This window comes from Protopterus annectens, chromosome 1.part0 (genome assembly GCF_019279795.1).
Source record: "Protopterus annectens isolate FY-2018-M chromosome 1.part0, PAN1.0, whole genome shotgun sequence".
In the NCBI taxonomy this organism is placed as follows: domain Eukaryota; kingdom Metazoa; phylum Chordata; order Ceratodontiformes; family Protopteridae; genus Protopterus; species Protopterus annectens.
In genome coordinates this window covers 1,370,574,820-1,370,718,998 of record NC_056725.1, presented here as the reverse complement: position 1 = coordinate 1,370,718,998, position 144,179 = coordinate 1,370,574,820, and positions in this window count along the sequence as shown.

The window sequence follows — 144,179 nt, the reverse complement described above, 5'->3', positions numbered from 1 at the left end:
AAGTTTCTGGAATGCCTGCTCACATGCTGGGGTCCACACTACCTTACCTGGCCTGTTCTTTCTTGTCAGGTCTGTGATGGGAGCAGCTATGGTACTATAACTGGGGACAAACATTCTGTAGTAGCCTGCTGTCCCTAAAAATGCTCTCACCTGCTTTTTAGTAACAGGTGCAGGCCATCCCTGAATGGCATCCACTTTGGCAGGCTCTGGCCTTATCTTACCACTCCCCACTCTATATCCTAGGTAGGAGATCTCCGCCATACTCACCTGACATTTCCTCTACTCAATGGTCAACCCTGCCCTCTGTAGTCTGCCCAGCACCTCCTTAACATGCTGAAGGTGCTCTGGCCAAGAATGGCTGTAGATGGCAATATCATTTAGGTAGGCAAGGGCAAACCCTCCTGCTCCTGCTAGGATATTATCTACCAGCCTCTGAAAAGTTGCTGGGGCATTCTTCATCCCAAAGGGCATCTTTGTGAACTCATACAAGCCAAAAGTAGTCACAAAGACTGACTTCTCTCTAGCACTGGGAGTCAAGGGTACCTGTCAGTAACACTTGGTAAGATCAATGGTTGCAAGATACTTAGCCTCACCCAGCTGGTCTAGGGCCTCACCTGTCCTAGGCATGGGGTAATCATCCGACTCTGTGTGACTATTTAATTTCCTGTAGTCCACACAGAACCTGGTGCTGCCATCCTTCTTTGGCACCAGCACCACTGGGGAGGCCCAGGGACTGTTGGACTCTTGAAGCACCCCTAGTTCCAACATCTCCTGTACCACCTCCCTCAAGGTCTGTCTGACTCACTCAGGCACCCTATAAGGGGCCTGCCTAATAGGCCTCTGGGGTGCACCCTGGTTTCCTAGTGAACATGTCCCCAAATTCCTGCGACACTACTTGGATTTCTTCAACCTGGGTAGGAGATAGCTGCTGGGACATTGCTACCCCTTCCACTGAGGTGTCAGCCCGAGGCTCACTGAGGAGATCAGTCCCCAGATCTCCCTCAGACTCCTCCTGCAATCCACTGCAAATACTCAGCACAAGGGCCTCCCTATCATAGTAAGATTTCATCATGTTAACATGGTACAGTTTGTATCCCTGCCTTTCTCCTAGCAGTTCCACCATGTAGTTAACATCACTTACCTTTCTTACCACCTTGTAGGGTCCCTCCAAAGCTGCTTGCAGCTTGTTGTGTCTGACAGGAATGAGAACCATTACCTGCTACCCCACAGCATACTCTCTTGCTCAAGCATTCCTGTCATACCACACCTTTTTCTGTTGTTGGGCTTCTGCCAGGTTCTCCTGGGCCAAGCCCATGAGTTTTCTGAACCTTGTCCTGAGGTTTAGGACATATGTCACAACAGACTCCTTGTGAGACTTGCACTCACATTCCCACTCATCTTGAATTAAATCTAGAGGTCCCCTCACTGTATGTCCATACAGCAACTCAAAGGGTGAAAAACCTGTGGATTCCTGGGGAATCTCTCTGTAAGCAAACAACAGATGGGGCAAATATTTATCCCACTCCCACTTAAACTGATCTGCAAATGCCTGTAGCATGGACTTGATTGTAGAGTTTAACCTCTCAACAAGACCATTAGTCTGGGAATGTTAGGGGGAGGTCTTCATGTGGTTCACCCCACAGGACTTCCACAGACAAGCCAGCAGATCTGACATGAAATCAGCACCTCTGTCAGTCAGTATTTTTTTTTTGGGAACCTACCCTGCTGAAAATCTCTAACAAAGCATTTGCCACCTTCTCTGCCTGAATGGAGGACAAAGCCACCACCTCAGGGTATTGTGTAGCATAATCCACTTTTTCCCTGTGGAACTTTGGGTACTCAGAGGACCCACAATATCCATAGCTACCCTCTGAAATGGCTCCTCAATCTCAGGCAAAGGCATCAAAGGAGCTCTCACCTTGTCTCCTGCCATGCCTACCATTTGGCACTGCTCACAGGTCCTGCAGTACCCTGTTACATCTCTGGAAATTCCAGGACAATAGAAATTCTGCATAATATGCCTCTTTGTATGTTTTATGCCCATATGACCTGCAAAGGGAATATCATGGGCTATGGCTAGAAGCGTCAGATGGTAGGCTTTAGGCACTACCAACTTCTGTACTCTCTCATCTTCTAGCCCTCCCTCAGAAGTCCACTTTCTGTATAGTAACCCTTGGTCCCAGTATACAGATTCCCCCTTTTCCTGAGAATCAGGTGCCTACCTAGCTACCTGCCTCAGGCCTTGCAATGTAGGGTCTGAGACCTGAACCTGTCTCAACTCTCTCATTGTAACCCTTCCCAGCTCCTCTTCCACAGGAAGTCTGGCATCCTCTGACAGTGGTGCCTCACTCTCAGCCTGGGTACTGCTACTCACTTCTACCTTTGCACTCACTCTGCCCAAGGGAGCATCAGTACCCACAAGCAGCTGTGACTCACATTCACTCTCATTGCTACATAGTAGCTCCCTCCCTGAAGTAACCACCTCAGTAGTCCTGGCTGCAAGTATGCAGTCTATCTGGGTCTCCCCCAGGCTACCAGACCCACATGCTTGTCTCCTAGCCTCACTGCATGTAACTGCATAAGCACATGGTACTGCCTCATCCAAATGCTTCCCTGTCAGGACATCTGCAGGCTGGTAGTTTAGTACCCCTGTTGTCTCAAGAAAAACTACTATTGGCATTTTGTCTTTCCCACTTACTGGCTCCCTCACCTTTAGTTCCTCACCTTGCCTCTGTGGATATCTGTATGCCACATGCCCCCATGGTTGCATTCAAAACATTTAACCCTAGCTCCTGGACGTGTACCTGGACTAGTGGCTTCCTCTGCTACTGGCAGATTCTGTTGGGGCAGTCTTTGGTGCCCACCATGGGTTCCTTTAGACCAATGAGCAGTACTGGGGGTCTTCTTCCTGTGCACGGCTGCCCTGCTTGCCAGGTATAGGTCTCCCTTCTTCCCCAACTCATCTGAAGTAGCACATTGTCTATCAGCTAACCAGATCCTCATTTCCTCAGGCAAAGTGCTAAGGGCTTGTTCCCTCACAAAAAGGTCTGCCAGCCCTTTAAAAGTGGTGACCTGATATCCACTCACCCACCTATGGAAATAAGTGCTCAATTCATCAACATATTCACACACACTTTCATCTGCCTTGTGTCTATGCTCACAAAACTTTTTCCTATGTTTCGGTGTTAGCTTAAACAGTTCTAAAAGACATTTCTTTACAGCAGTATAATCAAAACATGCAATGTCAGACATTTTGGACAGAACAGTTACAGCTTTACCATGAAGTAAGGGGGTCAGGAACCGTACCCAGAGCCCTTGGTCAACTTCATACTGTTTACATACCCTCTCAAACATAAGAATGACGCTATAAAAATTATCCCCCTATTTAAACTGCGGAAGTAATTTACTGACCTTTTGTGCTTCTGGGGTCCAGTTTCTCCCTTCCCCATTACCTCCATGACTGTGGCAAAGAGTCAGCATCTTCTTCTCATGCTGCCTCTGCCTGTCTTGTTCCTCAGCTTGCAGATGTAACAGTTTCACATTTTCCTCACTCTGTAGACATTGTAGTCTCTCATTTGCTTCTAATTCCACACACCTGACCTCCAACTCAAGTCTCTTTAGCTCCAGATGGATTTTTAAGTCCACTGCAGAAAGTTTGACCTGTCCATTTTCCGAGGGAATTATATCTCCACTGCCAGTTTGATAGCCCTCCTTGTTGCTGTTTCTGATGCAGCTGTAACCAAGGCTGCAATCAGGTCTGCCTTAGTCAGGTGTCCATGCACCAGCCCCCTAGCCTGACACATCTCCAGCAGCTGGCTCCTTGTCAGCTTTCCATACTCCTCTGCTGACATGCTGACTGCTCACCCTGACTAACTAAGCTAACAAAAGAAATAAAACAATTATGATCTGAACTCTGAGTATTCACTGCGTGGTTGTTTTAGAGTACAAAACACCTTCAAAGCTCACTGTACACAAGCTGCAGGAGTCACTCTACCCACACCACTATAAGCCAGTTAGTCTTTGCCAACTAATTAATATGTGATGTGGATATCCCACCACTGCCAAACAATTAATATGTGAGGATATCCCAACCACTGCCACCAATTAATATGTGAGGTGGATATGCCACCACTGCCAACAATTAATATGTGACACCCGTGCCCTGGTCCAGCATTCAAGGAGCCTCAATCCTCACCACCAACACCAGAGATGGCATCTCATATAAGATGAAAGGATAACAAATACACACAGTAAAGTGCAATTTCCTTTATGAGCACTCAGAGATCACAGTCAGTCCAAGGCTGGTCACTCCCTTGCTCCCCAGGTCCCAATAAGACTCCCCACTGGCACAGCTATAGGGTCCAGATCTCTAGCTGGGCAAGCTAAATTCTCCAGCAACCTCTCTGTCCAACCAGTGCTTTGTGTCCCTGCCCAAGTAGCTGACACACACACACTTTGAGATAAGTTTATATAATTATACAGACACTCCTGGGGAAGGCTGGCACAGATTCTCCATCTGTACCCCTTTTACCCAGACTATATGGTAGTAATTACTGCCACCACCCAGCTAATACTTATCAGCTACTCAAAGGCCCTTAAAAGGGTGTCCAATTATTACTGTGCAATATTATTATCCAATTGGTAAGTGTGACTAATCAGTCAAAGCTTATTTGGAGTGACTTGGACAGTAAACTCTATAAATATGCAATGTACTCTAGAGCTTATACTTATTTCTACACAAACCAGCCACAATTAAAAGGTTTTAAAATATTTAATAATAAATAATTAAAACCACAAGACAATATTTTCTACTACACAGACAGTGCTAGTCAAGAGTTCAGAGATCACACAGAAATACTTAAAATATATCAGTAGTACAGTTCTGACATCACAGAAAAACACAGTCTAAGCTTTCTAATTTTCTAGCTATTACTAAAAAAACACACTTCTAAAATAACTTACTTACATAGAGAATAAAGCAGTGCTGTGTTGGATGTTCTAGACAAAAATGCTTAATAATCTCTGGTTCTTACTGTTTAAATTGAAAACTGCAGTTCTGATAAAACATTACATAATTTCACACTTTCCTGGTGTTCCCAGGCGGACAGAAACTGCATTTACATTATTTTTCACTTAGAGCAATAAAGGACATTCCATATGTAAATTCTGGTCATTAACTTTAGCCTTAAAACAATAGGCAGGAAGCCTTCATCCAGCCGGACTGGAGCCAACTTTAGATCAAAGGGTCACAACATGCTTTTACTTGGTCAGTAGAGAGCACTGTTGACACATTTTGTAACAACATTTTTTTCATTTAAGACAACAAGCCTGTGATTTATATTCATATTTACAAATGATAGAATTATGTATAAAATTCTATTTGACTAGGCGGGCAACCTTCACCCTTCTCTACCACTCTTCACAATATCATTTGCATAACGACATGTAAATGGCCCTGAATTTATATTGAATAGTTGAATATCACCATATTAATTTACCAGTACTTGATCTAGGTGCAAATGTTTTAGGATACCACGGACTTCTTAAAGTAAGCAAATAATTAAAAAATGCTATAACTTATTAAGAAACACTTAGAAATAAGTATAATTCATGAGTTAAAGTTAAAAAAAAATTGCTTTACACATACAATATGCATATTATGATGGCAATGAATGATTGCTGCACTTACTATCATTTAGAAGTTGGATTTCAGTACAGCAGCTGTTGAAATGATTAGTGATCACTGAACATAATCATTACTTTGGTATCATTTACTGACTGTGCATACATTATAGAAATTCAGTCATCTAATTGTGAACTTCTGCAGAAGTAAAGATATTAACATGTGTGTGTTTTTAGTGAGAGATTTCTGAGTGACAGTGATGAATAAAAATGGCAGTATTATGAATACATCACAATCGTAGAGGGCAGAGGAAGTATGTATTTTGTCATAAATGCTTTAATGACCCAAAAGCACTGCAAGTGATATATTACAATTTTATTTGGCTATACTGAGATGTCTGTATATAATTATACGATTTGTGTTAACTAACACACTTGACCAGTGTTTTGTAGTTTAAAAGCTGATTACATCAAAACCTTTTCACCCTCTGAATATGGCCCTTTTTAGCATGTGCTAATGATCGAGAATAAGTTATCAAAGCAGAGAAAGGATAATTTTACTGATGGGGAAAATTATGTTCTCATGGCAGCCTTTAGGACAAATGGGAAACTTCTATTTGGTAAAGGGGGTCCAAACAAACTATGAAGACCAAAGTCTGGAATCAATCCATGAACAGAGGTAATCCAGAGGACTCAAGTGAAGTCTGGTATTTCACCTGTGACCCAGAGGGTGACAGGACCAACAAGAAACAGAGTACAAAGGATTAGCCTAGATAAAATCACTTTAGCTCGCAGATCTAGATTCTCTTTCTGATGCGGTCCTTGTGGGAGGAATAAAGACACCTTGCTGAAGTTTCCTGTAGTTTATTCAGTTAAGTAGGTAGATGGACAAGTCTTCTTCTTCTGATGAACTAATAAACTATTAGATCAAGAGCACTTGTCCATCTACCTACTTAACTGAATATACTACTGGAAATTTCAACAAGGTGTCTTTATGCCTCCCACAGAGAAGGTATCAGAGACAGAGAGTTTCATAATTCTGCTAGCTAAAGTGATTTTATCTGAACTAATCCTTTGAACTCTGTTTCTATTCATCCTTGGGGCTGACCATGTCACAGAAGATAATGGCACTGGAATAATCAGAGGTGGTGTGGACACTGGGTATTACCAATGTCTGTAGCAGCAACACTCATCTGCTAATGAAGGTCAATTTAAAAACAGTAACATATTTCTATAGAGAATTGAATACTGACAAGGAATGATCACATTAAACACATGACATTAATTATCACTAGCTGAACCTTGTACAACAACACACAATGGCAGTGAAGGTATTACGCATGGTAAGTGCTCCACTCACCACTTTATAAGCATACAGCAGTGTATGCTATTTCACTATTATTAACATTTTTAAATCACAGGATCAGCATCAGAAATAACCATTCCACTACACCAATAAATTTGGATGGTATCAGTTGCAGAATGATGGGTGTTGGTGATGATGATGATAACATATCTACATTCATGAGGCCACCTGAAGAAAGTGGTTTAATGGCAGGATCTCAGACCCATAACATTTTAGTAACTCTACAGGACATGACTGCATCACAAAGCTATGCACATGAAGACATTATATTCACCCTTGTCCAGGAAGAACAACCAATCACCTAACAGCAGTATTTCTAAACACAGAGGAACACTTTATGGATGATGGCAAACATTCACTGGTAACAGTTTTCACAGAGACACCTTTACAAATGGGACAAGGTGCCAGAACTTGGTACCGCTACCCCAGATAACATGTAAAGCATTGATTACCCAACAGGAAATGTTCTGACATTGTTAGGGCTTAGAGTATTTCCACAGAAATTCATCTGGAAATGGTCAACGTTCTCCTGGGTATGAGTGAGGATTTCCAGCACTACTTTGAAAAGGCACAGAGTTGGCATAATGCCAAGGCTACACTGATGTGTAGTATGGTGACACACCAAGCAGCAGTGGCTGCCTCCATTTGTACACTAGTTAGGACATACCAGAGTCAAGCTGGAGTCAGTCTTGTAAGGGGAAGAGTATAGGGTACTGTCTAAACTCATAGGGGGAGATCACATGAAAATATAATTGCATCTCAGAAAAGTATTGCAAGTAATCTAAGTAAACAAGTATAACAAATTTCATGCAGGCCATATCAACATTCATCTAGACCTTGCAGACCCTCTCATTCAAGGTTGCAAGCATGGTCCAGCAGCAATATCAGATCAGTGTATGAAGGATTACCTGCTTCAAATAGATCACAATGTTGGACCAACTTACCATTCAGCTGTCATGGTAGCCTGTCTTCAAAATCACTAGCACCATCACCTAGCATATCTTTAGGAGATGTGTATGACTTATTTGATCTTGAACTACTTTGAATCATGTCTAACAATTCTGTAACTTTACACTTTTACCTTCAAAGACTCAGCTGAATGTCTAATTTAAATGGTGATAAGATAAACAAAAAATGGGGGAATGGGGAGCAACTTTGCAAATATACGTATTACATCCCTGTAATCCTATTATGTAAAAGATAACAAGAAAGTGGAACAATATTTGTGACATGCCATTGCAGCCATTAACAGTAATGCTACATGCATTACCATTGTTACAGGTGGCAGTTACCTGCAATATAAAAATATTAGTTCACAAACATTTTCAGGAGAAATATAATAAAATAATTACAGACTAAAATGAGAATCCTGACATGTAGCCTTACACTGCGGACACTTTACCATCACCACTGCACAAAAAATATATTCTTATGTCTCAGAAGTCACAAATTATTGCATATGACAACATAAAATAATGCAATATGTAATACTGCAGCAAACGGAATCACAGAAGAAATTGGATAATCTACAAATCAACATTATACATTTTCATTTCATTGAAATGCATTAACTCATGAAGTATTGAAATGTTAAGAACATTCAGTACTTCTATATTTAAGGCTTTACTGGAAAAGCTCACTCAGACTCTGCCATAGGCTGATGGGAGGGACAGGTTAGCTTGCTTTTCTTATACTGCTTTCTTATAATTTGCATTGCTTCATTGTCTTCTTCTATTTTGTATATTGTGGTGCATTTTCCTTACACTGTGTTGTAATTGTATTCTGCTTTCAAACTGCATATTTAAACTAGGGAAGAGACCTCAGCTGTGTTTCTTGTGAGTCACACAGAAATTAGAACAGGTAAGTTTAAGGTCAATTACCTGTGAATTGAGGGAGGAGCTAGAAACTAAACTTTGTATTTAAGGGGTAAAATGAAACATTTCAAGCATTACTGGAAAAGCTTACTCAGACTCTGCCATAGACTGATGTGAGTGAAAGATTAGCTTCCTTTTCTTATACTACTTTCTTACAATTTGTATTGCTTCATTCCCTTTCTCTATTTTGTATATTCTGGTGTATTTTCATTACACTGTGTTTTAATTGTATTTTGCTTTCAACTACATATTTAAACTAGGAAAGAGACAAGAGTCATGTCTCATGTAAGTCACACAGAAATTAATTTTCTCCACCCTGTTGCAGTTGTGTTTTTAAACTCAGCTGTCTCTCTTGTTGCCCACCCTTAAGTTAATTTCACCTCATATTTCCTTCTTGCTTCCATTTCATTGGCTATTGTCTGTAAGGTCAAAATTTCATTTTGAGAAGTCACTCTCCTTGCTATTTAAATGTATTGGCCATCCCACTGTATTCCATATATACATAATATTAACTGCCCAGCCATATCCAATCTATCTTGCTCTTTTAAATTAGTGGTCTTCCCATAGATTGGTAAATCTTCAGTTTCTCCCTCTTTCACATCTAACTGCTCAGTTCACACTGCAAGTCTTAGGATAGTAACCTGTTTTTTTATCTTAACTTTAAATTTTGCAATATCTGGTCCAAAACCACAAATCTTTGGAGATCCCTCATTCTGCCTCTCAGTAGTCATCTTTGGATTAGTGCTTCTGTTTTACTCCAGGTGACAAAAGGAGAATAGGGACATTATTTATTGGAGACTGCTGACTGCTAGAAAGCCTGATAACTGCTTCACAGGTGCCAACTTGAAATTTGTGCTTATATTTTTCCCTAGTGAGAGAAGGAGCAGAGGGCATTGCTTCCTAACTTTCTCTGACTGAACAGTGAATACATGTGTGGGACCTTCCTGACTGGTCTGTTTGCTGTTCAAGGCATCTACCAGGAAAAGGTTACAGCCCCCTTCATCATCATCATCTGGAAAAAGACTGTTGACCACCACAGAGCCTGCAACCTGCTTCTTATCTTGGGATTGGTGCTACTGTTTTGCTTCTGTTGAAAGAAGAAGCAAAGGGGTATTGTTTATTGCAGCATGAAGCTATGGTGAGAACAGCACTAGTAGTAGCCAGGTAATAGCCAATTAGTTGAATCCTCACTATTTATCAGTCTTGCAAAAGCTAATTCTTTCTTTTCAGTACGTACTGCTTGATTAGCTGCTCTCTAACCTAACTTCAGAATATCTCTCTAAGTACTTCATCCATAAAACATCAGGGTCTATTTTAATAGTTTTCCTTCATGTGCTTGACAGTGCCCTGTATAGATGCAGGCACCCTGATTTGACATTTTTCATGTAAAAGCACCCTTGGAATTTCACTAATACCTAGTTGCACACAAGGCAACTAGTTTGCAGTGGCAAGCTCTGCCCCCAGAGTTGTAGACCAGATAATCCTGACATTTTTTTATATTTTCACTGTAACCATCTAATCAATATAAAAGGGCCTGTTTACATGTATATGAACTTTCCCACTATCTCTCTTACCAGCTTGTTGGATACGGACATCCTGAGGCAATATAGAAATCACCTCATATTAACTAACAACCTGCTAATTCTTAAACAAACTGATAAGGTATGTGAGAGGTGTGTGAGATTTACACAATGCCGCTGGAAGCAAAGCCATCATATAAAGGTACTCCCAATGTCAATCAGGTTGTCAGTAATACACATGCTGCACTCATTACTCACAGTACAAAGCAAAGACATAGACCCACATATGCTGAGCCACTTAAATGTAACCTTCCTAAACTGTAAAGACCTCTTAGATGAAGTACACATAACAAATGCCTTCAGCAGCCCCTAATGCACTCTTTCAAAACAGCACCCACATCAACACATACAGCCACATCTCATGAAGCCTCTACTTCTAAGCCCATAAAGCAAGCCACCACACAAGTCAACATGTTGGTCATTGGAGACTCCATTGTGAGACACAATGATGTCCCTCTCACCAAGCTGAGTAAATAGAAAGTCATGGTCAGTTGCTTATCAGTGGTGAGGATCTGTTACATTATGCATGAAATCAGATCATTGGACCAGAAGTACCAGTACAACTCAGTCATAGTTCCTGTGGGTAGAAATGGCCTGAGATGTACCTCACTAGACTATATGAAGAGAGACATCATGGATTTCTCAGAAAATGTGTCTCAAGCTGATATGAGCCTAGCACTGAGCATCATTTTACCTTCTCCAATGATGATTGAACCTATAAATAGTGTGGGAAGAAATAGCCAGGCAATTGCTATGGCTAGACTTGTATAGGCCCTAGGGCTGATAGCCTAGTACCAACCTATGAACCTATAAAAATGATGCCACAATATGAACAGAAGATGACTGACTTTAATAATTGGCTATGTTTCAGGTGTCATTCTAAGGGGATGCAATATTTGTCAGCATGGAAATAGATGGTCAACAGACCATGCTGCTTTCCCAGGGATGGTCTGTACCTCTCCCCTCTATGCTTTTAAATATTAGCTAAATAATTGTCTACCTTTGTGGTAGCTTTTTAGGCAATGCCAAACTGAAAATACTTCTGACAAAGCAAATCAAAACAAAGAAAACATAAAGGGGGTACTGCACAATGCTAGCAGTCTAATCAAGAAATGCCATTCTCTACAAGTTCTCCTGATCCTAGAGAATACTGACATGTATGCAGTCACTGAGACATGGTTTAAAACTGAGGAGAACACATTAACAGTGTAAGGCTATGATGCTTTTCAAATATTTAGACCAGCTACTACACAGGCAGGGATTAAAGGTAGTGGCATCTCGATTTCATCAAAAATAAATATACCTCAAGGCTGGTCAAAAAGAATGATGCACTTGAACTTCTCCATGTTCAAATCACCATAGGTAAAATCCCATACCACTTCTTTGCAAGCTATAGGTCCCCTCTATGACCCAGGAAACCCATAACATGTATTGAAGTTTACTAGAAACACTCACCATACAACACAATTGCATATTCATAGGTGACTTTACTTATCCCACTGTCGACTGTGAATCATATATGACCCCAAATGTGCAGGCACAGAGTTTCCCGCATTTTGTAAATATAATCTCCCTGTACCAGAATGTCAATATGCTGATAAATGGTGCAAACATACTGAATCTGGTCCTCACTAATATGGGAGAGCACTACGTATCCCTAGTATATTGTCCTCTCTGGTAAGGGCAGACCACAAAATGGTGTCTTTTGAAGTAAAAATAAAACCTGGAACCCCAGTTAACACTGGAATGTTCAAGAAGTAATCTAATGCTAACTTCCTACTATCAAGTGATAACCTGGCAAAATTTCAAGCTCCCATAAACCCTGAGAACACTGCTGCCTATGCAAAGCTGTTCACAGAATCCCTGTACAAGCATGTTAATAGTTGCATAGAGGGAGATGTATCCACCAGCAACAAGTACAGAACTAACTCAAAAAACAAGTCACACTGTTGGAATCACATCATTAAACTGTAAAACAGAAGGAAGAAATTCATGGCAAAAATTAGTAGGTGTAGCACCCAGCAGACCCAAAGCACTCTCAAACTAAATAAACATCTCAGTGGAAAAATAATATCTTCCAAACCAAATTTGAGATATATTTGCCTCCCAAGGCCAAGGACAACCACAAGGTATTCTTTAGCTATGTCCTCAACAGAGATCATTGGTAATGGAGCCACCTATACTGTGCCAGAAGATATAGCAAATCTACTGGCAGACAAATAAAGCAATAACTTTATCCCTCTCCTCCCAACCTCCTTTCAGAACATACCATCAGTGGTGCAGCGGTTAACGTTGTCGCCTCACAGCAAGAGGTTCTGTGGTTCGATTCTCGGCTGGGTACTCTGGTTTCCTCCCACATTCCAAAGACATGCATCTGGAGCATTTCTCCCCGGGCCTCCGCTGAAAACAGGCTCTGTGGAACCTAGTCGGACTTTCCCGGTCAACAAATGTTAAATTAAAATTAAATATAAGTACCCCTACTATTACTTGGGAATAGGTCTTCAATTATCTCTCTAAGACCAGGGACACTACATTGATGAGCCCAGACAATATCCCATGATGCCTTTTAAATAACATGAAATATGATCTATCTGCCCCTCTGCTATCACTGCTAACCACAGCCTCCAAACAAACTTTGTCCCTCATGAATGAAGAAAAGGAATAGTTACTCTTCTGCACAAAGTTGAACCATCTACAGACCCTGGAAACTACAGACCCATAAGTCTCACTAGTCTCATATGGAAAGCCATAGAAGAATTATCAAGGCAATGATCAATAATGACACAGGAAACCTCCAGGTACTGGATCCAACCCAATTTGTTTTTTTCAAGGGCATGTCATGCCTACTCAGTCAGGTGGCCCTCTGTGAGAGGGTCTCCAATGGAATGGATGAGGGCAAAATGGTTCACACTGCCTACCTTTGACATTTGACACAATACTCCACTCAGACATTATTGATGAACTCTGGAGGTTAGGTATAAACCCTTATGTTACCCAGTGGATAGCCAGCCAGCTCATGGACAGGACCCAGGAAGTTAGAATTGTGGAGTCCACCACTACACAGAGAACAGTTGCACGTGGAGTGTCTCAGGAATCAGTCCTAGGGCTGCCCTTTTTTATTTTGACTTATCTGAAGTCAAAGGCAATGCCAAGGGTCTCTAACTGACCAAATCTGCAGACAATTGGAGGTTAAGAGCAGTCATAGAATCCTCCACTGAAATAATGATTTCCAGTAAGGGTTGACACAGATAAATAACTTGTGCCAGAGCCATGGACTAAAACTGAACACCAAGAAATGCATGATAGTATCCTTTGGGACACCATCTCCCCCTTTGCAACTATCATATTAATAGCACACCCCTAAGAGTCGATCCAGTTAGAGACTTGGGTATGTAGAAAGTAATCTAGCCTTTGATCACCACATGTCTACAATAGTGAGGAAGTCATTCTATGTTGTGCAACTTATAAACAAAGATAAGACATACAGGTCCAAAGAGGTCACTGTTGCACTATATTCAGCATTTATCATACCTGTCATTGAGTACAATGCCCCCTTTGGTATGTACCTTAGCGGGCATATCCAACAATTGGAGCATTGACAGATATTCCTCCCTAATAGGTACAAGGCATAAGTAGCATGTCCAATATAGAATGTCTCAAAGCCCTATCTATCCCTGTATTCTGTCTCCTGTAGGCTGTTGAGGGGAAATCTATGACTGGCATACAAGGCATTGTTGAACCCCAGCATTATGGACCTCCTGCATATTGACAAAATAAAAAGCACCGGAATTACTCATTCTAAAGGTAAACCTTGCCTGTAATATAAATAGGACCTGCTGGACAGGCAGGTACATATCTCAGAGACTACCCCTTCTCTAGAACAGGCTCCCCATCCATGTGAAGCAGAGTTGCTCCCTAACTCAATTCAACTGTAACTTGGACAACTGGATGGGGAACAGGAAATTGATCCCTGGTTTAGCACCCATGTCTCTGTTGGACAAAGGCAGCCTGTAAATGGTTCATCTCCCAGCCCCCTGCTTGTAAATATTTCATCTCCCAAGCCCCTACTTGCACTCATCAAGAGTACCAGAACTTGTCAGAGATTTGGAATGAATGGCTATGCTTAAAAAGGCCCTAGTGGTCATTAGCCTATTACATACCTATGAATTTATCTATGAACCTAAGTAAAGCACCACTGCAACATTTATTCATCAAAACAGAGAAAAATGTGATTATTACTTATATGATGCCTTATGACATCACTGAACAGGAGTCAGTGAGCACTCAAGCATGACTTTAACTAACAATAGTATGAGGGACTTTTGTAAATAAAAAACATTAAGAACAAGAGAGAATGTTAGACAAACAGTGACAGGAGGCAGTGCACAACACAACATAGCCCCCAGATACCTCTACAAGCAACAATTATACTCTAGGTGTTTTATTCACAAGAAAGGGAACACTAACCTGAATTTCATGGTCCTTAGTTCCTCTGGATGCTGCCTCTTTACCTGTGTCACTGTATGCCGTGCATGAACCTACTGCATGGGGTCTCTTACTACTGCTTCCAGCTGGTCATCTTTAGTCATAGTGGGACTGGAACTGGAAGGCGCAGTAACAGCATGGGTCACTTCCCCACCAGATAGGTGCATGATCATGTTATACAAGATGCAACAGGCAGTAAACATCCTGCATGCAGTAGCTGGGTCACAGTGAAGGGCACTCTGCACTTATTCAAGCACCTGACTTGACTCTTCAGGCAGTCAAAGACCCTCTCAGTGATAATGCCGCTCTGGGACAGGAATGTGTTATAGGTCTCATCTGCAATTCCACTTGCATTTCTCACTGGTATCATGAGCCGTGGCTCCAGTGGATATCCAACATAACTTGAAAACCAAAAATGAAGAAAAAAAAAAAGAAAGAGACAAAAGGGGGGTATGAAACAACATCAACAACAAAAATATGTTTTATTCTGCAATACATTTTAACATGAAATGAATAATTGCTTAAATACAATATAAAAAGAAAATGATTTTTCCACTTACCAACAACATGACCACTGAGCATCTTACCATGTAGGAAGAGGTGGTACATTGAGCTAGTTAGTGTACTGCTAGCAGCAGGGCAGAGACATTGGTGATGCAACCCAATGCATCACTCACTACCTGGCAAATGATGGACTGGCAGCCATTTGTATTGCAGAAACACTCACCCTGTAGACCAGAAAGGGCCCTAATTGCAACACAGGTGCAATTTATCTCACCAAGTATCTCAGAGAAGTGTGCCACCTCATAAAAGGCATGTATAGCCTGGCTCTGTTCTGAGATGACACTGGGAAACAGATGTACTAATCCAGAAGTGCCAAGAGTACATCCAGAAACTGCTGCAATATTCTGAATGCAGAAGCCTGTGAGATCCCCAATGTGTCCATAGTCTGTCTCTGGTGGTCTCCATGGCAAGTATAGTGAGGGCTATGTGCACTTTAGTGTTCACAGGGATAGGAAGTCCACACATTCTTCCATTACCCCTGCTGGGCTCAAACATATACTCTAAGACCCTTATAATGTCCCTGCCTACTCTGCACTTGTCAAGGATGTCCTGATTGTCAAAGTTACAATGAGTTATCCTTTGTTCATATTTTCACCTTCTTAGAAGGGAGTCCCATTGGGCATAAGAGGTTTTGTCTCAGCCAAGATGAGCAAATCACACCTAGAAATAGCAAAACTAGCTTTATGGTAGCCTGCAACTTGATAGATTTGGCAAGACTTCATTTCATATAACGTATCTGTGGGCAGTGTAATCAAGCACGGAACTTTCACAATGAATTGTAAATGAGTTAGAGTATATTTCATTAGCATATACTTACATCATTCCTCATATACATCTCTTTATTAGTACATTTACATAGGCTCACTTGAGGTCATAGTGCCTTCGCATAAATGGCCTCTTTGAATCACAGCAGAGCTGCGATCATTCTCGGACATCGCAGATAGCCTAAGCACATTTTGTGTAAATGACTATGAATACCGCTCTCTATTTTCTAAAGGTGGGGTGGAGTCAAAGTTTGATTCCTATAATTAGCTGTATAACAGTTGTAGGCTACACACTCAAGTGCAACAGCTATTTCTGTGCATTTAAAGTGTTTTTGATTGTATCTGCTTTATTTTCTGAAAAAAACAAAAATATATACTTGTTTTCCCACCTTTCTAAGCTAGTTTAGTCCAGTTTTCAGATTAGTGCTGAATTCAGGGCTGTGTTACAAGTTTCTGTGTTTGCCCATACCTTAATTGGATAGAAGGAAGTTTCTCTGTTCACTGTGAGAGAGGGAGCTTTGAGCAGCCTATCTGTCCCTGGAGGAGTGGTTTCAGCCCAGAAATTAGTAGTTTATTGGCCATTTTGGGCTAATTTCTATCTCTTTAATGTCCCTGCTATAAAACCCGCATTTGCAAGGTTTTTGTGCTAGTATACAGCTCAGGAAACTCCTGCCTGATGCCCTCCTGAGTTCTACAACAGCAGAGAGACAAAAGAGAGACTTTGGAGTGATTAAGTATCATTTTTCTGCATTTTCTTGCTGCCTTTAGCTAATTCCACCTAAAACGCTGATTTTCTAGAGTTTCTGTGATTTAAAAAGCTTGTTTCAGCTACATATTGTACTTATTTTACTGCCTGCACTTAAAAAAGTAATTTTTGTGTTTAAATTACTTGTTTAACAATTGTAGGCTACACACTCAAGTGTGATAGCCATTTCTGTGCATTTAAAGTGTTTTGATTGTATCTGCTTTATTTTCTGAAAAAAAAATATATATATATATATATATATATATATATATATATATATATATATATATATATATATACTTGTTTTCCTGCCTTTCTAGGCTGGTTTAGTCCAGTTTTCAGGTCAGTGCTGAATTCAGGGCTGTGTTACAAGTTTCTGTGTTTGCCCATACCTTATTTGGCTAGAAGGAAGTTTCTCTGTTCACTGTGAGAGAGGGAGCTTTGAGCAGCCAATCTGTCCCTGGAGGAGTGGTTTCAGCCCAGAAATTAGTAGTTTATTGGCCATTTTGGGCTAATATCTATATCTTTCATTTCCCTGCTATAAAACCTGCATTTGCAAGGTTTTGCATGCTAGGCAGCACCAGTTAGCTAGGGTATAACTATTCCCGGCTCCACAAAGTGTACTCTTCAAATTTTCCCTTGGAACTAGACAAACTTTCAACTTAAGCACTTAAATCATTCACTTCTCATCCCGGCATTTGCTCAAAACTCATAGCAAGCACTAATAAACATTAGCACTAGACCCCCCCCCATATACCGTAGAGAAGGACAAAGCTCTCTATTCAACCTTACCAGCCACTCAGTAAAACAGTTCACTGTACCTATCCAGACATGTCCAAATGACAGTTTCTGGTGTACTCTCCAGTCCAACTGGTGAATCCGGTCATTTTAAGGCAATGTTACAATTGCCTTATGTACACAGATAACCCTCTCCTCCTTCCACCAAACACTAATACATGCAAGAGATGCAATTATACAGCCAAACTGGAGGCTAAGCTCTCTCAACTCAAGACTGGACCAGGCAGTCAAGAGGAGAAGGGAATTACTTGCATCACACCACTAGTTTCACATAGACCTATGAAACCAGCACTGGCAAAAAACACACATAAATACACAAAAACATACTCAGAGGCTCTAAATAAAAATCTGCAAAATTAACAGAGACCTCCAAAGCAGACATCCAAGCAACCTCCACCCCCCCAACACAAACCATGAAACATACATCACAAAACCAGTGTGCCACATAATCACAACCCTTAAGGCAAAATAACATACCCAACACACTAGTAATAGGTGACTCTATAGTCAGGAACACTGACGTCCCACTCACTAGGCTGAACAAGGAGGTTACTGTTAGTTGCCTGTCGGATGCCAGGATCTGCCACATGACACAAGCACTCAGGTCACTCCAGAACAAGTACAAATATGACTCTGTCATTGTTCATGTTGGTGTGAATGATCTGCACCGTACCTCCCTGGACTACATGAAAAGAGACATGGAGGAGCTCTCTGATCATGTAGTCAAGGCCAGTATGACCCTGACCCTGAGTAGCATCCTGCCCTCACCAAGAATGATACCACGGCATAGAGAAAAAAATTATCAATTTCAACAATTAGCTAAGCTTCTGGTGTCATTCATAGGGAATCCAGTGACTGTCAGCCTGGGATGACATGCTCGACAAGCCACACTGCTTCGCTAGAGATGGCTTGCACCTGTCACCCTTAGGCTTTCAAATACTGGCCAAGGCTCTTGCCACCCGCATAGTTCCTTTTTTAGGCAAGGCTCAAAAGACAAACCCACCACTGTAAATAACACAAGTAACAAAAAACTGAGGGTAATGCTGCTCAATGACAGAAGTCTAAACCTCAAAATGCATGCACTCGAGACACTCATCAGTATAGAGAAAAATCGATATATGTGCAGTAACAGAAACCTGGTTTAAGGCTCCAGAGAGCACCCCAGCACTATTAGGCTACAACTCATACCACACATTTTGGCCACAAAACCCGGACCAAAATACAAAAGGCAGGGGAGTATCCATATTCATCAAGGATACCCACACCTCCAGGTTAGTGGCACACCACAATGCTTCAGAGATCATCCACATGCAACTAATAATGGGCAAAACTGCTATTCAAATTATAGCTTGCTAGAGATCACCCACCATGTCCCAGGACCCCCACTCCACATTCCTGGAAACACTAGGAAACATAAAGGTCCTACCAAACACCCTGATATTGGGTGATTTCAATTACCCAAACATTAACTGGGAGAACTACTCAAATACGAACTTCCTTGCCCAACATTTCCTAGAATTTATAAATGCAAATGCCCTGGATCAACTGGTCAACACCCCTACCAGAGGTGACAACATATTGGACCTGGTCATCACCAACATGGGCGACCGGTGTTCCACACTGGAGGTCAACCCCTCCCTGGTTAGATCTGACCATAAACTAATCATTCTGGATATCCACATTCTGCCACCACCCCCGGTAAAAAAAAAACACTGTGAAAAACTTTTCAAAAGCAAACTTCACGTTACTTAAGACCGAGGCGGGAAGTTTCAAAGCCCCCATGCTAAAGGATAATGCTGTCCAAGCTGCAAAATCCTTTACTAATGCACTCTACAGGCACCTACAAGAATGCAAAGACCATGCTATCCCAAACAAAACCAAGACTCACACCTCCAAGAAAAGGAAACCAGTCTGGTGGACCCCTCCCATAAACAAGCTATACAATAGACGGAGGAAACTAGTACAGAAAAGAGTAAAATCCCAAGAAGGGAAGACATCCCTGATCAGTATCAGCAAGAAACTATGTTCCCTCATAAAATCATCCAAGGCTAGCTTCAAAAGAAAAATTGCCATGGACTCCAAAGATAACCACAAGGCATTCTTTAGCTTTGTCAAGAATCTATGTGGCAATTCTCAGATCTGCTCAGAGTTAGTGCAAAATGGCACAAAATACACTGAACCGACCAATATAGCCAACATCCTGGCAGACAGGTTCAGTGCAAACTTCACCCCCCTCTCACCCCCAAAAGGGCCCATAACTATACCAGAAGAATGTAGTGCCCCTAAAATCACAGACACTCAGGTTAAAACAGCCCTCTCCAAAGCCAAAAACACAGCATCAATGGGACCGGACAGTGCTCCAGGCTGTGTCCTACATGAGCTCAAAGATGACCTAACCCCTCACCTAAACACACTGTTTAAACTCAGCCTCTCCACAGGCTACATGCCCACAGAGTGGTGCACAGCAATGGTTATTCTGCTCCAGAAAGGTGGAGCTACAACGGACCCCAGGAACAATTGCCCTATAAGCCTGACTAGCTTGGTCTGCAAAGCTATGGAGCGCGTCATCATGGATCTCATTAACAGAGATATTGGAAACCACAAAACACTGGATCCTACCCAGTTTGGCTTTGTTAAGGGCAGATCAGGTCTCCTAAACCTGGTGGACATCTTTGAGACATTTACCACACAGCCTACCTAGACCTTGCAAAGGCCTTCGACACCATTGCCCACTCAGGTATTATAGACAAGCTCACCAGCCTGAACATAAACTCCTATGTCATGAGATGGGTTGCCAACTGGCTCATGTACAGAACCCACATGGTAAGAGTTGCGGGAGCTAGTTCTGACTCTAAACCGGTTACAAGTGGCATTCCCCAGGGCTCAGTCCTAGGACCCCTCCTGTTCAGAATATACTTCTCAGAGGTACGGGCAAGCACAGGAGGACTATGGCTGACCACGTTCGCAGATGACTGCCAACTAGGGGCTATAATTGACTCTCTGGCTGACACAGCCATCCTCCAAAATTGTCTCACTGAGACAGATACCTGGTGTCAAAACCATGGCCTCAAGCTAAATACTAAAAAGTGCATAGTTATCCCCTTTGGAAAAAATAAAGTACACACAAACTACCACATAGGTGGTAGCCCCCTAAATACGGAAGACGTAATAAGGGATCTGGGGACCCAAGTAGATAGTAACCTCTCCTTTGATAATCACATTGCCAAAGTGGTTAGTAAATCCTTCTATGTGGCCCACCTAATCATAAAAGGGTTTGCATCCAGATTGAAAGAGGTCATTGGGCGCCTCTATGCATCACTCATCAGACCCATCATAGAGTACAATGCCCCATTTGGGATGTACCTTACAAGACACCTGCAAAAACTGGAAAGACCACAGAAGTTCCTCACCAAGAGGATCACTGGCCTCAAGCAGATGCCCTATCCATCTCGACTGAAGAAAGTCCAGCTGTACTCGGTCGCATACCGCCTACTCAGAGGTGATCTCTGCCTGACATACAGGGCCATGTCCAACCCAGAATTGATGGACATGCTCCACCTAAAGAAAACCATATCCCCTTGAGCCACATGCTCCAGGGATCTAAACCTCACCACAACAATAAATAGGACATGCTGGAGGGATAGATTCCTGTCCCAGAGACTTCCCATGCTCTGGAACAAGATTCCAATCTACATTAGGCAGAGGTCCTCGTTAACCCTCTTCAAGAGAAACCTTGACAAGTGGATGGGAAACAGAAAGTTTACCCCAAGGATCACTTCAATGGCTCTGCTGGACAGAGGAACTGGGAACTAATCTAAGGGGGTGGTGAAAGCCAACACATTCCGGCTAGGCTTATAAATGCCTTCGGGCAGATAGCCTAGTACCTACCTATGAACCTATAATTTTAATGATACTAAAATAAATTTGAGGAAAACATTAGTTCTTATGGATTTTTTTACAAACTTAGGACTCAGAATAAGCACTTTAAAAGAAACTAATTTGGTTGCTAAGAAGGATTCTAAGATACACAGGAAAATTTTAACAAGTGGCCAAATGTCTAGACTATTCAAGCAAGATAGCTATTTAAATTTTATTGTCTAATGTAATTCAAAAAGACATTTTTAACGTCTGGCAATCTCTTTAGTACAAGGTGAATTTTCCTAGAACAAGACTTATAGTTTGTTGCTTATTTCACTTACATTAAAGTTGTTTACCTGATCTAAGTACTTGTGTTTACTGTACCATGAGTGATATTTCTGTTACCATGCTATATGTATTTTAACAGCTGAAAAGCATCATTACAAAACCAAAGAATGGCAGTAGGGCAGTGAAATCAACAAAGCAATTAATCAGAAGGAAATGGTGACTAGTGTACTGTGCAGTTCAAGTCTTCAAATCCAAGTAGGAATCCAAACAGAGAGAAAACAAACATTTTTGTTTACAAAATAAGATTAAAAGCTTTGGGTCTTACAAATCAAGGACTTTATCAGAATATATTAAAACAAGCCTAAAATACAGTTAAATACTATTTTTAAACCAGACATCACATGCTTATTGGCTAATACCAAATAATTTAATTAGTTTGTTAATTTAAACCTCACTTACTAACTCCTCTTAAATAACTACCACTATTAGAGTGTTTGCAAACATGACTGTGGTTTAAACTGTTGAAGATACTAAACTTTTTGTGGACATCCCACCTAGATGAAAAAAGATTCAAAAGAAAAATAGTATGTACAGACAAAAACACATCAAGTCAAAAGAAACCACAAGATGTTAAGCATTCTGTTGTTAGCTAAGAAAAACATTTTCTACCCATTTTATAACCTAGCTATTCACAATTCCAGTGCAGGCTTAATACGAATATGGTCATTGAAACCTGGGTAGGTAAAGACACTGAGTCAAAATTGCCATAAAATGTATTTATATTCCAACTGGCTTTCCCAGTCCTCTCCCCTGGGATCAATGTCAACTAGTTCTAAAATTCCAAATTTAAATTCAGTGTGCATCATATCCAGTAAGGTATGTATAAAACGACCATTGTTTACATTTTTGCTCTTGATACTGTAATAATGCTCGTAAATTCATTTTCTTAAAGTTCTTTCAGTTTTTCCTACATATAATTTATTTATTACTAGCTAAGTAAACTAGTCCCTTAGTTGCACAATTTCCTCTTTTGAAGACCACCTTTTTAAGGCCTTTGTTAAGGGTTAGGGACTCAGCCTCTAAGATATACGCACACTCATTACATGCCCACATTTTTTGGTTCCATGCCCAACCCTAGGGATGGCGTGTAAACCTCTCCCATAGAGGCTTTTCAAGTTCTGACTTATTTTAAAGGCAAATTTTGCACTGGGTCCTACAATCCTCTCAAACTCAAGAAAACATTTAAGAGTATTCCAATTTTTGGTAATAATCTGCTTAACTATCTGATGTATAATTAAATTCAACCACCATGGCTCTTTCAAAGTCCTTGTTACTGCTTTTTTTCTTTGTTGTATAGGCTCTCACCATCAGTGTCCATTCATAATACAGGTAGGTACTTCCAACCCCATTTGCTGAGAACATTCCCTAGGGTGTCCTCTAATAACCATGTAGGTATCCTCTGTCAAGGAGCATGTGTGCGGCCTTTTCTAGCTTGGGTGCCAGATCATCTTTATTAGATGTCATCCTGGCCACTCTTCTTTTTCCCAAACATCTTTATTAAATGTTCACATATGACAAAGGCAATCTTACATTTATATAAATGAAAAACATACAAAATGATACCACTTTAGTTGCAAACAGTTTACATTACAGACACCATTGAAACAACTGTAGTTGCAAACATTATACATCACTTATAAACCATCCAGTCACCTCTTTATTTCTGGAGGCAATGCCCTTTCTTATGAGATGAGCAATATAAAATGCTCTTCTTACCACTGTGAAGACATGGTGATTGAAGTTAAAGTTGCTGTCAACCTGTGTGCCCAGATCTCTCACCACACATACTTAGGGTATTGCTATTGATGTGGTAGTTTGCAGGAGCATTACCCTTGCTGAAGGTGATGATAGTGCATTTTTTTTTGCATTAAGTTTAAGCTATGACTTTGGCACCAGTCATTCATCTATGTAAAACCTTCTTACAGGATGTTGCGATCGCTAGAGGTTTCAGTGTTTGCTCCCAGTTTGCAATCATTAGCAAACTTTGTCAGCTGCAGTCCTCTAGTTTTAGCCTGTACTTTGGAGAAGTAGATTCTGAACAATAGGGATCCCAGAACTGATCCCTGTGGAACACCAGTGGCTAGAGGTCTGCTGGAGGAGGTGGAGTCCCCTATTTTGACCTTATGAGTTCTATCAGTGAGCCAGTTTGCAACCTACCTGACAATATATGGGTTAATACCCAGCTGGGTGAGTTTATTAATGATGCCTGAGTCGAGGATTGTGTCAAAGGCCATGGCAAAGTCTAAGTAGGCAGTATGCACAGATTTGCCCTCATCTAGGGCTTTTTTGAATGTCGCAAAGAAGTCCACTAAGTTTAATAGGCATAATCTTCTCTTGACAAAGCCAAACTGGGTTGGGTTGTGCATTTGGAGATTTCCTGTATCTTTGTTAATAACGACCATGATGGTTCATTCTATGGCCTTGCAGATAAGGATGGTCAGACTAATGGGTCTATAGTTCCTGGGGTCTGTGAATGCACCCCCTTTGTGCAAAGGGGTGATGGTAGCTGTTTTCCATTCTGCTGGGAAAAAGCCAATGTTTAGGCTGTGACTGAAAATTATGCTGAATGGTGATGCTAATTCCTATTTTAACTCATGTAGAACACAGCCTGGGATATTGTCTTGTCCCATAGACGCTGTGTTTTTGGCCTTGGAGAGGGCATTTAAGACCTACTCCTTGAAGATACTAAGCTGGGGACAGGTGTTAGGGATGCCTTGGGGTATATGTGAGGGAAAAGGGGAGTGGAGTTTTCACTGAACCTGTCAGCCAGCAGGTTTGCTATATTCGCAAGTTCTGTATATGTAGTACCATTAACTACGAGTTCAATACAAATCTAGGGCTTACCATCAAGGTTATGGATGTGAGAACATCTTGTGGTTATCCTTAGTTAGGGAAGCTAATTTGGATTCATAGTTAGCTTTGGAGGACTTCACTAGGGGTCTTATTTGCTTGTTTAAATTGAGGAGGGAGTGTTTTCAGTTTTGAGACCATTACTTCCTACTCTTAGACAGCAATTTCTTTCTCCTATTGTGTAGCCTATTAATTGCAGTTGTCCACCAGGCAAGTCTGTTTTTCCTTGAAGATCTTGTTTTGGTTCTAACAGGTACAGCATAGTCAATCCAGTTGTACAGGTGCTTGTATAAAGCATTGGTGTATAACTCAGCATAGGTGTCTGTTCCATCAGTGTGAGTAGGGGCTTTGAAGCTATTTATGTAATTAGCCTTGGATAAGTTTTTTAGTTTAGTTGTTGTTGGGGGGGGGGGTCTTGTGTTGTAGCTATTTCTATCAAGACTGATTTTTGGTCAGATCTCACCAGGGATGGCCATACCCTGGAGATAGTGCAGTGGTCCACCATGTTGGTGAGCACCAGGTCCAGGATGTTTAAGTCCCTTGTGGGTATGTCAACTAGCTGGTCCAGAGCATTAGAGTTAACAAAGTGCAGGAACCTTTGGGCAAGTGAGTTAGAGCACATATAATTTACCCAGTCTATGGATGAGTAATTAAAGTCACCCAAAACCAGGATTTTGGTTGTATCATGATTGACTCAAGAGATGTAAGTTGGCTGTGTGGGTGTGCTGATTCATGGCGGGGTTCCTATAGCTGGCAATGACCTGAAGAGGGGTCTTACCTACAGTCAATTGCACCTGGAGTAATTCAAGAGAATCATGCTGTTTATCCAATGTAGAGGTGTATTTATCTTTAATGACTATTGATACTCCACCTCCTTTAGCTCTCATGCCTTCAGTTTGTGGTCTGAATGTGTGGAAGGAAACATAGACTGGTATAGCTGGGGTGCTCTCCACAGCCTTAAACCAGGTCTCAGTGGTTCAGAAATGTCAGCATCTTCCATGGTGAGAATTGCTTCCAGTGAATGCAGTTTTTGGTTTAAACTATTAGCATTTAGCAGCATAACCTTGAGGTTGTTTTTAGAGAGTATTTTTACATCAGAAATTTTGTTCTTGTGACACTGCCTAAAAAAACTAACTATGGGGATGGCAAGAGCCTTAGACAGTAACTGAAATCCCAGGGGTGACAGATGAAGAGCATCTCTGGCAAAGCATCGAGATCTCTTGACCATGTCATCCCAGGCTGACAAATTCTGGATCCCCTTTAAATGACACCAGAAACTAAGCAAATTGCTGAAGTCAATCATTTTTTGTTTGTAGTGAGGTATCATCCTAGGCAAAGGTAAAATGGTATTTAAGGCTAGGGATGTACCTGCCTGAGACACATAATCCGAGAGTTCAGTCATGCCTCTCTTCATATAGTCCAGTGATGTACATCTCAAGTTGCTCACATCGATGTGGACTATGACAGAATAATAACAGTGCCTGTTGTTGAGTGTGCATGTGATGTGACAGATCCTGGCACCTGACAGACAGTTGATTGTGACCTTTGCCTTATCCAATTTGGTGAGAGGGAAATCGGTGTGTCTCACAATTGAGTCACCTATGACTAAGATCTTCCAAAATAAGTCAATTCTACAGTATGCTAAGTTAATTTCATTCCTAGAAATGGGTAGGTATGTGTTAACATCCTGTAAGAGTTGTGACATCTCATATGAGTAGTTAATAGAATCAAATATAACAGTTCCCCTTCATTTATGGACTTTCATAATCCTGATATTGGGGTTTCTAATTAGGTCTTCTAGTAAGGTTCTTTCTCCAAAAAAAAAAATAGATAAAGAACTGGTAAAGAAGAGAAGCCTGTATAACCCGCCCTCTCCACCCTGCCCTCCTAGCCTTCGAACAAGCATTCATGCAGGACGTATACACACTAGGTAGTGATAAGAAACTATAAGCAGTACAGCATGACAGCAAAGGAAAGAACCTTATTGTAGACTTGACTTCCATGGTGTTAGAGAACAACTTTTTCTACTTCGAAGGGGAAACCTTTACACGACATAAGGGGATAGCGATGGGTGCTGCTTGTGCCCCCATTTATGCCAACTTGGTTCTGTTAGTGTGGGAGAAAGAAGCTGTCTTTGGTTTGGAATATCACAAGCATCTTAACCTTTACTTATTTGGATGATATCTTCATCCTTTGGGATGATTGGAAGACAACATCCCAAGACGTATAGAACATTTAAACAAGAGCATTTATTTTCTGACATTCGCTTACTATTTTGATAGAAAAGCTATCTACTACTTAGACACTACCAATGAGTTGACAGAGAAAGGTTTTAAATAAAAAAATCTACTGTAAACTCACCTTTAGCAACTCATACCTTCAATTTGGTAGTGCCTACCCTGTCTCACAAAAACGGAATTTAGTCAAGGGCCAGTGTATAATGGTGGCCAGGATGACCTCTAACAAAGATGATGTGGCACCTGAGCTGGAAAAGGTTGCACACATGTTCCTTGACAGAGGATACCCACAATGGTTATTACAGGACACCCTAGGGAACGTCCTCAGAGAATGGGGTACCAAGTACCTACTCTTACTCGGTATGTAGACTGATGTTGAGAGCCTATACAACAAAGAGAAAAGCAGTAAAAGGACTGTGAAAAAGCCATGGTGGTTGAATTTAATTATGTATCTCACAGAGTTAAGGAGATTAGGAGTAAAAATTGGAATATGCTTAAACATTCCCCTGACTTTGAGAGGACTGTAGGACCAAGCCCAAAATTTATTTTTAAAATGGGTCAGAACTTGAAAAGCCTCTACAAGAGGGGTTTACATCCCGACTTGAGGGGTGGACATGGAACCAAAAAATGTGGGACATGTAATCAGTGTATGTATATCTTAAGGGCTAAGCACCTAGCCCCTGACAATACCATAAAAAACTAAGGTGCATTTCAAACGAGGACATTGTGGGAGTAAGGGATTAGTTTACTTAGCTGCATATGCAAAAATGTAATAAATTATATGTAGGAAAAACTGGAAGAAGATTAAGAAAACAGATTTACAAGCATTATTACAACATCAACAGCAAAAATGTAAACAATGGCCTTTTTAAACATACCTTACTGGATATGACACATGCACTGAATTTAAGTTTGGAATTTTGGAGCTAGATGACATTAATCCCCAGGGGAGGGGACTGGGAAAGCCAATTGGAATATAAAGAACTTTAATGGCAATTTTGACTCAATGCCTTTACCCCCCCCAGGTTTGAATGACCTTATTAGTATTAAGCATGTATTGAACTTATGTGCAGCTACATTATAAAACTGGTACAAAATGTTTTTCTTTATTAATAACAGAATGCTTAACACCTTGTGGTTTCTTTTGACTTGATGTGTTTTTGCCTGTACATATTTTTCTTTTGAATCTTTTTTCATCTAGGTGGGATATCCACAAAAAGTTTAAGATCTTGAACAGTTTAAACCGCAGTCATGTTTGCAAACAGTCTAATTGCTCTTTAAGAGAAGGAGTTAGTGAGGTTTAAAATTAACTAAACTAATTTAAGTTATTTGGTAGCCAATAAGCAAGTGATGTCTGGTTTGAAAATAGTATTTAACTGTCTTTTAGGCTTGTTTTAATTTATTCTGATGAAGTCCTTGATTTCTAAGGATGTAAGTACTCAATCGTATTTTGTAAGTAAAAACTTGTTTTATCTCTATTTGGATTCCTACTTGAATTTGGAGACTTGCTTTGCACTCTTCACTAGTCACGGTTTTTCATTTAATTTGTAGCTTGTTTTGTGACTGTTGGAACCCCTTTTTTCGTTAATTAATCAGCAAGATTAAGTTTTCAAGGAGTACATTAAATCACCCAGTGATGGTTACTCCTTCAGCCTAAAACAAAAGAACTTGTTGAGAAAACCACTTTATGACACAACAACAAAGCTTTCAGGTAAAAACCCTTCTTCAGTGCATAACATACAACTACAAACCACTATTGGTTTAAATACAGGTCAAAATCACATGACCAGCAGTCCAATGGTCATATGACAAAAATTAAAACTTAAAAAATTTTTAAAAAAATTTTAAAGAAATTATTTTTTATATAATATAATATAAATTATACATGAAATTATTAAAACATTCAACGCAATTTAGTGCGTTGTAGCCTAACGAGGACAGGTTTTAATGTAACCACATCATTCAAGCCTGGGGGATGGTCTGAGGCCAACTTAAGTATCCATTCATACTCTTTCATTTCAAGTATGTTATTAATGTCCCCACCCCTAGAAGTTAACCGTGCAATATCAATAACCCTAAAATGAAATCTATGTTCCATCCCATACTCAGCTGTATGCTTATGTAATGCATTTGTATCAACAGATCTTCTAATTTCTGATTTATGTTCAATAATTCTATCTTTTAATTTTCTAGTGGTTTTCCCTATATAAAATGAGGGACATTTGGCACAAGTAGCCATATAAACCACAGAAGTTGTAACACAAGTTGCTAATAAATCAAAACAATATAATTTATCAGTTATAGGATGTCTAAACTGGTGACTACCTACACCAAAAATATCCATACAACAAGTACAATTCATGCACTTATAAGTGCCTGGTTTGACGACAGTAGGACTTGAAAAAGTATGGAAATCTTTATAACACAATCTCTGTTTTAGCGTTTTCATATTTCTATAAGAAAAATAAGGTCTTTCACCCAAAACATTCTTAACATCCGTTGATGCCATCAGGATTGTCCAGTTTTTCTGTATAATTTGTCTAACCAAATATGTCTTAATATTAAAAGAAGTAATATATCTGGTCACTGACTTTTGTTGCCCATTATTGCCAGTTTCAAAGTTTCCATCTAAGTAGATAGGTTTTAGTATAGTTTTTCTGTCAGCTATCACTTTAGTTTTCAAGTCAGATAATAACTTTTCATCATAACCACTAAGTAAAAATTAATTAAACATTTCATTCAATTGAATACTAAAATTAGCATCATCAGTATTCAACCTACTGACTCTGTTAAATTGAGAGGTCACTACACCTTTAAATACATGTGAAGCATACATACCAGTAGAATGTAAGTATCTACCAGAATATACTTCCTTCTTATAAATACTAGTGTGAATAGAACCATCTACAAGTCTTAGTCTAACATCCAAAAATACAATCATGTTATCCGAAACATCCATCTTAAATTTCAAAAATTCAGTTGTTCTATTTAAATATTGTATAAATTCACCAAGTTGAATTAGAGATCCATTCCATATCATAAAACAGTCATCCACAAAACGCTGATAAAAGCTAACATACTTATTGAAGGGATTCCAATCACAACAAACATATGTCCTCTCCCATTGATGCAGGACCAGGTTAGCATAGGTATTCGCTACCGAAGTACCCATAGCTACACCAGTAAGTTGTAAAAAGCTTTGTTGTTGTGTCATAAAGTGGTTTTCTCAACAAGTTCTTTTGTTTTATTTTGATATATTTATCTACAGCCTGTTTTATTCATACTCCTTCAGCCTCCCAGGCAACAAATGCCTAAGTTAACATCCTTGGCAAAGAAAAGATTGAATCCCAGAAGACTTAAGATGAACCAACTGTCAGCATTCCCCTGGAAGACCAAATGCAGAAAAGAAGTCAATCAATTCCAGGACCAATGATCCCACAGGTAGATGGTGGCTAAGTCATTTAGGGCAGGGTAGACCCCAGTAAGCACATATGTGTACGTACATGCATACATAAATAGATAAATATATTATCTACTGTTTAACTGATAGTTGGTGCAGACTATATAGGGCAAGTTTAATATATTGAGGCACCTTTACAGCCCAGAAAGTAACCAGGCTGCAAAGTTTTGCATCAAATTTACACACTCATGTTTTGTATCTGTGAGCACAAGAAAACAACAGTATTCCAGTATTCTAGGTGGGTATAACAAGTGTGTAGACCAGAGTAGTGAGAGCAGAGGATGGAATAAGATTTTTTATAAAATCAGTGTTCCTAAGGTAGAAATTATGATCTGCAATTTCCCTTTTCAGATCTCTGATGCTTTAAAAGCATGGTATGAAGGTCTAAACAGCAGCAGATTATGCCTTTATTTAAGGGCTGAGATCTCCTGAGAAGGGTATTTAGGAGGTGAAACTTAGAGCAGCAGATTGGTTTACTAGGTGGGGGAATTCTAATAACTGATTGTTTGTACTTCAGTAAGTTCATGTTATCTCACTGATGCATTTTTCAGAAATATCTGCAACATTCTAGTAAGATATAAATATTTTAAACTAATTATACTATGCATCTCCTTAATGCAATGCCTATTGTGAGTGCTCTTGTATGATTCTAAAATTCAACTTAAAATAATTTGCTCTTTGTAGATCACATGTTAGAGCACTGGTGTTATAAACCAGGGATCATGAGTTTAAATCTCATCAGGGCTTGTGGCTTCTGCTTCTCTAACATGTGGAAGGACAGTAGTTCTTAGTGTCCACAGAGGATCCTCACAAAATGGATGCAGGGTATAAATAATTTGTCCTAATCAGATCACCTCAAAGCCGTATCCCAATACTCAGTCTCCTACAGAGTATTGAGAGGTGATTTATGGCTGACATACAGGGCATTGTTCAATCCCGCTCTGATAGTCCTTCTCTGTATCTCAAAACAAATAACATCAGAAGTGACCAATCTAAGGACTTAAACCTTGCTTGCGACATAAATAGGACATGTTGGAGAGACTGGTATGTGTCTCAGAGACTACCCTTTCTCTAGAAGAGGTTTCCTGACTGTGTGAAGCGGAGCTCTTCCCTAGCCTAATTGGACCAGATAATTGGTTGTCAGAAATTCATCCATGGTCTGGCACCTACGTCCCTAATGGACAATGGCAACCTATAAATGTTTGACCACCAAAGTCTTATACTATATACACCCCTTAGAATAACCTTAAGGTTCCTAAACTTGTCAAATACATTTGGGATGCATGGCTAGGCTTAAAAAGGGCCCTGTGGTTGTTAGCTTACCATACAGCTATGAGCCTATGGACCTATGATAAAAAGTATACAGACTATGCATTTGTAAGTCTGACCTTGATATTTTGATAAGAAATGCATTTATTTTTTTCTTAATACAATGAGTTTCCATTATTTTAAAGATTAAAAATGTCTTCTTTCAGTAATAATTGCATTTGTGTTATTTGATGTTAACATTGTGATTTAACAATTTCTTTACACTAATTTGTGTGTCATGCAGGCTAACCCTCAGCCAGTTTTATCAATGGTCCTTCAAAGGTATTTATGAGGTTATACACTTTTGGTGACAAGGAATTAAAACTAATCATTATACTGCTGCTTAAATCAAGTTTCATTATATGGCCATTGGTTTTATTTTTAGACAGTCACAATTCACGTGTCAGGTAATGAGCTGACAATACTGGTTGCACACTTGAGGAAACTTCATCATTTAAATCATTGTTTCTAGACCTTCAATGTTTGAAACAAATTAAAACTACAGTAACAAAGAACATCGAAGTGACATATATACCATACTAAATAATCTCAGAAAATTAATGTTTAGGACTTTCTACAGCTGCTGGCAACATAAAGACTCAAGATTTTCACTGAAACATTCCAAAGTAACACTGTTAAAGAAGGATGTTCCTTCATATACAAAACTTTCCTGTGATGCCTGAGACAGTCACTATCAACGTTCTTTAAGTCTGTTTCATAGGAAATGCATTATTGCTTTTGACAGATATGTAACTGAGGTCTATATTACTTCAGTGAAAATTCAGTTCAGTGAACAGCATTTTTGGTTCACTTACACAGAACATGCTGTTCAGCGAACTGTTCATACTGAGATAGCAGTGCAGTGAGGATCAGGAAATGTGCCCTTTCTCCACTGTAGTACGGTCTCAGAGTTGGTATATATAATTAGTGGGGGGGGGGTATGTGGTGCACAGTTTTAATAAATGGCATTTACGATGAAATGCCATTCGCTGAACTGTCACTACTCTGAAGTTATATAGACCCATGTCACTGCATTCTGCAGGTTATTATAGGTTAGCAGCAGTCTTACTGCGTGTCTTACGAGAAAAAGTACACTGAATTTATAAAACTGAGTAAAGCTCTAAAGACAAATATCAAGATATTAAAACAAAATCAAATAATTACTTTGAGCCCAAACAAAGGATATAATACAACACTTGCAAATTCAAAAGGACTTAAGAGGACCCAGTACTTATATTAGATATGAATGACATCATATTCAAAATGATGTCTAGATCTTGTACTTTTAGTACCCTAGACCAGAAATTTGAAACAGTGAAATACTCCAGAGTTTCTTATTAGGATAGCTAAGGCAGAAAGGAGTTATGAAAATTTTCAAACAACAAACAAATGGAATGTTCCATTTAGCTTTATAACCAAGGTAAGCAAATCACAAGATCATTAAAGTCATTCTAGGATATGAGGTTTTGGGAAGAGGTCAGTCATCTCATAGGGTGTATCCTACTCACTTCTCAACAACATATATCTGCCAACCGTTCAGCAGGGGATTTCTTCACTTAAAGACTTTAGTGATTTCCCAGTCCTGACAACTACCCCTCAGAACACACATCTCTCTCTGTATCTCCTTCACAAAAACACCCCCTATTTTATTTCAAGCAAAATTCAAAATGAAATGCTGTACAACAATGGCTAATGAAGTAAAGTTCTCTTGGAGAATAGGTAGTGTGGTTAAATGATATAAAACTTAAAAGTGCAACATATATAGCAAAAAACTTGCATACATTTCCAGTACTTAAATTAAATGCACTTACAAGATATTCACGCTGTGAATGCAGTTATACCATAGCGAAATGATGGCTCCAAAGTATCCAGTCTTATGATGGCTTCAAAGTATCCAATCTTTTTGGTCTGATATACAAAGTATCCACACTGAAGATGTAGTAGCTGCTATGTGACTGTGATGAACTGTGATAACAGCTTAACCAGTCTAACAGATCAAATGGAAGCTTTTAGTTTTAATGGCAGTTAAAATCCTTTTATTGTAGGAAAAGTTAAACTCTTCATGTCAGGTTAAAATCTTGATGTAGAATAAAACAGTCCCTATGTATTCGTTTGGAATACATAGGGACTGTTTTATTCCATCGTTTGGAATACATAGGGACTGTTTTATTCTACATCGTTTGGAATACATAGGGACTGTTTTATTCTACAATCATTTGGAATACATAGGGACTGTTTTATTCTACAATTGTTTGGAATACATAGGGACTGTTTTATTCTACTATCGTTTGGAATACATAGGGACTGTTTTATTCTACAATCGTTTGGAATACATAGGGACTGTTTTATTCTACATCGTTTGGAATACATAGGGACTGTTTTATTCTACATCGTTTGGAATACATAGGGACTGTTTTATTCTACAATCGTTTGGAATACATAGGGACTGTTTTATTCTACAATCGTTTGGAATACATAGGGACTGTTTTATTCTACATCATCATTTGGAATACATAGGAACTGTTTTATTTTACATCATTTGGAATACATAGGTTATGGTATAACTGCATTCACAGCGTGAATATCTTGTAAGTGCATTTAATTTAAGCACTGGAAATGTATGCAAGTTTTTTGCTATATATGTTGCACTTTTAAGTTTTATATCATTTAACCAGACTACCTATTCTCCAAGAGAACTTTACTTCATTAGCCATTGTTGTACAGCATTTCATTTTGAATTTTGTTTTACTTGTTACTGATAGCTGTACTTTAGCATTAGGAGGTACCCTTTCTTTTTTTTTATTTTATTTCAAGCAAGTTCCATTTAAAGATGTCTCATCACTTTTAGAACAAAACCGTCTTGACAACCGTTCTGCAGCTGATAATTTCTACTCTGGCTCATTTACAATCTCTTTTAAGAATACTATGTTCAGCATCTGAAAAACTGCCTTTGTAAAACCTCTGTGCACTAACATTCTACTGTTGCCCCATTTCCTTCTTGTAGGGATGGGCAAAGGCATGCTCTGCTGACTTCACCAGAGCATTTGATCTGGTCAGCCACTCATCCTTTTAGAACAGCTTATTGAAACAGATGTCATTTCTGATGTCATATTCTGCTTCCACAGCTATCTTAACCATCACCACTTCTGTGTAAACTTTAACTCTTCTTCCTCTTATAATCTCCCCACTAAGTAAAGGAGAATGCCAGTGTTACGTATACCACCTTCAAATGTGCCTGCAATCATATGTGATATGGTGTTAAAGCGATACATGTGCAATATTTCCTGTAATGCTCATTATGGCACAGGGGTGTGATTACACAAGTAGAAATGGTTTCTCTGGCTGACTATAGTCAAATGTGCCAAACAACAGCATGTACACATACAACAGAGACAACACAGTACAATGGTTTAATATGAATGCTGTAATCAAACTTCAGATTCATGAATAGCCAGGTCATACCTTTAAATATATAAACCAGTGTCTGTTTTGACAAAATACATGGTACCACAAGTAGGTAAAATGTCCAAAAATGTCACAAGTGGATGCAAGCACAGGTGGACATGTGGATAACAAACTTAGAAGATGTGACCATACTATGGATGCCTATATGTTCAGTATCCAGTTAACAAGACAGGTTGTTTAGAACCAAGACTATGTCATATTTAATGTAATGTAGCAACAGTGGGTGAACTGTGTGTGGCAAAATCATACTCACTAAAACATCAGAGCGCTCACGGTGCATTGTGTCCAACCACTTATATGGTAATCACATCAAATTTGTAATATCTCATAAATGACTGATCTACTTATTTGTGCAAATTTAGGTTCATAGGTAAGTACTAGACTAGCTGCCCTTGCAGGCCATTGTAAATTTAGCCAATTTCCATTCAAAGGTAAGAATCAAACTTTGTATCTTGTGGCTATAAGGTAAATACTTTAACCATTATGTCAACCCTCAATTTAGTTAAAAAGAGCAAGCATACAAGCAAGACATTTTTACACTTCTGATTTTAACAAGGTATGTGTTGGCTTATAAGTTCATAGGTGAATACTAGGCTAACTACACTGAAGGGCTATTTTAAGCCTAGTGAATAACCCAAGGTTAGAATCAAACCTTGTACGTTGCATTTATAAGGTAAAGACACAAACCCACTCCCTAAAAGACATTACCCATTGAATCACCTTTTTTCTGCTTTATAGGTGAATACGAGGCTAACTGCCTTGAAAATGGATTTTAAGCCTAGCCAATATCAGAATCAAATCCTGTACCTTCTGTTGATGAGCTGAAGACCTTAGACATTATGCCGCCACCATTTCTGCAAAATGGCCATACATTTGACCTGGACAAGACAACTCTTATAATCTGTGGAAGACACCTATACTAGAAAAGGATGAACTAGAAATGGGAAAATTAATGAACAGTATCTAAGAGTCAACATGACTGCAAATTAAGCAGGTTTTAATGCACATAACACTTCTGTTAATTATCATTGTCATCAATGTGCATCCTTTCTCTAAGATCTGCTGTTTGGTCTCCACAATAAAACAATGGACCTTTGCAAAGATCTCCACAATTATGTCATCAAAATGTGCAGCCAACTCAAGAATCATATCCAGAACCAGGACACATACAGTAACTAGCTTTAATAGGATCTTGTCGCAGGCCCACTACATCTCCTTGACCCTGAGTCCAGTGACTCCCAGATGATGCCTGTTTCATGATCTCTACATCTCTACCTTATAATTGACAGGCATGCCTTTACAAAACTGCAATAAAGTGGGCAGATAACAAAGGACATATTAGCAACCAGTGCTTAAGCTAATCCTGATTAACAATGGACCCGTTATCAATTAATCCATTTATTCATTCTCTGACTGTGCACTTAATTCAATTCAGGGTCACAAGAGAGCCAGAGCCATTCATTCTGGCAAAGAATGAGTGACAAGAAAAAGAAACTAATCCTGGACGGGAAAAAGCCCATTGCAGGAAGCACATCCATACTTACTAACTTACCAAGTGTGAAGCTATGGGCAGTTTGTAGCATTCCTAAATACTTATTGTACATTTTTGAGATGTTGGAATAAATCAGAGTACCCAGAAAAAAAACTTGTGAAAACAAAGAGGATGTGAAGACTCCCCAGAAATACATTGGCTCATGTTAAGGATTATAAGGTGTTAGATAATCATACGGATAGCCTGAATGAAAAGGTATACTTAATGATATCTTGTATTTAAGAATGGTTCATGTCATATGTACTTACAGGGTCATTTGGAGTTCAGGCAAGAGTATACAGACTGTAAAGTTAGTGTTTTTGCACTAGTACCTTATCAGCTTTACAGTTAGTTTTATGGAAGCCTTGTAGATTAGCTTTCAAATATAGTTAGTGGTGCATTACTTTTTTTTCCTATTAGAAATTATGTTAGCATATATGGAAGTGTGACCACTACCTCCACACCACCAGGCTACTTTACAGTTTGGTCATACAGATTTGTATGCAGCCATTTATATCTAGGTTACATGACACCATAAGATATAGTCACATATAAGTCTCAAACACGTCAACAACACCCACACAAATGGAAATTCAGTGGACAACTGTGGGATTCTGCATTTGAGACCTCTTCTGGGGATCAACGTGTAGGTGGTCCTTATGTTGTTGTGGCCTCTGTGCTGCAAGCTCCAGCTGTAATCAGTAACCAAGAACATAGCTGTTGTTGATGATCCAATGGACAGATTCATGCCATGTGAAAATCAGCCTGGCAAGGATGGATAAGTGTAAATGAGCGGAAACAGTTGCACAGAAAAGACAAAAGTTTTATGTGGCATGTCCTGTGAGACTGGCATACCTCATGGTGGAACCAAGAGGTGTCATGTTGAAACAGCAAACAGAATGGTCCGTGAATTTCATACAGTGATTCAGCCAGGTAGTGATGTTTGCCATCTCGAGATGACAGTGTTGTTCAAGGGCTTTGAAACATAGTTTACTTCGATAGTTCTTCACACTGGTATAGAATGGGTATGTACAGTCAGTGCAGCACTACAACTCAGAGGTTTTACTCATATGGTGCTGCCCAGGCTGAATGGCCATGATGGTACAAGTAGAATACGTTGACCATCCTGCTGTGGATCATCCAACTCAACAACCCAACTCTCACAGACAACTTGTGTCACTTCCATGCCTGCAGGCCAAGCCAGACATGTAGCCATGGATCCTATGTGCCAGCTTATGTTAACAGATATGTGGGTTACCTTCATGGCTGTGATACATCTGCAGCTACCTGCTGTGGCTGACATCAGCAATCCTCGTGACTGGTGTCATCTGTTGACCATAGTGTATAGTTGTAGAGAACATGGTCACCTGCCACTGTTGTGTGTGTATGTCCAGGTAACACAGCAAATAATTATGATTCCTCCATATATTACATCTTCTTAAGTGCTGTAATCATTGTTTTCTCTGATGTCACAGACATACAGGGCATGCACATGCCATCATGACCAGTGTGGACCACATCATGATCACAGTTCATGTGTGATTGTTCTGTTATTATATCTACATTTTGCAAATATGTCATATCAGAATAGATGAGTGTCTAGCAGACGTTATCATCTCACCACCTCTCAAGTATATTGCAGTTGCCTAACTCACTTGAGCTACTTCTGCTTGCTAAACATTTTCCAACAAAAATTCTAAATGACTCAAGTGCAACAGTCAACATAGTCAATGACAAACTATAGACTTCCTTTAAAACACTAATGTAAAAATGCCTGAAATGTCATTTCAGTTCAGGTAGGTATGTATGCTAAACAATCAGGAAACTTCATGAGACGTCAAGTAGCTATAGATAACCTAGTAGCCCACATTCCATCTTAAAATTTGACAAGGTAGGTACATAACAGTCTATACTTACCCCAGGACTTCAGGACTTATTGTTAGAGATCTCTGTTTTTTTTTTTTTTTTTTTTTTTTTGTGGGATGATGTGTTAATTTTCCTAGGAATTCAATAAACTCTGCATATAGTTCCAACATATTACATGACAGTGTACACAGTGCAGAGTATTGTGGAAACCTGTTTCAGGCATACTGAACAAAAGGTTGTGTAAATGATTAGCAAGGGTACATAGACTGCATTCTAAATAAACAGTCAATGGAAGTGTGTGTATTGTATAGGGGCACACAGATGACTTCTAGGAATGAATACAGGGAAAGTAGACAGGTGAAACACGGTAATGTACAGCAGACGAGGGCATTTCAATAAAAACAACTGTACCATGAACACTAATCACATATCAACATTATAGAGTATGGACTACACAGCGAATGTATATGTTAAATGTACCATCACCCAGGATGATGCCACAGTATAAACAAGAAATGATTAACACCAACAACTGGCTTAGCTTTTGGTGTCAGTTAAAGAGGATCCAGTATCTCTCAGCCTGGAGTGAAATGGTTGACAGGCTACTCCACTTTGCTAGCGATGGTCTGCACGTGTATCCTCTAGGCTGTTGAATGCACTTGCCTCCCCATAGTGCCTTTTTAAGTAATGTCAAAGCAACAAAAATTCTGATGTAAACATTTTGACTGGAGACAAACTCAAGGTTCTGCTGCTTAATGCTAGGAGTTTAAACATGTAGCTGCACTGGAGGAAATTGCCAACCTACTAGCTGACAGATTTGGTGAAAACTTTACTCCCCTGGACCCACAGACCATACCCCAAAGCATACCTGACAACAGTCATCCACCAAGTATCTCTAGAGATCAGGTCATATCTGTACTCTCCAAGGCTAAAAACACAGCCTTAGTGGTATCAGATAACATCCAGGTTGCTTACTAAGCAATCTAAAACAGGACCTAATGGACCCACTTAGTATCCTCTTTAACCATAACCGGAGAACTGCCTTTGTTGCAGCAGAGTGGAAAACAGCAACAGTAATCTCCTTATACAAAGAGGGCCATCAACCAACCCTGGGAACCATACAATCATAAGTCTAACCAGTCTCATCTGTAAGGCCATGAAAAGAATTATCATGAACATTATCAACAAGGACATAGGTGACCTTCAAATTCTAGACCCAAACCAATTTGACTTTGATAAGGGTAGATCGTGCTTATTAAACCTAGTAGAAGTCTTTGAGAAAGTCACCAAACACCTGGATGAAGGTAAGACAGTCCATACCACCTATCTTAACCTGGCCAAGGCTTTTGACACAATCACCTACACAGGTATTGTTGAGAAACATTGGGGTTTAACCCTTATGTCACTAGCTGGATAGTCAACTGGCTCACTGACAGAACACATAGTGTCAAACTCTACCAGTACAGCCTTCACCAGTGGCGTACCACAAGGATCTGTACTGGGGCCTTTAGTGTTCAGACTCTATTTTTTGGAAGTCCAGGCTACAGCAGACAGCCTTTGGCTTACTGAGTTTCTGATGCTTGCAAATTGGGTGCAATCATTGAGTGCACCAGCAATGTTAAGATATTACAGGAGGGGCTAACACAGACAAATGATGGGTGCCAAAGCCACAGTCTACAACTAAATCCAAAAAGTGCTATTATTATTGCCTTTGGCAAAGTGGAATTCCCTGATAATTGCAGTATTGACAAGCACCCCCCCCCCCCCAAGCTCCAACCCAGTGTTTTGAGACCTGGGAAAATAGGTAGATAGGAATCTGAACTTTGTACAACAGGTTTCCACAGTCGTAAGGAAAGCCTTCTACATCATGCACCTTTTAAGTAAGAGCATCATATCCAGGTCTGAGGATGTTATAACACCACTGTACTCAATCCTCAGCAGAATATTAGTAGAGTACAATGCTCCCTTTTGCATGTAACTCGCCATCCTGCAGCAGCTGAAGAGACTATAGGAGTTCCTCAACAAGAAAGTAAAGGGGATCCAAACCATGCCTTGATGTAGGTGGATAGACTGAAAGCCCTGCCACTGTACTTTGTATTATATTGGCTTCTAAGAGGTGACTTGTGCCTGACCTATAGGTGCACTGATGGAAATGCTGTACATCCTCAAATCTAATGGGACAAGACTCATTCACTCTAGGGATCTTAACCTAACCTTTGACTTTAACAGAACATGCTTGAGAGACAGATATATCTCCCATAGACTGCCACTCTGGAATAAATTTCCAAATCATGTGAAGCAGAGTTCCACACTGACTCTATTCAAGCACACCCTAGACAAATAGCAGATTGCAAATTCACCCCAGGGGTGGCACCCATGTCCCTCATAGACGGGGTAGTTGGTTTTGACAATAGACTTGCTCTGTGAATTACATCCTCCTAATAAGGACAATTGGTGCTACTTGTGATGACTATGGTCAAGTTTGTAAGAGCTGTAAGACTGCTAGCCTAGAAAACTCCTATGAGACTATGAACCTATGTCAACAGTTCTCAGGGGGCATATTACCACATCTGTTATAGAAGAAGCATGTAATTTAATGGCACCAATGGCCATCAATACATTAGCTCACATCACAGATTGTAATACTCTCTTGTAGCCGTACTGCATATCTATGGTACAATATAACATATGTCAATGAAGGCAACACTGATATGTCAAGTGATCATAGGGTTATAGGACACTATTAGGCTAATGGTCAACATCACATGAAATCCTAGTCAATATTATAAAATGAAAGTAAAAATGCCTATATGTATATTATGGAAGATAATAAGACTATTGACCATATGTTTATATTTGTTGGATTGCATTACATTCTGCCACTGTTCATATGTGAGATGTGCACCACAGAATGACAGAATTAGCAATCACACATGCAGTGGTCTGGGGATGTCTTCCATAAGCTCATGGATGGACTCTGCTTCATGATGTGTGTATGCATATTTGACATGAGGACATGCTTCACTCCCCTGCAGGAAGGATGTCATGTGGCCAGAAGACAAAGGAGGATGTGTGGGGGTATGTGAATGGTATAACAAGTGGTAGCAAAATGAAGAGCTATTCCAAAGATCACACAATGACCATAATGTACCAGCAGCCAGACACACAGCAGTACACTGGGCCTGATATGAACATCACAGTAGCAACATCCCAGATGTCTGACTGTAACACTGTCACATTGCAGTATATGGAGTATGATAGCATCATTGTATGCTGATGACAACATGTTGAGAGTACTGTAGGGCATGGATGTGGAGTCATGTCCCTATGTAACATTGTCTCATAAGTGATAGTTGTATGTAGAGACATGCAAGTAACTTGCTGTCAGATTAGAATGCCTATATGTGTTGCTAAATTAGCTTGCAAACACAGTAGTTAATTTTACTGCCACAGCATAGGTTTGTCTTGAATGCTGTCAGAGTGCATGTTACACAGGATGACATAATTATTATATGTACACAAAATGACTGGCAGAAAGATTTAATAGTTCAAGTAGTAATAAATGATATCCACACAAAACAATGAACCAAAACAAGGCAGAAGTTAAATAAACTTAAGAACATACGAACGAAATAAACTGAAAAAAATTAATTCATTAGCACTTTTGCAGTAAATATAAACAGTTTATAGTTACTTTGAAAGCGCTTATGAATTAAAGATTTTAAGTTTATTTTGTTCGTATGTATGTTCTTAAGTTTATTTAACCTTTGTTTTGTTTTGGCTCATTGTTTTCTGTGGTTAATTTCGTATGCTACAACAAGATGTTTTGTGGAGTGCTGGCAATAGATGTGGACACTCATATAATTCTAAAACTACCTATTTACAGAGCATGGTACCTAACACAATTCCCAGAGCACAATTCTAGCTTTTATAGTATCGATGAATACTTTATAGCTGATACCATCAGTGGATTCTGGTGAGATGTAGATGGTGATAGCAGTATCCTACATGCTGGTGTAAAATGCTCTCCCTAATGTCAAGTGAAGACACAATCACACACACCAGTTGACTGCAGTGAAAACAGAAGCCCTACATATCTACGTACACTGGCTAGAGACCTCTGTAATTTATGCAAGTGTCACAGCACAAGTTTGATGTGGAGAGTGTCAGACAGCACTTTATAAGTGATGACATCAGCAGTGTCTGGTGAGAGGAAGATGGTAATAGCAGTATCCCACATGCTGGTGTAAAATGCTCTTAATGTCAAGCAAGTGCACAACCATACACATACACACACACACACACACACACACACACACACACACACACACACACACACACACACACACACACACACACACATCAGTTGACTGGAGTGAGAACAGAACTCCTATATATTTAAATACACTGACTAGAGACTTCCTTATTTAACACAAGGGCCACAACACAAGTCTGATTTACAGAGTGTCAGACAATACTTTATGAGTGACGACATCAGCAGTGTCTTGTGAGAAGAAGATCGTAATAGCAGTATTCCAGGTGCTAGTGCCAAATGCTGTGTCTAATGTCAAGCAAGTGCTCAAAAACACCCCAGTTTACTGCAGTGAGAACAGAACACCTACCTATCTAAATACACCACCTAGAGGCCTCTGTATTTAATGCAAGCATCACAGTGTAAGTTTAATTTGAGAATGTCAGGCAGCACTTTATAAGTGATGACATCAGCAGTGTCTGGTGAGAGGAAGATGATAGTAGTTTATCACATGCTGGTGTAAAAAGCTCTCTCTAATATCAAGCAAGTGCACAAACACACACACACACACACACACACACACACACACACACACACACACACACACACACACACACACACACACATACACAAATACACACCAATTGACTGCAGTGGAAGCAGATCCCCTACCTATCTAAGTACGTTGACTAGAGGCCTCTGCATTTAATGCAAGCACCACAGAACAAATCTGACTTGGAGAGTGTCATACAACACTTTAAAAATTATGACATCAGCAGTGTCTGGTGACAGGAAGGTGGTAATAGCAGTATTCCACATGCTGGTGTAAAATCCTCTCTTTAATGTCAAGCAAGTGTACAAACACATACATCAGTTGACTGCAGTGACAACAGAACCCCTATCTATCTAAGTACACCAACAAGAAACCTCTGTATTTAATGTAAGCATCACAGCACAAGTCTGACTTAGAAGGCACCAGACAACACTTTATAAGCAATGATATCAGCAACGTCTGCTAAGAGGAATATAGTAATAGTAATCCACATGCTAGTGTAAAATGATCTCTCTGCAGTGAGAACAGAACCACTATCTATCTCAGTACATAGACTGGAGAACTCAGTACATAAGACAAGTGCCATGGCACAAGTCTAACTTTTAGAAGGCAGGACAATTTATAGTGGATGACATCATCATTGGGTGCTGGATAGAAGTTGTTTGGAGGACTGCCTGAAATGGATAGCTAGCCATGTGCAGCTGTCAAGATTTTAAAGATCTGCATGTTGCCACATCAACAAGTGTAAAAAGTGTAGCATTTGCTGTTGTGTTTCCAATGTACAGGTATACCTTAAAAAGACAGATTTGCAAATTATTTGCAAACAGCTGTCGAGATTACTACAAATATTGGAAAACATGAAAGTTTATTGTTGTTATTAAGATGTGTATTGTATATAAGAAAGCATTTGTTATTTATTTTGTAGTGCAGTTGATATATTTGTCAACAAGTACTGATATGTCAAGTTTGAAGTGCATGGGTGGAGGTAAGAGATAGCTGCAGGGTAAATATGTGTTATTTCCTTAAGAAGTGTTTTCCATTTTTATTTTTATATGTACTTTCATGGGATGAACACTAAATGGACAGAAAACATAAGTAATACATGCAATTGTGCACTTTCCATAGCTCAACGCCAAGCAGCTGGTTTGCCTGATTGATAGCAAAGTGTTTGCATATTCAAAAAACACATTTATACTGCTTTTCCTGTTTACATGTAGTTAAGCAGTGAGCAAACATGAGCCTCATTGCTAAAATTATGAGAGTTCTGAGTACTGAGTGTATGACAAACAGCTGCTGCTTAGCTGACTCTGTGGCAGCAGGTGTAAATGCATTGACACATGTCTTTTAGAGACAAGATGAAATAGGGTTTGAATCCAGGTGTATGTAATATTTATTTATTTATTGACATTTGTTGACTGGGTTAGTCTGACTGGGCAACAGCCTTTTTTTCAGCAGAGACCCGAGGAGAAAAGCTCCATTAGAAATCAGGAAGCAAAGGTACATAACATGGATATATATACAAATGAGCAGGTTGCATCTAGTCTAAATATTCATATTACAGAGTTCAAAAATATCATGGCAAACATACAAAATAAAATTTCAGAAATAATGCACAATATATACAACATAAGTAGAGTTTTGCACATAGAGTAGTATATAGAAAATAATTTGAGGGGTCATAGGTAAAAGAGAAAATGAAAGATTTATAGGCACGTAGTATATGTAAGGGGTAAAAATCCCATGTGAAAGTGTGAAAGGCCAAAGGCTAGACAATACTTTTGGAAGCTGAGAGTGGATAAAAAGCACCCAATTAATCACAGTAACAGGAAGCATGGAGGCAAAAGGCATAGTTTAAATAAACTACAGAGAGAAAAGAGAGAGAATATATGACAGAACCTGCAAATAAAGAAATTACAGAGAGAAAAGAGAGAAAAATGAGTGACAGAAACTGTAAGGATGGAGGGAAGATATCTTGGGATGACATGTAGAGGAAGATTGTATAAGAATGGAGGTTATATTATGTAGGGCGCTTTCATAGAGAGAAACATAGAGGATTATGTTATATAGGGTCCTTACATAGGCAGGGCCAGGAATAGTAAAAGTGTTCCTTAACGGTAGTTTTAGAAGACTTAAGGTTACTGATAGATCTGATATGTAATGGTAGTTTATTCCAGATATTAGCTACTGAGTAACTATGTAGAAGTTTGTCAATATTTTTGTTGGGCTTATGGACTTGTATTGGGTACTGTAGGGAGCTACAGAAGGATGGTTTGGAGTCTAATGTTGAATTAATGTAGAGAGAGAGGGGCATGAGGAGGGTTCATGAAGGTTTGATTGTGCCATGAGAAGCTGGGGAAGTAGTATTTGATGATAAAATTCCAGCAACTTTAGTTTTTTTAGAGCGGTATAGTGGTGGCTATGATAAGGCTGATTGGAGGCGAATCTTGCAATTTTATTGTAGGTATGTTCCAGCTTGGATAGGAGATTGGATTGAAGATTTGTGAGTATGGGGACAGCATAGAGAAGTGTGGGAAATGGGAAAGCTTGTATAAGGGAGAGGCTTGCTGCATTTGTGAGGAATTTTTTGCGCCTATATAGCAGACCCAGGTTTTGATGTTTCTTTTTAATGCAGTGCTAAGTGTGGAGGTCAAACTTCAGTTGGACATCAATTAAAACACCAAGAAGTTTAGTATGGGATTCAGTAGATCTGGTTGTGTTGTTTAGGGAGGAGACAGTAAAGGTGGCTTTGTGATGTTGTAGGAAGGAATAGGATACGTTTTTTTTGGGGGGGGGTTAAGTAGTAGTTGGTTAGAAGAAAGCCATTTTTCTACTGAATGAAGGAACTTTTAAGTGAGAGTATGGAGGTGAGTGATGTCAGATCAGGAGATGATTGTAGCATCATCGGCATATTTGACAATGGTAGAGAGTGGACAGGAGGAGTGGAGGTCATTAATTAAGATATTGAAAAGCAGGGGTCCAAAGATGAAACCTTAAGGTACCCCTGTTTGAATGGGTAACAAAGGAGAGAAGTTAGATTGCCATTTTACTGCCTGTAATCTATTGGATAGGTAATGTGAGAACCAGGATAATGTGGAGTTGCAGAGATTGCAGTAGAAAAAAAAAAACAAAAAAATTATCCTTGTTTCCCGTCTTTCCTGACCTAGAGTAGTCCAAGTACAGGCTTTGCTGTATTCTGGACTTTTGGAAAGTTCCTGTGTTGCCCATTTCCTTTCTTGGATAATGGGAGGCTTCTTTGTTCACCAGTGGCAGTAGGGAGCTTAGAGCAGCCTATCTTTCCCTGGAGGAGTGTTCCCAGCACAAGAATCTGGTAGTCTATTGGCCGTTTTGGGCCAATTTCTAGCTCTTTCAAGTCCCCCTGTATAAAACCTGCTTTGGCACGGTTTTTGCTCTTGTTACTACTCAGCCAAGCTCCTCGTGGTCCTGCAGAGTGGTGCTAGCAGCAGAGAGGCTAAAAGAGTGACTGCTAACCTGATAAAAGTGTTTTTTTCCCTGCTACTACCTGGGCGACTGTCCGATCTAGCTAAACTGCAAGTATTTCTGCTTCTTGAACTGTTTTAAACTGTTTAAAGTTGTTTTTGCACCTGCACTTTTAAAGTTTGTCCTGTTTGTTGCATTTACCTGTTGAGGCTACACACTCAAGCGCGCTAGCCTGTGTTACATATTTATTGCATTTTCCTGCTGTTTGTTGCAAAACAGAAAAAAAGCAAAAAAATTATCTTTGTTTCCCGTCTTTCCTGACCTTGAGTAGTCCAAATACAGGCTTTGCTGTATTCTGGACTTTTGGAAAGTTCCTGCGTTGCCCATTTACTTTCTTGGATAAAGGGGGATTCTTTGTTCACCAGTGGCAGTGGGGAGCTTAGAGCAGCCTATCTATCCCTGGAAGAGTGTTCCCAGCACAAGAATCTGGTAGTCTATTGGCCGTTTTGGGCCAATTTCTAGTCTTTCAAGTCCCCCTGTATAAAACCCGCTTCGGCGCGGCTTTGTGTGATTGTGCGCATGCGCAGAATCGGGCAGCTCCACTTAATTGGGTTTAAACCATTCTCGGCTCCACAAAGTCTGCTCCTCATTTTTTCCCTTAGAACTGATCTAGTTCTCATAATAAACACCCTATTCCTACTCTAAAGCCTGGCACTTGCTCACTAAAGCAATTATATAAGTCAGCACTAAAAAATTAAAAGCACTAAACCCTCACAAACTCCTCTTGAGTACCTTGTTCCCCATTGGCCCTTTTTTTCAATTATAAAGGAATTCCCAATCGTATTCTAGCATGTCCAAAGGTCAGTTGTCAATCTCCTCTCCAGTCCAGCTGGTGAATCTGGGAATCTTGAGGCAATGTTACAACTGCCTCATGTACACAGACAACCCTCTCCTCCTCCCAACAAATTCGACCACATGTGAGAGATGCAACCATATAGCCAAACTGGAGGCTAAGCTCTCTCAACTCAGTACTGGCATAACCAGCCAGGAGGAGAAGGAAACCACACTCACTACAATTCCAGTCTCACATAGACCTACCACGACAGCAAACCAAACACATAAACACACAAAAACATACTCGGAGTCTCTAAATAAAAATCTGCCTAAGCAGCAGAGACCTCCAAAGCAGACACCCAAGCAACCGCTACCCCAAAACAAAACACGTGCAACACATAGCTCACAAAGCCAATGTGCCAAACAGTCACAGCCCTTAAGGCTAAACAACACACCTGATACATTAGTAATAGGTGACTCTATCATCAGGCACACTGACGTCTCACTCACCAGGCTGAACAAAGAGAAGGTCACGGTGAGCTGCCTGTCAGGCGCTAGGATCCGCCACATAACACAAGCACTCAGGTCACTCCAAGGCAAGTACAAATATGACTCAGTCATTGTCCATGCTGGTGTGAATGACCTGAGATGTACCTCCATGGACTACATGAAAAGAGACATAGAGGAGCTCTCTGAGCATGTAGCCCAGGCCGGTATGACCCTGACCTTGAGTAGCATCTTACCCTCACCAAGAATGATGCCACAATATGAAGACAAGATGATCAATTTCAACAATTGGCTTAAGTATTGGTGTCATTCAAAGGGGATCCAATGCCTGTCAGTCTGGGATGACATGCTTGACAAGCCACGATGCTTCACTAGGGACGGCTTGCACCTGTCACCCCTGGGCTTTCGGATATTGGCAAAGGCTCTTGCCACCCCTATACTGCCTTTTTTAGGCAAGGCTCAAAAGACAAACCCACTTCCATAGGTATCACAAGGGATAAGAAACTAAGAGTAATGCTACTCAACGCCAGAAGTCTAAACCTCAAGATGCACGCACTTGAAACTCTCCTTAGCATGGAGAACATCGATATCTGTGCAGTAACAGAAACCTGGTTCAAGGCTCCCAAGAGCACCCCAGCACTACCAGGTTATACCTCATACCATGCTTTTCGGCCCCAAAACTTGGACCGAACCACAAAAGTAGGGGGAGTATCAATATTCGTCAAAGATACCCACACCTCCAGGTTGGTGGCACAGCACAAAACATCAGAGACTATCCATGTGCAACTAACAGTGGGTAAAACAGCCTTCCAGTTTATAGCCTGCTACAGACCACCCCCCCAAACCCAGGAACCCCACTCGGCCTTCCTGAGAACACTGGAAAATATGAAGGTCTCTCCAAACACCATTATATTGGGCGACTTCAACTACCCAAACATAGACTGGGAGCATTACTGTAGCTCCAACATCCTAACCCAAAGGTTCCTAGAATTTATAAACTCAAATGCTATGGAACAACTTGTTACCACTCCCACAAGAGGGGAAAACATACTGGTCCTGATCATCACCAACATGGGGGCTCTATGCTCCAGACCAGAAGTGTATCCCTCACTGGTAAGATCAGACCATAAACTAATCTCACTGGATATTTACATCCTGATCTCACTCCCTGCCCAGAAAACCACAGTGAAAAACTTCTCTAAAGCAAATTTCACACTCCTCAAAACTGAGGTGGAATCCTTCAAAGCCCCCGGGCCTGTGGAAAATACGGCCCAGACCGCAGAATCCTTTATAACCGCATTCTATGAACACCTTCAGGAATGCATGGATCATGCAATCTCAAATAAAACCAAGACCCAATCCTCCAAAGGCAGGTGTCCTGTCTGGTGGACCCCAGCCATAAACAAACTATACAATAGAAGGAGGAAGCTACTACATGATAGAGCAAAATCCCAAAAAGGGAAGGCATCTCTGATCAGTATTAGCAAAAAATTACAGGCACTCATAAAATCATCTAAGGCCAGCTTTGGGAGAAAAATTGCACAGGACACTAAGGATAATCACAAGGCTTTCTTTAGTTATGTTAGGAACCTGGGTGGAAATTCCCAGATATGCTCAGAATTAGTCCAAAATGACAAAAAATACACCAAACCCACAGACATTGCCAACATCCTAGCTGACAGGTTCAGCGCAAACTCCCCCCCCACCACCAAAAGGGCAAATATCTATCCCAGCAGAGTGCTGCCCCCCACTGACATCTCAGATGCTCAGATAAGAGCTGCCCTCTCCAAAGCAAAAAACACAGTGTCAATGGGACCAAATGGTGTCCCGGGCTGCGTCCTACATGAACTCCAAGAAGAGCTAAACCCAAACATAAAACTACTGTTCAATCTCAGCCTTACTACAGGATATGTACCCAAAGAGTGACGTACAGCAACAGTGGTCCCTCTCCACAAAGGTGGTGCCTCAACGGATCCTGGAAACTATCGGCCCATAAGCCTGACTAGCTTGGTCTGCAAAGCTATGGAAAGGATCATCATGGACCTCATAAATAAAGATATTGGGGACCTACAGACACTGGATCCTACCCAGTTCGGCTTTGTTAAGGGCATATCCTGCCTCTTAAGCCTGGTTGATTTCTTTGAAACAGTCACCAAGGCCATTGACGAGGGGAAGGTGGTCCACACAGCCTACCTGGACCTCGCAAAAGCCTTAGATGCAATACCCCACTCGGGCATTATAGATAAGCTCACCAGCTTAAATATAAACCCCTATGTCACTAGATGGGTTGCAAACTGGCTCAAGGACAGAACCCACATGGTTAGAATTGCTGGAGCCATGTCAGACTCCAAACCAGTTACAAGTGGCATCCCACAAGGCTCAGTCCTGGGACGTCTCTTGTTCGGTATATATTTCTGGGAGGTACAGGCCAACACAGAAGGACTGTGGCTGACCAAGTTCACAGATGACTGCAAACTAGGCGCCATAGTCGACTCTCCAGCCAACACAAGCATCCTACAAAAGGGCCTCATAGAAACAGACAACTGGTGCCAGAGCCATGGCCTCAAGCTAAACACCAAAAAGTGTATAGTCATCCCCTTTGGCAAAAACAAAGTGCCCACAAATTACCACATAGGTGGTAATCCATTAAGTACGGAAGAAGTAATTAGGGACCTGAGGACCCAAGTTGATAGCAATATCTCATTTGAAAACCACGTGGACAAAGCGGTTTGAAAAACATTTTATATAGCCCACCTAATCATGAAGGGATTCACATCTAGATCAGGGGAGGCCATCCTGCCTCTTTACTCATCCCTCATCAGGCCCATAATTGAGCACAATGTCCCTTTTGGGATGTACCTTACCAGACACCTGCAGCAACTGGAAAGACCCCAAAAGTACCTCACCAAGAGGATCAAATGGCTCAAACAGATGCCATATGCTGCCTGGTTAAAAAAACTCCAGCTCTACTCAGTGGCATACCGCCTGCTCAGAGGCGATCTGTGCCTGACGTATAAAGTCATGTCCAACCCGGAATTAATGGACATGCTGCACCTCAGAAAATCCAAATCCCATTGAGCTACACGCTCGAGAGACTTGAACCTCAGCACTGAAATAAATAGGACATGCTGGAGGGACAGATTCATAACCCAGAAGCTCCCTTCACTCTGGAATAAAATCCCAGTCCAGGTTAGGCAGAGTCCCTCATTGACTCCCTTCAAGAGGAATCTTGATGAGTGGATGGGAGATCGTAGGTTTACCCCGGGTATCACTTCTGTGTCACTGTTAGACAGAGGCACAGTATACTAACCTCGAAAAAGGGCATAGCAAAATTCATTTAAAATGGGTGGCGAAAGCCAAACACACTCTGGCTAGGCTTATAAATGCCCTAGGGCAGATAGCCTAGTATGAACCTATGAACCTATAAATGAAGTTAGTTTGGTATGAGTAGTTTATGAGATATGATATTAAATATTTTAGGGAGACTGAGAAACAAGCAGGAGACTAACTTGTTGTTATTACAGGAATTTGCAATAGTATCTATGAAGGATGTCAAAGGGGTATCAGTACTATGTTTTGGCTGGAATCCATGATTTGTGGGTGTGAGAAGATTTGCTTGTAGGAGGTGATCAAGAAACTGTTTATGGATGCATTTTTCTATGATTTTAGATATAAGAGATAAGATGGTAATTGGTCTAAAGATGGATGGGTTGGTTGCTCTGCTGCCTTTGTTCAAGGGAATAACATAGATTTTTTTCCATATTTTGGACACTGTGTTTTCCTTCATGGATCTGTTATGCAAGATGGAGATAGGGAGAGTGATAGAGTTGGCAGAAATTTTTAAGAATTCTGGAGAAAAATTATCAGCTGATGGAGAGCAAGTTTTGAGTTTGCTCAGAAGAGATTTAATATAGAAAGTAGGGATGGGTTTAAGAGAAAAGATGGGAAATGTTGAAGGTGTAGAGGGTTTAGTGATATTGTCTTTTATTGTAAGGCTGTGGATTGTGTCAATGAAGAAAGTATTTAGAAAGGAAGCAGTGCCAGTGTGAGAGCTAGAAGTACAGAGGTTAAGGGATGATGGGTTTCCAGGATGCAGTAGCTTATTAACTGAGTGTCAGATTTTTTGGGGTTAGAGTGGGGGTTGTTGAGTGGTTTATGGAAAAAGTTTTGGTTGTCATGGGTTACCTTTTTTGTTATATTGCAGAGCTCTCTGTAGGTTTAGAAATCAATGAGGGATTTGGATTTTTTTCCATTTTTCCAGGCACTATCTCTGTTATTCATGAATGTTTGGGTGGATTGTGTTAGCCAGGGGGCATACTATGATTTTATTCTTAGCTTTCTGATGTGATCCATAGAGTTGAGAGTGTCTAGAATGATTTTATTGAATGTTAGTACAGCTTCCTCTAGGGGGAAAATTGTGAAGGAAGGACCAATTAATTGAAGAGAACTGGTTGTTGATATTTTCAGATTTAAAGTTGGGGATGATGTGGCATAATTTGTATTGCTGGGGTTTACATGTTGAGGAGAGTGTCCAAGTATGCAGGTGTGGTGAGGACCACTTAGGGTATCAGGTAGTGTGGAGGAGTTGTGATATTGATTAGGATTGCAGACAAGGACCAGGTCTGGAATGGAGCTGTAGTTGGTGTTTTTATTTGAGCTAGTAAGAATGGAGATAAGTTGTGAGAAACCAAAGAGCTTAATGAAGGTAGTAGGGGAATTGGTGTAGAGGGCATTCCAGTCAATGTTCATGTCACCTAAGATAATGGTTTCATAAGAGATGATTTGTGAGATCCAAGAGAGAAAGTGCTCATGGGTAGGGATATTGTTACCTGGGGGAATGTAAATAGAAATAACAGCTATTTTTTTCTGTTTGTTTGTTTGACAATTGGCAATGAGAATTTTAGTGGGATGAAAGTCAGGGGTACTAATTGGAAGAAGGTGAAGAGTGAGTTGATTAGAGTACAGAATAGCAACACTTCCACCTTTCCTCTTGAGACGATCATGGTGGAGGATATTATATCCTGGTGGAAGTATTTTGGGACCAGATATATGAGGTTTAAGCTAAGTTTCAGGTAGGCAGAGGATGTCAGGAGTATGTAAAGAGATCCAGTTATGGAAGGAGGACCTTATATTCATAATACTTTGGATATTCATAGATAGAATAGATAGGCTTTTGGTGTGTGGACATGTGTAAACCTGAGATGAAGAATGAGAGATAGAGAATTGGAACTGGGGATTTGATGGAAGAAAATAGGTAAGATTAGGACCTAGGTTAGGATGAATGTCACCTGACAATAATAAGTTTAAGATGAGTTGTCTGAGGTATGTAAGTTGAATTTGTTACTGGTAGGTTTTTGGTTTCAATTTGAGGGACATTGTAGACATGAGGAATATCTTAAATTTGTAGTAGGTAGTGTTAGAGTGAGAAAATATTGAAGGGGCTATTGGGAAGGTGTGGGTGGTAGAGAGGGTGAATAGGGGGTAAGTAGATGAAAATGTATAAGTTATGGGTGGGGTAGTGTATTGATAAGAGGTGGCAGTGAAGGTAAGATAGAGGATACGTGTGGAGAAGATGATGAGTAAGCTTCTGGAGAAATATGCTTTTGAGACAAGCATGCTGTTGTAAAAGGCTGTTTGGTTTGAGAAGGTTCTAAGGTTATGTAGTTTGGAATTTGAGGTGGAGATTATGAGATATAGTTTTGACTGGATTTAGAATGTCAGAAGTATGGAGGAAGAGACTAAGGAGTGTAGGAATATTAGAGGACATTAGGAGGTGTAGGGGTAGGAGACATATATAGGAAAGAATTGGTGATTGGTGGATGTTGGAGGAATGTGGGGGGAGCGAAGTTGTCAAAGAGTATAGAGGAGAAATCAAATGAAAGTGAGGGTGGGTGGTAATGGGGGAAGGGTAGGGGATCGGAGTGAGCCTGAGCATAGTGAGGGTGAATGGAGTGGGTTGACCCACAATGGCAGAGTGTATGGTGAGTGAACTAAATAGAAAAAAAACTATCAGTCATCAGAAATCTAATTTGTTCTAGTAATTGCACTAAAGTGACAAGTGTAGTTTGCAAGACAAAAACAGCTGATTTAAAAGAGTAAAAATAGCAGTATAAGTTGGAACCAGAAAAAATGAAAAGCTAAGGGGTTGGGGGATAGATATTCCACCAATTTAAAAATGCAAGTTACTATAGAACAGCTGCTAATGAGAATATGTGGTTGGAGTACAAAGCAATGTAGATAGAGCAGGGGCGAGTATTAAAATATGAGGTCCTAGAATGGATTTATTAACAACTCTAAGGGCTATGTCCAGGGAATGAAACAATGCTGCTTTATATATAACTAAAAGGCAGGCATGCCACATGTGACACATACTTTAATTATAATCAAAGAAAACACAGTTTTGTAGGTGGTGGTGGGACTCGAGTAGGCTTGTGTTTCCCTTTGGTTGACTTGGCATGTAGTGTTGGCCTTCACCTAGAATTACCCTTGAGACAATTTTTCTTTCAGAATATAGGTATATCTAAGAAAAAAAATGAGAAGATAACATGAGATGGATTGTAGTAAAGAATGACAGTTGGATAAGATAGCAGAATGAGGTAGAGAAGGAGAAAAGAAGAAGGACAGAGAGGCATACAATAGTTAAAAGAGAAAGAGCAGTGGGGTGAGATAGCAAGAAGAGCAGTTTGAAAAACTAGGTAAGAGGCAGTCAAATACAAAATGCATTTTACAATTTAATACACAAGCACTTATAGAAAACAGTGCAAAAACAGTGTATCTATTTAGCAATATGATATAGTAGCCAGGCTCAAATAATGTAAAGCAGATTTGTTTGTCTTATTTCTGTTCTATTTTAACAAATCAGGTGGAAATAGCTGCATTTTTCTCAACACTTAAATACAGCAGTATAATATAAACAGTTTCCTCTTAAAATTACTGTTACAATGTGGTAGCCGATGTGTTAAAGCAGAAAGTAAAACACTTGTGGTGAAGAGAAATTAACATAACTAATCATGATGTGTAGTAAGTTACAGCAAGAAGGCAGTGCATTCAGAGCAAATAACAACCAAATGCAGTAATGAGTTAGCAGATCTACACATAAAATAGATTACACCATACAATGACTGCTAGCCATGAGACTCAGACCAAAATGACCAAGTGCAATCACTCCAGCATCAGCTATGTTGTCACAGTAAAGAGGGCAGTACAAATGGACAAAAAGTTATCTAACTTCACAAATCACAGGTCAAACCATATGCTTTTCTATCATTGATAATAAGTAGCCATAGACTGCATAAGATATATGGATTTGTGAAGACATTCACACAAGGCTACATTCAATTGTGACAGTGCTAGTACTGAAATAATATTTTAACCTAAATGCAGTTAACAATAATAATTGAAACAGAGTGGTATCAGTAAAATTCAGTCTCTATGCAGTGGTGCAGTGGTAAGTGGCTCTAATGACCAAAAGCAGTTCAAATGGCAACAAGCCAGGCAGATTCAATAGCTATATTATAACTTTAGTCTCCCATTCACAATAATACAGCTCTACATAGTCCAAAAGTCAGAACAAAACAATATGCATCTACAATTACTGTGCAAATCATTGAAGTTAACAAATAATAAAAATAAAGAAACCAGGAATTCTGTAGGGAAGCTAATTACGATAGCAGCATATGGCTCCCTAACCTAATGCAATCCAGGAGAATGATGAATGGTGCGAAACAGAACAGTTCTGCATTTTAAGTCATGGAAGGCATACTTGGAGTATGAGAAACAAAATAACTTCTTGCAGGTGTAAAAGGGGAAAAGAAAAAGAAGAAAAAGTTAAACCTGATCAAGAAAGTGAGTGTAGGGGAAAAATAATATTTATAAAGTAATTAAATAATTCTTTACTCTACATTCCCTGTATGTTACCTTACTGCAGTGTGTTTAAGCGGCATTGAACTGAGGTAGCCACACCATTGAAGAGCCATTTACTGTTGTTTGGCATTGGTGAGTGATGCCAAACTCAGAGAAAACATAGAGGGCAAAAAGTGAAGGGCTATATTTCTTTTTTATTTACTTTTGTGTGCTGTGTGTGAGTCTATTTTTTGACCAGATTAAATGTGTTAAAATGGGGTAGATAGAAAAATGTTGAAATGGGGGGCAAGCAGGTGGAACAACAAAGGGAAAGCAATATAGGAATGTGTAAGAGGGAGGTAGGAAAGGACCAACGCTATACACTTCTTCAACAGTGCTCATAGGTTCATAGGTTAATAGGGTGGTACTAGGCTACTGACCCTAGGGCCTATACAAGCCTAGCTATAACAATTCCCTGGCTATTTCTTCCCACACTATTTACTTCCCTGGACCCCTGTCTAGCAGGGCGACTGACGTGATCCCTGCGGTGAATTTCCTTTCTCCCATCCAATCATCAAGGTTTTTTTTTGAAGCGGGCCAAAGAGGCACTTTGCTTGACATGTATGGGCAGTCTATTCCTGAGTCTGGGGAGTCTCTGGGTCAGGAACCTATACCTACACCAGGAGCCATTTTGAAACCTTCTTTTCCCTTCATGCTGCTGAGCATCTGCTTCTCTGTTTAAGCCCTAGAGGATTTTTCCCTGAAGTTTTCTCCTGGCCACAGTACAGGCAACACAGGTTTGAGGACCTTAACAGATACCCTGCAACTCTAACTATCTGCCTGGAAGCCACCATTTTAAGCTTAAAATAATACCACTGAACCCTAGTGGATTTTTCCCTGTGGTTTTCTCCTGGCCACGGTACAGGCAACACAGGTTTGAGGACCATAACAGATACCCTGCAACTCTAACTATCTGTCCAGAAGCCACCATTTTAAGCTTAAAATAATACCACTGAACCCCAGTGGATGTTTCCCTGTGGTTTTCTCCTGGCCACAGTACAGGCAACACAGGTTTAAGGACCATAACAGATACCCTGCAACTCTAACTACCTGTCCAGAAGCCACCATTTTAAGTTTAAAATAATACCACTGAACCCCAGTGGATTTTTCCCTGCAGTTTTCTCCTGGCCACAGTACAGGCAACACAGGTTTGAGGACCTTAACAGATACCCTGCAACTCTAACTATCTGTACAGAAGCAAATATTTTAAGCTTAAAATAATACCACTGAACCCCAGTGGATTCTTCCCTGTGGGTTTCTCCTGGACACAGTACAGGAAACACATATTTGAGGACCTTAACAGATACCCTGCAACTCTAACTATCTGTCTGGAAGCCACCATGTTAAGCTTAAAATAATACCACTGAACCCTAGTGGATTTTTCCCTGCAGTTTTCTCCTGGCCACAGTACAGGCAGCACAGGCTTGAGAACCTTAACAGACACACTGCAACTCTAACTATCTATCCAGAAGCCACCATTTTAAGCTTAAAATAATACCACTGAAGTATGTGTCCCAGTAAATAACTACTACATAAGCTAATCTTTTAATTAATGCTAGACTTTATAAGTACAACAAGAATTTACAGTGTTTTTTTGCTAGTCACCATGAAAAGCAGATGCCAACAGCTCCTATCCTTTCTCTTTGGTTACCCACTATCCTCATACTGTTTCTGTGTATATTCTCCTGTTCTGCACTTTACCCTTCGCTGAATTAATTTCTAGCCTCACTCATAATTGCCTTTCCTAGTGCACCTGCCCTGTTTTACTGTCTTCAGACTCTTACATATTAATTTTTTTATGTTTTGCCCTGCTTTTAGCTGCTAGTAATACCTCTCTTTCCCCCTCCAAAGCCCCTCTCTATTGTAGCTTATTTTAACCATACAGCCCTGGGTTTGCTTCAAGTAAATCTACTTGTGTAGCTTGAGGCCAGTGCCCTTTTGTAAGCTTACTTCTGCTCATATTTTATTTCTTTTTATTTTATTTCTGCTGATAATACCTTTAGAAACTTTATATCCTTGTCTCTCAAGCTAGTTTTTTCACTATCTTTTTCTGATTGCTTCTATGACTTCATCTTGACCAGGGTGCTAGCCCTGCTCCATTCACCCTCGCTATGCTTGGGCTCACTTCACTCCCCTACCTCCATTCCCATCCACCCCATTACAATTACCTTTATACCTAACTATCCCTCCCCTTCCTGTCCCACTAGCCACTACAATTTCGCTTCCTGCCTATTGCCACAACCACCTTACTAATCTGTCAATCTTGTAAACACCACTTCCTCTATACCACTGTCTCTCTAACTACTCTATCTGACCATATTTTATTTCAACATGTATTATTTTCTAATATCTTCTACACTGCTCCTCATTCTCTCTATCTCCACCTCTTACCACGCCAATCTCTCTGACCCACTCCTATGTTCACCAACTTCTCACTCATACAACATATATCCAACTATTTCATCTTTTACTATCTCCCCTAATCTCTTTACTACCTCTCCCTCAAGTCTATATAAACTATCCATAATACAGGTTTTTAAACCTTCCCACAAAGCTAAGTCAAAACTATACAAACTCCATCTAGCATCTACTACACACTCTCTCCTCACTAAAAACCTACTTTGTTCTGGAGATATCCATCCCAACCCTGGCCCCTCTTCTCTCCCCAAAACTACGTCTACACTGCCCTCATCTTACTCCTCTAACAGTCACCAACCTCAGTCACAACAATCATCTCCATCCAAATACTTAACTATTTACTCATTGAATATTCAGAGTCTAGCAAATAAAGTCACTGAGTTGCACTCATGGATAGCTCTCAATACCCCTCACATCCTCTCCCTATCTGAAACCTGGCTCAAGCCACAAATCTCAAATAGTGAAATACTCCCACCAGGTTATAATATCTTCCAATCTGATAAACTTGCAAAAAATGTGGTGGCGTGGCCATCCTCTACTCAAACATTCTTAACCTCTCACCATACCCTTCCCCAATTCCTGACTTCCTCCCAGCTGAAATCATCATCCTTAACTGCAATCTGAATCCCCACAAAAAAACTTGCAATTGCCTCTATCTACCTTCCTCCTGGTAACAATCTGCCCATTCTTGAAAACATCCTATCCTGGTTCTCCCACAACATACCATATGAGACACTTATCCTCGGTGATGTCAACATTGATTGGTCCAAACTCACAACTGACTCCCCCAACTCAGTATCCACCTACACAGTTTCCACCAACTTATAACATCTCTCACTCGCTTCCATAAAAATTCCACTTCCAGCTCCATCATAGACTAGATCCTTACCAATTCCCTCCACCAATACCACAATCCCACCACCTTACCTGACTCCCTCAGTGATCATCTCCCTACCACCATCTTAAGACACTACTCTCATACTCCCAAACCCCACCTTATCAAAGACTGTCGAAAACTATTGACTTTCAATTCATCCTAATTTAACTCCATTCTCCACAACATAGATTGGTCCATCCTAAAACCCTCCCCCTAAATGATGCTGTAAGCACTTTCAATAGCATCTTCATGAATACTCTAAACTCCTTAGCTCCCTCTAGGAAGATCAGAGTAAAATCAAACCATGCTCCCTGGCTCTCCAAAGAGACTAGGCCCTTTATGAAACAAAGAGATCATGCTTGGAAAACCTGGACTAAAACTAAACAACCACAGTTTCTTCAATAATACAGGCAACTGAGGAACCTTGCAAAAAATACAACTAATGACAAAAAGTTATACTATAGCTCTGCTCAGCTTAACAACAAATCCAATCCTTGAACATTTTGGTCAACTCTCAACAACATCCTCTATCCTGGAAAGCCCTCTAATCCTTCCCCATGCCCTAACTCTTCCTCTCAGGAAACAGCTACCCTCCTGAATAAACACTTTATCTCTTCCATCCAAAATCTGGTAACCTCTAAGCCAAACTTTACTTGGAAACCCACCTCTCCAAGTCCCACTAACACAACTTTGTTTTCTTTTGAGCCAGTTCCCATTACTTACATCAAATCTCTACTACTCAAGCTAAAACCTTGCTTTCCTTCCACTGACAATCTATCTCCTACATTCCTCAAACTTGCTGCTGACCCAGTTGCCTATCCTGTATCTATACTAATTAATCAATCTATTCTGGAATCAACTGTCCCCACCCTTTGGAAATCTTTCTTCACTATCCCTCTTCATAAAGGTGGAAACTCCACTTACCCCTCAAATTACCAACCCATTGCCATTCTGTCCCCCCTCTCCAAGATATTAGAAAAATGTATTCACTCGCAGCTTCTGAATCACCTCCTCACACACCACTTACTTACCCCTACCCAACATGGATTTCGTCCTCACCACAGCACCACCACTGCCCTCCTCTCCTTCACTCATATCATTGCCGAGGCCCTAGACAGCAATAAACTCATTTCCTGTCTCTTTCTAGGTCTCTCCAAAGCTTTCAATACTGTCTCTCATCCTCTACTACTATCCAAACTCGCAAATCTCCACCTATCCCCCTCTGCACTTGCCTGTTTTAATAGATATCTATCTGGTGGGGAACAGTCTGTCAAATGGCTCTCATCCTCCTCACCTTTCCTTCCCATCTCCACTGGTGTTCCCCAAGGCTCCATCTTGGGACCCCTTTTGTTTAACATCTTCACTAATGATCTTTACAGCTCATGCAAAGAATCCTCCCTTATTCTGTATGCCGACGACTCCACACATATCCATCTCAAATAACATTCCTGAACTACACTCCCTGACCCAACAGGCCCTACTATCCACTGTACTCTATCCCTCACAACCTATTGATCCTAAATCCCAAAAAGACCAAACTCCTACTTTTCCTTCCCCGTTCTCTTTCTCAACACAAACACTCCTTTTTTATTACATCTTCTAACAATACAAACATCCAACCTGACACCCACACAAAACTCCTAGGGGTCATTATCGATGACAAACTCAAGTTCAACCTACACATACTCCAATGTATAAAAAAAACAAACCAGAAAGTAGGTCTGCTATATCGGAACAAAAAATTCCCAACCCCTGAATCTAGACTTACCCTGGGCCAGGCACTCCTCCTCCCCTCCCTCTTATACTCTGCCCCAGTTCTTACCAATATCCAGGCCCCCACTCTAAACACACTGCAACAGACTTACCATAAAATAGCCAGATTCATTACTAACTCCCCATAAAACTCCACACCACTGCATTTCTTTAAACTCTCTTCAATGGCTTGAACTTCCCCAGTTTCTACTATCTTATCAATTTCATATGCTGCACTCTATTCTTTATAAACCCTCCTTCTGTCCATCTCTATTTTCCTTAGTCTCAATCTACATCTCATCCCAGACCCTCCATATTTCTAACCAACAATTACTTGATATCTACCATCCAAAAAGGTCAGTAGGCAAACTACTCTACAAACACTCCCCTGCCTATGCTTGGAACAAACTTCCCCTTGACTTACGTTCAATCTCCCACACCTCACACTTTAAAAATGAACTAAAAGCTTATTTTCTCAGTTCCAGAACCTGCCCTTGCCATGACACTACCTAGTCTTCCTTCCCTTTATGTACCCTCAAAAGGATCATACTTAGTACCTCATTACACCTCTCTCTCCAATGTGTCTGCTATGCATTTGCACAATTTTATACAAACAAAAAATGTTTATTGTTGACCTATTGAACTATATCAATGTAAAATTGTTACTTAGCTTCTTTTTAATGCAACTTTAACTTTATGCATGTAACCCAACGTATGTGAATCGTTTTGCTATAACTGCAGTTATATCAATATTGTTTAAAATTGTACTTGTTTTAAAATGTATTACTGGAGCTTTTCTCCTCAGATCTCCACTGAAAATGGGCCACAAGCCCAGTTGGACAAACCTGGTTAACACATGTCAATAAATAAAATAACAATAAATAAATCAATAATGTTTTGTTTATTGTGATGACAAGGTTTAGATCCCTTGAGCATGTGGCTCTGAGGGATTGGGATTTCTTTAAGTGTAGCATGTCCAGCAGCTCTGGGTTGACATGGCCTTGTATGGTAAGCAGAGATCGCCTCTGAGTAGACGATATGTGACAGAGTATAGCTGGAGTTTTTTAAGGCGGTCAGCATAGGGCATTTGCTTTAGGCCAGTGATTCTTTTAGTGAGGTATTTCTGTGGCCTTTCCAGTTGTTGCAGATTGAGATGTACATACCAAATGGGGCATTGTATTCTATAATGGGTCTAATGAGAAATGAGTACAGTGGGACAATGACCTCTTTTTTTCTGGATGAAAAGCCCTTAGTGATGAGGTGTGCCACATAGAAGGATTTCCTGACTATTGTGGCGATGTGATTATCGAAGGTGAGGTCACTGTCCACCTGTGTCCCTATGTCTCTTATCACACTTTTGGTGTTTAGTGTACTGCCACCTATGTGGTAATTTACGGGTACATGTTTTTTCCCAAAGGGGATAACTATACATTTCTTGGCACTGAGCTTGAGCCCATGGCTCTGGCACCAAGCATCTGTTTCTGTAAGACCCTTCTGTAGAGTATCCACATCATTTGGAGATTCAATAATGGCTCCCAGTTTGCAGTCATCTGCGAACATTGTTAGCCAGAGTCCCTTAGTGTTGGCCTGTACTTCAGAGAAGTAGATGCCAAACAAGAGCGGTCCCAGGAATGAACCCAGAGGTACTCCACTTGTCACTTGTCTGGAACTGGATTTGGGATTGGCTACTTTTACAGTGTGGGTTCTGTCAGTAAGCCAGTTGGCAACCCATCGAGTGACATAGGGATTTAATGCCCAGCTTAGTAAGTCTATCTATGATTCCAGAGTGGAGGATTATGTCAAAGGCCTTGGTGAGGTCCAGATAGGCTGTGTGGACTGCCTTACCCTTGTCCACAGCTCTGGAGAAAGATTTGAAGAAGTCAATCAGGTTTAGGAGACATGATCAGCCCTACACGAACCCAGATTGGGTGGGGTCCAGTGTTTGAATGTTGCCAATGTCTTTGTTTATAAGTTCCATGATAATACGTTCCATGGCCTTGCGGATCAGGCTCATCAGACTGATGGGGCAGTAGTTCCCGGGATCCAAGGTGGATCCACCCTTGTGGAGTAGGATAACTCTAACTGTGCACCACTCAGTGGGCACAAAGCCTGAGGTGAGGCTATGATTAAACATGACACTTAGGTGAGGTGCCAGTTCATTTTGTAGTTCATGTAGTACACAGCCCAGGATGTCATCTGGTCCCATGCATGCTGTATTCTTAGCTTTGAAGAGTACATTTTTTACCTGTGTGGCCATTATTACTGAAATTTGGCAATCTTCCAGTGTTGAGATGGGCCGTTTAGGGGCTAAGAGGGGAGTGAAGTTGGCAGTGAATTGATCTGCCAGGATATTGGCAATATCCTTGGGATCGGTATATTTAATGCCATTCTGTTGTAGCTCAGAGCAGATTTGAGCATTGCCATTTAGATTCTTGACATAGTTATAGAATGCCTTGTGGTTGTCTTTGGAATCTTTGGCAATTTTATTTTCGTAACTAGTTTTGGAGGATATTATGAGGGATCTCAGCTTCTTACTGAGGCTGGTAAGGGAGTTTTTTGCATCCTGGAATTTTCCTCTCTTCTGCAACAGTTTTTTTCCTTTTCTTGTAAAGTTTGTTTATGGCAGGAGACCACCAGATTGGCTTTCTTTTTTGGAGGAGAGCATCTTGGTTCTATTTGGGATGGCACAATTCATGCATGAGTGGATGTGCTCATACAGTGCCTTAGTGTAGGATTCAGAAGTCGAACTTACAGTTCCTGTCTGCACAGGTGTCATGAAGTTTGTCAGTTCTGACTTGAGTAGCATGACGTTGGCTCTGGAGAAGATTTTTATGGAGGTTTCCTTACTGGGGGTTGGGAGTGGGATGTGTATGTTAAGGGTGATTAGCTTATGGTCAGACCTGACCAACGAGGGGGTGACCATAAGTGTGAAACATAGATTTCCCATGTTGGTAATGACCAGGTCTAGGATATTGGAGCCCCTGGTGGGACTATGGATTAGTTTATCCAAGGCATTGGAATTTATGAATTCCATGAACCGTTGGGCAAAGGTGTTGGTACATGAGTAGTTTTCCCAGTTAATGGCAAGGTAGTTGAAATCACCCAGTACTAGGGTGTTTGGTTGTATCTTAAAATTTTCCAGTATGTTTAGAAAGGTGTAGTGAGAATCTTGGGGCATGATGGGGGATATGTAGCAAGCTACAATTTGGATTGTAGTCTTACCTAGTGTTAGTTGCACCTGGAGAATATCAGGCGCATTGTGTTGGTCAACTAGCCTGGTGGTGTGAATATCCTTGGTGAATATGGACACTCCTCCAACTTTAGTGTTTCGGTCCTGGTTTGGTGGCCGAAAAGTGTGGTAAGAGTTGTAGCCTGGTATTGCAAGGGTGTTTTTTAGAGTATTGAATCAGGTCTCAGTTATTGCACAGATATTGATGTTCTCCATTTTTAGGAGTGCCTCGAGAGGGTGCATTTTGAGGTTTAGACTTCTAGCATTGAGTAGCATTACCTTCAGATTTTGCATGCTTGTACCAGTTACAGTGGTGATTTTGCCCTTTGAACTTTGCCTAAAAAAGCACTATAGGATTGGCAAGAGCCTTAGCCAGTAACCTGAATCCCAGGGACAACAGGTGCAGACCATCTCTGGCAAAGCATCATGGTCTGTCGATCATGTCATCCCAGGCAGACAGATACTGGATCCCCTTTGAATGACACCAGAAGCTTAGCCAATTGTTGAAATCAATCATTTTGTCCTTATATTGTAGTATCATTCTGGGTGAAGGCAGGATGCTACTCAGGGCTAGGGCCACATGATCCGAGAGCTCTTCCATGTCTCTTTTCATGTAGTCCAGGGAGATACGTCTCAAGTCATTCACTCCAACATGGACAATGACAGAGTCATATTTGTACTTGTTGTGGAGTGACTTGAGTACATGCATTATGTTGTGGATCCTGGCACCCAACAGGCAGCTGACTGTAGTTTTCTCCTTGTTCAGCCTGGTGAGTGGGACATCAGTGTGCCTGACTATAGAGTCACCTATGACTACAAGAATATGTACAGAATACTGGCTGAATTTGGACTGTCATCTCAAAAAGAGGGGTGACAACAACACAATCATGTCATATAGCAAATTGGACTGAATCAAGTGTCTCAAGAAGACACACTATGTATGGGACAATATTTTTTTCAGTGGGACAGGTGGTCATTTTTTTATTTTTACTTCAGTAAGAGAGGAATGTTGGGCAAGGGACATAGGAATTTCTGGGTCAAGTAAGAAGGGTAGGTGAGGAAGCAGATGTAAACAAACAAGACAAACAAGAGAAGACACAGAGACAGTGAGGGACACAAAAGTTTAGGGAACACCATGATTGGGGTTAAGAAGGGTACAACAGATGTCCATGCCGATCAAATATGGAGACAGTGAGTATCTAGTCCTTTTTGAATTTGAGAATGTCTGCATCTTGTCTGCATGTGTTTTGTCTGCTTCTTGTGTGGGCCATTAGTCCAAGTTTGTGTGATGGTTAGTGTTGCACAAATGAGACAAGCAAAGCTTGTGAGAAGTGTTTATTAGGTTTCATGCTTAAAAAACAATGGTGGAACTTGAACCATGGTCTACAGATAGTATATGCTGTGTGGGTGAACGTGTTTAGCAGATGTGCTACACTCACAGGTGATTCACAGGAGTAGTTGATGTATTGGAGAAGTACATTACATGACATTTATTGTGGGCCGGATTCACGTAGGCTTGCATGGAGTCTAAGAGTAGAGTAAGACTCCAGACAACCAATATGTCTGCCGAGCGATCCAGGAACAGCCGGCAGGAGCGTGCATGAGAGCTCCTAAAACTACCCTTGCACGGACAGTGTTATGTTATGCAAATTACCTCATTTGCTGCTGAAAGCTATGCAAATGAGGTAAATTTGTGATCCAGGAAACACTAACCTGTTCGAGTAAGAGTAGTGCTATTTGCAGAAATGTACTCCGTTGGTAACGGAGTACCATTCTGCAAATAGCAAAACAGAACTATGACAGCTCCAAATAAAGGATGTATCCAGTTGAGGAAGCATGCCAATGGCCAAATATAAGGCCACTGGCACTTTTATCTCTTGCAAAATAATAAAAAATAATTTTTTCCCCGATCTCCGATGTTGAAGCGTAGTGCAGCACCACGCAAATGTGCGGCGCTCTAAAACCAGAAAAAAAAAAAGCCAAAAATAGGCATTTTATTAAAAATATTCATCTGCCATACAGGTGAATGGCAGGCTGAAGACAACATGGCTACTGAGTAGTGGTTGCTAAGGGGGGAAGCTCAGTCTGAGAGATGTAACCAAGCATTACTAGGCAATCCTATGCAAATGAGGATAAGGATAGTGAATCCTAATTTTCCCTGCCATGTGAACCATGTCCCTAGAGTGTAAGAGTAGGATTAGGGGAGTAACAGAGTAGAAAATAGGTGACATCATGAGGGGGTATGTATCAAAGACTGTAAGCTTATTGGAGCAGAGTGGCATGTGTTTGCAGTAAGTGACTCAGGACTGGAAGAGGCGTGTCTACTGTTATCTTAACTGAAACCCAGAAACCAAAGGTGTATGCCTTGGATATCACCAAAGTTTATTGCAAAGATGCTTACACTGTGTGCGCGCGTGTGCATGCCTGTAAACCTGTCTAAGCCTGTGTGCGCGTGTGTGCGCCTCTGTATGCCTGTGTGAGGCTGTCTAAGCCTGTGTGCATGCATGTGCACCCGCCTAAGCCTGTGTAAGCCTGTGTGCGCGCATGTGCACTCATGTGTGCATGTTTGCGCTTGTTTGCGCGGCACTGTTCCCTGTGGAAACAGAAAGGGAAAAGGAAGGAAAAGAAGTAGTAGGAAGTTAACCAAGGAGAACTAGCAGACCTGCCAGGTGAAATCAGTCAGAATCAGACAATTACACAGGCAGTACACTAGCCTAGCCCAGCCCAGCACTTAAAACTCTGCAAACAAAATCCCCCCATGTTTTTCTCAGAAACACTGCAGTCTACAAAGAGAAGTGAAAACTTAAAAAGCTTAACTGAGACAAAAAAATGTTAGGGGCTGCCATTGCTATTATAAGGCAACATGTGCAAGATGCTGAGTGTGGTGCCATTGTGAATGCTGTTGAGCAACCCACAGTGAGGAGACGGAGAAGAGTGTACAGACCCAGGGTAACCTACCAGGGGCTACATGAGCTGGAGATAATGGAGCACTATAGGGTGGACAGGGACCTCCTACAGCAACTTGTTGAGCTGTGCAGGCCACGCCTCACACACAGGACCAACAGAGGGTAACCCATCCCAGTGGAAACCAAGGTATGTGTTGGCCTAAGAATACTAGCAACAGGTTCCTTCCAGAGACCAACTGGTGATATGATGGGGATTTCACAGGCATCAGCATCCAGGGTACTGCAGCAGTTCCTGAATGCCATGTCAGCACATGTCAGTTTTGTTTGTTTGTGTCTTTCAGCTTTTCCCGGTTAGGAGTCGCCACAGCAGAACTCCAGTCAGCTAATGATTGGCAGTAGATTTTTATGTACTGGCTTGCCGGGCCTAATGCGCAACCTTCAATGAAGGAACACCCATTCACGCATGCCGCCACACAGAAGACGTTCTAACTGAGAATTGAACGGGCAACGTCTAATTGTGAGGCGACAATGCTACCGCAGCACCACCACCGCAGTACTTGATCATGTATATTTCCCCAATTCCCATGAGGTATTGGCCAGCAATATGCATCTCTTCCAGCAAATAGCAGAATACCCTGAGGTAGTGGGTGCAATTGACTGCACGCACATACACATCAAAGCACCAGCCGGTGAGTGAGGTAGGATGTAGATCAACCGCAAGGTCTTCCACTCCATCAACTGCCAGGTCATGTGCGATGCCCAGGGCATAATACTGAATGTGTGTGCTGGCTGCCCTGAAAGCTAACATGATTCCCATATCTGGCATCTGACGCAGTTGTACCAGACATTTGCCGATGGGGACATCCCTGACGGTCACCTAGTGGGGGATGCTGGATATGGACTGGAGCCGTGGCTGATGACACCCATCAGAAATGCACACACACCTGAACAAGAACTCCATAATGAGGCACATGTACAAACACAAAATGTAATCGAGCGTGTGTTTGGGATGCTCAAGTCATGGCTCCGGTGCCTGGACACATCTGGTAGAGGCTTGCAGTACTCGCCAACTACATGTACCCAAATTGTCGTGGTATGTGCCATGCTACACAATATGACCCTGTGAAAATAGCTGCAGCAGAAACAGCATGGGGCAGGGCCAAACAGCCCACCACCATTGCCAAGGTCTGCACAGACATAGCATGACTTGGAGGAGGAACAACCTGAGCCTGCCCCAGTAGGCAGAAGGAGGTGTGCCTAGTATGCCTTTGCCTTTGCAAAGAGGCAACACATAGCACATACACTGGCTCAGTAGAAACCCTGGAAATGATACCTCTCTCTGACTCGCACATAAAATAAAAGGGATGCCTAACTTGACACTACCTGTTTCCAAACATGTATAGGGAGTGTAGTATGTGTATCCGACATAAGCAGCCCTGCAGCACCACCTGAGGTATGATTGCCATGTTTTAAGCAATATAAAGCAGTGCTAAGCAGCTTTTACCAATATTTAGTATATGTAAGCAAAATTGCCCGTGCTAACTAGTGCAATGTCAGGCAATGTTGAGCAATGTTGGGCAAGGTCGGGCAAAGTTGAGCAAAGACAGGTATACATGCTCATATTAGCTTTACTGTCCCTTAAGCAGTCTGGTCTGTCCAGCATGAAAATAAAAAGCAGTGATAGGGCTCGAACCCAGGATACTGTGCACTATAGTTACAGTAGTGAACCACTAAGCCATGATAGCATTTCAGTAGCACAGACAAAGCAGGATAATTGTACACTAATGCAAACACGAAGAAATGCTGTAACATGCCCCTAAAGAGGCATATGGGTAACCTCCTCCACAGGCCTATGCAGACAGAGAACATCAGGCCAGGCAGTGTGATGTGGTTGTGCAGGCTATGAAGTTGCAATCTAATATACGTGGCATTGGACGCTAAGAAGTGTAGTGCAGTAGTATGCCTCAAGCCAGTACGATAGGCAACAGTACAGACTGAAATGGTGTACCGTTCATAGCAGTGCAGGCATAGCAAATGTGTATAACTGTCAGGTGAACCCCTCATCCTATGTACACCCACAGTAACAATCAAGTGTGCCCCCGGGTTGAAATGTACAAAGAATAGATGTCCCTCCTGTATGTAGAAATGTTGATAAGTCTATGCAAAGTGTCTCATGGAAGCCCTGCAGGCACAGCATGATCCCTATTGATCTATGACACAAAGGTGAGGCCTGCTGTAAAAATACAACTTGATTTTCCATATACATATAGTGTAAATGTCTATACCGGGCGTGCTCACACACTCCAACAAATGTAGTGGATTTCATTCAGCATCACACTGAAAGGTCATGCTGGGCATGCTCACACACTTAAATAAATGAAACAAATGTCAGGCAACAACATACTGAAAGGTCATACTGGGCATGCTCACACACTTATGGCAAATACGGAGGTGATAATAAGGGATCTATGGACAAATGTGGATAGACATCTCTACTTCCAGAAACACATTCACAAAGTTGTCAGAAAATCATACTATGTGTTCACACAAACTGCCAAGGTCTGTGCATGTAGGTCAAAGGAGGTTCCCACTACTCATCTGTCATCAGACCCGTCAGAGAGTACCACAACACACTTGCGATGAAAATGACTAGGCACATTCAGCAGCCAGAAAGACCACTGAAGTACCCTAACAAGAGGATTACTGGCCTTAAATAGTTGCCCCATGCAACAAGACTGAATGTAACCCAATCTGTACTCTGTTGCATACTGTCTACTCAGGAGATCTCTGTCCAACAGACAGGTCCATGTCATGGCTACACTCAGATCTGTTCTGAGTTACAGCTCAATGGCTCTAAATATACAGACACAACTGATATTGCCAACATCCTGGTAGATAGGATCAGTGTTAACTTTACCCCCCTCTCACCCATGAAAGAGCACATCTCTATAATGGAAGACTGCAAAGTTGCTGTCATCACGGCTGCACAGGTAAAAAACACTCTCCAATGCCAGTATCACAGCAGCTATGGGACCAGATAACTTTATAGGTTGTGTTCCACACAAACCACAGAATGAACAGGCACCACACTGATGTACCATGTGCAGTCATAGCCTCACTTCATGCTTTGTGCCTGTTGACTGGTGCACAGTGATGGTTATCCCACTGCACAAGGGTGGAGACACCACGGACCCCAGGAACTAGTGCCCCATTTGCCTGATGAGCTCGCTCTTCAAGGCCATGGAATGTATCATCATACAACATATAAAAAATTACATTTGCAATCCCCAAACTCTGGACCACAACCGTGTTGGGTTTGTAAAATGCAGATCATGTCTCCTAAACCTGATAGATGACATTGAAGCAGTCAACAGACCCATGGACAAGGGTAAGGTTTTTCACACAGCCTATGTTGATCCTGCCACAGCTTACAACACCACCCCGCACTCTGGAAATAAGGATAAACCCACTAAACTAGGTATAAATTGCTATGTCACAAGATGGGTTGCCAACAGGCTTACTGACAGAACATACACTGTGAAAGTAGAGACTCCAAGTATTAATAAATCCAATAAGGAGTCAAAAAGGAGTTGAGAAGCTTAATACACCACACAATCTCTTCACAAGATGAACGCTTTATTAACCATCCACGTTTTCGTCCCCAATGGACTTCATCAGATACAAAAACCCTAATGAACCTTCATTAATATACTTTAATTCATCTGATTAGGCCAATCATTTAATACTTGTTAGTTCAAACTAACAAATGAACTTGCATTGTTAATTAAAAATTAATTATGCTTGTTCCCAGTTATTTAAAACATTTTGTATATTTGTTTAAAATCAAATACATTATTATAAATAGTCTCTAATACTTAAATATTTAAAAAAAAAAACAAATTCAAATTTATTAAAACATCACAGTGGTTTGGTTTATAAAATCCAAGACTGAAAATACGTATATATATTTCATTTAGAAACTTTTTTGTTTCATAGAACTCAGCTTGCATAACTTTTCACTGTGGAACAGTGCCATCTATTGGTTTTTTACACGTTACTACATCCAACTTTTTATATTCTAGTAGCTCTTAGTTTCAATAGTGGTAAGATGGATATGTATTCATTCAAGCCAGGGAATTTATTGGCTTCTAGGGCTAGTTGCCACCATAATTCTTTGTAACAGATATTCTCCTCCCAAGGACCACCTCTAATATCTTTTTTAACTTGATCTAATACAAAGAATTTAAAATCATTTTCTTCACATGAAAGTGCATGTCTATAGAGTGCATTGGTTTCTTTGCATTTGCTCATTTCATATGTATGCTCATAGATCCTCTTTTTTAGGGATCTCTCATTTTTCCCTACGTAGTAGGATGAGCATTTTTTACATATTGCTAAGTAAACCAGTCCTATAGACTCACAGTTAAAATAGCCCTTACTATACAGCCATAATTCCCTGCTTTCTAGATAGATTTTCTCTTGGTTTATAATAAACCCACATTGTCTACATTTTCCACATTTATAGGTGCCTACCTTCACTGTATTGCCTCTGTCACCTATTCTATTTTTTCCTACCTTTCCAGTTTCCAACATATTTTTTACATTAACTGAATTCTTAAATACCACCTTTAACTTTTGTTCTGGGAGACCTTCCAGGTCAGTTAAACTTTAAAATGTTTCCCATTCTTCTTGAAATAACCATTTCACTGATTTATTTAGGGCATTATACTCAAGAACCAATGCTTGCTGAAAATTTTCATTCTTAGCAACCTCCTTGGTTCCCATATTCTGTAAATTTTCTTTCTCCCCTATAATAGGTTTAAACTTTCTCTTTCTCCCTATTGTAACTTCATTTCTCAAATCCTTAATAAATTGCTCTGGATATCCCCTATCCAGAAACATCTGTTCTAATTTATCACATTCTTTTCCAAAGTCATTTTCAGAGCTTGTCATCCTTGAGCCTCTAACGAACTGCCCCTTTACTAAGTTCTTCTTACAATAAATGGGGTGTCCGCTATCAAAATGAAGAAATGAATTTACGTATGTTTCTTTCCTATATACCCTAGTATCAAAGGAATGGGTATTTTTAAATATCTCTATATCTAAATATGCTATACTTTTGTTGGATATATTATATGTGAACTTCAGGAAATCCGTTGTGTGACTGATATATTCAATAAATTCTTTTAATTTATCCTGGCCCCCCATCCAAAAAAATATTATGTCATCTAAAAACCTCTTATATAACTTACAATATTCCATGTAGCCAGATTTAAATATATATTTCTCCTCCCAATTGGCGAGTACCAAATTAGCAAAGGTAGGAGCACAGGCTGCCCACATTGCCACACCTTGAATTTGTTGGAAAAATTCACCTTTATGGACTAGAAAATTATTTTTCAAAATCAAGTCCATAAAGCCTGTGCACGCTACCTTATCTTCAAATGTTAATTTTTTATCATTAAATACCTCCTCTTCAAACATTCTAATGCCTTTTTCATATGGGATAGACCCAAACAAGTCTACCACATCTATTGTCACAAACATTAGATCTTTGTCAAATACATCTAGGGTTAATTCCCTAAGTAGATCCCATGAGTCTCTCAATAGTGCTTCTTTATTTGTCCATATGTGTTTTATTTTAACATCTACAAATTTTGCCATGGGTGTAGTTTTTGAACTTTCTGCTGCTACAATGGGTCTGAAGGGAGGATTTTCACTGTTTTTATGTATCTTCGGTATACCGAAGATAACAGGTATCTTTGGCTTATTAACTTTTAAATAAGCCAGCATTTTCCCATCAATAACATTTTCGAGGGCCATATCTTCTAAGACCATGTCTATCCTTCTATATGCTAGGTTAATCTCATTTCTAGAGACAAGCCTATACTTGATTGTGTCCATCAAAATATCATTCATCTTCCCTTCATATTCAATGACATCCATGATCCCGACCCCCCCCCCACCCTTATCGGGCTTCATAACTCTGATACCTGCACTATGTTTTAGTTCATCTAAAGTCTTCTTTTCTCCCATTTCTAAATTATTCTTATACCTGACCTTTTTATCAACTCTATTAATAATATTTTCCATGTTATTTTCAAAGTTTTTAAGTTGAGCATGAATAGGTGGGTTGAATATTGATTTATTTTTTAATATTCTTTGTTCTTCTGTCACACAAATGTTATTCCTGTCAATACCATCCTTTCTAAATAAAAGTTCTAAGTTCATTTTTCTCATAAACAGTTTTATATCCAACAAAGTTTGAACCCTATTCCTTTTGACTAGTGGAATGAATTTAAATCCTTTTTCCAACAGGGAAAAGTGTTCACCCCTGAGTTCGATATTACTAAAATTGTATATAGTAAATCCGTCCTTTGTATATTTATTACCTATTTTCTCAATTACCTTGGTTATTTTTGGTGGTTCATAAGTCAAGTGGTCTAGTACATGTGTCTCCCCTTTTCTCTTATCCCCCCTCCCCTGTGAAAATTTCCTTGATTTCTATTCCTAGAATATTCTTCCCCTTCTTGTCTTCCTAGTGGTGGGAACTCTGTATCATAATCATCATAAAAAGGGTCTATTTGAGGCTCCCCTTTTCTATTTCCTACCTGATATCCTCCTTCCTTCTTATGAGAATTTTTGTATGAGAATGTCCCATTATAAACTGGTTTCGGGTAGCTTATATCTTTTTCATATTCCAAAATGTCCCTTCTTAACTTGTCCATCTTTCTTTTAACTAACCCATCACATCTTCCATCTATCTCCCTTTTTAATTCCATGTATTTTTGCCTCTCTTCTTTAATACCAAAGACTAAATCTTCCTTTACAAGTGCATCAAGTTCAATTATTTGTTCATGAATCATCGCTAAGTTTCTATTGTTTTCATCAATAATACATTTTACTATTTCCAAACCACAATTATTGAAAACATTTACAAGTTCCTTATGAAATATTGACCCTATCTGTACATTATTTGGATATTTCCAAGTACGTAGTCCCTTAGGGACTATTTTCCATTTCAAACATTCTTTAAGATAAATATTTTCAATAGTGATAGATTTATATTTGTACATCAACTTAGAAGCATTGTCAACTTTCTTACTATAAGAGTCACTATTAACAACTTGTCGTTGTTGCCCTTCACCATTGTTAAGGTTAAAATTAAAATTGTACTGTTCTTTTAACCAATGATTAATTTCAATAGTGTGGGCAATAGGAACAGTACCTTGTGAACGCTCAAGCGTTTCTGTCACTTCATTAAAATTAACCGCCGTATCCTCGATCTCTATCTCCTGAAAAGCATTCGGGGTGGCTGCTGGATCAAACATTAAACCATTCGGTTCATCTCCTTCCCTTGTCGCCCTTCCACTTCCAAAACAAGATCTCTTCCTCTTTTGCCATAGCTGCCGTGCTCTCAGGTCTTGACCCATATCATCTTCTGGTTCATGCGCTTTGCGTACAAAGGACTCGCACAAAGGTGTTAGCAAGTCTACCAAGGCAGTAAGTTGCCCTATTAGTTTCCTTGCCTGACTGCTGTCCTCGCAACAAGTCTGCCTCTCATTCTCCTTCTCTATGCCGTTACTGTTACCAAGAAAACCACAATACAGTCAACTCCCTCACAAAAACCAATAAATCCAATAAGGAGTCAAAAAGGAGTTGAGAAGCTTAATACACCACACAATCTCTTCACAAGATGAACGCTTTATTAACCATCCGCGTTTTCGTCCCCAATGGACTTCATCAGATACAAAAACCCTAATGAACCTTCATTAATATACTTTAATTCATCTGATTAGGCCAATCATTTAATACTTGTTAGTTCAAACTAACAAATGAACTTGCATTGTTAATTAAAAATTAATTATGCTTGTTCCCAGTTATTTAAAACATTTTGTATATTTGTTTAAAATCAAATACATTATTATAAATAGTCTCTAATACTTAAATATTTTTTTAAAAAAAACAAATTCAAATTTATTAAAAGATCACAGTGGTTTGGTTTATAAAATCCAAGACTGAAAATACGTATATATATTTCATTTAGAAACTTTTTTGTTTCGTAGAACTCAGCTTGTATAACTTTTCACTGTGGAACAGTGCCATCTATTGGTTTTTACAAGTTACTACATCCAACTTTTTATATTCTAGTAGCTCTTAGTTTCAATAGTGGTAAGATGGATATGTATTCATTCAAGCCAGGGAATTTATTGGCTTCTAGGGCTAGTTGCCACCATAATTCTTTGTAACAGATATTCTCCTCCCAAGGACCACCTCTAATATCTTTTTTAACTTGATCTAATACAAAGAATTTAAAATCATTTTCTTCACATGAAAGTGCATGTCTATAGAGTGCATTGGTTTCTTTGCATTTGCTCATTTCATATGTATGCTCATAGATCCTCTTTTTCAGGGATCTCTCATTTTTCCCTACGTAGTAGGATGAGCATTTTTTACATATTGCTAAGTAAACCAGTCCTATAGACTCAGAGTTAAAATAGCCCTTACTATACAGCCATAATTCCCTGCTTTCTAGATAGATTTTCTCTTGGTTTATAATAAACCCACATTGTCTACATTTTCCACATTTATAGGTGCCTACCTTCACTGTATTGCCTCTGTCACCTATTCTATTTTTTCCTACCTTTCCAGTTTCCAACATATTTTTTACATTAACTGAATTCTTAAATACCACCTTTAACTTTTGTTCTGGGAGACCTTCCAGGTCAGTTAAACTTTAAAATGTTTCCCATTCTTCTTGAAATAACCATTTCACTGATTTATTTAGGGCATTATACTCAAGAACCAATGCTTGCTGAAAATTTTCATTCTTAGGAACCTCCTTGGTTCCCATATTCTGTAAATTTTCTTTCTCCCCTATAATAGGTTTAAACTTTCTCTTTCTCCCTATTGTAACTTCATTTCTCAAATCCTTAATAAATTGCTCTGGATATCCCCTATCCAGAAACATCTGTTCTAATTTATCACATTCTTTTCCAAAGTCATTTTCAGAGCTTGTCATCCTTGAGCCTCTAACGAACTGCCCCTTTACTAAGTTCTTCTTACAATAAATGGGGTGTCCGCTATCAAAATGAAGAAATGAATTTACGTATGTTTCTTTCCTATATACCCTAGTATCAAAGGAATGGGTATTTTTAAATATCTCTATATCTAAATATGCTATACTTTTGTTGGATATATTATATGTGAACTTCAGGAAATCCGTTGTGTGACTGATATATTCAATAAATTCTTTTAATTTATCCTGACCCCCCATCCAAAAAATTATTATGTCATCTAAAAACCTCTTATATAACTTACAATATTCCATGTAGCCAGATTTAAATATATATTTCTCCTCCCAATTGGCGAGTACCAAATTAGCAAAGGTAGGAGCACAGGCTGCCCACATTGCCACACCTTGAATTTGTTGGAAAAATTCACCTTTATGGACTAGAAAATTATTTTTCAAAATCAAGTCCATAAAGCCTGTGCACGCTACCTTATCTTCAAATGTTAATTTTTTATCATTAAATACCTCCTCTTCAAACATTCTAATGCCTTTTTCATATGGGATAGACCCAAACAAGTCTACCACATCTATTGTCACAAACATTAGATCTTTGTCAAATACATCTAGGGTTAATTCCCTAAGTAGATCCCATGAGTCTCTCAATATTGCTTCTTTATTTGTCCATATGTGTTTTGTTTTAACATCTACAAATTTTGCCATGGGTGTAGTTTTTGAACTTTCTGCTGCTACAATGGGTCTGAAGGGAGGATTTTCACTGTTTTTATGTATCTTCGGTATACCGAAGATAACAGGTATCTTTGGCTTATTAACTTTTAAATAAGCCAGCATTTTCCCATCAATAACATTTTCGAGGGCCATATCTTCTAAGACCATGTCTATTCTTCTATATGCTAGGTTAATCTCATTCCTAGAGACAAGCCGATACTTGATTGTGTCCATCAAAATATCATTCATCTTCCCTTCATATTCAATGACATCCATGATCCCGACCCCCCCCCCACCCTTATCGGGCTTCATAACTCTGATACCTGCACTATGTTTTAGTTCATCTAAAGTCTTCTTTTCTCCCATTTCTAAATTATTCTTATACCTGACCTTTTTATCAACTCTATTAATAATATTTTCCATGTTATTTTCAAAGTTTTTAAGTTGAGCATGAATAGGTGGGTTGAATATTGATTTATTTTTTAATATTCTTTGTTCTTCTGTCACACAAATGTTATTCCTGTCAATACCATCCTTTCTAAATAAAAGTTCTAAGTTCATTTTTCTCATAAACAGTTTTATATCCAACAAAGTTTGAACCCTATTCCCTTTGACTAGTGGAATGAATTTAAATCCTTTTTCCAACAGGGAAAAGTGTTCACCCCTGAGTTCGATATTACTAAAATTGTATATAGTAAATCCATCCTTTGTATATTTATTACCTATTTTCTCAATTACCTTGGTTATTTTTGGTGGTTCATAAGTCAAGTGGTCTAGTACATGTGTCTCCCCTTTTCTCTTATCCCCCCTCCCCTGTGAAAATTTCCTTGATTTCTATTCCTAGAATATTCTTCCCCTTCTTGTCTTCCTAGTGGTGGGAATTCTGTATCATAATCATCATAAAAAGGGTCTATTTGAGGCTCCCCTTTTCTATTTCCTACCTGATATCCTCCTTCCTTCTTATGAGAATTTTTGTATGAGGATGTCCCATTATAAACTGGTTTCGGGTAGCTTATATCTTTTTCATATTCCAAAATGTCCCTTCTTAACTTGTCCATCTTTCTTTTAACTAACCCATCACATCTTCCATCTATCTCCCTTTTTAATTCCATGTATTTTTGCCTCTCTTCTTTAATACCAAAGACTAAATCTTCCTTTACAAGTGCATCAAGTTCAATTATTTGTTCATGAATCATCGCTAAGTTTCTATTGTTTTCATCAATAATACATTTTACTATTTCCAAACCACAATTATTGAAAACATTTACAAGTTCCTTATGAAATATTGACCCTATCTGTACATTATTTGGATATTTCCAAGTACGTAGTCCCTTAGGGACTATTTTCCATTTCAAACATTCTTTAAGATAAATATTTTCAATAGTGATAGATTTATATTTGTACATCAACTTAGAAGCATTGTCAACTTTCTTACTATAAGAGTCACTATTAACAACTTGTCGTTGTTGCCCTTCACCATTGTTAAGGTTAAAATTAAAATTGTACTGTTCTTTTAACCAATGATTAATTTCAATGGTGTGGGCAATAGGAACAGTACCTTGTGAACGCTCAAGCTTTTCTGTCTCTTCATTAAAATTAACCGCCGTATCCTCGATCTCTATCTCCTGAAAATCATTCTGGGTGGCTGCTGGATCAAACATTAAACCATTCGGTTCATCTCCTTCCCTTGTCGCCCTTCCACTTCCAAAACAAGATCTCTTCCTCTTTTGCCATAGCTGCCGTGCTCTCAGGTCTTGACCCATATCATCTTCTTCCGGTTCATGCGCTTTGCGTACAAAGGACTCGCACAAAGGGGTTAGCAGGTCTACCAAGGCAGTAAGTTGCCCTATTAGTTTCCTTGCCTGACTGCTGTCCTCGCAACAAGTCTGCCTCTCATTCTCCTTCTCCATGCCGTTACTGTTACCAAGAAAACCACAATACGGTCAACTCCCTCACAAAAACCAATAAATCCAATAAGGAGTCAAAAAGGAGTTGAGAAGCTTAATACACCACACAATCTCTTCACAAGATGAACGCTTTATTAACCATCCGCGTTTTCGTCCCCAATGGACTTCATCAGATACAAAAACCCTAATGAACCTTCATTAATATACTTTAATTCATCTGATTAGGCCAATCATTTAATACTTGTTAGTTCAAACTAACAAATGAACTTGCATTGTTAATTAAAAATTAATTATGCTTGTTCCCAGTTATTTAAAACATTTTGTATATTTGTTTAAAATCAAATACATTATTATAAATAGTCTCTAATACTTAAATATTTTTAAAAAAAAAACAAATTCAAATTTATTAAAACATCACAGTGGTTTTGTTTATAAAATCCAAGACTGAAAATACGTATATATATTTCCTTTAGAAACTATTTTGTTTCATAGAACTCAGCTTGTATAACTTTTCACTGTGGAACAGTGCCATCTATTGGTATTTACAAGTTACTACATCCAACTTTTTATATTCTAGTAGCTCTTAGTTTCAATAGTGGTAAGATGGATATGTATTCATTCAAGCCAGGGAATTTATTGGCTTCTAGGGCTAGTTGCCACCATAATTCTTTGTAACAGATATTCTCCTCCCAAGGACCACCTCTAATATCTTTTTTAACTTGATCTAATACAAAGAATTTAAAATCATTTTCTTCACATGAAAGTGCATGTCTATAGAGTGCATTGGTATCTTTGCATTTGCTCATTTCATATGTATGCTCATAGATTCTCTTTTTCAGGGATCTCTCATTTTTCCCTACGTAGTAGGATGAGCATTTTTTACATATTGCTAAGTAAACCAGTCCTATAGACTCACAGTTAAAATAGCCCTTACTATACAGCCATAATTCCCTGCTTTCTAGATAGATTTTCTCTTGGTTTATAATAAACCCACATTGTCTACATTTTCCACATTTATAGGTGCCTACCTTCACTGTATTGCCTCTGTCACCTATTCTATTTTTTCCTACCTTTCCAGTTTCCAACATATTTTTTACATTAACTGAATTCTTAAATACCACCTTTAACTTTTGTTCTGGGAGACCTTCCAGGTCAGTTAAACTTTAAAATTTTTTCCCATTCTTCTTGAAATAACCATTTCACTGAGTTATTTAGGGCATTATTCTCAAGAACCAATGCTTGCTGAAAATTTTCATTCTTAGGAACCTCCTTGGTTCCCATATTCTGTAAATTTTCTTTCTCCCCTATAATAGGTTTAAACTTTCTCTTTCTCCCTATTGTAACTTCATTTCTCAAATCCTTAATAAATTGCTCTGGATATCCCCTATCCAGAAACATCTGTTCTAATTTATCACATTCTTTTCCAAAGTCATTTTCAGAGCTTGTCATCCTTGAGCCTCTAACGAACTGCCCCTTTACTAAGTTCTTCTTACAATAAATGGGGTGTCCGCTATCAAAATGAAGAAATGAATTTACGTATGTTTCTTTCCTATATACCCTAGTATCAAAGGAATGGGTATTTTTAAATATCTCTATATCTAAATATGCTATACTTTTGTTGGATATATTATATGTGAACTTCAGGAAATCCGTTGTGTGACTGATATATTCAATAAATTCTTTTAATTTATCCTGACCCCCCATCCAAAAATTATTATGTCATCTAAAAACCTCTTATATAACTTACAATATTCCATGTAGCCAGATTTAAATATATATTTCTCCTCCCAATTGGCGAGTACCAAATTAGCAAAGGTAGGAGCACAGGCTGCCCCCATTGCCACACCTTGAATTTGTTGGAAAAATTCACCTTTATGGACTAGAAAATTATTTTTCAAAATCAAGTCCATAAAGCCTGTGCACGCTACCTTATCCTCAAATGTAAATTTTTTATCATTAAATACCTCCTCTTCAAACATTCTAATGCCTTTTTCATATGGGATAGACCCAAACAAGTCTACCACATCTATTGTCACAAACATTAGATCTTTGTCAAATACATCTAGGGTTAATTCCCTAAATCTGATAGATGACATTGAAGCAGTCAACAGAACCATGGACAAGGGTAAGGTTTTTCTCACAGCCTATGTTGATCCTGCCACAGCTTACAACACCACCCCACACTCTGGAAATATGGATAAACCCACTAAACTAGGTATAAATTGCTATGTCACAAGATGGGTTGCCAACAGGCTTACTGACAGAACACACACTGTGAAAGTAGAGACTCCAAGTATGACATTGGACCAGTGACAAGTGCAGTACCACAAGGTCCAGTCCTGTGTCTTGTCCTGTTTAGTATCTACTTCCCTGAAGTAAACTTTAACATGGAAGGTCTGTAGCTACTGAAGTTTCCAGAGGACTGCAGACTAGGAGCCATAATTGTAAACACTAAAGATGTGGGCATCCTACAAAAGGGCCTCACTGAGACAGATCGCTGTTATCAAAGCCATGGGCTCTAGCTCAATGCCAAAAGGTGCATTGTCATCCCCTTTGTTAAAAACTCTGTAGCCAAGAACTAAAACATAGGTGGTAGTATACTTAATACTGAAAGTGTGACAAGAGACCTTGGGTCACAGGTGGACACTGGACACAACTGTGATAATCACATCCCCACAGTAGTCAGGAAACCCTGCTATGTGGCACACCTCATCACAAAATGTGTCTCATGCAGAATAGAAGAGGACATTGTTCCCCACTACTCATCACTCACTAGAACTTTAATAGAGTACAACGCCACTTTTGCTATGTACATCACAACACAACTACAACAACTGGGAGGCCTGCAGCAATACCTCACAAAGAGCATTAGTGGCCTGAAATACATGCCATACACAGACCATCTCAAAATGCTCCATCTGTACTCCCTTGCATATCACCAACTCAGATGTGTTCACTGCCTAACATACAAAGCTATGTCAAACACAGAGCTGTTGGACATGCTCCACATAAAACACTCACAATCCCTCTGACCTTCGGACCCAAAACCACGAGTGAAATACAAAAGTAAGGGGTGTACCCATTTACCTTATGGATACCCACACCTTCAGGTTAGTGGCACAGCATGAGGCCTTGGAGACCACGCAAGTGCAACTAACATTGGGCAAAGCTGCTCATCAGATTGTAGCCTGCTACAGATCACCTACCTTGTCACAGGAACTTCACTCAGTATTCCTGAGAACAGTGGAAAATATAAAGGTCCTATCAAACACCATTATATGAGGTGATTACAACTACCCAAACATTGAGTGGGAGAATTACTCATGTACAACTTACTTTGCCCAATGTTTCATAGAGTTTAAAAACTCTAACACCCTGGAAAAGCTGGTCATCATGCCCACTAGAGGTGACACCATACTGGACATGATCATCACCAACATGGGGTACCAGTGTTCCACAACAGAGATAAAACCCTCGCTGGTAATATGAGATCATAAAGTAATCACACTGGACATCCACATCCCCCCCCCCCCACCCAGTCAATGAAACCACCATGAAGACATTTTCAAAAGCAAACTGCACACGTCCCAAGACGAAAGTGGAAAGTTCCAAAGCCCTCTTGCTATAGGATAATGGTATACAATCTTCCGAATCATTTACAAGTGCATCCTATGAGCATCTACAGGGATGCATGGATCGAGACATCACAAATAAAACCAAGATGCACTCCTCCAAAAATAAGAAAACAATCTGGTGGTCATTGCCCATAAATAAGCTAGGCAACAGAAGGAGGAAACTAACACCTGATAGAGCCAACTTCACTAAAGGAAAGGCATCACTGATCATTATTAGGAAGAAACAATGATCACTCATAAAATAATTCAAGGACAGTTTCTAAAGACAAATTGGCAAGGAATGTAAGAATAACAACCACAAAGCCTGCGGTAGCTATACCAGACATGTAGGTGTCAACTTACAAATATGCTGTCAGCCACTGACAAATGGCAAGAAATACACTGAACCAACTTTCATTGCCCACATCCTGAGGGACAAGTTCAGTGTAAACATCCCCCCATCACCGCCTAAAGAGCCTGTGTCCATCACAGAAGGATGCAGAGCCCCAGACTTCATGGACATGCAGGTAAAGACAGCTCTCTCCAAAGCCAAGAACACAGCATCAGTGGGACTGGATGGTGTCCCAGGCTACGTCTTACACTAGGCCCAAAAGGAACAACATCTTCACCTACATTCACTGCCCAGACTCAATCATACCACAGGCTATGTACCCAAAGAATGGCATACACTAACAGTCATCCAGCTCCACAAAGGGGGTGCCACAACAGAACCTGGAAACCATTGCCCTATATGTCTACTCAGCCTGGTCTACAAAGCTATTAAGCAAATTGTCATAGAACCCATAAACAGAGACATTGAGGACCTCCAGACACTGGACTCTACACAATTTTGCCTTGTTAAAGGCAGATCCTCCCTACTAAACATAGTTGACTTATTTCAAACAGTTACCAAGGACATAGATGGAGATGAAAGTAGACCACACAGCCCACCTGGACCTCACTAAGGACTTTTTACACCATTCCCCACTCTGTCATCATGGACATGCTTACCAGCTTGAACATTAACAGCTATATCACAGGATGGGTGGCCAAGTGGCTCACAGATCAAACACACATGTTCAGAGTTGCGGGTGCCATGTCCAACTCTAAGCCAGTCACAAATGGCATCCCACAAGGTCTTGGTCCTGGGACCCCACCTGTTCGGTAGACACTGCTCAGAGGTACAGGCAAGCATGGGAGGAGTATGGCTGAACCGGTTTGCAGATGACTGCTAACTGTGGTCCATAATCGACTCTATGGTTGACACACACATCCTCCAGAAGGGGCTTACAGAGACAGATACCTGGTGTCAAAACAATGCCCCAAGCAAAATGCCAAATAATGCATAGTCATCCCCTTTGGCTAAAACAAAGTTCAAACAAATTACCACATAGGTGGTACTCCAGTATGTACAGAGAAAGTCATGAAGGCCCTGGGGACACAGTTAGATAGTAAACTTTCCTTTGATGATCACATGGCCAAAGTGTTTAGACATTCCTTCTATGTAGCCCACCCAATATCACCTAATGTAAACCACTTTGTCTAGTCTGATGATGTCACCATCCTACAAACATACATGTGGAAAAGAGAGCACACAGTAATGTGTATAGTGTGTCGTGTAAATGCGTACTTCTCTAGTATCATAAACCAGTTAGGTAGGAGTTTGAATCCTGCACTTGACAAGTGTGTGTGGGTCTGTTTGTGTGTGATCTCCATGGAGAGGAGCAACCTTTTTGGAGAGTACTCAAACACCTTAAAAGTGGTATACTAATCTTTGTCAGGTCTGATGATGTCACCATCCTACAAATATACCTGTGGAAAAGAGAACTCACAGTAATGTGTATAGTGCATTGTGTAAATGCGTACTCTTGTAATATCATAAACCAGTTAGGTAGGGGTTTGAATCCTGTACTTGACAAGTGTGTGTATCTGTTTGTGTGTGATCTTCTTGGAGACAAGCAACCTTTTTGAAGAGTACTCAAACACCTTAAAAGTGGTATACTAATCGTTGTCAGGTCTGATGATGTCACCATCCTACAAATATATCTGTGGAAAAAAGAACTCACAGTAATGTGTATAGCACGTCATGTAAATGCGTACTTCTGTAGTATCATAAGCCAGTTAAGTAGGGATTTAAATCCTGCACTTGACAAGTGTGTGTGTGTGATCTCTTTGGAGAGGAGCAACCTTTTTGGAGAGTACTCAAACACCTTAAAAGTGGTATACTAATCTTTGTCAGGTCTGATGATGTCACCATCATACAAATATACCTGTGGAAAAGAGAACTCACAGTAATGTGTATAGTGTGTCGTGTTAATGCATACTCCTCTAGTATCATAAAGTAGTTAGGTAGGGATTTAAATCCTGCACTTGGTGAGTGTGTGTGCTCTATGTGTGTGACACTGTTGGTCAATATGTTGTGGGTTTTGCTTTTACTACTGTATGACATATCAGTATGACAACAGTATGTGCATTGCACATGTGGGGTAGCTGTGTGGCAAATACATATACGTACATGTGACCTCAATTATTGCATGTGTAGGAACCCTGCTTTCTCCAAGAACACATCTGTCATCTTTTCCAGAGTGTGCTGCTGCTTTTCAGACCTTAGGTCACATCTGTATGCTTGTGACAAGGCCAGCCACTGCAGTGATCCCTGGCCAAGGTCAACCGTGTCACACACACTCATTACGATTTCTATTGAATTGTGTGAGTGAGGGTTTATGACCAAGGTATATGTCAGACCTGTTCAAATGCAGCAAAGTCTGTCAATGATGGCAATTCATTATAGGTGTACAACAACCTTTGTGGATATGCATGCAGACCCCTTATTGCTTATGTGATCTACTGAGGGATTTAAAAATACTGTTGAAAATGTCATTATCAAAGGAGAGATGACGTACCACTTGGTTGCATGTACACATCGGTACCTGTTCTTCATATTGGTGGCAACTACCTATGCGGTACTGTGGGGATACTATGTTCTGTAAAGGTGGATATCTATGCTTTGGTTGGCTTATAGCTTTACAGCATGGGTTTGACAACAGGGATCTGTCTGTGTGATACCCTTGTGGAGGATGTGTGTGTCATCTGGAGAATGCATTATAGGCCACAATTTGCATTACCAGATGTGGATGGACATATCCCTACTGTGATTGCTTGTACCTAAGAGAGCTATATGCCAAACAGGAGTGGACTCAGTAATGGGTGCAGGTGAATACCACTGGTTACTGGCATAGTATAGTACCTGAAGGATCCAAATGTTACTGTGTGTCCTACATCTGTGTGTCAGTTGTCAAGACATCATCTAACGATTGGTTATGGTCAGGCTGTTGAAGTTATTTATACTACCAGAATGCAAAACAATGACAGATAGTAACAGTATCACCCACAGCACAGTATCAAACCATGTTATACACACATGTGTAGTCAAGTTCCAAAATGTGTGTAGTACAATGCATACTGGCCACCAATAGAAACTGTGGAGTATTACTGTGTAATACAGGGCATGTCACCGTGCCCATGTGTCCACTATGCACGTACATGGAGACAGTGCACCTCCACCATGTTCACAAATGTACACCTGCAAATCTGTGCCACACACATCCCACACATACTGTCCACTCTCTAACACATGCTGCCAATACTACACACATCAGCCAAGTGGCACGTGGGTGGACAATACACTATTGGAACTAACCCTGGTGTAAACATTACTACATTGACAATCATAGCTTAAATGCATCATGCCTGCTCAGCTACACCTTCAAGCATATCATTACACTCTACTGCTGACAACATGCTAACATTGCTATAAAGTGACCCTGTGCATCAGCACCATGGTAGCCTGTTCCTGCATCGATGTTACAGATGACAGGAGGTGGCACAGGTTTCATCATATGCACAGGGTGTGTTGTTGGTTTGCCAGAGGCCTACAGTGAGCCTTACAATCGACATGTATGTGTGTGTGTGTGTGTGTGTGTGTGTGTGTGTGTGTGTGTGTGTGTGTGTGTGTGTGTGAGGGCCAAGAGTACTGCTATGGGCCAATGTTGATGTAATATGTGTGGGTATGTGTTAGCCCTAGGTGTCTTGTTTATGTGTGTGTGTGTGTGTCTGCATGCACACAGTTCCACCATGTGGCTGCCATATACGGGTATTTGTGGGACAGCCACAGACTATACCTGCTAGGCTTTACAGATCACCATCTCTGGCCACGGATACAGTACCTGTGCCTGGCAGGGGGTGCTACTGACACTATCAGGTACTAAGCCTGACTGGGTACTATCCCCAGAGGTAGATGGATGTACACTGGACCCAGGTCCCTGTTGGGACTGTCCAGAGCCACGTGCACGTGGTCTTCTAGGACGGTCTAAGGACAGCCCATCCCCAACATTGTTGGGGCTGGTACTGGCACTACAGGAGCGGCTGTGACTTGAGGGACATCCGCCGCGACTGCCAGCTGCTGATGTTGCTGGCATACATCCATGTCAATGACTCAACCATCCCGCACTGTCCTGACACATGGACATGACATTGCGGAGGGCATCTAATGTCTCACCCCAACGTCTATCAGTGACCTCAGTGTAATGACGGATGGCACCTGCTAGGTCATGGATACTGTCAATTGCGGTGGTGTTATGTGCCCTCTGTGCCCTTAGTCGCTGGCTGGTGTACCGTTCCATATGTGCCTATGCCTCCATGACAGCCTGGAACATGCGTGAGGTTGTAAGACCTGTGGCACATCTGCAAGTGGCATGATGAGCAGCAGTGCTCTGATGAGAACCCCTGGACATCTGCCTATGTGGTACCCTTCCAGACATCTGGGTATGGCTGCTGTGTCGGGATGCATGTGCCATAGATACCACACTGTCCTGGCCAATGCCGGCTGTACGCTGTCCCTAAGCTAAGGGCATTGGTGATGGATGTATTGGCAGTATGACTGTGTGCATGGATGGGGTGGGCACTTGTGAACTGTCAATTTGTGGCCCAACAACAGACCCTGGCAAACATGACTGTGCCTCAGCATACCTATCATCATTATCACTATTATGCTCAGTGACATCAGTTTCCCTGCTGCAGTGAACCAGCACAAACTCTGCACCTGTGAGAGGAAGACAGGAAACACACTTTACAACCTGTACATGATGTCGGCACACATGCACACATGCACACATGAACACATGAACACATGCACACATGAACACATGAACACATGCATGCATGAACACATGCACACATGCACACATGAACACATGCACACATGAACACATGAACACATGCACACATAAATACACTCCTCACTAAAACAGACACACACACACACACACACACACACACACACACACACACACACACACACACCACCAGCAATCCAGAACATACTCAATAGCGTGTGATGGTGGGGTACAGTATCACAAGCCAAACATTTACATCAAACGTGTCAGCATGCAGGATGTCTGTTGCTCAAGAGCATGCAGTGTGAGTAAAGACAGCCATTGCTAATAACAGTATACATGGCTTTGATGCATGTGTGTTTTTGTTCAGCGTTTGGCCTCACCCTGGAATGCAATGTGTACATGGACACAACATTGCTGTGCAAGTATTAAAAGCTCTGCAATGTCCTGTGCACCATCACGCACAGGTATACATATCATGGCTGGATGTGTATCTGTGTGTCACATAGATATCCATTTCTGATTAGAGCATCTGTGTCTTTAGCAGATAATTGTGGACAGAGGTTTAGCAGATGCATGCTATGTATATACTCAGGATGAGTGGTGCGTGTATACCTGATGGAACACCATTGCTCAACATAGCCATTGTACAGTGGTTATGGTGAGTGTAGGACATATTGTGGACTTGCCAGTGCCAGCCATGACATGGCATGCTACAACACAACTGCAACATTAAATATCACACATACACAATGTGTGTCATATGACCTATCCACTCAATAGCATTACAAGACATATGTGTGTCACTTTGTACAAATGGTGATTGCTATGCATATTGTGTATAGGTGCATATGTTTGCACACACAACATTGAGGTGCATAGCAATTAATGATATGTGTAGTACTGTGGCCACTGTAACTGGATGGTGTGTAGTACCATGAGCCATCATCATGCAGCATCATGTGGTCACTCAAGGCTACTAATGTGTGCCAGACTGGCACATAGCATGCTGTACCTGAACTGCAGTACCATGGCTACATTCACCATTTCACAGCCAGTTGTTACATGGGTTTGTAAGATGCCCAATAGGGGGCATTGCCTAACATGAATGTGTTATGTGTTGAAGAGTGTCGCACAGCCACATGAGAGGCCTCTACCCCTCAGGTATATTATGTGTGCTGTGTGGATAACATTTGGGATACTGAAGTGTGACCTTACAGCGCGTGTCTGAATACGCCATGTGTAGCATTTTAACATGTACTGCGTATGACACAGTCGTGTATGTTGTGTGCATGTGTATCGACTATGCCTATCTAATGTCCACTACAGTGTTGCCACAATTGTGTGGGATGCTCTGTGTATTGCATGTGTTTGAGGCAGCTACTCACATTACTGAGATGTGCATAGTCTCACAGCAAACATGCACAGCATGCATTATGTGCAGGTGTGTGACGTGTACATGGCCTACACCTCACCTATGACATGCACATTTAATTAACAATATTAAATGTAGAACATACTCACCAGCATGGGTCTGCTGCCTTGCTGTCACACCAGAGAGACCTACAAGGATATGAGACAGTTTGTCAGTGGCAACAACTGTGGCATTGCTACTGTGTGTTTGCAATCTTACAGTAGTATGACGGTTGACAGTCACAAGCCTGCAGATTATATTCCTAATTATTATTATTGCACAACACTAGGCACCACATCTTCTAACTACACAGTACACATCTCACATAAGCATGATCTACCAATAGAGGTAACAGTAGTGTACAGCTATGCCATGTTACCTGCACGCTCCATGTCAACTTGCTGGGAGGCTCTGGCCTCCATGATGATACATGTTAGTTGTTGTTGTTGGCCAGGAGCCACCTTGCTCAGGAGCAGCTCCTCCACTCTGGTGAGGGGGGGATGGATTTCTACCCTACCACCTGTGGCAAGCTGTTGTCTATGGATATCAGATGCACGCTGCCGGACATGTCTTATTAAATCACTGCAGTGATGGCTTACCTGCTCATACGTCCGGTTATGCATGCCTATGTCATTTACCCTATGGACAAGATCTTGCCACAGTGCAGTCCGCTAATGCTGGTCCTGGCTGGTTCTTGAGAACAGCAGGGCGTAGTGCTGAACCATGGTGGCTGTAATCACTTCCTCCTCTGCTTGGCTATATGAGGGATTATGATGGTGGGCCATGACCCTAGAAGACAATGAAACAATATGTGTGAGCAAGTCAAGTGGCACACTTAACATTCTAAAGTACAGATATCAGTTAACTGCCATATATAGCAATCTATTGGCTGTCAGAGGATACACACTTTCAATACCACATATTAGTGCTCAACCCACAACTGCCTGACAGTGCCTGGCACACTCTATATATCAAACCATGTTTTGCACAGCAACAAAGATAAACCAGTATGTAAGACTATACAACAGTACATGGCACACTGTATGCAACACAATGCATCACCTAGCCACAGGGGGTATATATCAAGCTAATGCATAACATAACATGTAATCCATTGCAATGATTGTAAAGTCCAGTTACAGTATTACCAGTATACCACACTAGTCATTGATGGCAAACCCCTGCCTAACATATGTGCACATTCATTAATATAGGTGGCATACTGCTGTACTAGACTATACATGTTGCTAGATACGCTCCTATATCCTGTAACACACATATGACTGAGGCCATGGTACAGGCATACACACGCACACATCAGACATACATACCAGACACAAAGGTATGGCAACCCACATGACCTTTACCTGTGTACCATACAGTACTGTGTGTCAGTAGTTACAAAACCTTATGCCTGAGGTATGTTATCTGTAAAGGCTACGGGGAACACACAAAACAGTGGTTCCAAGAAATGTGGACATACACCATCCTGTGCTGTTTAGGCATACAGCTTCTGGTAGTACTACAGTTTATACAGGGATTGGATTCATCAGCAGTAACACTCAATAAGCATACATGTACTGCTGTAGCCTACAATGGGACACCCCAGTCGACACCAACAGACTACGTCAGACCATATGGCATACTGCTTTTTCTGCCTAGCAATAGCATACACATCTTTTGCTGGGATCACAGCTAGGACACATAATACCATGACAGAAACAGTTTCCCACTTAGCTATCACACATATACAGAACTCTGACACATTCACCAACACATTCACCATCATACTCAGTCAACCTCACATAGCAATTATTGCAACAAGTACATGTGGGTGTGTATTGGTTCATAGGTAGGTTATAGGCTATTGGCCCTAGGGCCTATAGATGTCTAGCCATATGCTACCCTGGCCTTTGACACACAGGTAATTTCATTTCACGTGGCCCTGTCAAGCAGAGCCACAGAGGTGATTCCTAGGGTGTATTTCCTATCTCCCATACAATCATCGGGATTATATATGATGACTGCTAATTGGGAGCTTTGTTTGCTATTGATAGGTGGTTTGTTCCAGAGTATGGGATGTCTCTGAGATAGGAATCTATCCCTCCAGCATGTGCTGTTTATTGAGCTGACAAAGTTTAGGTCCCTAGAGCGTGTAGCTCATAGGGATTGTGATCTGTTTACGTGGAGCATGTCCACCAGCTCTGGGTTTGACATAGCTTTGTATGTTAGGCAGAGGTCACCTCTGGGTAGGATGTATGTGACACAGTCTAGCTGTGGTTTTGTGAGACAGTCTATATAGGGCATCTGTTTGAGGCTGGTATTACTCTTTGTGAGGTATGTCTGTGTCCTTTCCAGTTGCTGTAGATGTCCAGTGAGGTACATACCACATGGGGCATTGTACTCTATAATGGGTTTTATGTGTGTGGAGTAGTGGGGAACACTGACCTATATTTCCTTGGATGACACACCTTTTGTGATGACATGTGCCACGTAGACAGATTACATGACTAGTGTGGCACTCTGATTATCAAAGGGGAGACTACTGTCCACCTGTGTCCCATGGTCTCTTATCACACCTTCGGTGTTAAGTAGACTACCACCTATGTGGTAGTTAATGGGTACTGAGGTTTTGCAAGGTGGGATGCCAATGCAGTGTCAACATTAAGCTTGAGTCCATGGCTTTGTCACCATAGGTTCATAGGTTCATAGGAAGGTACTAGGCTATCGGCCCTAGGGCCCATACAAGCCTAGCCAAAAAATGTACCCTGGCTTTCGCCACCCAAGAAAATTATTTTCCTGTGCTCCTGTCGAGCAGAGCCACAGAAGTGATCCCCGGGGTGAATTTCCCATTTCCCATTCAATCATCAAGATTTTTCTTGAAGAGTGCTAATGAGGAGCTCTGTTTCACATAGATAGGTAGTCTTTTCCAGAGTATGGGAAGTCTCTGGGACAGGAATCTATCCCTCCAGCATGTTCTGTTTATTGTGGTGACAAGGTTAAGGTCCCTAGAGTGTGTAGCTCGGAGGGATTGGGATTTCTTTAAGTGGAGCATGTCCAACAGCTCTGGGTTTGACATAGCTTTGTATGTTAGGCAGAGATTGCCCCTGAGCAGGTGATATGCGATGGAGTAAAGCTGTAGTTTTTTGAGACGGTCTGCATAGGGCATCTGTTTGAGGCCAGTAATCCTCTTTGTGAGGTATTTCTGTGGTCTTTCCAGTTGTTGTAGATGTCTTGTGAGGTACATACCAAAAGGGGAGTTGTACTCTATAATGGGTCTAATGAGTGATGAGTAGAGGGGAACAATGACCTCTTTATTTCTGGGTGAGAATCCTTTTGTGATGAGATGAGCCACATAGAAGGATTTCCTGACCACTGTGGCGATGTGATTATCAAAGGTGAGACTACTGTCCACCTGTGTCCCAAGGTCTCTTATCACATTTTTGGCATTAAGTAGACTACCGGCTATGTGGTAGTTCATGGGTACAGAGTTTTTACCAAAGGGGATGACAATACACTTTTTGGCATTGAGCTTCAGGCCATGGCTTTGACACCAGGTATCTGTCTCAGTGAGGCCCTTTTGCAGTTTGTCCACATCATTAGGTGTTTCGATTATGACTTCTAGTTTGCAGTCATCTGCAAACTTTGTTAGCCAAAGACCTTCTGTGTTGGCCTGCACTTCAGAGAAGTAGATACCAAACAGGAGAGGACCCAGGACTGAACCCTGTGGTACTCCACTTGTCACTGGTCTGATGTCAGATTTGGAATCCGCTACTTTCACAGTGTGGGTTCTGTCCATGAGTCAGTTGGCAATCATCTGGTGACATAGGGATTTATACCTAGTTTAGTGAGCTTATCTATAATTCCAGAGTGGGGGATGGTGTTGAAAGCCTTGGCAAGATTTAGATAAGCTGTGTGAACCATTTTACCCTCATCTATGGCTTTGGTGACTGCTTCAAAGAAGTCAATCAGGTTTAGGAGACATGATCTGCCTTTTACAAATCCAAACTGAGTAGGGTCCAGAGTTTGGAGATTACCAATGTCTTTGTTTATGAGTTCCACGATGATACATTCCATGGCCTTGCAGACCAGGCTCGTCAGGCTAATGGGCGGTAGTTCCCGGGGTCTGTCATGGCTCCCCCTCTGTGGAGTGGGATAACCATCTCGGTGTGCCATTCAGTGGGTACAAAGCCTGAGGTGAGGCTATGATTGAACATGGTACTTAGGTAGGGTGCCAGTTCATTCTGTAGTTCGTAGAACGCAGCCTGGGATATTGTCAGGTCCCATGGATGCTGTGTTATTGGCTTTGGAGAGTGTTTTTACCTGTGCAGCCATGATTATAGGAACTTTGCATTCTTCGGTAGAGATGGGCCCTCTAGGGGTGAGAGGGGGGTAAAGTTAGCACTTAACCTATCTGCTAGGATGTTGGCAAAATCAGTTGGTTCTGTATATTTAGTGCCATTATGCTGTAACTCAGAGCAGATCTGAGTGTTCCCATTTAGATTCTTGACATAGCTATAGAATGCTTTGTGGTTGTCTTTAGAGTCAGTGGCAATTTTGTTTTCGTAACTAGCTTTGGAGGATTTTATGAGGGATCTCAGCTTCTTACTGAGGTTGACCAGGGAGTTTCTCCAGTCATGGGATTTTACTCTTTTTTGCAACAGTTTCTTTCTTCTGTTGTAGAGTTTGTTTATGGCAGAGGACCACCAGATTGGCTTCCTTTTTTGGAGGATAACATCTTGGTTCTATTAGGGATAGCATGATCCATGCATTTGTGTAAGTACTAATAAAGTGCATTGGTGTAGGATTTGGCAGTCATACCTCTATTGTCCATCTGCATGGGTGTCATGAAGTTTGCCACTTCTGTCTTAAGAAGTGTGAAGTTGGCTTTTGAGAAGTTTTTTATGATGGTTTCCCTAATTGGGGCTGGGGGTGGGATGTGGACGTCTAGGCTGATTAGCTTGTGGTCGGATCTGACCAACAAGGAACTGACTTCTGTTGTGGAACACCGGTTTCCCATGTTGGTAATGACCAGGTCTAGGATATTGCTGCCCCTGGTGGGGGTGTGAATAAGTTGATCCAAGGTGTTGGAATTTATGAATTCTAGAAAACGTTGAGCAAAAGAGTTGGTACATGAGTAGTTTTCCCAGTTAATGGTGGGGTAGTTGAAATCACCCATTATTAGGGTGTTGGGTTGTACCCTAATACTTTCCAGTGTATCAAGAAATGAGGAGTGTGAATCCTGGGGCATGGTGGGAGCTCTGTAGCAAGCTACAATTTGGATTGCGGCCTTGCCCAGAGTTAGTTGCACTTGGATAATCTCGGATGCATTATGCTGTGCAACTAGCCTGGAGGTGTGGCTATCCTTAATGAATATGGACACGCCTCCGCCTTTAGTGCTTCTTTCTGGGTTAGGTGGCCGAAAGGTGTGGTATGAATTGAAGCCTGGTAATGCAGGGGTGCCATATGGAACTTTGAACCAGGTCTCTGTCACTGCACAGATGTCAATGCCCTCCATTTTAAGGAGTGCCTCGAGTGAGTGCATTTTGAGGTTTAGAATTCTAGCATTGAGTAGCATTACCCTCAGATTTTGCTTGCTTGTACCTGTTACAGTGGTGAATTTGTCATTTGAACCTTGCCTAAAAAAGGCACTATAGGTGTGGCAAGAGCCTTAGCCAGTATCCGGAATCCTAAGGGCAACAGGTGCAGGCCATCTCTAGCAAAGCATCGTGGACTGTCGATCATGTCGTCCCAGACAGACAAATACTGGATCCCCTTAGAATGACACCGGAAGCTTAGCCAATTGTTGAAGTCAATCATTTTGTCCTTGTACTGTGGTATCATTCTGGGTGATGGCAGGATGCTACTCAGGGTTAGGGTCATACCTGCCTGGGATACAAGATCGGAGAGCTCCTCCATGTCTCTTTTCATGTAGTCCAGGGAGGTACGTCTCAGGTCATTCACACCAACATGGACAATGACAGTGTCATATTTGTACTTATTGTGGAGTGACCTGAGTGCATGCGTAATGTGGTGGATCCTGGCACCTGACAGGCAGCTGACAGTAACTTTCTCCTTGTTTAGTCTAGTGAGTGGAACATCAGTGTGCCTGACTATAGAGTCACCTATGACTAGAGTGTTGGGTATGTTGTTATGCCTTATGGGCTGTGGTTGAGTGGCACACTGAGTTTGTGGGCTATGTGTCATTTGGGTTGTGTTGGGGGGTGGAGTTTGCTTGCGTTTATGCTTTGGATGTCCCTGATGCTTGGGCAGGTTTTTATTGAGAGCCTCCACAAATGTAGGTGTGTGTTTTGTATTTCTATGTGTGTGTTTTGGTGGTGTAGGTTTTGAGGGACTATGTGATGAGTGTGGTGTGGTGCAAGTGTTTACCTTCTCCTCTTGACTGTCTAGTCCAGTCTTGGGTGAAGAAAGCTTTGCTTCCAGTTTGGCAGTTTTCCAGGCATGTGTTGCAGTAAATATGACCCTGTTTCTCTCTCTCTTTCTCTCTCTCTATATATATATAGTGTGTGTATATATATATATATATATATATATATCTATATATATATATATATATATATATATATACATATATATATATATATATATATATATATACATATATATATATATACACACACACACACACACACACACACACACACACACACACACACACACACACACACACACACACACTCCATTGGTGTACATATAGATATACATATAGTCACATATACAGTCCACCTTTCATGGTGGGAATATCAAGTATGCGAAGGTTGTGAGGTATACAGTTATGTCATAATATTGCACAGTGTTGTGCAGAATGCATTGAAGGTGTTCTCAGCCCATGTAGCTTTAGCAGGCCTCACTGGCTGCAAAACTGCAAACCTGACGAATCATACCCACAGCATTTAACCACCACATGTTATATACCAGCACTGTATGCTGTCTGGTTTGCCACGCACTACAACCATCATAGAAATATGCACATAACAACCTTCAACAACATATATATGTCCACCTTTCACAAACAATTGCAGTATGCCCCTTGCTCTATGCACATGTACAGATGCTAATATATCTGACACAGACAGATCTCTCCGTATGTGTGTGCCATACACACACAAGGACCACACTGTTGTAAGTCCGTGTACCTCACGGGTGACCTGTTGGGCCTTGCTGCAACATAAACAGGTGTCACATGTGAGCACACAGTAATATTAGAGGATGTATATATACCTGCAAATGCTAGATTAGCATACAAGACTGGTACAGCTGTTGCCAATGCTAAGCTACACGTTAATATGACTATCATGCATTTGTTACTCTGTCACATCCATGTTTACATAACTGTATGCGCTACTCCCCCATTCAGACATTGTACACACTACTGTACAGAACACAGATAACATGGATCAGATGTTTGACATTTAATGCTGAACTACATATGTCAAAGTCATATCCCACTGCACACAGCTACACACTGATTTCTCCATGGCAGTAGTTATGCAGGGTATCTGTGCATAGATACGTACTGCTGCCACATATGGATGATTCAAACTATGTAGAGTACTCTTCAAAAACATCTACTACATGCCAGTAAATACATATCTGTTACATACCTTTCCTTTGTATGTGTTTATAGTAGTCAGTTCCGTGTGTTTTTTACACTTTTTTTTTATATCTTATTTTTTTCAGTAATTTTTTTCAATATATATATTTTTTCAATATATTATTTTTTTTCAATATATTTTTTCAATATATTTTTTTTCAATATATATTTTTTTCAATGTATTATTTTTTTTCAATATTTTTTTTTCAATATATATATATATTTTTTCAATATATTTTCTTTTATATCTTTTTTGTTTCCTGTTACTGTGGTCTGTGTCTCTCTGTGTCTCTCTGTGTCGCTCTCTCTCTTTCTCTCTCATCGTACCTGCAATGAAATGATTGCATGTGTGGACAGCAAGTACAGCCTGCTTTTATAGGTATCTGCACATGTGCATGTGATGGCCTCTGCACCAGTTGTTGACCACCATTTGGCAATTACATGCAGCCTGCTGTGTGGTACTTGCAGCACTCAATGTCAGAGCAACCAAATGCTATAAATTGCTAAGTCAGGTAGGCATAGCCCTTTCAGCTTTCCAAAGTGGGGACCATGCTTGTTTGCTGTGGACACCGTTGTCTAAGTCAGAAGGTTGGTATACTTCTTGTATCTGATGCTAAGGGTGTAGCCAGTGATTTGGATGTTGTACTCAGCCCTGAATGTTGCCACTTCCAGTACACAGTTGTCAGTGTAGAATTGTACTCACCTCTACAAATGCTAACTAACACATGATACATGGGAGTATGTAGTTTCTTTTCTACTTATACAGTTAGCTGCCATACATACGTAGTTATTGAGATGTTTTCATTTGGCACATGAACTGTTTGTGAACTGCTATACTGTGGATATTAATGTACTCACTTCTGCACAGTTTGTGTTTTTTTTTGTTGACATTAGCGCAGGATGCTCATGAAAACTGGACAATTCCAGTACTGAGTATGCCTACCTTCATCCTTGCTGGACCTTGAACACACAGGTATTTTGTACATTTGGGTGGGGATTGTCCTGCTATGATACTGTGTGGGGGGTGTAAAGTGCTACTGTGACATTATTTACTGCTAAAATGGCTGGTTCTGTTATCACAGTCATGTAATGCAATTCCACAACAACTGCTGGTAAAGTTCCACAGAACAGGTTTTGTGTTATGGCATTCCTACCTTTCCTTTACATTCACTCATTCTGATGCATGATATATATATTTCAGCAACAACCTGCAGCATATCTACTGTGGCTTAGTCGTATTTCATGCAGTCCAGTGTGTCCAAGGTCCGGGGTTCGAGACTGACAGTGGTGTTTTATTTTGCTGATGAGCAGAACAAGGGCCCTCACATGCAGGGTGACTAAGGCACTTTTAAGCAGTTGGAAGAGGGTTTGCGCGGGTTTGCACGAAGCTTCACAATACTTAGCTAAGCGCACACAAGTGCACACTCGCGCCAACCCGCTAACTACTGCTTAAAAGTGCTTACTCCCGCTAACCCCCGTGCTCATTTCTTTGAAAGTAGAGAAAATGGGGAGATAGGACAATGATGAAAAAGGGGCACAAGGAGGGAAAGACAGTAGGGAAAACAGCTAGGGATGTGCAGGACAGGTGTAGGGAAGGTCCATAGCTGCCCATTTCTTTAACAGCAACAGCTGTGCATATACTAGTAATTTGGAGGGAAATTTGAAACCTTCCACCCCTGAGAGAGGGGTGAGGACAACGAAGTAGGTTGTACTACCAATTAAATTTCAGTTTATGTGTCCAGCGGACATAGGTGTAAAATGGGCAGCTATGTATGGGGCGTAATTTTTTTGTGAGAGCAGATTGCCCTTTTTTTTTCAGGTGAGAGTGGAATGTGAGGCAGGGGAAGTAGGTATATTTTGGGAGGTAGGTTGGGGAGGTAAACAGACAAGACAAACAAGATGCATACAGGGGCAGAATATGACACATGGGGTGGGTGAACACCATTGATGGGGAAGGATGTTTGGAATTCGCAATCCCATGACCCCACAGATGGCAACAGTGGAACTGAGATCCCCACCCATGGGCAGTCACCACTGCACCTTCACAGCCCAGAAGGTGGCTGTGCTGGGGACTGCGTAGGAGGGGCAGGCTCACCTGTGTGTTGCACCACTCTTGCCTCGAGCTGGTGTAGAGGATCAGCAACTGAACGCTCGATCTCCCTATGCACCACAGCCCAGACCATTCAGAGGGTGATAGGTGGCCCTCCTCTGGCCAAGCTTGCATGGGGGGTGAGCCCCATCCCCTGCAGCGCTTCCACCTGAAGGTGGCACAGGACCAACGAAGGAGGGGATCCTGGGCTGGGCATCAGACCTGCTGGTGCCAGGTGCCATTGCCAGCTGAGGTGGGACAGGTGGGTCCGCTGGGACCAGCCATCCCATACGTTCTATGTTTAGGAGGATTTAATGACAGTATTGGTTAGTAATAGCCAACAGCATTCCAATTTAGTTGTAACAGCATACAGTAGTATTCCCATTAACCCACCACACCAGAGTTCCAACAATTGCACAGCAAGCATATCACATGCATATATAGAACAACAGTGGACATTCCAACAGCATGCAGGATTGATTGGTGGCAACAGGCCAGCAAGATTGTGGTATGTGAACAGGGCACATGCATCAAAATAAATGCAGATATTTATAAACCAATAGGACATGTGTCCCAACAAATGTTATGAGATTAGACATACCCATTAAGGTGTGGAATTGCATTGCTTATGCACATACAGTAGGGTGTAAAAAGATACCTCCATTAACAACTAATATATACTTATAGTTTATACTACATTCCTATTGACTGCAGTTATATATCCCCTACATGTATTATTACACTAGGCAATGTCTGTTAAATTGTGAAATGGGCTTTGCTAGTTCTTGATATGCCTGACCTGTATCTGACATCGAAACTGTCCAGGATGCAGATGTTACTGCTACAAATTTATATATTTCATTTATATTTATATATTTACATATCTGGATGTGTTCAGCTGACATTATCAGGTATATTTTAACAGCCCGCTATATTTCTAGCAGCACACTGACATTTCTGGGGAACACAATAACAAGCTACTCGTGTGCCAGATTAACCTGTACATGCCGGCCATGAACTGACAGTTGAGGACTGTATACATGCTTAACAGCTACTGGCACTCCCTTCATCCACTTTATATGGGCCTACCCATGTGTGGGTTGACTGCGCTTAATACAACAGTACTATTTCTATAATGCAAGGGTACAACAACATATCGAAGAAAGTGACACGGACACACTTCAGGAATTATCCCTTTATTAATTACATTACACACTTTTCTAGTGGCTCTCTCATTTATTTGATATATCAGTGCTTGCAGAGGACTTTTATTCAAGATGTATTATACCTTTATTAATGGGTTACAACACCTTTTCACGCTATCTCACTTATTTTATATAACAGTACATGCAGAGAAGTTATTCAAGACTTATTATACCTTTATTAATGGGTTATAACACTCTTTTTCATGCTCTCTCACTTCTTTTATATGACAGCACATGAAGAATAATCACTAACCTGCCTGGTGGAGCAGCCTTAGCAGCCTATCTGCATAGGCTTGCTGATTCGCAGCACTGACACCTGCAGCTGTGAAGTAAATGAAGGGATATTGAGACATACCTATCCATAATATAGACTACAATAGCAATTCTTACATACTTTATTCCATGGCTACATACTCAGTAGTGGGGTATTTTCCATTTCACGGGCCTCCTGTATTCACTGGTTTAGTCAGTCCTCCTTGCATCTCTTAAGGTCTGAGTAGTGGTGTCTGACCTGCTCATCAGTCTGAGGGATGCCTGTGGCACTGTTGAGATCATGTGCTAGATGGTTCCAGGCTTCCGCTTTGTACTCAGTGCCTTGAAACTGGCCCTACAGGAGTCTTGCATCATGATGATGGGCGAGGAGTCAAACCATTACTTTTGACTCCTCAATGCCCCACCGTTGCGCTTGAAAACGAGAGCCGTCTCCAACACCAGCCATACTGTCTGCAGATGGGAGCTACAACCAGTTATGGCAATTATTCCCACCTATGGAGCTTAAATATGCCTCATTTCCCACACTTATTTGTGATTGGCCAGTTTTGAAAAATCTCAGCTAAAAGCAAACCTGCTTAGCAATGGGTAAACTTCCATTGATATGTATGAGTGTGTTGGAATTGCATCTATATGTAAAGCTGTCATGGCTTAGTGGTTTAGTACTATGATTATGGTGCACAGTATCCCGGGTTCGATGCCTGTCATTGCTTTTTATTTTACTACTGGCCAGACAGGCTAGGAGGTGTGGCCATGTTTAGCCAACTTTGCTCAACTTTGCCCAATGTTGCTCTACGTTGCTCTATGTTGCTCTACGTTGTCTGACGTTGCGCTAGTTAGCGCGGTGCGTAGCTCCGTGCAAACATGTTTTGTTTGCGCTAGTTGGCGTGATGCGCAGCTCTGCGCAAAGCCATTGCACTAGTTAAAGCAGTGCTAAGCTATGAGCAATTATACTTAACTGTGCTTAATACTAGTAAACTTTGCTTAGCAGTGCTTCACATTGTTTAAGATACATTACTTATGCATTTATCAGTATGCATCACCATTCCACCTTCTTATACATATATATATATATACATATATATATATATATATATATATATATATATATATATATATATATATATATATATAAAATATCGTTCACTACCACATAGGCCATTTCAATGCATTTTACTAAAATTTAAAAGGTAAATGTCAGGAATTATTTTTATGCACATATTTCCTACAGAAAATGGTAAGGGGAGTGGTTGGACTTGAACCAGGAATGCCTCCTCTTTGTGCAAAGGCTCTACCACTACGCTATTGCTATTTGGCTTAATTTGCATATAAGTAGTTTATTATCCTCTTCGATGTCTACACTGCTAACTGTAGCTAAGCAATGGGCAAACCAATGCATACAAGAGCAAATACGGGCAGCTATATTAGGAATAATAAAAAAAAAGGAAGGCTTTACATTTTAAACTTGTACAGGGATTTAGAATGTAGGGGATTGTTGTGTTGGGTATGTAGACATTTGAGCGGACTCACTCATTTCAGTTGACATTTGCAGTTTAGGCACTTGCAGGGGTGTGGATATTTGGACTGCTTGCCAGTCTCACATGCCCCCTGCACTCGTGCATGCTCCGTGTTAGCCTTAGAGTTGAGTCAGCACACCATCATGAATATGCATGACGTGCTGACATCATACTCTTAGGCTGCGGTTTCCTAGTAAGACTTATTTAGTCTTACACGGAGGATTAGTGTTTATCCATACTGGTATTAAAAAAAAAATAAATAAATAAATAAAGAAAAGAAATCTATAAAACAAGCAACACCACAAAATGTATGTTAGTAGACATTAAAGATTTTTACACAAGTCTTGATTTGAACTCTCACACCAATGAACCTTCGAAACACAGTATGGGTGTCTTATCCTTCTTTGCCATGGAAACAACTTTGCAGCAGAGATTAAAAATCATTGTGCATACAAGCAAGTCTAAAATCATCCACAGTTTTAACAAGATATATGGCACTTCCACACTTCTGAGTTGTTTGTATATGTATTAATTTTAGATGTAGTGCAATGAGTGATAACACAGCAATTTATGACTATTGTTTGCAGAAATGCAGCTTTGTTTTTCTCAGCATGGTGTTCATTATTCTCTTACCTGAGCAGCAATCTGAAACATGCAGGTTGTAAGGCATTTTGTATCATTCTCCTTAAAATGTGTGACAATATTAAATGGCAATAATATACAGTTTTCAACAAATGCAAGGGAGGCTGGATGTTACTGAACAGAAACTGTGAAATGTCTTCTACTTACTTAAATTTAAAACTGTGATACAATTACTGTTACACTTTATATATTTACCCTGGCTGGAGGTAAGGGGGTCTGAATTGCTGTTGTGTTTTCCTTCTCCCTACCTGTAATCATTTACAGTTGCAATCCATCAGCAACAAGCACTGTGGGAGTGCTTGAACTTTGTTTACATCTGCTACAAAGAGCAAGAATTTGGGATTCAGCACTTCTAATGAAGTCACACCTCATTTGCATATTCTCCATACTCACAGGCCTGAATCTGTGCTATAAAAAGGTAACCATGTAGCTAGGGAACCTGAAGGTGTGGACATAACATTACAAATACTTTTCAACATACTTTGCAGATTTGTATACAAGTCTGGATTTGAACTGTCAGACTAATGAAACTACAAAACACACTGGGGGTGTCTTATCTGTCTTTGCCACAGAAACAACTTGCAGCATGAATGCAAATCATCATGCATACAAGCAAGTCCCATTTGCTCCACAGCATCAAAAAGACATATACATTCATACACTCTCACTTGCTCGTACATGTGCTGCTTACATATTTAGTGCAATGAGTGATCACATAAGCCATTATGAATATTGTTTGCACCAATCCAGCTCTGTCTTCTCTTTGTAGTGTGTTCATTCTTCCCTTATCTGTTCTGTACTCTCAGACATGCAGTCTATAGGGCATTTTGCATAATTGTCATTAAAATCTATAATAAAAATTACATAGCAGTAAAATACAGTTTTCAGCAAGGCAGGAGAGTTTGGCTCTTAGTGAACAAAAATGAGAAATGTGTGTTGTTCACTTCCATTATAGCTTGTTGCAGTTACTTCTACATTTTGTAAGTGTATCCTGGGTGACATATTCACTCTAGGTAAGGTAATCTGAATTTCTGTTGTGTCTTCCTTCTCCCTACTACTATTCAATCACTTTGCAATCCATTAGCAACTAACACTAATGTATTGCTACACTATAAGTCCACAAAAGTAATGGATAGAGCAACCAATGAATGAAAATAGCACAGTGTATGAATCCAATATTCCAAATAGACAAGTTCAATCCAAAAGTAAATCCCAAAAAGGCTTTATTTGTAGTAGGTAAGTGCTTTCATGACAAACATGACACTTCATCAGACCATATAAAAGCATGTGACAAACATTCCCATTTTTAAATATATGTTCATCCAGAGTCTAAAATCAATTAGATGAGTGAATTCAATCAAACAAATAACTAATTATCTCATCACTTAAATAAGCATTAAAACTTTTATGAAGCTGATTTCAAAAACCTTACTAAAAACATATAAACGTGTAACAATAATATAAACGGTAAATAAAAAAACTAAAATAAAAATGAATCTTCTATGTGTGCAGAATACATCTATACAACATGAAGCTGTATATCTAACATCCCCAGAGATATTTAATAGGCCTATCTCATTTAAATAATTTCCTATTCTTTAGCACTGGTCTTAAAGTTAGTCTATCAGTGAGGCCCTTCCCTTTATTCGCCCTTAGTCTTATGATCCACCTAGTTTCAGAGGTTTCACTGTGGTTCTGCATATCTCCACCACTATTATTGGGATCAACCCTCTCTACAACCATGAAAGTAAAGCAATGTTCTAGTCCTTGTAGAGTTACATGTTTAGCTAATGCATTTGTAGTGGTGCCATTCCTAATATGAAGTAGATGTCCTCTGATCCTATACCTAAACTTCCTTTTGGTTTTACCTATGTAGAATGCTGAACATAGGCTACAGATTGTCAAGTAAACAACACTCTCAGTATTGCAATCTGCTGTTACATCAAATCTATAGGTACACTGAATGTCTGGATGGATAAATTCATTACTCCTATTTATATATAAACATTGATTACAATTACCACAAGATGTTGTACCTTTGGCCCCTTCTATTCTATGTCACTGACCCTCATTAGGGTAGCATAACATCCTTTTTACCGACTTTCTGTTTCTAAACAGAAAGTTAGGACTTTTGCCTATTACCTCTTTGATCTCAGGATTCTGAGTTAATATGCACCAATTTTTCTTGATCACATTTGTCACTATATTTATGTCACTGGTATAGTATGTGGAGTATCTAATACTTGCTTTCTTGTGTTTCTGCTGTTCTATCCTTTCACCTCTAGAAGAAAAGTAAGGTTTACCTATGTTGTCTCTCCAGGAGGTGGCTTTACTCAAAATGTCAGCTATCATACTATCCGTATATCCTCTTACTAAATCTGGATCCAATATATGTCAGTTCTTCCTTAAATACGTCACCCTTGGCTGTTAACCTGGAGGTCCTAAGGGTTTGTCCCTTTACTATATTCTTAAATATATGTCCTGGATGCATGCTACTTCTATGAAGTAGGGTATCCCTGTGGCATGTCTTCCTGAACAATCTAGTGGTTATACCATCTACATCATCTATAAGAACAGTGACATCAAGAAAATCAATTTTCTCAGTGGAGTAACTCATTTCAAACTTAAAAAAATTAGTGCTATTTCCTATCTCAGTGTAGAACTCTTCTAGGGTGTCAGCAGTCACATTCCATACCAAAAAATGGTTATCTATGAATCTACGAACCTTTTATAGAATAAAATCTGCTGACATTTGTTTCCATGTAGCATATATTTATTCTCCCATTCAGCCATAACGAGATTAGCATAGCTGTTGGCACTGGCCGTGCCCATGGTCACGCCATCTCTCTGCACAAATAATTTCCCATCAAAGTACATGATATTATTAGATATGACTAATTCCATCAACAGACATATCAGATCAATTTTATCTCCATTATAGGTTCCCTCATCCAATAGGTATTCCCTTAGAAATATCAGACCAACATCATTAGAAATAAATGTAAACAGTGAACACACATCTAATGTGACTAACAAAGGCATATTCAAACTTCCTTCATATCCATTCTTAAAATCAAACAGATCTTGTAAAAATTGTTTGGTATCCCTTAAAATATTGATATTTTTATCGACTATTGGTCTCAGATGTGTCTCAATATATATAGAGATGGGCTCTGTAGACCAGTTGCGACCAATTGGTCTTAAAGGTGGATTTTGAGCATCCTTGTGGATTTTAGGAAGACCCTGTATGCTAGGTATCAAGGGGTTATCCACCCTAAAGTAGTTATACAACTCATTAGATATAGTATTATCCAATAAACATTCATATAAAACTCCATTCAGCTTTCTAAGCATCTTATCCATATCAACATAGCTTATACTCTTATAAGTTGTGGTGTCATTTAACATTTGAAACATTGACGTATCATAATATGTTTAATCCATTAGCACCACAGATTCACCTTTGTCAGCTTGTTTAATTACAATTGAACTGTCTGATTGCAGCTGCTTTAATGCATTTTGTTCACTCTTGTTTAAGTTCAAATAGTTACTACTTACTTTCCTATTATCACTGCCTACGGCTTCAAAAAGCTCATTCTCACATATGCCGATAAAAACATTCAAAAGTGGATGATTCGGTGGAAGAAAAGTACTCGGTTTCTTAAAGATGACGCTGTTAGTATTTCCATCATTGTGGTTTTTAAATAACATTTTAAGAAAAACATTTCTGGCAAACATATGCAAGTCTATTCTACTATCAGTTACCTCTGTCCTCTGTGCCGGAATAAATGATAGTCCCCTTTCCAGTATAACTCTTTCCTCATAAGTCAATGGTCGAGAGGAGATATTCCAAATTATATTGCTTTCCTCCAAACTTTCTTGGGTGCGTTCAACACCGGGGAATCTGTCGGTAACTTCCGCTTGTTTCAATTCCAGCTGTACTACCTCCCTCTCTGAAACAGTTTCTCTATATCTGCATTTGGTAGTTTTATTGGTGAAGTGTGAAAAAACTGTTGCACTGCTTCCAATGATTCCAAAACATTTGCTCTATCTTCCACCTGTTGCCGTTTCCTCTCCGGTGATTTCAGCCTTCGCCTCTCATCTACCATTCCGTTTACACTGATTCTATGGTTTGTTATTGTAGGTACAATTACATGGGGTTGAGCGATGGATTTCATGCGCGCACCTAGATCTCTCACCTCCCTCGCTTCTTCGTTAATGATATCATTACGTTCGTCCCTGCTGATATCATTACGCTCATTCGTGTGTATTGCTCCTCCATTTTTTAAGGTGGTATGTTCATTCATCCTTCCTATTGGAGTGCCTCTGGGCCATACAAAAACATCGCCCTCCTTAAAATCCCTACAGTCCCTTTCTAGCTTATGAAATTATTGTCGTAGCAATCTCCGCTGAAAAACTAATAGAGAGTCTGTAATAGCAGACCACTTCTCATCCACCATTCTCTGTGGATGAGAGCTGAAAAGTATTTGCTGCACATGTATAATGTTAGCTTTTATTTAGGTTCATAGGTTTATACTAGGCTATCTGCCCTAAGGCATTTATAAGCCTAGCCCAAAGTTTTGTGGCTTACGCCACCCCTTATATGAAAAAATACTGTGCCCATTAGTTTGTTGTGCCTCTGTCCAGCAGTGACACAGAGATGATTCCCGGGGTAAACCTACGATCTCCCATCCACAGGTCAAGATTTCTCTTGAACAGAGCCAGCGAGGTGCTCTACCTCACATGGACCGGGATTTTATTCCACAGCATAGGGAGTCTCTGAGTGATAAATCTATCCCTCCAGCACGTCCTATTTATATCCGTGCTAAGGTTTAAGTCGCTTGCTCTAGTGGTTTTGGTGGATTTGGATTTTTTGAGGTGGAGCATGTCCATTAATTCCGGGTTGGACATAGCCTTGTATGTCAGGCACATGTCACCTCTGAGCAGACGGTATGCAACTGAATAGAGCTGGAGTTTCTTCAATCTGGCAGCATATGACAGATTTTGGAGTCCTTTATCCTTTTGGTGAGGAACTTTTGGGGTCTCTCCAATTGCTGCAGATGTCGGGTGAGATACATCCCGAATGGGGCATTGTACTCGATCATTGGTCTGATAAGTGAAGAGTACAGGGAACAATGACCTCACTAGATCTGGATGTGAATCCCTTCATGATCAGGTGGGCAATGTAGAAGGTCTTTCTAACCACTTTAGCAACGTGAGTGTCAAAAGAAAGGCCACTGTCAACCTGGGTCCCCAGGTCCCTGATAACCTCTTCTGTGCTTAGTGGATTGCCACCTATATGGTAGCTTGGGGTTACCTTGTTTTTCCCGAAGGGGATGACTATACATTTTTTGGCGGTTAACTTCAGGCCATGGCTCTGGCCCCAGCTATCTGTTTCTGTGAGTCCCTTCTGAAGGATCTGCATGTCCGATGCTCTTACGACTATGGCCCAGTTTGCAGTCGTATGCAAACTTTGTCAGCAAAGTCCTCCCATGTTGGCCTGTACTTCTGAGAAGTAGATGCCGAACAATAGCCAAGGACCGAGCCCTGTGGGACACCACTTGTGACCGGCTTGGAGTCTGACATAGCGCCAGCAACTCTAACCCTGTGGGTTCTGTCCTTAAGCCAGTTTGCAACCCATCTTGTGACATATGGGTTTACATTTAAGCTGGTAAGTTTTTCCACAATACCTGAGTGGGGTATTGTGTCGAAAGCCTTTGCAAGGTCAAGGTAGGCTGTATGGGCTGCCTTTCCCTCATCAATGGCCTTGGTGACTGTTTCGAAGAAGTCGACCAAGTTCAAAAGGCATGATCTGCCCTTGACGAAGCCAAACTGGGTCAGGTCCAATGTTTGCAAGTCCCCTATATCTTTGTTTATGAGCTCCATTCTGATCCTCTCCATAGCTTTGCAGACTTGACTTGTTAAGCTTATGGGGCGGTAATTACCAGGGTCCGTAGAGGCACCGCCTTTGTGGAGTGGGACCACAGTTGCCGTACGCCACTCCTTGGGCACGTATCCTGTGGTAAGGCTGAGATTAAACAGCTGCCTTATGTGCGGGTTTAATTCCTCATTTAGCTCGTGTAGCACACAGCCGAGGACACCATCCGGTCCCATTGATGCTGTGTTTTTAGTATTTCTTCTTCTTCTTTAGCAGAGGATTCAAGTAAGAGCTGCATGTAATTAAAGCTCAGTTCTAAATTGAGCTATTGCCATTTACTGAGCAATTCAGGTAATCGTTCTCCCTGATTGGGCATTTTCAAAACCCTTAACCCTCTCGGAATAACTTTATATTTTAAACAGGTCTCTAAATAATATCATTGGGCATGTACTTTCTTCAATTTATATAAAGCATCTTCTAGTCTATTGCTTCTCTTAGAAAGACAGCATAATCAATATCATCGTTATCATTCTCATTATTGTCTTTATTGTCTATATTGATTTCATTTGATAGCACCAGATTACCTTTCTTGCTCATCAGACCCTGGAATCTATTCATTGGTTGTTCTGTTGTTCCAGGTATAGGATTTGTGATATAATCCAGTTCTATATCTTGTGTGGCCACGTTATTAACCCTTTTACTGACCACACGTTCCTCAGCCATTGTTCCCAACTGCAACCAAACCAGATAAAATCCACAGAGCACAAAAAAGGAAACAGCTAGGATGAATGTTCCACTAGTATAACAGAAAGTCATATAAGTCCACAATAGTACTGGATAGAGCAACCAATGGATGAAAATATCACCACAGTGTGTGTGTGTGTGTGTGTGTGTGTGTGTGTGTGTGTGTGTGTGTGTGTGTGTGTGTGTGTGTGTGTGTGTGTGTGTGTGTGTGTGTGTGTGTGTGTGTGTGTGTGTGTGTGTGTGTGTGTGTGTGTGTGTGTGTGTGTGTGTGTACATATATGTTTATTAAAAAACTGCATATTACACAATGGTTGCCGTATTATATGTGCCTATATTATATGCATCCATCTGGGCCTACATTCCATTCTTGATCTGTTGACATTGATTCATAATTTTCATCTTTTCCTAAAAGACATGATTATGAATTATATATTAAGAAATCATGATTACAAATGCATTCACATTATAGGAGGAAAAGGTCCAGATGGAAATACATCACCTATTACAGAAAAACACCCTATTATAGCTTCTAATCATAAATAATACAAAACTTAGTCTAGATCAACCTCTCCCTTCCTGCTGAGCTTTTAGTGCTATGACAGAGAACAGATCTTAGATGGACCTAGCTAGCATTTCTTCCTTCCAGCCAATAGCTTAGAATGTAGATTGTAATCTCTTTATGAGTTTGCCAGTATCCAGATTTTTTAGTAGACCATGATCGTTTGTCTGTACAATGTCAAACTGAATTGCTTATAGTCTATTAAAAAGGCATAGGTGCTTTAATCTGGCTATTAATTTCTATGATACCTAAGCAAGAGTGTCCACTTTTTCCCATAATGCTCATTGTCCTTATGTGACTACTGTAGATCATAATGTAAAACATTGGATGGGGGGTTTCTCAATCCAAAAGATACAAAACACTGGTTCCCCTACTATTAATGATGTGGAGATAACAGACCGCCATTTTCACATTATTCAGAAAGTGTATTAATAACCATAGTTGATATGTTATCTCAACTTTAACTTTTCAGAAATCTTGAGTTTAATGGGGGCTACTGTATGTCTTCCAAACAAAGGAGCTCCCTGGGGTCACTACCACTAATTAAAAATTAGTAATCATGAAGTCCAGGAATATACTGGGTAGAGATGAACTAAACAAATATCTGGGGAGGGGATACAAATTGTAAGGAAAAGTTCAAACGTCAAATGCCCTTCAGAATAGTTTGAACCGTGTGGATAACTGTCAGCTCTGAGACATGCCAAACAATAATGGGTTTTGTGGTAATAGCTTCAGACTGCCTTGCTGGATTTAATTTTGTGAGAAATCCAGAGAGTAGTGGGTGAGGTTAAATGGCAAGCCAGAAGATGTATGTGTGCTTCAATAGTTAAAATATTGAATAGTGGATGAAGCTTTGAGTAGCCACTCAGATTCAATTCAAATATTGCCACAAGAGAGCATAGTCTTGTAGGAGACACTGGTCAAAAGTAAATAAAAAAGTAGAAAGTGTACAGGGAAAGCAGACCAGTGATAAAGATCATGCCTGGAGAAATAACTTGAGGGTCAGTGGAGTACTGGAGAAAATGGAAGCTAGCGACTGTGACAGATTCATGTTCAGGCACCTGGTATGATGGTTTGGGCTGCTCAAGTCATCTTTTAAGTTGGAGAGAATGCACAACATGATTCAAATGGCTTCAGCAGGGTACTGAGCTAGACCAAAACAAATTATTGTAAAATATGAGACCAACTCAGTGACATAGCAGTTTTTTTTTTCTTCTATTTGGTGCCCTGGGAGAATAAACATATTGTGGGACACTTGAGTCCTTATCAAAAAATATTGCTTGTGGGGGGGTAAACCTAACAAAAAATAACTGAATTTCATGATCCCACAAAAGAGTGCAAGATGTAGAGTGCCTCTTTTCACCTCATATACCTTGTAGATCTGAAAATATGTTTTTTAATAGTGGTGAAGTCCTTTACTGATACTACAGACACCTTGCCCTATTTGACATGGGTTACCTCAGCATATTTAGAATTTCACATGGGTCAAGCACTTCAATGCCCCAGTCAGCAGTAAGCCACTAAAACAACTTTAGTTATCATGGTAGCTCAACTATGGTGTACTGTATAAATGTTTTTCTATACATTATGGAGCTTTTCTCCCTGGTCCTCTGCTGAACAGGGATTTTGAATGGCCTAGTCACGCACTCCTGATAACAAATACAATAAATAATTAAATAAGTAAATAGAACAAGGCAAAGTGGGCAGCTTCCTTGGGCACAAGCTGTCAGGGGACATGATCAGTAGGTGACATTGTTGTGGGAGCACAGTACTGGCTTTGATGTATGAAGCCATGAGAATATACTGGGTTCATAAATGTCAAATTGATGTAAACTTTATTGTCATTCAGATTATAGAACTTGTGCATCACTGAATGAAATTTCATTTCTCCTTCTCAAAGTGGAGCCATTTTCACATATAGACAATCTGTATTACAACAGCTACTACTGACATGACATATTATTTTCTTAGACTCTTAACTAACTATACATAAAAATTGCACAGAAAGGGGAAATGTTCACGGTAATCAATATTGCACATTTAGGACTGCTGTAATCATTATTCCATGGATTGCATAAAAATATGAATTAAGAGAATCCCAGTGGGATTATTGCACCAAAGTTATTACACAAAAATATGTGATACTGATGTTGGGAATTCCAACAGCCTTTTCAGAGTTCGGCACTGTGTTGAGCTAGTATGAGTTTAGTAGTCTGATGGCCTGTGGAAAAATGCTCTTGCTGTATCTGGCTGTTTTTCATCTCATACTGTGGTAGCATTTACCAGAAGATAAATAGATGAACAGTCCATGGGCAGGGTGGGTAATGTCTGATAATCTTGTTGGCCCTACTGAGACATTGCGACAAGTATATTTCTTGGATGGCAGGGAGCATGGTTCCAATGATTGTCTCTGCTGCCTTAACCACTTTCTGAAGGGCCTTTTTGTCTGAGGTGAGAGTTACTATACCAGGTCGTGAAACTGTTGGTTAGTATGCTCTCTATGGTACCTCTGTAAAAGATAGTAAGGACTGGACAGGGGAGGTTTGACTTTCTCATCTTTCATAGGAAATGAAGGCACTGCTGTGCTTTCTTTACAATGGCAGTAGTATTAATGTTCCATGTTAGGTCTTCTGTGATATGTACCCCGAAAGATTTTGTGCTTTCCACTCTCTCTCTACTATTTCATTGTGGATTGTTAGTGGAGAGTGTGTTTTATACCCTCTTCGGAAGTTTAGAATGATCTCTTTCAGATTTTCAAAGATGGTTGCCATTCTGTGAACACTGCATATCTACAGCTCTTCATATATCCTGAGGAAAATATAAACCTGAAGCTATACTATGAGCTATTTAACAACAATTTTTGGATAAAGTTAAATCTACTCCATCCAAGTATCGTTTGAGAGGTGAATGAACTTGGGGGAATTAAAGAATTCAACAGGATTAGATCTGATTGATTGACTCTGAAGAGAGTGTCAAACAAAAGAACTGTCTGATCAGCAAACTTGGCCTATCTACTATTATGCTATAGTAAAGTGCAGTACTGATTTATAATGTCAAAAGAAGACAAAAGCATGGATATAACAACAACAAAAACCAAACTGTCAGAACTTCAATTACCAGAAAAAGATTTAACTTTGAAAAGGCAGAAAATCACAAAACAACAGGAACTTCCAAAATCAGGGATTAAAAATAAACCGGACCAACTGGCGAACATGGAAGATATCAAAACTGCTTTGTTATCTATTCAAGAAGCTTTGAAAGAGCTATCTAACCAAGTACAATCTTTTGGCATTTCCTGTAGTCAAATTCTCAAAAGAATGGATAAAACTGAAGCTAGAATATCTGAGAACGAAGACAAAATAACATTGCTTGCTAAAAAAACTGATACTCATGAACTGGATATTCATTTTATGCAAGCCAAAATTGTGGATTTAGAGGAGAGATCCAGGAGAAATAATATAATTATCAGAGGGATACCGGAAATTATTCAATACAATGACTTAATTCCATCCATTACACAAACATTTGCAATGCTGTTCAATGACTCTGACATGGCTAAACAAATAATAATAGAGAGAGCCCATAGAGCTTTGAGGGAATCGCAGGCTTCAAATATACCAAGACCAGTGTATGTCAAAATTCTCAACTACCAATATGTAAACAAAATAATATTAACTGTAAAAAAGAACGGAGGTTACATTATGTGGAACAATAATAAAGTTTCTTTGGCTCAGGATTTGCCTCTGCAAATAAGACAAGCTAGACAAGCATTATCTTCATACTGCAAGTTTCTCATTGAAAAGCAGATTAAATTTCAAATGAAGTACCCTAACACACTAATTTTTACAGTCGATGGCTCCAAATATTCTGTTTCTACAAAAAAAGAAACAAAATCTACCTTTTTGAAGATTTTCAAGTCTCTGCCTGCATCAGAAAGTTAATCTGGCCCTCCGATCCGACTGACATAACACCAGAGGTTGGATTTGTTTTTTGCTGCAACTCAAGGCTTCTTAATCCTTTGTTTTAGGTTTCAGTCTTCCATGCCTCTTGTTTATCAGATAAGTACCTGTTTTGTAGCTCCTGATCGTTCACGAAGCATTTCCGACGTTTTATAGCTTTCACGAACTGAATTCTCCCACGAATGAACAGGAAATGCTTCTGTTGCTGCTGAGGGTACGGTTTTGATGTGGTGCATCTGGAAGTCCGCCTATTCAAAGGTTCCCCCGTTGCGAAGTCGAAGGCAGGTTTCCAGGCTTGGAGATCTGAAAAACCTTATTAAAAGAAGAAAAATGCAAATTAGACTGAAATAATAATACTTGTTCATATTAAAAACATATAGAATGTATTTAATTAACTAAAGTACACATTTAATCCATTCAGGTAGGTAATTGTATTAGTTAATGGTGTGGTTGTTTAAAAGTGTAGTACCTAACAGAATATGTGGTAGGAAACCCTGCTTTTAACACGCTCATGACTTTTGAAGACAGATTAGCTGTCTTGTGGCAATAAGTTTCACGTTTTAGATGGAAAATCGGAATGAAACTAAATGTTTAAAGTATGAACCTTATTTAAAATAAATATGGTACTTTAAAGAATGTCATCAGAAAGACCCAAGAACTTTAAAACAAATACCGGACCAAATTTATCGAAGTATGAAGTACACATGCAGAAAATGGTTAGATAGGATTGTAGATTAACTACAAGGCTCCTATTCCTGATAGAAGTTTTGGTTTGACAGGATTGTATACACTCTGCAAGATTCCTATCCCTGATGGACCTTACCTGATGCTACCTTAGAGCTCTCTAACTAGTACAATGTTTAGGCGATATGAGAGGAGACAAGGATATTGAAACGCTAGTTAAATATAGCGTTTATTATGTAAAATAAAAACATAAATAGTGTTAATAAACAAGGTAAGATAATGTAAAAAGCATGTTTATAAGATACTAGGCAACCCTGGCAAGTACTGTGTGGAATCAGGAACCAAATTAAATATATAGGTGCCGATTACTGCTCTAATTGTGTTCAGTGTAATAGATCCCACGTATATTTATCAACAGTATTCATTAAGTGTATTCACAATAAAGGTTATGAATTGATATTAAGGATATTATTACCCAGCTTTTTTAATGTATGAGGTAAATGCAAAGAGGTAGTTTTATTTTTCGGTGTGGACCCTTACGACAGAATTATTTAAAAGTAAAAGCAAAACAATGCCGGGACACAGCAAGTGTATTAAAAAGCAAGTTATACAATTTGTTTAATAGAATATAGTTCAACATAGTAAATGAGGATATTATAAAGCTGTTAGGAATATTACACTGCATGGTGCAGTTTTAAAATTAGTTTGTATAATTCAATTCATCACTGCTGCTGTGCACCAGTACTGCAAATAATTAGAAAGTGAGGTGGTCTAGCAGTGTAGTACCTCCCAGAATGTTTTTTGTTTTTATAACATTTACTGAATAAGGACAGTTGAATAAAAGGTGCTTTCAGAGGTTGGATAACTGATTAACAGTGGTTCTTGTAACATTTACTGAAAAATGCAAGCGGAATAAAATGTGTTGCAGACATAGCGGTTTATCATGTCGTTAAAGCTCAGTGGGATAACTGAATAATAGGCGTGTTTGTAACATATATTGATCAGATGGATGATGATCTGCCGGTTACTGTGAATATGCTCTAACCTACGCAGAATCGTCCGCGAGGTACTGCACTGTTGGATATCCAGTTCTGTGAGGGCTTGATCGGTTATTAAGTTAAATTTTAATTTAGGTTATTAATACATGTAAGATAGATTGTCTTTTTAGGTATATAATCTGGATTACTAAATCTTGGTATAGAAATGGCTTATATACAATTAGTTACTATACTGTGATTACCAATAAATATGGTGGTTATGCTATTTATTGGTCATGTTATTGTATAACCATAATAGGCAATAAAAAGAAGGTCAAGCTCTCACTTTATTTATTGACATTAGTGGTCTCAGATAAATCTGGACGGTATAAACAACGAAGGATCCAAATATGATACCGAAGTGGTTATTTATTCACCTTTTCTTTGTTTTCTCTCTCAAGTGATAGCACATATTGTTGATTGTTTACAAGTTAATAATTGTATTTCATAACACTCGTTAATGTCTCATATTTGATTTCTTTAGATTTAAATATTGACTTTTATATATTCTTAAGCAATGTTTCTTATATATTATATAAACATTTTAGTTATATTACTTTTGGAATATTCTTAGTGAGACACAACAAATTATTATCATTAAGTAGACAATCTGGGATTAAATGGAGAGGAATGACAATACTTATATATGTTGTTAAGACTTTTCTCCTTGACATAGTTAACTAAATAGATAGAACAAGAGATGTAGATGTTTAGCAGTGTTTAATAGGGAATGTTTAGGTTAGGCTTTGTAGACTTAGCTGTAGTATTTATAGGTTTTTTGCATGATATAGATGTTACATATTTTAAGGTAAAGAACAGATATTTAGCAATGTTATTAACCCGTACAATTTTTAACAATGTGAAAACCTATGTATGTCCTGGTCCAGGGGTATAGTGGGTAGGCACTGGTGTGGGACGGGATTTCAAGAATGCTTCCAAAAAATATATATTTTGCAAATATATTTGAATTTATCACATTTTATCAAATTTTAAGTACAGTTAAATAAATTAAAGATCTTAGTATGTGGAAAATAGACTCATGGAATACTAAAGGGCTCCAGAACTTGAAGAAGAGGAAATTATTTCTTCATTTATTTCTGCAGGCAAGGACATGCTTTATTCTACTTCAAGAAACTCATTTGACCAATGATCAGTGGGCGGTTATTAAGGAAAAGAAATGGATTAGAGAGGTGGTAGCCTCGGAAGGTAAAACTAACAGTGCGGTAGTTGCGATAGTTATAAAAAACCAATACCAAGGTAAAATTCTAGATTCTAAAATAGATAAAGAGGGAAGATGGTGCTACGTGATTCTTTCATCCAGCCTTTATGACAAACCTATTTTACTTCTTAATGTATACGCACCTTGTAATAATCAACAGCTTTTTATAGCATCACTTTATCCCATTTTAAATAAATACAATAATTGTTATATAATCATAGGAGGTGACTGGAATGGATATCAAGATCCTAAATTGGATAAATCAAGTTCACATAGGTCATTTAATAATCAAGCAGTAATAGCATTAAGTGAACTTAAAGTTGACTTTAAATTATATGATCCCTTTAAATATCTGTAGGATACACCACGAGAAAGTCCAAGTTTTTACAAGCCTTCTTCTTTATTCCATAAAAAAAAAAAAACAAGGACGCTTTCGTGCACCATGCGCTTCATCAGATCTGATGAAGCGTGCATGGTGCACGCTGCCATCCATCCTTTTTTTTTTTTTTTTATAAAGAAGAAGAGAAAGGCTTGTAAACTTTCTCTTTCTGTATCTGTAGTTTGTATTTTCAGACAATTTGGCTTTTGCTTGTTGCTGAGAGGATACTTTGGGAGTGTTTAGCGGTATTACTTTCATGCATCCCTTTAAATATGTAAACAATCAGTTTAACACAAATAACTTTACATTCTACTCAACTTGTCATAAAATGTGGTCTAGGATAGATTTTTTTCTTGATTTCAGAGATACTAATTAATTTAGATCCCAGTGTATCTATACAAGCTCGATACTTATCAGATCATTCTAAAATTACATTAAGTTTTAATAAAGACCTTAGAAATAGTTTACCGCACAGGGGTTACAATTGGTCTCTAAATCCAAATTTATTAAATAAAGAAGATATAATCCAGGAAATTCAAGTTATTCTCAGTCTTTTATTAGTTAATTTTTCCAAACAGCAACATACACCCAATATTGAATGGGTGACAACCAAAGCGCAAGTAAGGGGAATTTTTCTCCAAAAAGCTACGTATTATAAAAAAATACAAACTAGAGATGTACAAAGATTGGAAACTAAAATTAAGACATTAGATCAGGATTTGATTAGGAATTATAACAAACAAACAGAAATGGAATTATTAAAATGTTAAAAGGATCTTTTTTTAATTCAAAATAGCAGGTTGTCGTTCCATGAACATAAAATGTTGGTAAGATATGCTAACCATATTCAAACGCCATCAAGGGCATTAGTTCAAATCATTAACCAATCGAAAATATCTTCTCAAATTCCTGAACTATAGTTCAAAAATAAAAGATATACAAAATCCAAAGATATTATGAATACCTTTGAATTGATATATTCTCAAATGTATGGTGATCAACAGGAATTACTTGCAAATAGGACCAATAACGATTTTTTACAAAAAATTATTTTTCCGAAAATAGAGGATAACTCCCAGGTAGATTTAATTAAGCCAATCTCCTCTGAGGGAATAATAGATACAATTAAAAAGTTGAAATTTCATAAAACACCAGGACCGGATGGTCTGACTGCAGAGTTTTATAAAACTTTTTTGATATCTTTGGCAAAATACTTTCACATATATTTAATTATATAATTAGCAATAAAATTAATGACCCTCACTTTAATACATCCAGAACAATTCTTATACCTAAAGAAAATGCAGATCTTCTAAACCCGGATAATTATAGGCCTATCTCACTTTTAAATATTGATATGAAAATTCTGACCTCTATTTTAGCTAATAGATTGAAGAAGGTAATAGATTTAATAATATCTAATGAACAAGCCGGATTTATAAATGCCAGACAAACTACCGACAATACTTTAACACTTCATACATTAATCTCTTATGCCAGTCAGAGAAATGTTAATGTTTATGCACTTATAATTGATGCACAAAAAGCTTTTGATAGAGTTAATTTAAAATGTTTGTTTGATATTTTACCATATTTTTATATACCTCAAGACTTTATTTCAACATTACAAATACTATATAATAACCCTTATACAACTTTGTATATCAATAAAAACTTTTCTAAAAGAATACAAATTAAAAACAGAACTCGTCAAGGCTGTCCTTTATCTCCTATATTATTCAATCTATATTTAGAACCACTATTTTTACATATTAAACAAAATATATACCACAATGCCCCAGTAATTTATGGTACTAAAATATCCATGGCTGCTTTTGCTGATGACCTCAACATTTATTGTACAACACCAGTCTCAGACACTAAAAAAATATTAAAAGCTGTGGATGACTTTGCAGAGATATCCAATTACAAAATAAATCTTAAAAAAAACAATTTATTTTCTTTAAAAACGCCGAAACTCTTTTCACTTTTACCACTTGTAGGTCAAGTAAAATCTGAAGATAAAATAAAATATTTGGGTATTGTTTTTTCCACAGATAATAGAGATTTCTATGTTAATAATGTTAATCTGATTTGGGATCATATATTGTCTGACTTAAGAAGATGGAATAATTTGAAATTACCAGCAATGGCAAAAGTTTCAGTTATTAAAATGAATGTACTGCCCAGAATATTATATATTTTTAGAGCTACTCAAGTTTTAATCCCTAAGAAATTCTTCAAACAAGTCCATACGGAATCGGCTAAATTCATATGGGAACCTAGGAAAACTAGAATATCATACGATGATAAACTGATGACTCAGAAAAATAAAGGAGGGCAAGATTTACCTAATTTTGAATTATACTATTTAATAATAAATTCCAATAGAATTTTGAGAATTACTAATCATGATATATCTAGTAATAAATGGTCACCCAAATGGTTGGTTCTGAATTACAAACATGTTGTAAGTTTGAATATTAATCCTAAATCATTACCTTTCTTAAGTAAAGACACCTTCAAAGTATATGCTTTAATGGAACACATTAGAGTATATATAATATTGTTACAACATTTTTTTCAATCATTAAATCTTTTGCAACATATGATGACTTTTCAACCGTTTCATAAGAACCCGAACCTGAAAATTAATAATCAGTTGATACAGCTTAAAAAATTTCCACTTATAGTTAATTTACTTGATATGTACCCATATCTCAGTTTTTCAACACATGATATATTAAAGGGGATGAACCTCCCTAAATCTTACCTAATCATACTGAGACAGTTAAAGGATCTTTCCATAAGCTACTTTAGAGACTTCAGAATTAATGAGGAAGCTTTAACTAATTGTTCAAGTTTATGGCAGACTCTTATACAGGATACCAAATTTATAACTTCTACAAGTAAACTGGTAAAAGACTTGAAATACCAAAATCAAATACTCTTGTCAAAATACTAGAAAGAAAAAATACCATTGATAGAAGAAAATAAAATACTAAAAGCAATTAACCTAACAATAAAATCAATCTCTCTTCAAAAGTTATTATTTACCCAACTGATGATACTTAATAATGCCTACTATACACGTCTTAGCCTGCATAAATTCAACTCTAAAAACTTGCCTAAATGCCTATACACTAAAGACCAAACGGCTGACCTCTTACACATGTTCTGGAGTTGTAAATGTATATATAAACTTTGGAACTCTTTAAAAATTCAACTACAAAAGATGGATTATCAACACTCTACATATTCTTGGGAATTTATGATTTTACATATCCCTCCGAATAACTTGGATAGATCCCAAATGATCATACTAATAAATATTTTCTTGTTAATGAAACTTTATATAGCTACAAATTGGCTGAATCTATCCCAAACTTCATGGGAAAACTTTAAAAGTTTAGCAATGAAACATATTTTAGCACACAAATTGTTAATTAAGGATCATAGAAAAAATATAAATAATCCGAAAATATGGGAGCAAATTTTTAACATTGTGTTGGCTTAGTGTTCCGAATCCAATTTAACCCCTGGACATACATACTTAATTTGAAAGTTAGTATTAATAATCCATTATAATGATATTAGATCTTTCAATACTCTTTGTCAGATGTTCTTTTCTTTTTTTATTGATCTTGTTTAACTGATGGAAGCATTCATGTAAATAGTGTATATATATATTGTAGTATTGTTGTTAGAAGTACTATTTGGGAATTATTTGTTTTTCTATGTTTTGTGTAATATTGTACGAATAATTGGTAAAACAATAAAGATTTATTATTGAAAAAAAAAGAATGATCTCTTTGATCTTGCTCACATTTAGTGAGAGATTGTTGTTGCTGCACCAAACAATGAGTTGACCAACTTCCTATCTATAGGCTGATTCATCATTGTTGCTGATGAGATCTACGACAGTTGTGTTGTCTACAAACTTGATGATGTGGGTCGAGGTGAACTTGGCTGTGGAGTCTTGAGTCAACAAGGTGAACAATAAAGTGCTCAGTACACAGCCCTAAAGAACCCCCATATTCATAGTGATGCTCTCAGAGGTGTTTTTTCACATCTATATTATATTATTGTACTATGAAAATAACGAACGCTATTTCATCTTACCAATAATATCTAAACAACAAAATATCGAACAAATGGAACAGCGAGTTTTTCCCAGGGAAAGAATTTGCTGCTCCGTAAAAAAAAAAAAACTGAAACACAAATTTAAGTGGAGGGCAATGACCCCCACACCCCCCTACTTAAATATACCAACTCTGGCACTGCACCATAGTGGAGGAAATGGCAAAGTCCCGAAGACAGCCCACCAAATTTTTTCCCTGGGAAAAAATTCGATGTTCCATGACTTCGCTATTTTGCCATTTCAACAGTATCAGATTGACTAAAACGCATCGACTATTTAATCCATTCGATACTGTCATATAGACCCGTTATTTCCAATGCATACTATCTGAGGTCTGGATGTGAGGAAGTCCAGTGTTCAATTGCATAGGGGTGTGCTTATTCCCAGTTGGTCAAGTTTCTTTATTAGATGTTGTGGGATCACTGTATTGAATGCAGAGCTAAAATCTATGAACAGCATACGCACATAACAACTCTTGTTTTCCAGGTGGGCCATGGATACTTGAAGTGCCATTGAGATAGCATCTTCGACAGAGCAATTTGGTCAATATGCAAACTGGAATGGATCTAGGGATGCAGGGAGACTGGATGTCATATGGTTCTTGACCAGCCTCTCAAAGCACTTCATTACTGCTGAGGTGAGAGCTATGGGGAGATAGTCCTTTAGGTCCAATGGTGTGGACTTGTTTGGGATAGGTATTATAGTTGTAGTTTTGAAGCACTTGGGTACGATAACCTGACTTAGTGAGATGTTGTACATATCTGTAAGAATATGTGTCAGTTGGTCAGCACATTCTATAAGCACCATTCCCAGGATGTTGTGAGCTCCAGCTGCCTTCTTTGGGTTAACCCTGCGCAGAGTTCTTTTAGCATCAGTAGGGTTGATATGTATTACTTCATCCCCTTGATTGGTAGGGCTTACATTGCAGTTGTGTTATTTCTTTCCTCAAACCTGTTGAATAAGGTGTTTAGTTTGTTGAGGAAGTCAATATTGTCATCACACTGGGCTGGCGTGTGTCTGTAATCTGTGATGGATTGTATGCTTTGCCATATTTGCCTTGAGTCTCTGAGGTCACTGAAGTGACTCTGGATTTTCTGACCATATGCCCTTTTTGCTGCTTTTATTCCCTTGTTCAGGTTTGCTCTGGCTGACCTGAGAGCTTCCTTATCCCCAGACTTGAAGGCTGTGTTGCGTGCCCTCAGGAACTTCACTTCTGAGCCAGGGTTTCTGGTTGGCTCATATGATGATGGTCTTGGTGATTGTCACGTCATCCACACACTTTGATGTAAATCCTACTACTGACTCAGTGTAGTCTTTCAAGTTGGTGTGCTGATCTGCAGTGGCAGCTTCTTTGCACATGTTCCAGTCTGTGCTTTCAAAGCAACCTTGAAGTGCAGAGATTGCTCCTCCTGGCCAGACTCTTATCTGCTTCTTGGATGGTTTCTCTCTGATTAGTAATGGTCTGTAGGCTGGAGTTAGCATAACGGTTAGATGATTTGAATTACCAAGGTGCAGGTGAGGCTTTGCCCTGAATGACTGTTTTACACTGGTATACACCTTATCTAATTTGTTAGCACCTCTGGTGGCAAAGTCTATGTGCTGGTAGTAGTGCAATAGAACTGTTTTTAGATTAGTCTGGTTAAAGTCAACAGCTATGTTATAGACATAATCAGGGTTTTTGTTCTGCATTTCGCTGATTGACTGGTATAGTGTGGCTAGTGCTTCATTTGTGTTTGCACCTGGTGGAATGTATACATCTGAGATGATAACAGCTGAGAATTCCTTTGGCAGGTAAAAAGGTCTACATTTTACTGTCATGAACTCCATATTCTCAGAGCAGTGGGTTGAGACTTTCTCACAGTTTGAGCACCAGTTGTTTATGTAGACACAAACTCCACCTCCCCTGTTTTTGCCACTAAGGGCCCGGCTTCTGTCTGCTCTAAATAATAATAGCCCATCCACATGAATAGTATTGTCACTGATACTAGGATTTAGCCAGGTTTCTGTGAAGATGAACATACAACAGTCTCTTACCTCTCTGTAGATGATTAGGTCCAATCTTACCTAGTCCTTTATGTTTTTCAGAGCTCAAACATTTGCTAGCATGACAAATGGGAGTGCAGGTCTGTAGAGGGTTCCTTTCAGCCTGGCATTGATACCAGCTCTAGTTCCTCTTTTCCTGGATCTTTTGCATCTCTTCCATCATCTCTTCCTTTTGGGAGCAATGTATTTTGAATTTGCTTGTACACAGCACTCTGTGTCTAGATTAGACAGGATTCCTATCTCTCTGGCTTCATTAGACCTCACAGGTCCCAGAAAAAACAGCCTTGTAAACCAGTTGCATGCAGAGCCCATAAACAGAAGGTCTAGCAGGGTATTGCTGCCATAGACTGACCTTGTGTCTGCTTCCGTTGCTGTTTTTGTTATTTTTGTAGTTTCTAAGGATGTATTAGATCCTTAGATATTGCATAATGCATTTGTGGTCAAAGCTGAAGTGCTTATCAACTTGCTTGTTACAGTTTTGGCAAATAACTTGCTACAGTTACAGTATTTTTTGATCTTCAACTAGCAGAATACCTTTCTTTTTTGTTCTTCAACTTAAGAGTTGATTGGAGGTGTCAGTTTGGGAATGTACACAGGGTGTCAGATGAAATAGCTACAGTTCTGCTCCATAAAGTAAGGGTAGATATTAGGCAGACTACAAGAAAGTGTGAATATGTGTTGACCAGAAATAGCAAAGAGACCAATAAATTGTTTTACAACTCTATTTACAGACTATAAATGTATTTGCAACCAGTTTTACCCTACAGATGTGAAATATTTGCTGAGACATTTTCAGGGGATTTGTAGACTTTCGGCTTTTCCCAGTTAGGGGTCGCCACAGTGGAACTCCGGTACGCTCATGATTGGCAGTGTATTTTTACAGTGCCGAGTTGGCAGCCCAATGCCCAACCTTCAACGAAGGCATGCCCATTCACGCTCGCACCTACCTGCATGTCTTTAACATCACTCGACCGCAGGGAGGACATGCAGACTCCACACAGAAGGCACTCCAGCCATGAATCAAATGGGAGAACCTCTTGCTGTGAGGCAACAACACTAACCGCTGCACCAATAATGTGAAATTTCAGGCCAGATTGACCTATCTCTGCATATAACACTTGTAGACAAATCCAGTCAGAATGGATTATGTATCCACTAAGTAAAATAAACAAGTAAACAACATTTGTGCCAGATAACCCTAAAGGCTTCTTTTTAGAAATATAAGTTAAGTATACTGTGATCCCTTAACACAGCTTCTTCAGCAGTCCTTGGAAAATGGCTATGTCCCTGATATATGGAATCAGGCAAATGTTACTCCAATGCACAAGTTTGAGGAAACTAGTATTCCCAAAAAGCATAGGCCTTGTAATCTCCCAAGCATCATTAATAGCTGCTGTGAGAAACAGCTGACACAAGGCATACAGATTACATGTATCTCTCTGACTGATGGCGCTGCTCAGCATGACTTCACTCAGAGAATAATATGCCTTTCCCACTTGATTTCATTTTATACTGATGTTGTGTTTGCCAATGATGTTTACTTTTGGACTTGATCAAAGCATTTGATATGGGCCAATGTAATTCTGCCATGACAGCCTTCAGAGCTGGGACCTGAACCCTTGCATTAAAATATTGATTGCTAATTGGTTAAATTATAGAAAGTCCAAAGTTAATGAAAGGAGTCTCAGATCAGTTTTCTGAGACTTGGAGTGATGTCTGCAAGGTTATGTATCGGGACTATTTATGTGTCTTGTTTTTTATGCCCAAACCACACACACACACACACACACACACACACACACACACACACACACACACACACACACACACACACACACGTCAAAAATGTCAGGTTGCAAAATTTGCTGATGACATCAAAATAGCAAGCATGGTTACTGCTATTGATTATTACAGGAAACATGGGAAAATTTAGACAAAATATAAAGTGAGGCCGCATATACTACTGTCACCTTCAACCTCAAAAATGCATAAAGCAATACACAAGGGATCACTCAATAATAAATTTCCTTATGTTATAACAATGTTGTCAGTTCTGAATGTCTAACCTCAAGGACCTGGGAATTATGGTAACAAACAAACTGTAATTTAATTGTTAAGTAAATGAGTTGTGATAAAGTGTTTTTCCACTATGAGGACCATTTTATGTCTCATTTCTTGTAGGAATAAGGATGTTCTCCTCTCACTGTTTAAAGGTTTAATTAGATATATCCTACAGTATGAAATATTTTTCTGCTCATAGCCTCAATGATATAAAAATACTGGAAAAAATCCAAATGTTTTATAATAGGCAGAATGAGTCAAATAGGCATCTTAGCAAGTAAAATATCTGAATTTACATTCTATCAAATAACTTTTGCTAAGGGAAAATTTAATGTGAGCACATACATGTCTTAAAGGTGATGCCACTCAGATGACAATGGGCATATTCTTTATAACTCACAATAATTAATAATTATTGAGGATGTGCAGAGGGCCCAAAAGGTAGTAAAATTTTCCAACACAAAATTTGGAAATATGAAATAAGTTGCCTATGGAGATTAAACAGACTGACTCTTTGTACAGTCTCAAATCTAAAATAGAGCAATGATTTAGGGATAAGGTCTATTGGATTTGGTCCTGTTTGAACATGGTGTATGTGTGCGTGTGTGTGTGTGTGTGTGTGTGTGTGTGTATGTGTGTGTTTGTGTGTGTGCATGTGCACTCGTGTGTGTGTGTGTGTGTGTGTGTGTGTGTGTGTGTGTGTGTGTGTGTGTGTGTGTGTGTGTCTGTTTGTCTGTGTGTGTGTTCAGAAGTTAGGCTCCATCCCTATGTGGGGATCTGTAGAAAAAAAGTTTTTGGTGTATTTTTATATATTTTTTCTAACTACTCTTTCTGATTTTAAAAAGTGAATGAACTGTAACTTGCAGTTGTGTATCTCGAACAAACATAAAGAATCAACTTGCACAAACACCAGATGGTTACTGGCATTCTGGAGAATGTTTTAGGGGGTCATAGATGCATATTTTCTGGAATTGCTCATGACTAGATCTATTAAAGCCCAACACAAAGGTCTAATACACACACTGTATATTCACCTCCTGTTATCTTAGCCAATGTTATGTCTGTATCAGTTATGCTTGAGGGGCTAAGTTTATATAAAAGTCAAGAGATTTTGCTTTTCCTTCTCACAACAGTGGGTGAGAAAGCACTATTAAGAAATTAAAGCCAATGACAACTCCAGATGTTGAAGATGTTTAGAAGCTAATGGAAGAAGTGGCAAATAGGCAGGGGATGGACCTCCTTATAGATTGTTTCATAAACATTCAGCCACATGAATTAATTATAAGAATCTTCTTTGAGGCTCATCTTGATAATTAAAGTTACATGTTGCATTTTACTTAGGAGTGCATTTGAAGTTTCACACTCCCCTAACTGGTTTCTGAATGACTAAAGATGTAAATAAAAGGATGCCATTAGTGTGCCAAGTAGGGATATAGCTTAAGGCCTAGTTGTGTGCCTCAGCATGATTTGATAATAGCGTTTTTGTTTATTTTGCATAGTTGCAGCATGAAAATAAGGATCTGTAACATGATCTAACGTGATAATGGAATTATAATCTGATGCAAATGTCTTGAATCTTTTGTGTTTGGTGTATCTCACCATTGATGCGGTTGTATGTATATAGCTGTGAGTTAGACAATAACAAATCCTTAAAAAGCAGTTTGAGTTTAGTTGTTAACAATACCTCTCAATCTACAGTCATTGAAAATCTGGACAGGCAGCTATATGGCATTAAATGCCCATACCCAGTAGCATAATTCCTCCCATTTCCTGTAGGATTAGAGGATATCTTTCCTCAGGGACGCAAATGTAAAAACTGAGAGTATGGCAAAATACTGCAAAATAATCATGTTTTGTTAAGATTACTATCTGACTACAACTGAATGTTAATAAAACAGAATGAAACACAAAGAAAAGGGAATATGTAAAGTGAATGATTCTAAGGCAGATGTTTGGAGGGTGAGATAAAGTAGAATGCAGCAGCTAGCAGTGGTGATTTACTTGTGTATATTGCTTCAAGTAATGTGGTGTTTTATAAGAAGCTAGATGGTCGATAGTCAAACCAAGAGATCTGTGACTCTTTTCTTACTATATATCAACTATCACAATATGACACAATAAATGGAGTTTGTAGCTTCCAGGAAGATACACGCTACATAAAGGTGAAGTGGAAATTAAGATGCAAAAAACAACTAACTCACTTTCCAAAACCAGATGTGTAACAAGGCAACCCTGCTTATCACTCAGGTACATTGGACCTTTTGAATAAATACAGTGTGCCAATGGTGAGTTAAAATAACAGGACAGAGGAAGAGTTGTGTCAAGCTGCGTACACAAAAGTATAAGAGCCAAAATAGCAAGCAAGGAGAAATTAGATGAACAATGAGCAGTCAAAACTGAGACACATGCAGACAAATGTTTGCGATGTAAGGCTATACATCTGATAATGAGGGTGGATTTTCAAACACAGTCAAGACTGATGCACAGAGAATATCAAAAATGTCTCCTCTGAAAGAAAATATGTTCTGACCAAAATATACCTTATATTAAAATGTGTCACTTCCTGGTTTATTGCCATCCATTTCACCATAAACTCTAGTATGCTGAAGCTATCATTGTTCAGAATAAGAATGCATTACCAATCTGTTGTCCACAAGTAATCATTTTTCTTAGGTGATATTAGACAGACAATGCACACTAACAGCACGTTTCAGTATTTAGCTACTTTGTAGTAATTTAGAGAATAAGGTGCATGGGTTCTTCTATTAATAATCACTTGACTGTACAAACTTACTATGTAATGACTTGGTCTTGAACTTAAGTCACACTTACTTGTCATAGCAGGTGCTCTTCATCCTCCCAACATTTTGTTTTCCACTGCAGCTTTGCCTTTCTCATCCTTGGTCACTATCTGTCTTTGATGGACTGTCAGTAATTCAAATCTCAATGGTTCTCTTACCTGCCCAGTACAGGATTATTATAAACTCCTCCACCTTGACAAGATGATTCAGTGCTTTTGGTCCACCTACTGTGCTAAACCTGTCAGTGATTTAATGCTGTGTTGTGGTCTTAGCATACTGCATCATATCAGTGACTCTACAATGCACCTGTACTAATACCCTATCATGGTCACCCACAGTGCTGATGTCCTGAACCACTCTTTGCCTCACCTGGCCTTGTCTGCTTTAACCCTCTCAAGAGTATAGACATTCTGTGTGCATTTTGGCCTACAAGTACACCTCCATCTCTGGCATGACAAAATTTTCCAGCCACTGCTGTTTCACAGTGCAAAGAAAATACTTGTACACCTATGGGTTTGACGTGTGTGTGTGTGTGTGTGTGTGTGTGTGTGTGTGTGTGTGTGTGTGTGTGTGTGTGTGTGACTGTCCTGGGCAGACATCAGTGTCACAGTACTGTCCCCACACTACATTTGGTGGCTACATACCTGTCTGGTAATGGGCTGTCAATATTCTCACCCTGTGCCTTACTGACAGCAGTAGTATGCATATTACTAGCAGTAGTATGCATAATACTACCGTGCACTAAATTGAAGCACTGTGTTGACAGCATATGATGTGGTATATATACAGGATGCCTCATATATCCTGCAGTTTGCCTTGCTGTCTTGTTCATAAGTTACAGTGTTACCCCCCCCAACAACAAGACAGTAAACTGCCATCCTCTAGTGTTCTGTTCCCAGTGTGCACCTTCACCCAAGGCAAGACATGAAACAGTCATGTTCTTGCACTGCATTATCCACACACACAACCTCTACTGCTAAATATCTCTTTGTGCTTCTTTCATGTATCTTTATGTCCCCACTGCAGTCCATATGTGCATTACCAGCTGTGTTGTCAGTTTGCCTATATAGCCATATAAACAGTCATCCAATGAATTCCAGTTTCTAAATTGCTTGTCTAGATGTGATCTCCCACTACATGACAGCAATGCCTTTTATCATGTTAAAATGTGACTTCTCTAGCAAAGAGGTAATTTATTGCAATTGTCTCTAAATAAGTATTATATAAAGTGATATGTTATCACCTACAGTCAGCAATGCCATGTTCACACCCCAGCCTATACCAAGACTGCGAAATCATGTGTGCCAGATTTAGAAATGATGGAAACTACCTGGATGGTATGTAGACATACTGCATATAATACCATGTTCATTGCATAACAAATGACATGTGATGTAGTGGAAGCCCTTTTTGTTGAAATACTAAACACTATGCAGAACAGATGCTGCTCTGATGGCAATGCACGTGTAATCAGTGGTTCCCAAAACCTCAGTGGAATGGTTTGTGTTGTAAAATGCCTACAAAACTGTTGGTTCTCTCTCTTGTTGTCCAAGGCAATCATACATGCTCCTCGCTCCTCCTCCTCTTATTGCAGCATCGTATCAAGGTACTGCTGTGGGATCCATGAGGTTAGTATCTGTGAAATTCCTAGTGTGACCAGTCAGATGCGGAGAGGTCCTTATAATGAGGGCAGTTAATGTTATACAAATATTCATATCCAAAGGGAAGGGCAAACATTGAATCCCCTCACTAAAAGAATCACAGGCCTAAAGCAGATGCCCTATGCTGACCGTCTAAAAAAACTCCACCTATACTCTGTCACATATCATCTACTCAGAGGCCATCTCTGCTTAACATACAAGGCCATGTCAATCCCAGAGCTGTTGGAAATGCTACACTTAAAGAAATCCCAATCCCTTAGAGACACACACTCCAGGGATCTAAACTTTGTCATCACAATGAACAAAACATGCTGGAGGGATAGGTTCCTGATCCAGAGACTCCCCAGACTTTGGAATAGACTGCCCAAACATGTCAAGCAGAGCGCCTCTATGGCCCTCTTCAAAAGAAACCTTGAAGATTGGATGGGAGATAGAAAATTCACACTGGGGATCACGTTAGTCACCCTGCTAGACAGGGGTCCAGGGAAGTGAATACTGTGGGAAGAAATAGCCAGGGAATTGTTATGGCTAGGCTTGTATAGGCCCTAGGTCCGATAGCCTAGTACCAACTTTTGAACCTATAAACAGAAAGGACTACATTCCTTCAATGTTCCAGTTGCAGTGTGCAAAGTTATGCATTAGCAAGAAAATCAGTCAGCCTTACCAGCTTTAGACATAAAGCAATGGAGCACACCCTTATGGAACCTATTAACAAAAACATCAGCAGTCTATGATCCCTGGATTCAAATCAGTTTAGGTTATAGGTTCACAGGTGAATAATAGTCTAACTGCCTGAAAGGCCATTTTAAGTCTAGCCAGTAAACCTAGGTCAGAATCAATTCCTAACCTTCTGCTTATAAGGTGACAATGTTAGCCATTTTGCCAAACTCACCAATTAAATGTAGATTCTGCCTCCAAAATGTAGACATTTTTTTTTACTTGAACAAGTCACTGATGCATTGTATACAGGCAAATTGATTCATACTACTTAAATGTTTATAGGTTACTCTTATGATTTCTGCCTTGGGGGAAATTTTAAGCCTAGCCAAATTTCCCAACCCGAAGGTAAGAATCAAACCCTGTAGTATCTGCCTATGAAGTAAACATCTTAACCATTACACCAGCTCAACCTTACCTGGAGTTAGTGAAGACATTTGATTCCATCCCATACTCTGGCATTATTGACAAGCTGATCAAACTAAATGAAAATAACTGTGGTATTCACTGAAGAGCAAACTGGCTTGCTGACAGAATCCAAACTATCACTCTTTGTCAATTGGCTGTAGACCCTCTGATTCTAGCTTTGACCTCCTCATTCAGACTTCCCTTCTCCTCAACCACCAGGTACTTGAAGAAGTTAATTTTCCAATATTTTCTCTTCTATTTCAATTATCAGCTTCTTCTGATTTCTCCCATTTGCTGCCATTACAGCTGTTTTATTTGTATCCAGTTTTGTTCCTTGTGCTTTCAGTAGTTCCCTATTAGAACCGCGAACGTCCACTTACGTGAATACGGAAACGTTGACACATATTCAGCGAACCGAGAAAACACCGATCGTCCTGAAGCACAAAATTTGAAATGTCGAATCGTCATAGTTGGCCCTTCTGCGGTATAGCTCCTTAAGGTAAGTGTGCAATAGTTACACACCTTAGAGTTAGGGTGCAGGTTAAGGTAAGTGCATAGATAGTAATGTATGCAAGGTTTAGTGTAGGGTTAGAAGTAGGGTTTTGTTTAGTGTATGTATGTGGTTTACTTATTTTGTTTGGGTAGATAGTATGTAGCGGGTAGTGGGGTTGGCCAACTATGACGATTTGAGATTTTAAATTTCGCGGTTTAGGGCTCTTGATGTTTTCACGGTTCGCCCAATATGTGTCACTGTTTTTGTATTCACTGAAAAGGTCTTTTGTGCTTATAATATAGACCCCTTTCAGTTTTGCATTCCATTCACCTATTCTTTTCTGAAGTTCTTGTTCAGAGTCTGCATGTAATGCCACATCATCTGCATACAGACTCTTTGCTGATCTTTCCTCTCTGACCTGTTTGCTAATGTAGCCTATCACCAGTAAAACCATCAGTGGATTCAGAGTTGAACCCTAATGCTCACCCACTCCCACTGGTAACCCTTCTGTAAGTCTGAACAATGTTCACACTTGTGACATTAGGTCCCTGTACATAGCCTGCACTAATTCTACCAGTATTTCTTGGACTTTGAACCATTGCAGAACTGTCCATATCAGCTGTTTTGGACCTTGTCATATGCTTTCTCTATGTCTAAGTATTCCCACTTGGATGCTTTTCTCATCTCTAGCTTATTCACAAGTATTTGTCTCACTGTGAACATCAGATTAGTTGTGTTGCATCCTGATCTGGATCTGAACTTTTCATCTTCCATCTTACTTTCTGCTACTCTCTGTATTCATTTACTAATCACCATCTGTGGAACTTTCATGCAGTCTGACAGGAGTTTGATACCGCTATTCTGCCCACACTTGTGAATGTCCCCTTTATTCTTGAACATTGGTACTAGTATGCTTATTCTCCAGTCATCTGGGATATGCCTTTCCCGCCATACTGCTATGAGAACTCTCTGGTGCCATGTCTTCCCTAGCTCACCCAACTGCTTGATCATATCTGCTGTGACCTCATCTGAACCTGCGCCTTTCCCTGACTTCATTTTGGTGCAGTTCTTACTTCTTCTAAGGTGAGGTCCACTTCTTTAGTGGCAAGCACATGGTTCAGCAAAAGAGACAGTCATAAGATCACATACAAGAGTGGCCAACATACAACTCAGGCAGACTTCCTTAACTTTCTGTCCTTGCCTTGCAACCTGATACAGATTCTTTTTGCCATCTACTGAGCCACTTTCCAGAAGCTGGTAGGTTGTCTCTGATGCCTTGTTTTTCAGTAAAGCAACTGCCCTCTTAGCCTCATTGCTAGCCAACCAATATTCCTTCTTAACTTGGTCCATCTTTTTTACTGCACACTTTTTCCTGCACTCCTTCCTGAAATTTTGCAATACACCAGCAGCTTTCCTTATGTACCTTATTTCCATATTTGTTCTATAGTCCTCATGCATTCTGTTTTGAGGTGCTGCCATTCTTCTTCAGCTCCACTTATTTCCGCTTCTTCCTGAGGTGCTAAATCCCTGAGTTTTTTCTTGAACTCTTTTTTTTCTCCAGTCAACTTCTAGGTCTTCAGCTTAGGTTCTATTTAGCTTAGAGCCTTTTCTGACTACTACTTGCAGCTGATTGCGGCAACCAGTATGCTGTGTACTGACTGTTTCACTGATTCTACCCCATTACCTTTTCCTTACTAGTAGGAATTCTACCTGAGTTGTATGTTAGCCACTCTTGTTTGTGATCTTGTGACTGTCTCTTTTGCTGAACCATGTGCTGGCCACTATCAAGCCACTTGACAAACAGAAATCTAGAATGGCCTCTCCTTCTTTATTCCTGTTGCCACACCCATGTGGATGCAAACAGTCTTCATACTCTTTTCTGTCTGTCCTGTCTTCAGGTCCCACATTATCATCGCCATCTCATGCTGTTCAGCTTTATCTAGTAGGTCCTACAACTGCTGCCTGAATGCACTCTTTTCCTCACTGTCATAACCCTGCTATGGAGCATAGGTTGCAATTATGAATATTGCCCTATCCTTACTGGAGTCTGATTGTTGTGAGTCGGTCACTAATTATGATGACATTCCTCACTGTCTTCTGAAGCTTCCCCTCAACACAGTTCCCACACATTATTTCTAGTCTGTCGTCCTCATGAATAGTGGAATCTGGAAGCCAATTGGCTTTTCTGCACTGCCCTTCCATCTTGCCTCCTGGATATAGAGGACATTCAGCCTCCTTCTTACCATAATGTCACCACTTCCAAGCTCTGTCCCATCAGTGAACGAATGAGTTCTGCAGTCCTTGGCTGAAGTGGCAGGTTGGTTTTGAATCCAGCTTTCAAGTAGCAGAACTATCCCAGATAACCCAAGCTGGGCAACTAGACATTCACTGTCCAGTTGTTTATTCAGCCAGAGCTGCTGGGCTTTATAGCAAGCACAAACAGACCAATAGGGGTACATAGACCCCTCCCAGCATTAGCATGGGTCTCTGGCATATGTCAAAGTAGGCTGGATCTTCAGCCCTATTATCCTTGGCATATACTCTATTTTTTTTAATATTAGGTAAAGTGTCCAAATCACAAAAAGGCAGGAGTCAGAGCTGGATATGGCAAGGTTAAAGATGTTAACAGACAATTTTTACACATTTGAGTAGCTAACTCTGAGATGGTGCACGGTCTGTGATCCATGTTTTCCTATCTAGAGGATACTGCACATCACAGTTGATGCCCAAAGTGTTTGATCTGCACAACTCTTCCCTGATAGGCACCATCTAGAGTCTATGTTGCTGCTCACAACACCATTCTTGCATGTGTTTTGAGGTGGAAACACTCAGCATCTTTTTGGGAGGTGGGAGAAATCCCACAGGAACACAGGGAGAGCAAGCAAACTCTACACAGGCATTAACCTGAGGTCCGGATCGAATCTTGTACCTTGTACACTGGAAGCAATTACCTTAACCATTATGTCAACTGTATCTTAATTACTTTAGCCATCACATAAGCCAATAAATTTCTCTCCAGCACCTCTATAATCTGACCCATCTGCCATTTCCTTGCCTAACAATATGATATCCAACTTACAGGCCTGAGTACTTTTTCCACATAAAAAAGTAAACCATTCTTCCTATGATTTCTCTTTCCAATCAACTGCAAACTCCAGTAGTTCCAAAACCCTCTTTAATAACTTCTGAGGTCTGTGGGGAAATTTCTCTTCCCCCACCACCATAAATGATCATTCCCAGAGTCAAATGCAATGTCAAAATCTCCCCTATTATGAGAGTTTCCTTTGTCTTTCACCAAACTCCCAAATGTTGTAGACCACCATTCCAAAACAGCTTCCATATCTTCCTTTGTTTTATAATATGATGCCACAACTGCATCTTTCCCTTCAAATTTCCCCTTTCCCATACATCATGCTTGCATGCTACCTCCTTTCAGTGCAACACCCCTTTTGCTAAGATTACTGTCCCTCTTCCCTAATCTTCAGACAAGCTACTCCTAAAGAAGTATATCCTTTTCTTTTGTAGCTTCCCTAGATCTCATTTTAATTTTTGTAAAAATGCCATATTTATTACTTCCTTTACCAATTTTGCCAGCACACTTTCTATGTTAATTTAATGATTTATACCCCCATGTTCATTGTTCTAAAATAAAAAAAACTCCAGCCTGTCTGAGATACTTCTTTGTATCTCCTTTGACGATGGGCCAAAAGACTCTTGTATAGCACCACAAGGCCCATACCCCCAATAATGACATTGGTAGTCACTGATGTCTATCCTTACATCATCAGTTAGCCTATCTGGGTAATGTCCCCATTTATATCCCTGTAATCTATCTCTGTCCTTTCCTCTCTATAGCTCAGAGTAACTGGAAAGTACAATTTCAATCTTTCCTCCCTCTTCCATGCCCATCTAGCATCCTATTTCTCTATCCTTTCCCCTCTTACTTAACTCTTTAACAGCTACAATAGTCCTACTGTTTGGTGATCCCCACTTTTGTATCTTTTTATAAGTTCATTCCCCCAGTATTTACTAACTTGTTATTTTTTTTCTTTGCTCCCTCTCACTGTTACCTCTCACAGCTTCCTCTCTGCATACAGACATACAATAGTAAGCTCCTACCAGTGTAGCTCCCTCCATCTCTCCTTCCTTGGCTGCTTTGATTTTGCATCACATACACTCATTAATGGTCTACTCTGCCCATACACCTTTTGGATAATTTGCTCCATTAGGCTCTATTCTTCCACTATAGATAAGCATCTTGTATTTCTAAAACTTTACAATCACCAATAACCTGATACCCTTTTAGTTTACTCTACCTCCTCCACACTAATGAGCTTTTCTCCTAACTACGCTTCACTCTACTATTACCCAAATTAAATCACACCATCACATCCTATACGTCCTCTTCTGATGGAAAAATGTTACTGTCCCATGAGACTCATATTTAATATTAAACTAAGCAAAGTATATATATATATATATATATATATATATATATATATATATATATATATATATATATATATATTCATCTTAGTTTTACTTTGCTACATTTTTCTATTCCCAGATATACACACTTCTGTTCCCCAAACAGCGGTCTGTCAATATTTTAGTTCCCCCTCCAAAACCAGTCAATCCCCATATTTACTGCCACTTAACTTCCTCTGTATCATGTGACATGCATCAAATCTATTCTCATCTCAACAGTAAGGCACTTTCTGAGCACTTCTCTTGTCTCACTGTTCTGTACCTCCCTCCATCAAAATACCTCCTTTCATCATCCTTCTGATGTCCCCACTCTAGGCCAGTAAAGTATTTCCAGATGCAGGTCTCTGCATCAAAAACAATTTCCCTTAAGAGCACACAGGGAAGGCACTCAGTCTAGGGTCTGAATTTCTCTATCTGTCTCCCTCCAGGTCCCCAGTAAGACTCCTCACTGGCACAGCTATAGAAATGAGACCTCAGCTGAGTGTCTATGCCAAGTTCTTCAGCACCCCCTCTGTAAAGCCCGTGCTTCATGCCCCTGCTCCAAACACACACACACTCTTTGAGATTTAATTTTCACACACACACACACACACACACACACACACACACACACACACACACACACACACACACACACACACACACACACACACACACACACACACACCTGAGAAAGGCTGACACAGATGTAATAGCTTTGCCCCCTTCTGCCCAGACTATAAGGTAGTTACACTGCCACCAGACACTCCAAAGCCAGCTACTCTAAGGCTCTTGCAAGGGTACCCAATTATACTGAGTGAAATTAATATTAATACAAATGGTAGATTGACCAACAGCAAAGCTTTTAGAGAGGCCAGAGCGATCATTAAATATATATAAGTATTCTCAGAGAGTAAATTATTCTCTAAAAGACCTGCCACAATGAAAAGTTTAAATATATTTAATAATAAATAAGAAAATAACATGAACATACTAAATATCTATTTACATTAAACACCAGAGTTTCAATGACAGGAAATATTAAAATAACACAGGTGAATAGATTCACACATATACAGAAAAACAGTACTTAACTAATCTCACTATGTTTTCCTGACTGATCTAAATAATTACTATTCCTTGGTCACTTAGTAGAGTAAGGCAAGCTGAAGTAGGTGAGGGATCTTCTCTGTCAGGTTCCAAAAACAGACTGCAATGAGACTTCAGTCTCATCTAGTATTAAACATAAATTTTGTCCTAAATTACAGAATCTTCTTTTTTTTTCTTTCGGCTGTTCCTGTTAGGGGTCACCACAGCAGATCATCTGTTTCCATTTCTTCCTGCCCTCTGCATCTTGCTCGGTCACACCAACCACCTGCATGTCCTCTCTCACCACATCCATAAACCTTATCTTAGGCCTTCCTCTTTTCCTCTTACCTGGCAGCTTCATCCTTAGCATCCCTTTTCCCAATATACTCAGCCTCCCTCCTCAGCACATGTACAAACTAATGCAATCTCGCCTCTCTGTCTTTGTCTCCAAACCTTCCAACCTGGGCTGATCCTCTAATATACTTATTCCTAATCCTCTCTACCCTCATCACACCCAATGCAAATCTTAACATCTTTAACCTTGCCACATCCAGCTCTGACTCCTGCCTTTTTGTCAGTTCCACTGTCTCCAACTCATATAACATAGCTGGTCTCACTACCCTCTTGTAAACCTTCCCTTTCACTCTTACTGGTACTTGTCTGTCACAAATCACTGCTGACACTCTTCCCACCCACTCCAACCTGCCTGTACTCTCTTATTCACCTCTCTTATACACTCACCATTACTCTGAACTGTTGATCTCAAGTATTTAAACTCATCCATCTTCGCCAACTCTCCTCCTGGCATCCTCACCACTCCTCTATCCTCCCTCTCATTCATACATATATATTCTGTCTTAGTCCTGCTGACCTTCATTTCTCTCCTCTCTAGAGCATATCTCCACCTCTCCAGGGTCTCCTCAACCTGTTCTCTACTCTCACTATATATCACAATGTCATCTGCAAACATCATAGTCCACAAGAACTCCTGTCTGATCTCGTTTGTCAACCTGTCCATCACCACTGTAAATAAGAAAGGGCTCAGAGCTGATCTTTGATGTAATCCCACCTCCATCTTAAATGTATCTGTCACTCCCACTGCAGATCTCACCACTGTCACACTAACCTTGTACATATCCTGTACCACTCTTACATACTTTTCTGCCACTCCCAATTTCCTCATACAATACCACAACTCCTCTCTAGGCACCTTGTCATATGCTTTCTCTAAGTCCACAAAGACACAATTCAGCTCCTTCTGACCTTCTCTGTACTTCTCCATCAACACTCTCAGAGCAAACATTGCCTCTGTAGTGCTATTTCCTGGCATGAAACCATACTGCTGATCACTATCATCACCTCCCTTCTTAACCTAGCGTCTACTACTCTTTCCCATAATTTCATGCTGTGACTGATCAGTTTTATCCCTCTGTGGTTACTACAACTCTGCACATCACCCTTATTCTTAAAAATTGGTACCAAAACACTTTTTCTCCACTCCTTAGGCATCCTTTTACTTTCCAAGATTTCATTAAACAATCTGGTTAAAAATTCCACTGCCATTTCTCCTAAACACCTTCAAGCTTCCACAGGTATGTCATCTGGACCAACAGCCTTTCCATTCTTCATCCTCTTCATAGCTATCCTTACTTCCTACTTGCTAATCCATTGCACTTCCTGATTCACTATCCCCACATCATCCAACCTTCTCTCTCTCTCATTCTCTTCATTCATCATCCCCTCAAAGTACTCTTTCCATCTGTTCAACACACTCTCCTTGTTTGTGAGTACATCATAGATTACAGAATGACATCACATATATCTGGTCGTCTGACTTCTGGTTTCCATGCTACCCCCCCCTTGGCTAGAAGCTGTAAGGATTTAGCACATATGTGTCAATAATACACACATGCACAGAGCCTTGCTAAGATCTGGTGAAGCTCCTGGAAGTCATAAAACAATTTCAAACCACCACCCTTCCAGAGTAGCAATTTGTTCACCCCAAAGACAATGCAGAAATCCTCCTAGTGCAGACTTTTTGTCTCTGGCTGCATTGAGAATTGTAAGATACTATCTTTATGGCCTAAACCAGGTAATTTAATTTCAAACTATTTTCAAAGTTAGGTGGATTGAGATTAACCTCTTCTTTTCCATTATCCTCTGTTAAATCATATACATTTAAACAGTTACAATAATACATGTATATTTCTTTTTCTGTCCAGCAGGGCACACTGTTGGTGCATTTTTAACACTAGCAGCTTTACAAATACATTTTTCAAAACAAGTATCTGTACAAATCAGATTTATATACAAATGACATATAATTCTTTACAAAATTTCAGCTAGCTGTGCTGGCATTTGTTACACATCCATTGCCCTACTTCTTCTGGCATAGCTTGGCAGTACCTCACATTGTCACAATCATTTTGGACCTCCTGGTAAATTTTGTAAAACAACAGCACTTCTGATCTTTTAAGCATTGTCAAAAAATGTAAAACATTTCATTGATAATATTGACCCACCCTTCCAACATAGTTTGCTACTACATACTGTTGCCAATTACCATCTCATACCAACCTGTCCACTCTTGCATTGTTGTTCATTAATATGCATGTAGCTTTCTCAGTAATATGCTCTATCTTTAATTAACACACAATGACACTACCACCACCTTAAAAGAGACCTTATGATTTCACCATCTCCCAATTCACTTGACTGGTTATGTGAAAAGTGGTTTCTCTTCTCTTATTATTTCCTTCTTCCATTTGTTTACTTATCTTAACTCTAATGAGAATGACTTTTATAAATGTTCATTTACTGACTATAAACAGATGTTTAAGCATCTATACTGAAATAAAATTATGTCATATAGTAGCCAGAGTCTCCTTTCTATTATCAGTCCATTATATCTTACAGTTGCTAGGTTCTACATAGCTTAACTATTTTACCATGAACAAATATACATACAATTTAAATGCCATTAAGAGAGTTACTTTCAGATGCATAATAGCCAGTGTCCCTGTGCCCAGAATTTGTAGGGTTTAACTTAATGAAACATTAACTCTTTTGCTTAGAAACGCTGCTTCTCATTGCAAGCACGCCGGCCTGTAGGCAGTCTGTCTCCATCCATACTCAGCTCTGTCCCACTGAACTAACTGAACTGCAAGGTAAATACTTCTCTATTTTCCCTAAAATTCTCAGAAGGAAAAACAAGAAAGCACAACATGAAGACATCAGTAGGCTTACTGTATCAGTATAACCTGTCCTCTAGCCCTATCTGTGCTTACTTCTGCTGCTCGCTCAAATCTTGCCATTAGAGGTCCTTTCTTATCCATATGTTGATGTTTTCTCTCATCCTGTATGCCCTTTGTAACTTCTTATTTGACTACCTAATATCAGTCTTTCACCTGGAATTCACATTCTTATAGCTGTCTCTCTCCCAGATATCATGTACCTCATCCAGTGAACTTCATTTTCCTCCTACACTGATTTTTATCTTTTTTGGGTCAATCTGTTTCTTACTACATTCAATAAAGTCCACAAATGACACTGATTCTGAGGCAGTACTATGTCTTGTCTTCATTATGCTGCTGACCTTTCTTCTGTGTCACCTGCAGAGATTCAGCAAATGACTCATGATCTGCAGTGACATGAGTATCCATGTGCACTACATGTCACTGACCTTGCAGCAGGCACCATGGCTTATCTCCCTTTGACCAAGCCCATATAAATTCTTATTGCTTATTCTAAAGTTTTGGCCAAGTACAGCCCTCCCTGCTAGATCAGTGTTAGGGTAGTTGGATATTGAATGTGTACTGCAGTTCTTTCCCTCTTGAAGTTCCAGACAGCTGAGGTGACCTGCACTTGCAGATTATACATCTCAGAAGGGAAGTCTTGTACTATTTTTACCCTGGACTATGCCATCAGAAGGCCATTTTACATCACTGCTTGATGCACTGCCAAATTCGGAGGTTATAACTATATTGACACATGGTAAGCTCTGTCATCCCTTTCACTAGGCATTCCCACATGATGCATAATGTCACCTTGACAATCTAAATAGGAGAAATCCTTTACTAAAACTGTCATCCATTCTTCAAGGAAACACACTGAAGCTTTCAAGCCAGGACCAATTCTCAACATCCTTCTGATTCTTGGGTAGTGTTTTCATGATGCCTTGTGGATTTATGTGTCTATTCCTTGTCTCTATACTCTCTCTCTCTCACACACTCTCCCTCCTGTCTGCTGGTCCTTCTCATTTTGTTTAACCAATGCTTTAATTCCATCATTTTCTATCTTATGGTCCTCTATGCCTCTACTTACATGTCTTGAACCAGGATTCCAATTAGATTATAATCTTACCAAGTTTATTCTCCAACCTTCAACTTTTTACACTAATTTTATTGTTAACTGCAAAATATGATATTTTACTTTGGCCCAGTCCTTATTAGTGTAAACTCCTTTATAAAAATTAACTTAAAATACTTGGCATGGAGCAAGTTAAGTTGCCATTCTTATGTGGGCTCCACAGCTCCTCCATAAATATTATTTGGTGGTTAGCGTTTTGACTTTGTTGTAGAGCTGAAAGCACTCTGGTTAGATAACATTCTGATAAATAAACAGACGGCCTTATTCCAGAGAGAGAAGACCTGCAACATTCTATTGTTAAAAACATAGATTCTAACTTTTCATGCAGTTAAGTGCTTCTCACCAAATATATCACCAAAATATATAACATTCTATTGTTAAATAAAAAAGATTACTAACTTTTCATGCAGTTAAGTGTTTCTCACCAAATATATCATCAACATATGTAAATCTTACAAAACTTCAGTTTTTGTTCTTTAGTTTTTATTGTTTTTTTTTTCAATTTCTCCAAGTCTTTTGGGTTTCTAATACCATGACTGGAATGGACCCCATTCCTAAGTTAAGAGATAACAGCCCTACTTAATTTAGAAGTGCTTCAGAACAAAGTGGGAATGGAAATAAAACTAGAAGTAGATGGATCAGGAACTGAAAGTGCCAAAAAAAAAAGAACGAATGTAAAAAAAAAGGACCATAAGAAAAGGAAAGAAAACTGGAAAGCCCACAAAAATAGTGGCAAATACCGAGACATTCTAAAACAACCTTATGCCGTCCAATATCTGCTGCAAGAAAGGTTAAGGTAAAGTGAACTGGAACAAAGAGCAAAGGCTAATAATGATGGTCCAAAATAACAGGCTTTGTAGGTGTTGGTTTACAATGTTAATTAAAAAATTGATTTGGAGAAACAAGCAGATGCAGGCTCTGTAAAAGAGAACTGGAAGTTATCACTTATCTCATTACTGAGTGTGATGCACTCATGGCTGAGGGCCTGTATACTGAAAGGCAAAATAATGTGGCATGACTGCTGCACTGAGGACTGTACAAACACTACAATATAGAAGTATTTGAGGAGCATTGGAAACCTGAATCACAAAGCATAACTCTTCAAAAAATAGATAAAGAAAAACAGATATAGTAGTCCAAGAAAAAAAGACAAAAGTAGCATTAATAATTTAAATTGTTACACCCAGAGATTATAGTACCTTTTGCATAGAGGCATACTACGTCATAAACTACTAGCATTTGCAAGCAAAAATGAGAATAATATGGAAGAAAGATACACAGACACTTCACAGCAGTAGGAGAACTAGGACTGAAAAGAAGAATTTCCAGTTGTGTTTAAATATGCTACCATTACATCTAATCCCCATACAAACTGCTGAAGGAGACAATTCTGGGTACATTGTGGTGCTGAAAAGAGCACTCTTGGTTAACATCAAAGACTAAAGCAATACTAATTTCATAAACATTCCCATCATGGTATTAAAATCTCAAAACATTAAGAGAAATTAAAAATAATGACACTGACCAGGCCTGACCATGTTCCCTGTACACTGTCAGCCTGTGCCTACTCTCTGTGAATGTCAGTCTCCTGTTATCCCCTGAGCAGCATTACCACACTGTCTTTAGCTCTGTTATTGTGCTTATTGTTTCCATGCACTCTTGTGTGGTCACTGCAGTCCATTATCAAAAGTCCTTCCTGCCTGCAGTCAGTATGCCTATATGGCAAAATGCTCCAGTATTTCACTGTAATTCTGCATTTCTAAGTTGCTCACCATAATATGATCTCCCTAAACATGGCACCCACAATTTTTGTCATGCTACAATGGGCATCATAGTGCTATAATTATGATAATGAGGTGGTTTTGTGCAATCATCTCTAAATCATACCTATAATGCAATGCATTATCAGCCGTAGTCTGTCCTATGATGCTAGGAAGTTATGTAAGGTGTGAACATATGCACAGCCACTGAGACGTTTGGCCATGCTGTTGTCACTTTGCATCACTTTACTGTTAATGTGCATCTTGCAACTCTGCTGAGCATTGATGCACGTCATCTGGTGTCCAGTGCATGTGGCCATCTGCACTAGGCTACCATTTTTCTCCTTTGCTAAAAGTAGGAAGTAGACATTTCTTCAGCATGCACAAACACTAGCAGAGGGCCCCTTCTGATGCAGCAGGAAATGTAAGATTTTCATTCACCTAATGCACAAAGAGCAGAGAAAGCATCAGCTGGGGGAGAATGAAAGCCCCCCTTTGGAACATTTTTTTTTGTTTATTATGGAGTTTTTCTCAGTAGACCTACACAGAAAAAGGGTCTTGCTTGGCTCATTCAAACAATCCCAGCAGTTAAATGCAAAAAACAGCTACCTAAATACCTAAATATTGGGGTCAGGATGTTGAATGATGCCACCCACACCTCTCCTGCCAGTTAGAAATATAGTTTAGGTAGAGGGTACTACAGTGTTTTAAGCATTCCTTTCTTGATTTTGCTCTGTACATTAAGCCTAATACCTGTCCCCATACGCTCTTTCTGTAGTCAGAGATATGCTGAGCGCAGTACTGTTTTATGTTTTGCAGCATCCCATGAGATACAGAACAAGATAGATATCAAAAAATGCAAGATATGCCCTCCAGATGATGTACTGATGGCAAAAATGTACTATTTTAATACATTTTAATAAGAATACACTACTTTTCTGCTGTATTTGTATGTCTCTCTCTGCCTTTTTTCTTTTGCTTTATTTTTATTTGTTGGTTTGCTTTTCCCCAGTTTGTACATGGTCAACCATGGTTCAGACAGTGGTCAGGTAACAACCACCAAGCACTGCTCTAGCAATAATTCCTACTGCTGGGATGCCATAAAGGGTGACTTGGAAGGCTCACTGATGGACCCC